The 132,354-nt window shown below is 42.4% G+C and overlaps 3 protein-coding genes and 1 long non-coding RNA gene across 7 annotated transcripts; 2 read left to right on the plus strand and 2 right to left on the minus strand.

The window, feature by feature from the left end:
* Positions 1–1,270: 1,270 nt before the first annotated feature.
* Positions 1,271–22,804, plus strand: LMNB1 (lamin B1). The gene is made up of 11 exons (XM_033086615.1): positions 1,271–1,744; positions 10,089–10,245; positions 11,046–11,171; positions 12,160–12,330; positions 13,647–13,772; positions 16,252–16,472; positions 17,700–17,925; positions 19,682–19,786; positions 20,213–20,332; positions 21,032–21,145; positions 22,061–22,804. Exons 1-11 carry the CDS (start codon positions 1,398–1,400, stop codon positions 22,100–22,102), a joined length of 1,755 nt encoding a protein of 584 aa, XP_032942506.1. The 5' UTR covers positions 1,271–1,397; the 3' UTR covers positions 22,103–22,804.
* A 4,282-nt stretch (positions 22,805–27,086) lies between these two features.
* Positions 27,087–87,940, minus strand: MARCHF3 (membrane associated ring-CH-type finger 3). Of its 4 annotated transcripts, none has more exons than XM_033086627.1 (6): positions 87,817–87,940; positions 86,483–86,630; positions 50,191–50,407; positions 48,959–49,166; positions 35,571–35,780; positions 27,087–28,193 (listed from the first exon to the last, which is right to left on the minus strand). In XM_033086627.1, exons 3-6 carry the CDS (start codon positions 50,382–50,384, stop codon positions 28,173–28,175), a joined length of 633 nt encoding a protein of 210 aa, XP_032942518.1. In that variant the 5' UTR covers positions 50,385–50,407; positions 86,483–86,630; positions 87,817–87,940; the 3' UTR covers positions 27,087–28,172. The 4 variants fall into 4 exon arrangements, with proteins under 4 accessions (XP_032942518.1, XP_032942516.1, XP_032942515.1 ...); XM_033086625.1 differs by lacking the exon at positions 27,087–28,193 and adding an exon at positions 30,144–31,128 and having other exon boundaries at positions 48,959–49,163; XM_033086624.1 differs by lacking the exon at positions 27,087–28,193 and adding an exon at positions 30,144–31,128.
* Positions 87,941–92,090: 4,150 nt separating this feature from the next.
* On the minus strand, positions 92,091–100,983 carry CZH5orf63 (chromosome Z C5orf63 homolog). The gene is made up of 5 exons (XM_033086557.2): positions 100,777–100,983; positions 99,167–99,301; positions 96,432–96,552; positions 93,682–93,738; positions 92,091–92,917 (listed from the first exon to the last, which is right to left on the minus strand). Exons 1-5 carry the CDS (start codon positions 100,851–100,853, stop codon positions 92,741–92,743), a joined length of 567 nt encoding a protein of 188 aa, XP_032942448.1. The 5' UTR covers positions 100,854–100,983; the 3' UTR covers positions 92,091–92,740.
* Positions 100,984–101,013: 30 nt separating this feature from the next.
* Positions 101,014–118,083, plus strand: LOC117011227. The gene is made up of 5 exons (XR_004420908.1): positions 101,014–101,127; positions 111,502–111,622; positions 113,203–113,282; positions 114,095–114,489; positions 118,061–118,083. It is a non-coding gene; the product is annotated as an uncharacterized LOC117011227 (long non-coding RNA).
* Positions 118,084–132,354: the final 14,271 nt, after the last annotated feature.

The raw sequence follows: 132,354 nt of genomic DNA on the forward strand, positions 1-132,354 counted from the left end.
TCAGAAGTCCAGCCTATGACTGAACACCACCTTGTTACCCAGACCATAGCACTGAGTGCCACTTCCAGCCTTTCCTTCAACATCTCCAGGGAAAATGACTCCATCACCTCCCCGAGTAGCCCCTTCTGCCCTCTCATCCTGTCCCTGGTCACCTGGGAGATCCCTGGATACCAAACTCCTCCAAAGCTGCCCCACATTGGGTGGTCAGGCAGCAGCAGGAGTCAACATTGTTTTTGGACCACAGCAAGCAGCCTGTGGGTGAGGGAGAAGTAAATTTGGGATAGGGAACATCTGGCACAGCAAAATTCTTTATTTATGAGGGGTTTACAGCCGCAGCTGAAAATGAGCCCGGGGTGCCCAGGTGGCCAAGCGGCCGATGGTCCCTGGGCTGTCCCAGCCGTGGTGTGGCAGCAGGAGCAGCGCAGGGACTGTCCCTGTGCTGGCACTGCTGAGGCCACAGCTCCAGTGCTATGTCCACTTCTGGACTCCTCACACAGGAATTGAGGGGCTGGAGCGTGTCCAGAGAAGGGAACAGGGCTGGGAAGGGTCTGGAGCCCCAGGAGGGGCTGAGAAAGCTGGGACAGGGGCTCAGCCTGGAGAAAAGGGGGCTCAGGGGGGCCCTTGTGGCTCTGCACAACTCCCTGACAGGAGGGGACAGCGGGGGATCGGGCTCTGCTCCCAGAAAACAAGGGCAAAAGGGAATGTCTTTTAACTCTGTAGAGGGAGAGAGTTAGATTGGACGTCAGGAGGAATTTCTTCATAAAACGCGTAGTCAGGCACTGGAACGGGTGGCTGGGGACGTACTGGAGTTATCATCCCTGGAGATGCTTAAGAAAAGCCTGAACGCGGCGCTCAGTGCCATGCTGTTGTTGACAGGGTGGTGTCCGGCCAGACGCTGGGCTCGATCATCCCCGCCCGATTTATGCCGTGATTCTGTGATTTTACAGCCACACTGGCAAACAAGCGCATCTCCCCGGGACCGCTGGACCAGACGAGGGGCGCTGCGGGGAGCCCGTGCGGGGGCCTCGGGGGGCGGCGGCGGGAGGGGCCGCCGGTCCCTTTGTCCGCGGCCAAGGGCGGCAACGGGGGGCGGGAATGAAGGGCGGGAAGGCGCGCGGGGCGTGGGCGTGGCCCAGGGGGCGTGGCCTCAGTGGCGCGCCTGCCGGCCGTTGGAGGGTTTTGAATTTAGCCCGCGGCAGAAGGCGATTCGCGATTGGCTGGCGTCCGGTCACGTGGGCAGGAGGGCCGCGAGCGCGGTCCGGCGCGCGGCCATATTGGATCGGTGCGGAGCCGGCGGAGGAGGAAGAGGCGACGGCGGCGGTCGGTCCGTGTGTGCGTTTGTCTGTTGGTCCCCGCCCGGTCTCCGCCCCGCCGGTGTCCCCCTCCGCCCGCGCTCCATGGCTGACCCCGCGCCGCGAACCCGCGGCCCAGCCGTCGCCGCGATGCCGCAGAGCCCGACGCGCATCTCCCGCCTGCAGGAGAAGGAGGAGCTGCGGCAGCTGAACGACCGCCTGGCCGTGTACATCGACAAAGTGAGGAGCCTGGAGACGGAGAACAGCGCGCTGCAGCTGCAGGTGACCCAGCGGGAGGAGGTGCGGGGCCGCGAGGTCACCGGGCTCAAGGCGATCTACGAGGCGGAGCTGGCGGACGCGCGGCGGGCGCTGGACGACACGGCGCGGGAGCGCGCCAAGCTGCAGATCGAGCTGGGCAAGCTGCGCGCCGAGCACGAGCAGCTGCTGGGCAGGTGGGCAGGGGGGAAAGGGCCGGGAAGCATCCGAGCATGGCAGGGATGGAGATGGGGATGCGGGCGGAGCAGCGGCGGAGGTACTCGCGGTGCTGCCCGCCCGTCCGGCCGGCGCTCCGGCGGGGGCTGCGCGGCCGGGAATGAATGAAGGATTGAATAGGGCACGGGCAGCGCTGCCGCCGTACCGCCCCGGCGGGAAGCGCCGGCCCCGAGCGCCGCCCCTGCCGGGTGCGAGTGCCCCGGTCCCCGCAGCACCCGCGCCCGGACCGGCGTCTGGGTACCCGTCGGGATGGCTCCGACCGCTGCAGACGGAACAAAAGGGAGGTTTTGGTTAGACAGCTTAGGTATTAGCCTGAAATTCCTTACTGTGCGGGTGGTGAGGCGCTGGAACAAGGTGTACAGGGAGGCTGGCGCTTAAAAAATGAGTTGAAGTGCTCGGATTGCTTCCCCCAGTAAGAGACACCTCGGAGCACCTTCTGTAAGTAAAGGAGGCTGAGGAGAGATTTTCGACAAGAGTACGGAGTGATAGGACAAGGTGGGAATGGCTTTGAACTGAAGAAGGGTAGTTTTAGATGGGATATTGGGGTAGAATTTCTTGGCTGTCAAAGAAGAGAGGCCCTGGCACAGGTTCCCCAGGGATGTTGTGGAAGCCCCATCCCTGGAAGTGTTCCAGGCCAGGCTTGATGGAGCTCTGAACGATCTGCTGTAGTCAGTGACATCTCTGCCTCTTGGGACTAGACGGGCTTTGGAGTCCTTTAACATTCTGTGATTCCATTCTGCCCCCTGCCCGGATATGAGGCTGTCTTTAAGGCTCAGGCAGCCTCGGGATGAAAAACGAAACTTTTCTGAAACAGATTAACTTCATAACATGAAAATACTTACTATGTAGCACGTGGGGCGTACTTAAAACCAAAGAGAACTGTAACTTCTGTGTGCCTTCCTGGATGTTAACATGTTACAAAATGTAGAATATATACACATCCCCCCAGATTGACGGGTTTAGGGCACAGTGCCAAGATCCCTGGTCTTGCAGCAAACTGATTTTGAGACACTAGATTTTCCTTCTTAAACACTCGACTCGTTTCAGTTGTTTATTTGATTCCTTGTTTGTGTTTACCTTCAATTTGAGTTCTGTGACTGCTGCAGTTTTAGGTAATCGCGCTTTAATCTTGGAAGCACAAGGTGGGCCAATGTTGGGAGGGGGGGAAGCCTCTAGAGTTGTTATTCTTCCTCTGCTACTGTGTCTTAAATGCCCTCTCAACCCTGATTTTTCATGGTGTAAAAGATACTTCTTGTGTAACCAGCATATTGATGGTTTTGGGTGTCTGCAGACAGCTCTGATATCTTTTGGACTCTGTAATTCAAAAAATCTAGAACCATGAGCTTCTAATTAGTGAGACTGGTTGTTCTTGAGGTTGTCTCTTGGCACCTTATGAAGGTCTTAAATCAAAGTGGTTATTGACAGTGATAGGGAAAGCCGGGTGTAGCTGCAGACAGGCACCAACATTACTTGACTCCAACGTCAAGCCGGAAATGTCCATCCCTAAGTGATTTTATTGAGGAAAACACACTCTTGTATCAGCTTCTCACAAGACTCCATGTGTGGGATTGGGATCTAAATGCTGACTGTAGTGGATTCCCTTTTTGTGGCTGGGACCAAGGCATTAATACTGTGGACATAGACATCTGCATATTGTGTCTTGCATTTGCCTGTGATGGGGTGCTTGGCAAAAACCTGATGTTTTAGTGAGGGCAGGGTGTTGATTGCCAAGAACTGCTGGATGGTTTAGTGAAACCAGCTCTTAATGCTGTTTGAGGGTTTCCACTTGTTTGTGGCTCTTTGGTGACGTTTGGTGCCACACCTCATGATGGGTGTTCAGTTTTAGTTGTCTTTGAATGTTGTTAAGGTAGATATCTAAGCTTATCTGTAATTCTATTTGCAAAGTCTTAAAAAGGAGCAGAGGGGTTTTTCACTTGAACTGGAGCACACTGTCGCTCATGGCTTCTTAAAGCTGTTAAGTCACATTATAACCTGACAGTACTCTTAAACACACTTTGCACAAGTGTGAATAACAGTACTGTAAAGGTTTGCAAGGAAAGATGAGAATGTGTGCTCTCAACAGAATTTTCTTTACCCTCTCTGAAAGCTGAACTGCAGCGTGATGTATGCACTGGCTTTAGTTTAAATGTATGTAGTAGTTTGGATCTAACAGAGCCAGTTGGGAATAGGTGAAAAGTTTTGAGTTGTGTTTGATTTGTGTGGTTAAGATATTCTGGTGGCTATGTAATAACACTCAAATTAGTGATGGCTTTGGTTCCCTGCAGAGCCATTTGAGATAAATCTGAGGACAAATGGCTCTCAAGGTGTTCTGGGTCTGTGCAGGGAGCAAAGATGACTTGCCACTGAGTTATCTGAAGCTCGTCAATGTCATTCATGGTCTACCTGGCCTTCTTGTGCTATTTGGTGCATCTCTGGTTAGCACAGCATTCTTCTTAATTGCTTGATCAATTTTCTTCCATCGTCTTTCAGTTGCTCTTCAAATCAGTGCATCAAACTCAAGCTTCTAGTTGAAGCTTCTACTCTCAAAGTGCTACAGGACTTCTCTTATACTTTCTTTACAAAAATTAAAGATCCAGTCACCTATTTGTTGGATTTTCTGACTTCTGTGCCATCTATATGATGTGATGCACCAAAAAGCTTGCTCTGTTTGTACTTCTAATCTCTCAAGAAAAATTACATTTGTTTCTTTAGCTGACACTCCTATATGTAGCAGACTTGTTGCATGCTCTCCTTCTAGAGTGTTTGCCATGCTGTGAGTTCTGCCATAGCTAAATATGAAGGTTTCCCTTGATACTTCAAATCTCTAAAGAACAAGGGGGGAAAAAAAGTGAGATTAAAAAAAAAAACCAGCTTCCCTATTTCTGTTCTGGGGAGGGGATGGGAAAGTGATACTCACAATTGTGTAAGTAGGAAGCTTGTGACAGGCAGAATGGAGATAAGGGAAAATAAATCTCTGTATCTCAAGACTTGGGGAATAAAACCCCCATGTAATTTGTGTTTAGTGTATAGAATTCTTGGAGAGCTCTTGCAAGATGGAGAAGAGGGAGATCTCTCTTCCATAGTTTGAGAAAGAATTGAGAGACCATACCAATTTCACACTATTTTCAATTTGTTTTCTTGTTTGTAATTAGGCAAGACTTTGCTGTATGCTTTGCCATTGGTGGTGGCTGTTGTGGAGACATGCCTCAATTTCTGTCCTTTAAATAAAAAGTGTAGTTAATTATGACTGCTACAATTTTGCAGTCAGGGGCTGTGGAAGATCCCAGCAGTAGCTCCACAATAAAAATGTCTGCGTATTGATTTGCAGCTACTGGATTTGCTCATGAACAATAAAGGTGAAAGGAGGTAGTTGCCTGTAGATAATGGGATCATGGAGTCTCAAAATGTGTCATGATACAATTAGCAACAAATTATTTTGGGGTAACAATTCCTGGTTTTTTTAGGTAGAACAGAGCAGCAGTGCCTTGGCTGGGAGTTCAGATTGCTGCAAATTCCATGTTTCTTGAGAAAAGGGTTAAATAGGCAAGGCATACAAATCAGTGAAAGATGTGATCCTTGGGCACGTTGTAATGCAATCATTTAAGCAGCAGTCCCAATTGCTCCATCACATCCTACAAGAATGGATAAAGCTTCTGCTTTTGAGGGGAAATGTGTCATAGGTTCATCATTTACCATGAGTGCGCACCAGGGAGAACTGCTGAGTGTAGATGGTGGGGGGGAAAAGGCCTCGAGTGTCTCTGGAGCAATTAACTTAACAAGGGTGCACATTGTGGAGTTTGGCACAGCTGTGTCACCAAGTCCTGTTGAACAAGGGCTGTTCAGGAAGCCAGGCTGGCTGTTGTGTTGTATGGCTCTGCTCGTGGGTCAGATTTCAGCATAGTTTTCTACTGGTGCAAGTGGTTTCCAAGATGAAGAAAATTTATTTCAAGGAATGTTTGTGATGGGGGCTTAATTAAATGTATGACAGGTCAAAAATCCCTGGCTGGGCTTGTCCATGTTCTGGTTGGTTGTGTGAGGAAATTGTATTCTTTAGGAGACATAAGCTGGTGTTAACACTAGTTCATTTAGGAAACCCATTGTTTACATTGTCTTTGGCAGGCTGAGGTTTCCCTGTGGCAGTTTGCCAGCGCTGAGGGACATCTGCTCTCCTTGAAGAGGAGACAATGTGATTAAAGTAACTTCGAAGGAAGTTGTGATGCTGGTAATCTTCCTTTATTATCTTCGGATGTTTTGTAGAGTGCAAGCCTTAATAGCAAATGTAATTGTGACAAGTTAGTGAACTTTGATTTTAAATATCAAAGTGATAATTTATCTGTCTGTCTGGCTTTGAATCTCCAGTTGGCCTTCCTTCCCGTCTACACTCTGAAGTACATTTCTACATGGAGATTAGGCAATAAAATAAATATCAGGAGCAGGTTCTCATCAGCCTGTGTCTTGAATTACTGCGCAAGTGTGTGGCACTCTGCAGCTGGTACCCTGAGCAGCTACACAGAACCATGTGGTGTTGGTGCAGGCAAAGATGTGGCACCTGTTCCAAGGTTTTCCAGGGTGCACATGTGCTGTAAGGGGCTGGAGAGGAGCTGTGGAAAGGAGCATGACTTGAAACTTTTTGAGGTGTATTTTTGTTGTTGTAGGTGATCTTGAAAAGTGAGGCAGAGATTGGAGTCTGGGGGACTCCAGGGCTTTAATCTGAAATCTGACACTGTTTTTGACATGTACCATAGAGCACTCAGAGGGGGAAGGAGTGGGGTGATTAGATTGTTGCAAAATAAGTCAAGCCACTGAAATGTAGGAATTTGTATTCTCAAGTAAGCATGTCTTCTGTGCAGTGTAGGACATAAATATTTGGTCTCAAATGCATGGACATGTAATGATGACAGGGTAACAGGCAGTGGCTTGATATGTGTTTGTGTGTAGGTTCTGCTTAGGAATGGGGTCATGGGATTCACATAGATGACCGTGAACTTCAGGTTGGATTTGTGACTTCAAGCAGGGTCACAGCGGAGCATTATGTGACCAAAGAGGATTTGTTGTAGATTTCAACACTACGTTTGAATAAGATGGGTGACATGAGACAAGTTGAAATCATGGTACATGTATTTATTTAAACGAAAGCTAACAGTTACGATTATTTTCATGTTGACTTCTGTTTGAAAATTTGAATGCTCTTAGATGCTTCTTATGTTAAGTCACTTTGTTGCAAAATGCAGCCTTAGCATTTTGTCTGTCATAGGGGAAAAATATGGGAAACTGACTGCTAGCTGAATAAAACAGTAGTTGAGGATTTTTATATTTTTTTTCATATTTCTCTACAACTGGAGTAGGAAACCAGCCCACTGTGCTGTAAATGTAATTTTATATGGATCTAAATATAGGGTGCATTATCAGGAATTACAACACGTGTGTATCTATGTCGTGACTTGGGTGAAAGCCAATGCTTTTCGAGGAGGGTTTGATTAATGTTGGTAATGCTTAGCTTTGTGATCAGACTCTTAAGTAGTGGCAGAAAAGTGTGAGTGGGGTGTGGGAGGTGAGAAGAATCTTCTGTAGGGTGGTGGCATCCTGGACTTGGTCAGTGTCAACTTTTGAATTATACCTCTTTATTATACCTCTGCATTATATTAAGGTGTGTGGTTTGTCTGGCTCCAGATAGTCAGTTCAGCTTATTTTACAGCTATAAAAAGATTTCTTTGGGGTTTATTTTTTTTTGTTTGATTGGGGTTCGTTTGGTTTGATTTTGTTTGTTTTGTAGGGCTTTTCTATTAACTTAGCAAAAAGTTTAGGGAGATAATGGGAAGTTCTAAGTTGTTGTTAACAATTCAATGGATAAGAAGATCCATGCACTTTGAAGTCAAAAGAGAAAAAAACCCAAGCTTCCTCTTTGAAAAAGATGCAAGACTGCAATTGCTTCTTTGCTTTAATTTTCCTTTCATGAGTCAAACTACTTCAAAAGGAGTACAGTTCTAGGTAATTTCTGAGCACTGGTACAGGAAGATGTTTGAGGTTTTTTCATTTGCCATATTCAGATGTAGGTTTGGATTTTTGGGGAGGAAGAAGCCGGCTATTGTCAAGAGGTTGAAGTTCTTCCTGGTGAAAATTAGTGGGTGTAAGGGTGAAGTATGTATTGTATACATTAGTGTTTGTTTTTATAAATCACCGAGGCTTTTCTGATCTTTCCTGTATTCCCTTTAGGGCTGGGATGACGCTGCTGAGTTGCTGAGATTTCATCTGGCTTTCAGCATTTGAAGTGTTGAGCTTCAGTTTCTGTTTTCTCTCTGAGAATGTGTTCGGATGAGCTGTCTCATAGTTAGACAGCTCATGTCACTAACTACTAATAGTGCTTAATTTTAATTCTCCACCCACCCACCACCCCCTGCTGTGGCTTTAGTGTCGTTAAATTATAGTGTGGCTTCACAGACAGTCTACTTGCAAACAAGCCAGAAAGGGCTGATTTAACTGGTAATACTTTTTGTGGTGCAGGTACTACACTGGGTTTTAATCATGTTGTTGTTGCTATCCATTTTATATACCCTTTTTTCTCTGCTGATGCATGGCAAGAGTGCTCTTCTCAGCTGCCTTCAAGTCTGTAAATGCACTAAGAAGGCATTTGCGTTAAAATAATTTAAAATCCGAGTAGTTCTAAGGTATCCACACACTTTGGATAGTGGCATGTTTTGGGAAATCTCCCTGTTTCAGCGTCCAGGGTAATTTGGGGCAGACTGGAGAGCAGCTCTGTAGCTCTGCAACTTTCTCGTTTCGGGGTCTGACTTGGTAGGCTTGGTTTTAGCATGGGAGATTTCTTCATGTTTTGATTAAAACTTTTTTTTTTTCCCCAGCAGTGATCAAACAGCAAATGTCTGCTGTGGGTCCTCATACTTTGTTATAGGGGATGGAGAGATAGGGTTTTTGTACCAGGGCAAGAACACTTTCCCTTCCTTCTTTTTCCTCTTCTGCTGCACACCTTCCTTGCATGCTGAAGTTCCAACCTGGGCAGATGAGGAAGGACAGGACAGAATCTCTAGGGAATAATGCAGAGAGCTGGAAGCAGGAGTGTCCAAGCCTTAAATCCTGTGGTTTTATCCGAACTGTGGATCCAGCTATGGGTCTGAGGAGTGAAATGCCACGAAGGGAGTGGAGAGTGTTGAGCAGCTGAGTGCAGAAGAGAGTGTTTTTGTGTGTCTCAGGGGCTCCCAGCCTGCCACAGGATGCGGGGAGCAGGTGCTAATCCCACAGGATCGAGATTAGCAAGCGCTAAGTCTGTTGCGTAAGGCCTGCCATGTGTTGTGGCTGTAGTGCTGGAACCTCCAGACATGCATTCCAGCCCTGCATCCCTTTGCGTGCACGCACTTCTCCTGAGCATGCTAAGGGCAGGTAATCTTCGGGAAAAAGGGAACTTTTAAAGCTGAGGGTGTCTCTTTCTGAAATAGCATTGGTTTTGCATTAGGTCTCATTTTGTTGAGAAGTATTGCTGTTGTGTTTTATAAGCTGTATGGTGATTAAAAAGAGTAGTGGATGTATTCTGAACCTATCTTTATCCAATTTTAAGTCTTCTCTGCATTATGTTGTTAATTCTGCTTGGGTTTTTTTATTTTTTTTCCTAGTCTGGAAAGAAAATCATGAGAGCTGAAGAAGGATGTGCCAGCTATAGTATTATTGAGCCTAAATCTGTCCATTCCTTTAAAAAGTTCATAGTACAGTTAAAACCACTTCTTCATGCTACTGCCCTTGACAGACAAATGTGGATATCCCAGGCAGAAAAAGAATTAACTCCAAGGTTGAAGAACTTGTTACACATTTAATGGCTGTTTGTGCTATCTAAGGACAAGAAACATTTTGATTTGTGAATATGGGTTTCCTTTCTCCTGTTTTTGATAGTAGCTGTTACAGCATTATTTGTGGATAATAAGCTTGTGTTTATGTGCATTACTTTTTTTCCTGTTTGATTTCTGTGTTTGAATATGCTGGTTTAGGAAATAAACACCCAGAAAATGCTTGACAGCTTGTCTAGACACAAAACTAATTTGAAGGTAATTTGAAAATCTTCTGTGCTTGCCTTCATAAAGAAATCACGTCACCTCTGCATGAGTGTAATTTCTATGATGGGAGATACTGTTGCATAGGCAGGATTTGGGTCTGTTTCCTCAGACCCAATTTTTGAAACGTGCTGCAACACCAAATGGTTTTGACATAAGTTTCTCAAGTTCAGATTTCTTTGTTGGTCAGCAGTAGACTTCAGGGGCATTTCTAGGTTTTCTTGCAATCACTTTCTCTGGCTTGTTCCAGCTATGCAAAAAAGGAATCTGACCTCAATGGAGCCCAAGTCAAACTTCGTGAGTTTGAAGCAGTCCTGAATTCTAAAGAAGCTGCACTGGCCACAGCACTTGGTGATAAGAAAAGTCTTGAGGGAGGAATTGAAGATTTGAAAGATCGAATCAGAGAGGTGAGAAGAAGAAACATTTAACCATCAATTTCTGTTAGCAAGTTGAGGTGGTTTTCGATATTATGAGCTGCAGATCTGATAAAATAGAAATAACTTTGTAACAAAAAAAAGGATGCAAACCAGTAATCTGGTCACAGCTAGAACAAATTGTGATTCACTTTCAACAGTAGAAACAGTGTTGAATAGGTCTCCGAGTCCAATATTGTTGAGTTTTATTAATGACGTGAATGGCGGAAGAGACAGCTCTTAAAATTGCAGGTGCTAGAATTATGAGGGATGTTACTTGGGGGGGAAAAGCAGGTCAAAACTCAAAGTACCCTTGACACTTTTCAGAAGTGTTTTGAGGGGGCAGATTGACTTCATAAGAACAGATAATAACTGACAAGTAACAGTTTCACTCTGTTCTCCTTTTGGTTCTGACTATGGTTCTCCATGTTCTGATGGAACCATGAGGAAGAAAAACCTCTTGTCCTAGTTTTGTTAGCCTTTTGATTTGTGATATTGAGCGTCACCACCGTGATGTAGAGACGGGTTGTAGAGACCAGGAAACTGGTGTTTTCTGTGTGTGAAAAATTAAGTAGCAATTTTAATGCCATTTGCTAATGTGAAACACATAGAACTCATTTGTATAAGCAACTGCAAAAATGTGTGTGTGTGATATATGCTATTACTGGGATAAATATTGAGATTTCATTGTGAAGCTGAACCTTAATGTGTCGTTGACTGTAGTTCTTTGAAGCTCTGGCCATTGTGTGAGTTCTGCTGCATAATCATTGTGTTGATTCTTCTATTTCTTAAAGCTTGAAAGTTCTTTAGCTGCTGCCAAGGACCAGCTTATAAACGAGACCTTACAGAAGGTGGACCTTGAAAACCGTTGTCAGAGCCTCATTGAGGACCTGGAATTCCGTAAAAATATGTATGAGGAGGTAAATTTAGCCTCAAGAATTAACATTTTTAAAGAGAATAAAACATCTGGGGGTGAGTTAGAATATGAAAATAATTTAGGTAGGGAGGTACCTCTGCAAGTTGTCTGAAGTCCTACTCAGAGTAGAGTTTACCTGTGTTCTAGCATGAAGATTTCTAACCTTCTTCCTCTAGGAAAAAATTATTTTAACTCTGAATTCTTGTGGTAAAATAACTTCATGCATCATGTCGTTTCATCTTAAATTTTGATCATGTTATGCAATGCACATGTATTTTTTAATTAATGTGAAAGTAGTAATTTCCTGCATAATCCCATAATAAGAAATTAAGTGGAAGGAGACTCAAACAGGTGCTCTGGATCTGCAATTTTTTTAGTTTCAGACCTTTCTAATAGGATGCTTTTGAATAATGGAAACAAAAGTGGGTGAATAGTTGTCTTTTAGAACTTTTTTCTTACCACCCTCCCTTTTACCAGTGGCCCTTGATGCTTTCCAGGAGGAACCTTAGGGCAGTAACAAATCTACGTGACTGTGCTTTCTTTTGTTCCATGTGTTTTTGGTTTTTTTTCCTTGTTAGGAGTATTTTCAGCTTTGTTTCGTGTTTTTGGAATCCCTTTCTTTCCAGAGAAAGCACAGGCGAGCACACAAGTAAATGGGGAAAGTTGGGGTGGTTGTTATTTCACAGTAGTTTTATTTTGTTGAAGCACAGAAATACCTCAAGAAAAGAGACATATTTCTGAAATACAATGGTGATGAGGTGTATTTGTTGAAAGTTCAGACAACTGTCAGAAAAAAATGCTGATGGTATCCTAGCTCTTATTTTAATGGGTGACTATTGCAAAATAAGACTGGGGAGATTGTTTCTGCTAAAAGTTTTGTGTCAGAATAATCTGATACCAGGACCTGCATTACTTTCCATTCAGCAGGGTAGTGTTCTGAAATTTTTGTCCTGTGTTTGCTGAGTGTTAGCGTGTTTTTCTGGTTGTCACAGGAAATCAATGAGACAAGAAGGAAGCACGAAACTCGCCTGGTGGAGGTGGATTCTGGGTGTAAGATTGAATACGAGCACAAACTGGCCCAGGCCCTCCACGAAATCAGAGAGCAGCACGATGCACAAGTGAAGTTGTACAAAGAAGAGCTCGAAGAGACCTACCATTCCAAGGTGAGATTCTGTTTTCACACAGCTGTTTGATGTGCTTTGTTTTTGTTTGGCTTAATGGCATAATTACTGGCAGCTCAGAGGAGTTTATTAGGAAGCTGGGTTTGAAATTAGCATGCGTTTGAGCATGGATTTGCATTTTCACATCTGGCTTTGGGAGCAGGTTTTAATTCATCAGGTAAAATAACAGAAGGGAGGGAAGTACTGCATGAAGGTGATCTGGGGGGAAAAGTGATTAATGCTGGGATTACTGTGAATTCAAGGAAAGTTCATGCATTGTTAAGCATGATACTGGGCAATGATCAATAAGTTGTCCTATGTTTTGTATAAAAATTCATAACAGAGCTTGCTGAGAAGATAGAGTCCTCTGACCCTGTCAAGCAGAAGTTTTACAATGCCCAGTAACTTCTGTTTTTCACTCATCTAGTCAAAAAGCTGAAGTCAGTTATGCTTCATCATTTCCTTCCTCTGCTGTTGTTTAGCATTTATGTTAGGAGGCACCCTGATGTCTCAACTGAACCTGGTTTCTGTGGCTATACTTGTTGCAGTTAGCATTTTTTAAAAGCAAGGTGGGATGTTACAGCAGAAAAGTTCATACAAACTGAATTTATTAGCATCAGTTTTGGTCTTCTCCGTCTTCTTATCTCCAGGCCTTCAATCTGGCTTGGAAAAGATTGTTAAAAATGCAGTCTAGCAAAAAAAGCAGCCTCTCATTGCTTTCTTGGTCTTTCTCATCAGGTATGTTTTTCTGTATTTCTGGAAACTTAGTTTAAAAAAGTAAACTAGATTACTTTGCATTATAATCATCAACAACAAATTCATGTCTATGGTGCAGCTCAAGTGTGTGCAGTAGTGTTCAGCAGAAATTATTTAGTTACTTTATGAAAGTAAAACTATCCAAGATTGAAGTGATAGAATGTGGTAGTAGCTTAGGGTACTGGTACCAATTTGCTTATATTGCATGAAAGTTAACAAGTTTGCCTCTTTTTAGAGAATTGGAGATTTCAGTTTAGCTTCTTCAGTTTAAGCGTATTAAATGAACTTTGGTCAGGATGAAGACTGAGCTTAGTACTTCAATGAAGTGAACGTCTGCAAGGGAAAGTTTTAATCCTTAAGTAAATATTCAGACAACTGGAATTCCAGGCAGGGTACTCCAACATGGTAACCACATTTTAGCCCTAAAGAAACATAAGTTTCGGTGCTTTGGAGCTGCAGAGAGGAACTCAGTGGCTTGGCCTGCCCTGTGGTTTTTGGTGATTCATTCCTTCTTCTGGTGGAAGTTTCTTTGAAACTGATGTCTTCACTTTGGTGCCCCGCAGCTGGAGAGTGCCAGGCTGTCATTCGAGATGAGCAGCTCTGCAGCCAGTGCCATCAGGGAGCAGCTGAACGAGAGCCGCCTGCGCATCGACAGCCTGTCCTCCCATGTCACTAGCCTCCAGAAAGAGGTAACCAGCTGTGCCCCCTCCGTCCCACTCTTTGCAGCTGTTGGCTTTTCTTTTAAAGGGCTTTTATTTCCATCACAGTTGTTGGTTTTTGTATTAAATGCTTGTCTTTCCCTTTACTTATCTGTTTGGCCAGAGTTTGTCTTCTCTCCTACTGCTCTGTACTTTCTCAAATTCCTAAATGACTCCTTTTGATAAACTTTATTTTCTTTTTCTGTTTGTAGTATTTTGCTATATACCTAGTGTTTGAAATGGGGTGCTGTTAACTAGCTTCTATGAAAATTCTTGTGGATAGATGAGGCAATTTTAGACAAATGTGTATTAAATGTTCTTGACACTCTGAGAAGTTTAGTAATGACTGGACCAGCCTAGTGTAGAATTCTACAAAGCAACACTCAAAGCCAGAACTGGAATTCGCAGTCTCTCTTCATCCTAGATACAGTTTGCATCTGAATATCTAAAAAACCAGAACTAATGATGTGAACTTGCCCAGATTAGGAATGTGAGACTGAGTAAAAACATCAAATAAGTGTACTTGAGCATTTGTAGGGCAGGACCTTGAGCAAAAATTAATTATTCCTAGATCACAGAGGATAGATCACACCCAGAGACGTATGACATAATGTATGACCAGTAATATATTCACTACTGGCCTATTGGTAACATTGTGTGCACTGCAGTGGTAAATCCAGAGTGAAAATGAGAAGTGTTAGGAGTTGGTTCTGCAATAAGCTTTTGTAACTCACTTGAAGTGCGACAAAACATTTAAACCTCTATAGGAATATAAAATACTAGTACTGTTTTTCTGTGATACATTTTTGAATTTTACTCCTCCTGTAGACTATAGTAGGACATCAAAATTTTGTGTATTTCAAGTAAAAAATATAAATGCAGGGAACATTATTTCCCAGTTTTCAAAATGAATTGCCAGAAACTAGTAAGAGTCTTCCTAGTTTTCCTTTTATCTAGTCACGTTAGTCTCTGGAAAAGATCAGGTGATACAATGAATGTGCATGAGGTTCAACAGGAACTGGATGGAAAGTTTTGGCCACTCAGATCTGATTTCTGCCTTTAGATTACCATCATCTTTTGGGGGTTCAGTCAACAGGATTTTAAGTTAATTGCCTCTGTTCTGTAACTTCAGGAGTGACAGCTTGGTTCAGAGGACTTGCTTCTGAACTGGCAGAAGTGTTTGTTGCTGACTTCAGAGAAAATCAACTTTTTTGTCATTTTGACCAAGATTTTCCATCAAAAAAAAACATTTTGCTGTGGTTTTGGGATGGGGTTTTTTTGGTAGCATTAGTAGCCAGTCAGTACACTTCTATTTTTCACTTTACCAGCACTAAGTTAAGCTTTATTTTCTTGGAAATCTCTTATCCCTGGTGCTGGTCTGGTTTGAGTTGCCAGCACTGAGCTGTGTAGTAGACTCCACTGTGATCTTCCATGTGAAAAAAACCTCAATTTATTAAATTCCTTATCTGCCTCTTAGCATTGACAACCAGTTACACTGGTCCCCCGTGTCAGACATGTAGACTCCCTTCTCTCTCTGTCTCTGGAATATGTGGTGACTTCCTAAATCTGGGTGCATGCATAGCAAACTTCGTGCTTATGGGGCATTGGTTCCTGTCCTGTGCCCCTTAATTGAAAAAAAAAATTAAATCTCAAGGGACTATGAAACAGCATGCTTATGGAAAAGTAAACCCTAAAGCTGCCATTATTTTGGGCTCTCTTTGATAGGGAGATTCCATTCTGAGTGTACAATTTTGAGATCTGCAGGCTTGATGGAATTTTTGAAGCAGGAGACAACTCAGATTTCAAGGAATGCTTATCACCACACTCTGAGCAAGCCTTGGAGGCTGTAAGGACAAGCAGGCAGGTTTTCACTGACAACAGCCCTTATTCCTTTAGAGGAGCTGCCTCCCAGAACTCAGAATTAGCAGCACCAAGCCAAAGCACAAAGCAGACATCTGGAAACTACAGAGCACTTAAACACCTCCAGGGGTGGCAACTCCTCCACCTGCCTCCCTGGGCAGCCCATTCCAGTATCTGACCACCCTTTTGGTGAAGAAATTTGTCCTAATGTCCAGCCTAAACCTCCCCTGGTGCAGCTTAAGTCTATGTTCCTGTCTCCTGTCTAGCATGTGTTAAACAGTTCAACTTCTTAAGCTCAATTTTTCTTTCCCAACTAAATTCAAGTACAGTAACATATTTTCAGACCTCAGAAAAATGGAGCAAAGTAGTTGTTTTTCCAAGGATATTGCAAATTTCACTGGAATTTGAGGTCTTTGTTTTGCAATAGGTGAGATGGAGAGCAGGGATTTGAACACAGAAGAGTTTGAAATAGAAGTTTGAGTAGTCAGAAATAGGGGAGGATGTAACTCCTGTGTTTTGAATTCTGTGTTGCTTGAACAGCAGAGCATGTGGAGGCTTGGGTGGGCTTTCCTTTGCAGCATCATTGATGTTTTCAATGCTTTTTCTCTAGAGTAGACTGTGGCAAGACAGAGCACAGGACCTGGAGAACACCTTGGCCCAGGAACAGGAAAACTGCCGCAAAACACTGGCAGAGAGGGAGAAGGAAATTGCAGAGATAAGAAATCAGATGCAGGAACAGCTGACTAACTATGAGCAACTCCTGGATGTTAAACTGGCACTTGACATGGAGATCAATGCATATCGGAAATTGCTGGAAGGTGAAGAGAAGAGGTAGGAAGGGACATTGCTACAAGGTGGTGTCTGTTATCTCTGTGCTTTTCTTGTCTCTTTCTCTATTAAGAAGCAAATTTTAGTGGTGCTTAACTGCTTCCCAAGGCACTGGTTTTGCTCCCTCCTGTCTGACACAGTTCTAAGTCGCCATTGAGACCGAGCACGCCACTTATCAGACCACCTCTCAAGGCAGCAGATGCCACTTTTTTTTTTTTTGTTGTTAAGATCCAGCACAGAAGTAGTGAATTGTCATTTGTATCCTTGTTTGTTGCCATGGTTAATGTTCTTCAAAATTAATTGCAGGGTTAATTAACTGTTACTTAAATTTCTCTAATATAATCAAATAAAATACAATAAAATCATAGCCATTATGATTGCCCAGCTCATCAGCCAGCTGCATTTTCTACATTTGGCCTCAGAGTTCTTCCAACACTGAGAGTTTTCACCTCTGTCACAACTGTAATTTAAAGCAGTTTGATTCTTTGCTGTATTCTGAGCTGCTCACTGCTGATTTCTCTAAAGTGTGGGGATGAAATACCCAAAGGTTTTATGCCACTGTGTTTTTGCATTAATTTTCCACAGTGGCTTAAGTTTCCCTAGGGTTTTTGTTTCTTTTTAGTCTTTTAGAAATGCACAGAAATGCTTTTATGCTCCTACTGTAGTAGTCCATCAATATTCTGTGCTCCAGGAATATTAGTCAGCTGTTTGACAATGTTTTATTCACCGGTTAAGTACTTAAGCCTTCACTTCTTCATGCTTTGTTTGCTGTGTTGCTGTATAAATCTGTGGGTAGAAGAAGAGATGGAAGAAAGTTTATTTTTTTAAAAAAGGTGGGGAAAGTGTAACCAAATCATGGAATCATTAAGGCTGGAAAAGGTTTGAGTCTAGCTGTTGACTCGTCACTGCCATGGTTAGCATTAAACCGTGTCCCCAAGTACCACATCCATGTGTGTTTCCAACATTTCCAGGGATGGTGATTCCACCACTTCTCTGGGCGAAGCCTGGCTGCTTTTTCAGTGAAGAAATTCCTCCTGATACCCAGTGCACACCATCCCTGGCCCAGCCTGAGTTGTTTCTTCTCTGTCCTGCGTTCCCTGAGAGCAGAGCCTGACTCCCAACTCGCTTCACTCTCCTGCCAGGGAGTCATGGACAGCAAAGAGGTCCCTCCCTGAGCCTCCTTTTCTCTGATGTGATGTGTGTGTGTGTTTTCTCCCTTCCCCACTCCAGGCTGAAGCTGTCCCCCAGCCCTTCCTCCCGGGTGACCGTCTCACGAGCCTCGTCCAGCCGCAGCGTCCGCACGGCCGGTGGCAAGAGGAAGAGAATCAATGTGGAGGAGTCAGAAGCCAGCAGCAGTGTGACCATTTCCCACTCCGCCTCTGCCACAGGGAACGTGTCCATCGAGGAGATAGACGTGGATGGGAAGTTCATCCGCCTGAAGAACACTTCTGAGCAGGTTTGGAAGTGCCGCACATGCGTCACGAGTTGAGGCACAACGGTGTCCTTGGGCTTTGTGCTGACCCTGTGGCACTGAGGAACTGGTGTGTCTCAAAGAAAGCTTTGACACACTGTTCTAGATTGATGTTGATTTTTTCCCACAGATTTTCAGTGCTCTTGTTTCACTGCAAAGTCCACCAAATCTGCTTTCTTCCTTGCAAGTAGTGCACCTGTAAAACTTTACCAATGACATTGTTTCTGATAAGAAATACTGCAAGCAGACACCAGGCAGCTTTAGAACACTTCTCAACATTTTCTCTGCCTTAAAAAGGCCTAAAAGAAATATACACAGATGCAGAATAAAAGGTGTAGATGAAATTAACTGCCAGTGTCCCTTGTATCTGCATAGAGCTTTCCTAAATCATAGGTTTTTTTCTTCCTTGACTGCACCCACAATTTTATGAGCCCTCAGTTCCCATGCCAAAGCCACTGTTACAGTGGCTACTGAGCTTATTTGGTTCTGTGAATAAGTTGGAATTTATATTCAGAGGGTACACATATCTACAAAATGAGGAGTCCTTTGATAAATAATAATCACAGCTTTTCCTTACATTGCCTTCAAAATGATGCTGTAAGATACAGTACATTTCCCTCCTTTATCTTCACTGAAAGGCAGCTCATCATGATGATTTAGGTGACAAGGACTGGTGTGGTTCTAAGTGTCCCAGTCCCCTCTAATCAGTGAGGATATGGCCTCGCTGCTCTAGACAGGGATAATGTGGGTTGTAATTACCTGTAATTACCACACCTGGGGAGCGATGCTTTCTTTGCTTTTTTTTTTTTTTTTTTAGCTTCCAGCTTGCCACATACATACTTGTTCACCACATAGAACCTTTTATTTAATCTGCCTACACATCTATTTTTTCATGAGCAAGGAGAAGCATCAGTTTTGTTCCCAGTAACCATGGGTGGTTCATGTTTTTAGCACTTTTCTAGGGGATCTAGATTTGAGCAGGTCCCTGTAGTGCAGTGCAATAAACTACTTGGGGAATATTCACGAGTGTTTCAACAGTTAATATGAAAAAATGTATAAAATCCTCTCTAAATATGGTATGTTTTGGTGCAATGATAAACTGAATGTCAGCATCCATTGAAATATATGACTGTTTATTTTAGCTAATTTTAACTGACAGTGGCAACTGTTGAATGATCAGAAACTATGTTGGTGGGAGAGTTTAAAAAATGCTTACTATTGCTTTAAATTTAAAAAATGAAGTGGTCATTCTGTAAAGATGACTTGTATATGATTTGTTAATGCTTTTCAAGTAGCTGATAGGAAAAATACAGGGAATATGTGGTGGCAGGTATGTATACATAAAAATATTTCAAGAATACTTACAGTATTTTGGTCTATTTGCCATTCTGTGCTTCAAAAAACAACAAATATTTTTAAGGGGATTTTAATATTTAATACATATTAGTAATACGTATTTCTCTGGACCAAGCGATAACAAAACTGATGCAAATCATATGCATTAGTCAAGTTAACAGCAGAACTCAAAAGCAGGATGTATTAAGCTATGACTTCAAATAAGAGATAAGATAGATTTGCCTACAATTATTCTACTTCCATGCTGAAGATCAAGTGGTGATAAACCCTTTCACTGAAAGTTTTATATGTGTCATAACCTGAAAGATAAAACACACTACATGCATAGCAAAGAACGAATGGTGGTGGAATTGTTTTTTTTTTTTTTTTGTCTCCCTTTTCTTAGGATCAACCAATGGGAGGTTGGGAGATGATCCGAAAAATAGGAGACACTTCTGCAAGTTACAGATATACCTTAAGATATGTACTGAAGGCAGGCCAGACTGTTACAGTAAGTTCTCGAGTTTCCGCTGCTCACTTGAAATGGACTTCAGGCTAACTTCTGTGGGTCAGAATTCACAATTTTTTTTAGTTTTGTCCTTCCTGTGCACACGTACAGGAAATTATCAGCTGTGTTTGTGTTGGGCATTCATTGTGTGACTTGCTGGGACAGTTAATACAGAGAGATGTTACTCAGAATATTCTGTATGAAGCAGTAATTTTCACCATGTACAGGTGAAAATTTTACATCATATAACATATTCTGAAGTCTCCACATTGAAAACATGTGTTTTATTGTACAAAACTTTGGGAAGTATTTGGTTTTTCTCACTGAAAGAGATTCACAGTGTCACTTAAATGAAATACATTAACTGAATCAATTTGGAAATGTTGTAAGACTGGCAGAAAAATGTTCCTTTGTGATTTCTGTTGTCAGATCTGGGCTGCAAATGCTGGAGTAACTGCAAGCCCTCCCACTGACCTCATCTGGAAGAACCAGAATTCCTGGGGCACCGGTGAAGATGTGAAAGTTGTGCTGAAAAATTCTCAGGGAGAGGTAAAGCACCTCAGATTTGTGTGAATTTTTTCTGTGGTGGCATTGCCTACAAAGCTGCAGGTTAGGGCACCACACAGGAATGCACTGCAGCATTTGGTAAAGTCTTCTCCTTTTGGAGAGTTAGCTGCAGTTTAGAAATGCTTCTGCTGAAGCCTGTGACTGTTTCTTTTTTTTACTCTCGATTGAGTCTAAATAGTAAAAAAATTATTTGTTCAAGGACCTCTCTCAGGAGCTGGGCAGTGCCTTAGAACACACTTTGAAAAAAAAGTTTTGGTAAACTCTTCAGTGATTTATCTTCTAAATTAGTTTTCTGTGAGCCTGTGTGCTTGTGAGAAGTGGGGAATCCCACAGTGAAATCCACATGGAGCAATGAGGAGTTAATTCAGGTGTGGTGTGATTTAAAACCTGGGTGGGACAGTTACTGTGGCATGCTGCAATTGAAAGAAAATACTTAATATATATAAAAGAAGTAGATTTTGGAAGAACCACACGAGTATTTTGTCAGAAACACTCCTTTTTAATCATTGAGAGATTTAAAACTAAGCTGTGTATGCTCAGCAGTACCTGAAAGGTATACAGACAAAATGAATAAAGGTAGTTTTCCCAGCAACTAGAGCTTTAATTTCTTGAAGTCTTAAGCAAGTGTGCAACAGATGTTTTTTTTCTTTAAGAGTTGAAGTGTTAAAAAATGTCTTGCAGGAGGTTGCTCAGAGAAGCACTGTCTTCAGAGCAACAGCACGTAAAGGGGAAGATGAGGAAGTTGAGGAAGAAATAGCTGAACCTCTGGATGAGGAAGACATTTACCGTGAGCAGGTACTTTCTTTTAGGGTTTACAAGGTTATTTTCACTGAAAAAGTTGCAATATAAGTTGTTAATTACTTTTTAAAAAAAAATCGAAAATCAGGTGTGGATGTTTAATTTTTTTTTAAAATCAGTAATTATTGGAAAGTGGAACTCTGTCTTACTGAAACCAGTGTAAAAAATACTGCCTAATAAATCCTCTTGCAAGGAAGTACATTTTTTTAAAGTTTTAAGATCTGGGCATTTTTTTCCCCTTAAACTCTGTTCCTCCCAAAATTCCCCCTCCCCAAGCAAATTGTTTCTAGTAAAGCTTGGCTTAAGCAGGTACATTTGCTGAAAGTTTTGAGAGTTTAAATCTCTTGTTGTCTCTAATAGTGAAAATCACGTTAATATCTTCTGTTCACCTATTTTTTTCTGATAGACAAAATTTGAGATTTGAAAACTCTTTGAGTGAAAATGTCCCTGGCATGCTGAAAAAATGAAGTTCTTGAAACCAAAAAGAAAGGAGTGTGTTGGAAATCAGGGATATTAGGTTTATTATATAAAATCTCAAGGTTCTTCTGCATGCTCCCTGATTCAAATATAGCAATTATGCGTATTTTTATGATACCTGTCTTCTATTACTCCTCAGTAGGAAAGGATATGTAACATTGTTTTAATTCCAGGCTAAAGCAGGTTGTACAGCTTTGCTGATTCTTGTTTGTACCAATAATTTCATATACTAAAAAGTACATAATATATAAAAATAAATTAATAAAGGTTTAATATATATTCATATAAAATTAATATATGCTTATTAAAAAGTGTATATTGAAAAGCACAGTAGATTCTTCTGATATGAAAAAAATTTGCTGTTGGGTTTTGGGTTTTTGGAGCGATTTTTTTGGGTCTTTTTTGGTTTTAAATGGTTCTCCCTGTTCACAACAGCCGGAGCAAAGGGAATTCGACAGAAGCTGTGTGGTCATGTGAAATTCCAGCCCCTCCAGGCTCCTCCAGCCGTGGTAATCCCTGCCTGCAGAACAGAGCCTTCTGAGAAGCACAACGTTCTTTTCCCGTCTGTGAATTTTTAAAGCTGAGAGTCTGATGGCCTTAAATCTCCCTTTGCCACTGAAAAGAAAAAAAAAAAAAAAAAAGGAAGTTTTGTCACAAACATCTCGACCTCCTTGGAAGACGTGAACAGGTGGCTCCTGAGAACGAGAATTGAGAATTGATGTTCCTGTCTCTCTCAGATTTAAATGCCAGTCTCTCTTCATTGAAACCTTGCTGGAGTAGGAATATTCCAGTGTGTTTTGGGGATCGATTTTTTCTTAGATTATACCACTCTAGACTAGTTGCTACGACCTCTTTGTATTTTAGGTGCTGTTGGGGATTGGTTTAGAGTTCTTAATTCTTGAAGAAAATTCATGTTACACCTTGTAGTTGTCTTGTTAAGATAGTGTTACCAGCCTGAATTTTCTTATGTGTTTTTTTCCTAACAAATTAGAAAGCTCTTTTAATATGGATTGCCTTACTTGTCTACACTTTTTAGTAACAAAATGAAGTCTCTAGAGGTCTAGTCTACATTTGTATGGGAAACGGTTGTAATTTTGCCAATGTTGAAAGTTTTTCTGTCCTTTTCACATTATTCCAATGTCTGAAAAACATTTAATAAAGTATGTCTGTGCAACAGAATGAAGTTTTTGGAATTTGTTTCTTCCTAGAACTGAGCTAAAAGTTGAATGAGCATTGAATCCTTGAAAATTGATGGCCTTTGAAGCTGAAGAAACATCCATTAAATGGAACACTGGCATTTGAGATGCAAAGGTTTCTTCTGAAAATTGAATGATGTTGCTTCACATTTGGAAATTTAATTCTTTAGAGTTTTATTCACACTCTGTTGCATTTGTGCTTATCTTTGCTTATGATTCTGTTCTTACTGGACTGGCTTTTACTGCATCGTGCCAGTACTGGTCTAAGCAGTTTGAGCAAGCACAGTGACATAAAGAGAAATTTAGAAGTGTTGTGAAGTATTTACCTTTGACATAGCCTGAATGTATTGTTTGGACAGAATGTTGGAACATGAGTTGGGTTTTTTTTTTAACTGGAATTTTTTTTTTCTTACCTTTTTCTTTTCATGCCAAAATTGGGACTTTTTTTGCATGTTTTTTTCTGGTGACCAACGTGGTGGCATTTCATGTGCCAGCAGAAGGTAGAAAGCGGGGCTGATGGACAATTCTAAAGTTATGGTGGGAACCTTCCTGCATGATCAAATTCAAATAACTTTTGTAGAGCCTGTTCTTCGATGACAATGGGGAAAAAATCTAATTTCAGCATAATTTTTTCTTTGCTGTAACAGGAATTCCTGTAAATTATCAGAAGGGAGTGTTGGGAAACAACTGTGAAATATCCTGCCACAAGGTGGAGGTCTTGTTTTGCTTTTTTAAATACTTGTACAGCAACAACCCAACACTTCCTGCACTTCCTGCAAGTGAAAACTCTAGCAATTTAGTGCTTGTAGCTGGATAAACACTTTACCAGAAATGTTCCTGCTCAAATATGCTCATTCCTGTGAAAACCAGAGTAGGAATTTAGGAAACAAGTGGTTTGACCTGTGCAGCAAACCTGTAAACTGCATTCTTTTTTTACAGTGTTCATTATAAAAACCCCAGTGTAGTCAAAACCAGTGCAAATTAGTTCATGATGTTGTTTACAGCAGTTTTGTGCTATAAATTGGGGTTTTTTTGATTTGGATTTCCTTGTCCAGATTTACATATGTACATCACGTTTGTCCAAGCAGACAGGAAGATATGGACATTGAAATTAATATGTAAATTCTGTTCAACAGATCTTAATTACTAATTTTCTTCTATAAATTACGCAGTTTTAAATGCTGGTCTTAGTTTAATTTTTCTCCACGAAAATTTGTCTTATCAGTGTGTTATTGGGTTCTAATTTGGGGTTTTCTGGATTGAAAATGATAGTTTATCTGTGAAACACTGTGTTTCATATTCATACTGCACTGTAAGCAGTATCTGTACTTAAAGTTTAGAAAAATGTTGCTGCTTTTACAGAAATGGCCACATGATAACTATGAAGGATTTTTCTCCAGGAAAAGAAATCAAGTAGTTGATGGAGAATAAAAGCTCTTAAAGCCCCTGTCCCAAAGAGGACATCTGGTAATAATTGGTGATTTTTAGAAAGGAAATGGAGGCTGTGTGTGATAGATGTGAATGCTTATTTAGCCTTTCCTTGTATATATGATGGTTGACATCAAGGAAATGCTGGGCCACTTAATTATTTATAATACTCAACTAGCTCCATCACAGGATTATATTAGCTACTTTATCTCAGGTTTTGCTTGGTGTGCAATTATTGCTCAGAGCCTTTTGCTGATCTGGTTTCTTTTTAGCTGGTTTGCATAAATACAGGACTTCTGTGTGATAGGAACAGTGTGATTAACCCTGAAGAAAAGCTGCATTTGGGGCTTCAATAAAGGAAGGCACATTTCAGCTTAAGTTGATTGACTGATAGAATTTTCCTACAATTAAATACTAACACTTGGATGTGAGTTTTCATAGCTGTTCTACACTTGCAGAACAACAAGTATTATTACTGGCAAGCAAGTCTTACTTTCTGCATAGTAATAGAAGCAACGGAATGCAACCAACATTGGTTTCTCCTGCAAATGCAGCATCTTGTTTTTGAGGGTGGTGTGTTTTGTCGCTGCTCCTAAGACCATGTTGTACATGGAATATCAACATTTATTTCAATTTTGACAAGTTTTATTGGGGAAGTATTTGGTACACTCAGAACAAAGAAAGTTCCTGTTCTGTAACCTTTCAACACCAAAGGGAGCACAAGTGTTTTGCAGTCTTGCCACAACTAAGGTGTGGGGGAGAGGCTGTCAGCAAAAGATTTAAGCAGGTTAAGGACTGAAAGATGTAACCCTTGATTTTTGAAAAAGCTGTCTCATGTGGAAATGCATGTGCAACTAAGTTTGAAATGTGGAATAACAGTGGACTAGTGAGTTGTCATCATCAGTATGTGCTGTGTTGGGATGAGCTCTGGTTATTATTTATCTTTATTGATCTGGAGTGAATTCTGAATTCACTCAGTGAATTTGCAGATAGCACTAAATTGAAGTGTGGTTCTGCTGGAGGGCAGGAGGGCTCTGCAGAGGGGCTGGACAGGCTGGATCCATGGCATGGGCTCAATGGGGTGAGGGACAGCCGGGGGAAGTGCTGGGTCCTGCCCTCAGGTCGCAGCAACCCTCTGCAACTCCAGGCAAGGTTTAAACTGGATATTAGGAAAAGTTTCTTCATTGGAGGGGTGGAATTATCATCTCTGGGAGCGTCCAAAAAACCTGTGGATGTGGCAGCTGGGGACATGGTTTGTGGTCAGTGTGGTGCTAGGTCAGTGGTTGGAGGTGATGCATCATCTTTTTCCAATCTTAAAAATTGTGTGATTCTATGACTTTGCCATTGTAGTTTTTAAAGATACTTCTGAATACCCAGTAATTTGGCAATAAAGAGGCAGGGCGCAGTTCTGATTGCAAGGAAAATGCTTCTTTAATTAACCAGTTCAGTGTTAAATGAAGCACCATCTCACAAAAAATAAGAAGTAAAGATAATTAATTTTTAACAGACTGGTTTTGGTTTTTTTTTTCTTCAAAAGAAGAGCTTCTTCAGCTCTCTTAATGCATGAATCTGTCCCAGTATTTGTTCTCATACCTCTTTCTGATGGTACTCATTGCATCAAATGCCATTGCATATATTGGCTCTGGGCCCCTTTCTGTGGAGTTGTCACTTTGCCCTGTGTGACTTTGTATTGGTGCAAAGCTGGTTTAAATAAGTGAAATGTAAATGACATTTTGAAGTCTCAATCTGGCAGAACTGTTTAGTTGAGTAACCAAAAAAAAAAACCCCAAACAACACCAAAAACTGAAGTATCTTTATTAACTGTTTTTGCTGTGACTTCCCTCCAGCTGAGCAGAAAGCTGGGGTATTTCTAATCTTTATGTAATGTGATGGGCAAGTCCTGCAGGGAGAAGACTATTTAACAAAAGTAAAACTTCCTTATTTTGCATTACACTCTGAATCAGAAAAGGCTACTTTTATCATTTGCAACTTAAAATACTGGCTCAAATACTGTTGAATACTGTTCCTTCTATGTAACTTATCTGTAAAAGGAACGTAAATTACAGTAATTTCACGAATAAAGCCGCAGCAATTTGACAAAAATTTTGGTGGAAACCCGGAAGTGCGGCTAACAGTCGGGGGCAGCTAATATGTGAATAATTTTCTGACATTTACAACCCCAGACGTGCCAGCCAGGGCGCTGAGCCAAGCACCTGCCAGTAAAAGCCGGCATTCCGCAATTGTTACAGTGTTACTGTGTTGCCCTGGCTCCCTGCAGGCAGCACGGGGGGCGGGGAGAGAGGCAGGAGAGCTCTCTTCTTGCCTCCTCTGCCGCAGCCCAGGAGAGAGACGGAGGGACCCTGCGCCGCCATTGCTGCGGTTCGGGGAGGAGGGGGGTGGGCGCGCCGCCATTGCCATGTCCCGGGGAGCCGACGGGGGCCCTGCGCCACCATTGCCACGGCTCAGGGAGCCGACAGGGGCCCTGTGCCGCCATTGCCGTGACTCGGGGAGGATGGGGGGTGCTCTGCCCCCGCCCTCTGCCGCCGTGGCAGGAGCAGGGGGTGCTCCGTGCCCGGCCGGCGCCGCGGCGCGAGCGGGGCCGGGGCGAGCAAACTCAGAGGCGGTGGCCAGCCCCGAGTGGCAGCGCCGGGCTGGACCACCTGGCCCCGTCAGCACCCCCTAGCGTGCCGAGCCTGCACAGCCTTAGTTGAGCCAGTAACCCCCGCCCTGCCGCGATTCTGTTAGTATTTGGCAACTTTGTTGCATGCGGGTCCTCGCTGCGAACGACAGAGCGGCTTATATTCAGGTGCGGTTTATTTATGGACAAAAACCGAAATATTTGCCAACACCCAGAGATGCGGCTTATACTCAGTGCGGCTTGTATTCGTGAATTTACTGTACAAGGTCAGCTGCACGAGAAGAAAGCATAAAGCTGCTGAGAGGGAAGTTGAGTGATGTTAAAAAAATAGCAAGGTTGTCGCTCATCCTTTTGTTACTTATGTTCTTTAATTAATTTTGGTTTTTTAAGAAGAATATAACAATGGTGTCATTGTACTGCCAGGAGCTTTGCTGGCTGTGGCTTCTGCTGTGGTTAATTCTGTCTTTCACTTCTATTCAGACAGAAATGGGTGTTGCTGCTGTTGAGGAGAATTTGCTATAATGATCCAGTTTTTTATGGAAATTTGGGTTTGGTGTGGCATCTACAGCATCAACTCATGGAAGAAAAATCAACTCCCATCTGGCAGATACTTCTGTCTGTAAATCTTCAGAGCACAAGTGGGATTAAGAAGTAATATCTCTGACCTCCCAACTCTTGTGTTTTAGGAAAAACAAGGGAGAATACACGTATACTTTTTTCTATGTGTTTCATGCAATGGTAAGTGTCTGACTGGATCTTTCTTGCCATTTTTTTTTTCCTCCAAGAAAGTCCATGGGACATTACCACTGATGACTTCACCAGGCAGTTCTGCTGTGCTGCTGCATCAAGCACAGAAACTGGGTTAGTCATGTGTGTGCTAAACTGGACCATGCTTTTTCTCTCTCTCTGCTTCAATATGCCTTCTTCAGGTAAATAAAAATGTCTTTATACAAAAAAAAAAAAAAAAACACACCAAACAAACCAAAAAACCACAGATGAGCTACTGTGCCGATCTATTTGCAGCTTTACTTGAATAAATGTTTCTCTGAATGTTTTGCCACTTAATTCCCTATCACCCTAATTTTTAGTTTCATGAGGCAAAGCCAACAAATAACAATTCTCTCTTTATTATTATCAGTAATAAAGTTCTGAAGAAAACTTACCCTAAAGTATGTATGTGTTAAAATACAGCATCCTGACCCAGCTAGATTTGTATTATTTCTTTGTCCCTGGCCAGCAGATTTTTTTTCTAATCAGGAATTCTGCTGAAGTGCATATTCAGTCTTCATTCCAAATAGTTATTTACCTTTGGGAAGAGGTATAAAAATAAAGATGAATAAAGCACTACAGGTTTTAGGCATCACAGAAATTGTGATGTCCTTATCTTCAGAGCCTTGTGTAGTCTCCTCTGGAAGAGAAGCAGCCAAACATGAGCAACCCCAACCTTGCCAGACTGATGAGTACAGATCTGCAGGTTCATGATTTCCCTACGCACCTTGGCTTGTTGTGAGAGTACCTTTCTGTTGGAATGAGGCTGTTATTGCTTTATATCCCCATGATTCTCCTATCCCCATGATTGACAGGTACAAAGAACATTGTTGAATTGCACACTCAAAGCTAGACTGGTCCATAGGCAAGTAAAGAAATTCAACAGATTTGGCTTTGAGCACTAAGCTTCCCCCCCACACAGACACAGAGCACACACGAAACATCAAATAACTTCTTGTCTGATGGTAAATGCCCATAATACCTTGACCTTTATGAATAACAAATTATTAGCTTTCCTGCTATGTCTTCCTTTAGATTTTCAATTGCTGCAGGGTTTGGAAAATAAAGCACAGGGTGCTTTGCCATTCATGCACAATTCTAAGAAATTCAGCTGTTCTGAGGGGCTCTATATTGATTTCCACTTCTAGCAGCATTTGGTAATGAGATTTTTTTCTTAGGTATTTAAAATAAGTTTATCTACACAAGTGTGTCTCTTCTGGGAGTGAAGAATTGATGAATGAATTGGGCATATAACCAAGGGAAAGCAAATAAAGCCACCCAGTAATAAGGTCTGATCTTTACACACCAAGTCCAATTTGGTCACCATAGAAAACTGTGTATTAAATCTTTTTTTTTTTTTGTCTCAGTGCTACCATGAGAGGTCAGGGTTTGCACACTCTGCTAAATCCTACCTCTCAAGCTGGAGTTTCTGCTACTTCAAAATAATGCTGTTCTTCTCTGCTTCCTAAAACTTATCTGATGATCTCATTCATTATGTATGCAGGGCTTTCCCTATACAAAAGTAAGCTGTAGAGTTAAATTCAGCCTGGTGTAAATGCAGGATTACAGTAATTTCACCAATACAAGCCGCACCAATTTGACCAAAATTTTGGTGGAAACCCGGAAGTGCGGCTAATATTCGAGGGCGGCTAATACATGAACAATATTCTAAAAGCTGCCAACACGGAAGTGAGAGCCCGCGGCAGCCCCAAGCCAAGCTGGAGCCCGGCCGGCCCCGGCTGAGGTGGGAAAGCCTGGCAGAGGCGGGGCCAGCAGTGCGGGGGGCGGGCGGCTGAGCCTGAGCCAGCAGGGCGGGGCAGGGGGGGCGGCAGAGCCCGGGCCAGCAGGGCGGGGGAGCCTGGGAGAACTGGGGTTAGCAGTGCAGGGGAGCATGGCAGAAGCAGGAAGCCCGGCAGGTGGGGCTGCCTGGCAGCAGGGGAAGCCCAGCAGAATCGGGGCCAGCAGCGTGGGGGAGCCCGGCGGTGCGGGGGCCTGCAGTGCCGGTCAGGGCGAGGAAACGCGGCAGCGGGGCGGTGCTGACAGGAGAGGGGGGCCAGTGAGCCCGGCGGCAGTGGCAGCCCTGCCAGCCGGGCGAGCAAACGCGGCAGCGGGGCGGCCGGTGAGCCTGGCAGCGGCGGCGGTGGCTGACCCGCCGGCAGGGCGAGTAAACGCAGCAGCAGGGTGGCCAGCATGCCTGGCAGCGGCGGCGGCGGCTGCCCCGCTGGCAGGGCGAGCAAACGCGGCAGTGAGGCGGTGCTGACGGGAGAGGGGGGCCAGTGAGCCCGGCGGCGGCTGCAGCACCACCCGGCCGGCCCCGTCGGCAACCATGAGCGGGCCGAGCCTTCCTGGCCCCGCCCCGAGCCAGTAAATCCTGCTATGCCGCGATCCTGTTACTAATTGGCCAATTTGTGAAAGCTGCGCACGGATTCTCACTACGAACGAAAGTGCGGCTAATATTCGGGGTGCGGCTTATCTATTGACAAAGACAGCAACATTGTCGAGGCACCGGAAGTGCGGCTTATACTCCGTGCGGCTTGTATTCGTGAAACTACTGTAATTGGCTAAGTTCGAATTCATACCAGCACAATATGCACTTCATGAAGAATGTGGTGCTTCTTCATGGAAAAGTACAATATTTTTTTTTCCTGAGTGCTGTGTACTATAATACTTTTGATAGGAAGCTTACTGCAATTTGTCTAATTTTTCTCTTGTGCATGCTAGATTCATAACTGAAGAATCTTCTTGTCAGACCCCCCTGTCAAATAGAAAATGGGTAATACAATTTTCTAATAATTTTGTAGCATTTAAATAATGTGCCAATTTGTAGAGCTTATTACACACAAATTTTAATAATCAAAACGTTGGTATAATGGACCTGCAGATAAAATCATAAGAGGAAATGCCATTGCTGTGCTTTAGGAAACAGAAATAAATACTGGTTGCTGTCCAGCTGCCTAAAGAAACAGTACTGTAGGAACAAGAAATCATAAAAACAAAGCACTTTTTAAACCTGTTTTGCATTGTCAATTACCATACTTTAACACTTTAAACAATAAAAAAAAGTTTGCATCACTTGATGATGCAACAATTAACATATTTGAAGAATCCGTAAGGTCCTTGCTAACTAAACATATTTGGCAGCTTAGCAAACGTCACAAATGACTGCAGCATCCATGAACTCGAATTCTGGCTGTGATTTATCCCTCTGCAGTCAGTCTGTAAATTCAAATTGCACATTCCTGGGTTTTGGACACTGCCTGACCCCGATGAGTCAGGGACAAAAAACCATCTTCAGTGCACAGCTCCACCCCAGATCACACGATTGTCTCCTTGGAGCTTCTTTTGAGGGGCTGCAGGCCCAGCAGGGACTGCTGGGTGGAGGGGACATTGGCAGATTTTGGGATGAGCAGCATCACCCGCTGATTGTTCCGACGCCACTCGTGGTACAGCCGGCAGTGGTACCTGAAGGACACCTAGGGACAGAAGGGACACGAGCCACCTTCAGGCACTGCCACCCTGCAAGGAGCCAGCTGGGACTCCAAATGCCTTTCAGTGGGACAAAAATGGGTGAAAACTGCTGAAAAGAGAGACCCACCATGTCCCAAGTGCCACAGCAGAAGAGAAAAGCAGCCTGTGCCCATTTTACCTCTCATTCTCCTTTTCCACAGTCTGAAAAATCAGACATCCCAACACTGCCCTTCACAAGAGCTGTTAACTCTTGTGAGAATTTGGGGTATCCTGTCTTGCTTCAGGTTACTAAACTGACAAACAATGTAATTGTTTGCAGGCAGTGTGTTCTACCTTGTAATACTTATAATACTGCTGAATGCATCAAAGTTGGGCTTGCACAGAGGCATGAGCTGACAACATGTGTGCCTCAATTTAGATTGTCTCTGAAAATTTGTTGTTGTTATCAGATAATTTCAACCTCACTGTGGAAATGTGTGACTGCTGTGGAGATGCAAGACAGCTTGGACCCATGTTTTTAAAAAACAGTTTACAATTTGTTTTAGTGGCAGCCAAGCGTTGTGGGAGTTGTAGCTGTGTTAGAGGATGTATATGTGCAGCTAAAAAAAAAAAGAAACAACAACAAAAACTAACAACAAACTGTAAATTTCGAGAGAAACGTGCCAAGTGATGATTGTTTTGCTCTTGAGGTGTGGGCAGGAGTTGACCCATGCACTGTATCCTTTCCTTACTGCAAAAAAGGTACCTTTAAATAAAGAAATGTATCTTTCAATGATGTCCTACAAGGGCTAAAAAATACTTTTTTTATTTTTTAGTTAGATCTTTTTACAGCTGTCTGAGGGAAAGCTATAAAGCTTTGATTTACTAAGCAGTTTTGCAAAGACAGCTCTTCAGCTCTTCAGATTTATTCCCCCAGCTTCCAACCACCTCTCCCCGCCCGAAGGAAAGCAACCTGCATCTTCTGTTTCTGTGGAGCAGTGTGTATGAAGGAATGTGGGAAATCTCTTCTCTGAAGACACTTCAGGAGCAGCAGAAACCACTTGGAGTAGGGAGGAGGCTAAAAACACCCCAACATCTGGAAAGGTGGATGCCCTGTAAAATGCAGTGACAGCTTCAGGAGACTGAGCTGGAGCTCAGGCTGGGTTTTCAAGCAGCAGAACGTGAGGTTCTTTGAGTAGTAGCTGCATTGTTAAACCAGGCATGTATATTATACAAGAGAAAGCAAAGTGTGGCCCCGAATTCTTTGTTTAAGTACCAATCCCCTTTTTGTGTCTGGATCTTTCTTCTTGGTAGACAAGATACCTTTTTTTGGTGTGTGTGTGTGTTAAAAATACAGAGTAAAAAGCAGCAGTGTTTTATGGATAACTTGTCTGTTTTAAAGGGATGGAGGGATAAAACAGCTTCTGAGATGCTAAAAATAGCATCCCTCCTGCTATTTACTGCTCACTGGGATAACTGTGATGTGTAAATAATCTCTATGCCAGCTTTTGCCTCCAGAGAAAGAAAGCTGATTTACTGGAAGTAAAACAAAGTTTTAGTTCTCCTAATTTCCCCAGGACCTAAAGGAATATTGTATCACCTTGTGTCTAATTTACCCCACAGCACTGAACCAATTCCCTGCAGAGCTGAAGCTATGTAACAGGATTCTCCCACTTCCGAAGGCATGTACTGCTGAAGAACTCGATGGAATTTACACTTCTCTGTGTAGGACCATTCCTTCCTGCATGACAAGGGGAGCCTGGAGCCCTCCCCAAGGCAAATCCAGGCTGGGACTTTCCTACATCACTGAAGGAAGGGTCATTTTGCCTCTAAGTTTCAATCATTTGGTGATCCAGTCCCCTGAAGGCCTCCCTGCCTTGTCCTGCTAAGGTGAACACAGTGCTTCCTTAACCCATCATCTCCTACTGCCCCAAATAACAATTTAGAGTGGAATTACAGCTGAGTGAGCATCAAAGATACTGAATTTCAATTAAATCAACCAAGCTATACATTTACATCAGGCCCACTATCATGTTCTCCAAGAGCCAACAGCACATTTCTTTGTATACTTTTGAAGGGGTAAAATTTGTGAAGTGAATAGAAGGGATTTTTTCCTCTTACTCTGAAAATGCAATACCCGGGGATAGGAACAAAAATGGAGATGCTGCAGTCTCAGTAAGCAAGGTTGGGTAAGTCCATGTGGCATAGCTAATTAAATCCACCTGAATCCGCCTTCTACCACTTCCAAAAATTTTGGTGATGGTGAATTAGGTGCATTAGGCAAATTGTTCAGCATTTTGGTTTTTAAAGCAGCCATACACAAAGGAAATTTGAACAAAATTTGCTTGTATACCTGCCAGGTACATCTACACCCAGCACTGCAGGAAAAACAAGTGTGGCCTCACTGCTGGAGTACATGGCCTATCCCAGGAGAGTGCTGCTGCTCCACAGAAAAGCAGAAACAACAAAAAGATGGACTGCACTGAGTTGATGAGGCTGAGGCAAAACTGAGCATTTCCTCCTGTCGAGCACTGCCTGCACTCCTCTGTGGGTGAAACAGGGCTCACAAATGTGTAAATGAGATGTTCCCTTTCACAGCTTTCTTGGAGACACTCGTGAGGAAGTGTGGGGGTTTTGTGTTCCCCTCACATCTCGTTTTCCTCAGGGCTCAGCACAGGGGGTTTCTTCCTCCCCCAGTGCAGTTTTTAAAATGTGCCACCTCCTCACCAGCTTACACAGGTCCAGATCTGCTGGAGGGGGTCTGGGCTATAGCACAGCCATACCCAGGGAGGGGCAAAGCTGTGTGCTGGCCCTGTGGGATGTGGCCATGCCCCAGCATGTGGGATGTGTTTCCTGCCCTAGCAGCACAGCCTGGCAGCATCTGAGTGCAGTGCTGCGAGTGCTCCCCCTCTGCACCCACCCTGCTCTTCCCATAAAGAGGTGTGAAACATAGAACGCAGCATTAACCTGGGCTTTTCAGTGAGCAGGGCTGGATGAACACCCATTTTGACAGCTGTCCCCTGTGTTGCTCTCATTTCTGCTGGGCCAGCTGCCTGTCAGTGCACTGGGGCCACTAAATTATCTGAGTTCAACAGCTTGACACAGAACAAGTGGCACTCAAGATGGATTGGCGAGTGACTCGTGCTGGTGTTCAGGATGCAATTCAACCTGCATTGCAAAGGCAGCTCTGCTTCTACAGACTCGGGCACATATGTGTTCTGCTTCCCCCACATCTGACACTTTAGAATTGTAAAATTGACAAGATGTTGCTGTTGGCCTAATGTTGTATTAGAATAAAATCTGAATCCTCTGTGGCAGCCAAGCTGTTCCTAAATCTTGTGTGTGTGCGTGTGTGTGTGTGTGTGCTGTGCCTTCACCCTTTGCACATCACATTTGATGAAACTCCCTCCTGTAGCATCCTGAACTCCTCCATGCTGATTCCCTGTCTCCTTCCTGCCGTCCCCACTGATGTTTGGGATTTGAGAATCCTTACCCTGAAGCAAACTGTCTCTCTGGTGTTCCAGGGGACTTGAATGGTGTGGAAACAAGAGGTTTCTTGTAGGTGCAGTTTGCACTTATCAGCACAGAAGCAATGCCCCATGCAGTGCTCCAGAGCACTTTGCACAATTACAGTAATTTCACGAATACAAGCCGCACTGAGTATAAGCCGTTCTGTGTTCGCAGCGAGGACCCGCGTGCAACAAAGTTGCCAAATAGTAACAGAACCGCGGCAGGGCAGGGTTTACTGGCTCAGCTCGGGCCATGAGGGCTCAGGGCTGCCGACAGGGCCAGGTGGCCCAGCTCGGCGCAGCCGCTCAGCGGGGCTGTTCAGGGCCGGCCGCCGCTGACACTGGGCTCGCTCGCCCCAGCCCGGTGCTGCCCCACGGTGGCGGGAGTGCACAGAGCCCGCCGGCACCCGCAGCAGTGCTGGGAGGCGGGGATGTAGCCTGCCTGCTCCTGCGGCGGCGGTACGCGGGGACGGAAGCCCCCCAAGCCGCGGGGCCAGCAGCACGGAGCCCCCTGCCTTTCCCCGGGCCACAGGGCCAGCAGGAGAGAGCCCCCACCTTCCCCCGAGCCGCGGGGCCAGCAACATGGAGCCACTTGCCTCCCCCAAGCCGCGGGACCAGCAGGAGAGAGGTGCCCCACCTTCCCCACCCCCTGTGCTGCCTGCACAGAGCAGCTCCACCCGCCACGCAACACAGTAACCAATTTGTAACAACCGCATAAATGCAGGGTTTTACTGGCAGGAGCTCGACTTTGCAGTTTGCACTGACTTGGTTTGCACTTCCGAGGTTGAAAATGTCAGAAAATTATTCACATATTGGTTGCTCCTGAGTATAAGCTGCATTTCCAGTATAGGAGCAAAATTTTGGTCAAAACGGTGTGGCTTGTATTAGTGAAATTACTGTAACTTTCTCGTTTGCTCTTCCTCTTTTCCCTGTGAGTAAACAAAACTCCTGACACTTACCAGCGTCCAAAAGAGGTAAATAGTGAAGAGTGCCACAGTGAGTGCAATGAGGCCGACAGCTTCCAGCCTACTGCTAAAGTGCAGGTGGTCCACGGCTCCGCGCAGGCACAGCCACCCGGACACTGTAGCCAGCGGGGTGATGAACAAGAAGCACACCATGTCCCCAAAGAGAGTCCTCTTTTCGTGCTGGGGGCCAGGGTTCCTCAGCCACTGCAGGCAGAACACAGACAAGGCATGTGAGGCACAGTGAGGCTATTTCACCCTCAGCTCAAGGCACAAACCCATCCTTCGGAGGACTGAGCGTGGAGCAGGATCTGGCTTTGGGTGCTCCTAGGGAAGCCTCTCACATGCCTGCAGGTTTTTAATATGCAGCTGTAGAGTTCTCAGCACTTTTCCTGCCCTCTCTCACATTTCAGAATAATAAGTCAACCCTTTCTTGAAATTCTGTTTAGTCTCATTCTCAGGAAGAGAACTTCTAACCAGTTTTTCACCAGAATTTGAGAGGCATAACAAAATACAGACCAAACAACTCCCTGAACCAACTACAAGGGACAGACCTTAGGGCAACTGGTCTCTTATGTGATGTACCTGCTAGATGTACTAATTGATTAACCTTATTAAATTCCTGTATCACTCATGTGCATACCATACTTAGTGCACTTGAAAGCTTTCATTAAGGAGGTGTTTTTTACCTTAATATTGTTTGCAAGGTTTTCCTTTGTTTTTAGGCAGCACTAGAGACCTGAATTTCTCCTCCTTGCTTCCTGTTGGTGTTCACCTCTAGCTGTACCCACCATATTTATTCAGCTGTGGTAAAGGTTGTCTTGAGAAGTGTTTTATGTAGTGTAGCCCCTAGCATTTGTCCCCTGGCTTCTTTGAAAAACTCCCTTCTTAATGTGTAAAGGAGCATGCAGAAAATGTTTTAACATTTTCCATGCTATTTTAGGATTTTTATATTTTTGTTTTTTTTTTTTTTTTTACATTCTGCTCATGAAACTCGCAAAGTCATTTTCAACTTGTTTTCAGATACCCACATTTAAGCAGAGTTCAATGCACACAGGTTATTTTTATTAAGAAGGTATATTAATCTTGAGAAACAGAGTGCCTGAAAGTCAGTTGCTGAAGCAAAGGTTAGGATTTAACAGCTATCAAGCGCACATGCCCACTTTTTTATAAACAGGATTTGAGATAGCAGACGTGAAAGAAGTTCCTACAACAGTAAAAAACCCCCGAAAACCTCTCATCATTTAAGTCAATATTTGAACAGAAAAATTACCCAGCCCTGTAATTTTTGCCAATGTGAGCCACAGGGTTTGGTCAAACCTGCTCTACAGCATCCTTTTATGGGTTTTTGGGGCCAGCAGAACCAGATGAGGCTCATGCATCCCTGAACACTTTGGTCCTCTTATTTCTCCAAGTGTGTTACACGTAGCAGTAGAAGTCCTGTCTCACATACAGCTCAGGAATTTAGATCACAAAAAATATGTTCAGAAACTTTTTTTTCTTTGCAGGCTTTTCTTTGCAGGATGCAGGCTTTTAACTTGCTTGAATACTTCTGAAATGCTGAGGGAGTGCAAAGTGCTTTAAAACCAGCGATGCATTACTATGAGAAAGAAGTTGTAGGGAAAGATGTCAATTAAAAAGGAAGGTTCAATACTGGTTTTTTCCCCTCCTTAGCCAGGGAAAAACAGTAACCAGACATGGTCAGTTTACCCCAACAGCAGATAAGCCCCCACACAGCCATATCCTCACCTCTCCACCCCATCAGTATGAGGGGAAAAACAGCAATAGGCTGCAAGCAGAGTTTTCTTCGGCAGAGTTTGTGCAAAATAAGGGGACATACATTCACATTTAAACACCTTTTTATTTTACTGTAGCTTTAAAGAGAATGCTAAACAGTAAAACTTTCCTTGGGGCTTTCAATCACTCACACTACTTTCCTTGGGGCTTTCAATCCATTGACTTACAAACAGCCCCAAGGGTTTATGCACAACAGCTCCAGGTTGTATCTGGTTGCTTCTGAACAGGGCTGACTGCAACATTCCCCTTGTTCCATTTCCAGGAGTCCCTGCAGTGTGAAACTACCAAGAGAACAAGAGGAACTTAAAGCACCTGACAGTAGAGGTTGTGCTTTTGAAGGTTTTAAAGACTGCAAAAGAGGTTTTGTGAAAAGCACTCGTTTAAAAGGTCACCTAGAAGAGCAACGCCCAACATTTGGTCAGTTCTTTTTGACTTCGACAAGAATTGCAGGTGTTCACCACTTTCCCAGGACAGACTTCAAAATTTTGGCACCCATGCAGCTCAGGTAGTGCAAGAAATAATTCCTAGTTCTGAGCAAAGCGGAAAAACATCATGAGTGCAGGGGAGGAAGCACCCATGTCAAGGCATGTGGTGTTGTCCCCACCCTGTGACTGTCACTAGTGCAGTGCAACCTGAATTAAAACAGCATTTTTCACTGTGCCATCAAACCTGATTGAAAGTTTGAGCAGATTAAAATGGTGTGAAGCTGCTTCACAGGCTGATGGCAGCTCCTTATGCCCTGTGGCACATGAACAAAGAGTTAAACCCAAGCAATTCAAGTATTAGATGAGGCTGTGACAGGCAAGAGTAGTTATTAAATAATAAATAAAGCCATCACAATTCCACAGTCTAACCTGAAAAAGCCAGAAGGATTTAATTAGCTAGCTCTGAAGTATAAGTCAAAAGCAAAGATTAAGCAATTTCAGTGGTTGTACAGATTTCAGTCACAGCACTTATTTTTCTCCTGAAGTAGGGTACACTTGCTTCTAAATCTGCTTCTGTTTCCAGATTCCAGTCATTTGTTTTGGGAATGGAATAGGCACTGTCAAGTTGCTTTATAGCTAAAAAGCTAGGGCAGCAAATCCTTTTGTGCAACTCATAGCCACACAGGGATCCTAATAAAGCCCTGAGCTGATTAATTACTGTGGCTGTAGGGTATGGACTACCCTGCTGGCCAAGAACGAGAGGTAAGGCCAAATGAAGCTGTCAGATCTGCACTGTGACACTGTGAAATCCATCCTATTAAAATGTGTCAATCTGCCCAATTATTTCTGCAATAAGTTCTGACTCTCAGAGTGATAATTTCCATTTAGTGGAAGGTGGGAGGGGTGGAAATAGAGATTATAAAATGGTCGTGTTTGAAGTAAAATGCTGGCCTGTCTGGCATTTTCTGAAGAGCAATTTGAAAGTGATCAGTGTTCCCTGCTCCTGATCCACAGGCAGCTGGAGCTGGAGTAACAAGACCTGAAATTACTTCAGCAATGGCAGCAAAAATTATTTCAAGAACTTTAAGCATAGCACCTGATGCAAAACCCAATATCTGCTCATGATTGAGACAAGCCAAGAGACCCTTTGAGAATCCAGCACCTCAGAAGATGGGAGTTAACATTTATCTCAACAAAGTCACTCTCTAAATGTGGCATCTTGAGGAATGCCAGAAGGGAGAAGTGAAGGGGGCCACTGGTGAGGTAAAAGGGCTGCTTAAGTTGGCTTAAGAGCAGATGGATAATAATTGTCCCCAAATAAATTTTGGATAAGAATCAGAAAAAAAATCCCCATTCTTCAGAGGATCCAGCTCTGGAACAGCCTCCCAAGAAGAGCAGCTTAGGCTACAACCCTTAAAAGCCGACACAGTTTTGAGAGGAAATTTTCTTACATCCTGAAAGAGATTTTTGATGCACTGCGTTTGAATGGACCAAACACTGTGAACACACCTGGGGCTCCTCCACCCCACACACCTAATACACACAGAAAGATTTGCTGCAGCCACTTCACAAAGCAGAGTTGAAATTGGAGAAGGAAATCACTGGAGCAAGCAGCAGCCAAGGACCCTGGAGAGGCTCAGACTCTCTGAATTTATCTATCTCAACTAAAATGAGCTGCCAGCAGAGCACTGCTGTAAAACACCTCCACAATTCTGAGCTGCCTCGCCACTGCCAAAGGCCAAATCCTGGACGTACTCATTTCTACAGGTCTAACTTCAATTAGGTGACTCACAAATGTAAAAGTAAAGTGTGTGCACAGTGTTTTTCCTGATCAGATCCTAAGGCTACAATCTGTTTCTGCTGGAGAGCCCCTTCTGGTTCAGTGTATTTTCCTTGGAGAAGTGATTTTGAACACTGCTGGAGTTACACTGCAAAGCTGAAGGACAGTAAGGAATTATCTCCTCTAAACTCATTGTCCTTTGAGCAAAAAATGGCTCACTGCACATCAAAACTTATCAGTTCATTTTGTAATTTTCACGCTGATGGGTCAGCAGCGAGTCCTGGTGGAAGCAGGCTGTACACAAGCTGAAGTGCTGGAAATTACTGTAGTTTCTGGTTTTGTGCCAGCAGCCACCAGTGGGAGCATTCTCCCTTGGGCTTTAAGCACAGATAGGCTGATATTCTCTCTTTTTTTAAAAAAGAATATTTCTTCGGAATGAAGAACATTTTGAAAGATCAAGAGGACCATTTTTGTTCCTCCTCTTCACATTTATTGCCCATCCCCCCAAAATTGCATCTGAGGCTTTTTTTCTTCCTGACTATTTTTACTCAAAATATTCATTTTAACATTTTTCAATGAAATGTTTTGAAACTTGACTTCACTACATGTAACTCAAAAACAAAATCTCTCAGACTGGAATGGTATACGTGCTTGTTTTCAATGTCATGAAAGATTTTGGGTAACTTCCTAAGTTAATGTTTTGCCAAGGAAAACAAACATTTGACAGTTACTTTTTGGCTGAAAAAAGCATTTATGCTTCAGGTTTTGGGTCTCCTCCTTACCAAACATTCTGTTAGTGGCACAGTGATATTGTCTTCAGTAGGTGCCTTTAGAAAGGCCATGGTGACAGCTCACAGAGATGTTGATTTGGTCTCAGAGGCCTGTGTATTTGAGAGTTGGAATTGAAATTATTTGATCTCTGTAATGTTATTCTGCAAATACCGTGGCCCCTTTGTAAATGAGTCTGTTCTTACTTAAGTTTAAGCCCTACTTTAACTCAAACTGCAGGGACTATTTTAAACATGGATGTCTCAAAGAGCCAAGGCTTCTTTTTGAAATAGCAAATAAATTTTGCTATGTCTGCATGCTTCTGAAATGGGAAAAATTACATTTTCCATTGTAAGGATGGTGTATGACGAAACTTTAATAATTTTTATTTTGTTTTGTTTTCTAGGAAGGGTAAATCACAGCACAGACAGCTTCCACCCAGGATTGGCTCCTTATAATGAGGAGATCACCACAGGCTGTTGCTGTCACGCTATGTGTGATCACCCACAGCTGGTCTGTGGGTTAGAGAGGGTTAATAAATGAGGTTTGTTTTGAGAAGCATTCTCTGACCAAGGCTGTTGGCATGGAGACCAAGAGAAGAAGGAGAAAAAGAAGATAACTAGGAAAAACACCCCACAGCTGTGGAAAATATTTTTAGAAAGGTCCTGGGAAGAACAGGGGTGGAGAACTTTCTACCAATGATTGTTATATTGACTAATTATGACCAAAGAATAAAGTGTAAGTTGTGTAGAGGGTATAAAAGACGGTGCACTGTTGCAATAAACAAGTATTGACCTTCTGAAGTATAGTGTGCATTTTGTGTGTTGTGCCTGCCTCTACAGTGACATCACACCACAACTCAGTTTTCAATTTGGACATTGGGTCATTTGCCAGCTGAAAAACAGGAGCAAGAAATTGAGCAGAGAAGGCAGGATGCCTGCATGGGTCAGCAGAGACCTGCTGGCCAGGAGAAAAGGAAAGAAGCAAATGAACAGGCAGTGAAATCAAGGATGGGTGACCTGGGAAGAGTCTGGAGATTAAATTCTCCAAGAGGTTATGGAGGGTTGGGGTCAGGAAGGCCAAGGTGAGGCTGGAACTGAAGTTGGAAAGGGGGAAAGATTATCAGGACATTCTACAGCTTCATTAAACACAAAAGAAAGGTCACAGGAAGTGTTTTCCCCACTCCAAACAACTCTGGCAAACTAGTGACAGGGGTTGGGGAGAAGCCTGAGGTTCCCAAAGGCTTTTTTGCCTCAGTCTCCAATGGCAACTTCTCCTGGCAGCCCTCTGGAGGGGATGGAGAGCAGGAGGGGCACCGGGGAGCAAAGGCTCTGCCCCCGGAAATGGCTGGTGGAGCTGCCACGGCACTGTCCATGATACTGGAAAAGTCCTGGCAGTCAGGTGAGATCCAAAGTGACTGAAAAAAAGGGAAATATTGCATCTATCTTTATTGTGGGTTTTTTGGTTTTTTGTTTTGTTTTTGGTTTTTTGGGTGTTTTGGTGGGTTTTTTTGTTTTTTTTTTTTTTTAGAGTTGGGATTAAAAGTTTAAGAAATGTTATTTTGTGTTTGGAATTAGACGTTTATTAATTTTTATTCTATTATAGTGAGTGCTACAGTACTTTAATAAACAAGTTTAAAATGGCAATGCATTTTTTACAAGGTTTTTTAAGCTTAAACTGTTTAATTTAGAAAGGGCATTTAAACTATTTTTGCTTTTAATTTAATAATTAAACATTTGTGATCCGCAATGCACGTTTTTTAAATTTAATTATAAAAGTACTACTTAGACTCATGAAGAAGGTGCAAAAAAAATTTTTTTTTTTTTGCCCTACAGCTTCCATTTTATTTTTTATATAATACTATGTTTCAAAACCCCAAATTTAAAATTTTTTACTACACTATATTACACACTTTCATTTAAACAACACACTAGGGATTTTAGTCCCATTACTCAGTTTTGGAAACCTTCTCCATGGGGAGGGATGGATTTGATGAATGGACTGTTGGAAGTGTCCAAGGCCAGGCTGGATGGGGCTTGGAGCACCCTGGGATGGTGGAAGGTATCTCTGCCCAGGGTTCCTGCCTCAAGGATGAGCTTCCAGGTCCCTTCCAGCCCAAACCACCCTTTGGCTCTGATATACAAAGCTCCACCAAGCAGCAATCATGTTGTGGTTCATGGGTGTGGTACCCAGTTTTTTACACATACTCAGGTTCTAAAAAAGGATTAATAATTCTCTGGCAGTGAAAACAAATAGCAGAGCTTGCTAAATGGCACTATAGAAATCTATTAAATGTCTTGCAGGTCCAATTACACAATTGCATAATTTTTTTTAAACATAGCTCACTGCTGTTCTGTTTTCCTGCTAGCCACTTTTAATTTACAGTTCTGGAGATGCTTGTATCAGTTAAAAGATTTCAGGATGTGTCAAGAAAAAAAATATTTCTGTGGAACTATGGGAAAAGCTGTGTTTCTTTCTATCTGTTTGTATTTGCAATGCTCTCATTCAGTTTTGTCTGCCTAACTGTATTCCCAGTTAGGCAGACAAATGCATGAAAGAAGAAAATCAACAAAAATCACATTTCACATTAAAGAAAATAAAAAAGAAAAGCAGATTTTGCTATTGGCAATACTTATTTCAAGACATTGCAAATATCCTGATCTACAAGTTCAAATATATGAGGAACCAAAGGCATGATAGATAACAAATGCTTGATAGGTTTACAAAAAGACAGATGCAATACATCTTACCACTTCTCTTTTCCTAGAAAATGTAAACTTTGACTGCCTCCCATAAGTTGTAGGAAATGCCACCAGCAGAAAGGACAGACATAGATGACAATTGGGCAGTTTAAAAGTATTTTACAGGACCATGATGTGCAAAGAAAAGTCACCAAACCCATTATCTAAAACAAAAAAAGCTGTGCCTTTGAAAACTCCAGCACCTTTCCCCCATCCTGTCCATTCCTGAAGCAAATCTGGTTGATCAGTTACATTCTCCTGGGAACTTTCCTTGAGGTTTTTTGCCCTTTATTGTTATGAACTTAGGAATGAGCAGTAACAGATGCGATGGTTTGATCTAGTCTGTTCACTGACAAGTAATTTATTTTTTTATGGAGAGTGGGTTACTCTTGTTTGCACTCCTCCTGCCAGTACTATAAGAAAGATTTGTGCATTCTAGCAAATCCTTGCTGCAAGGAACATAAACCAGCTACTTAATTTCTCTTTAAAGGAGAAAGAACATTCTGGTTTGGCCTCTGGACTTCACTCCATTAGGAATAAATAGATTAAAAGAAATGCATCTTGGAGAGTTTATGGTTTTAAATATATGCTGGGGAGTTTATTACTTTTTCTTATTTTTTTAATACTTTAACTCAAATATACTTCTACTGGAAATATACATGGTTGCTTCAAACTCTCCCTGTGTGAGTTGGTCTTGGGGGGGATTATTTTCACAGCCAAAGACAACTAGATAGAGACAAAATTGTCTCTATCACCTTGCCCTTTCAATCTGCCATTTTTTGGGTCAAGAAAGGAAGGAGGATGGGCACACCTTAATTATCGGCTCCCAGCCATAACATGCTGTATGGACACCTGCAGTTCCTCCAAACTTTGATTTATGAAAGTTTTCCTGGTTGGTGTCTATGCTGAGGAACCATTTATTTTCCTGGCTTGAGGTGTGATCCTTTTATAAACTACCTGCAGCAAATCTGGTGTCTGTTCATTACAGTAATTTAATGCTAATGACTTGCTTCACTGAACAGTGGAGAGGAAAAATAAGTACAAATAATCCAAACAGATAAAAACATCGTGACTCAAAGTCTTGCACAGGAAACAAATTCATATTTCAGTGTAAGGCTTCGGGAGGTTTTAATTTGTAATGTAAGCTCATCTTAAATACTTCATGCATAGGTGTACATTTTAGAGGGTTTTAAAATTTATTTTACCTTACTGATATAAGCTCTATAGCCAGCAACACAGCAGGCAAAAACTGAAGTTAATTTCTGCCCAATATTGCTGTGATTATCCTGACTTTATTTTTTCTCCTAGGCATGCTGTTTTGCTTATGAGCTTGGTATTGTTAATTAAGTGCTTTCTCTTTGTTTGAGACAGAAAAAAAAAGGTGAACCAATAGATACCAAATCCTATTTGGTTTAAAACATGTAAATAACTTAGAAGCAATACAAGCCTGATTTATATGGTCACATAATACTCTTATACCATTTTTATTTTGTAGCTGGCTGTTCCCTAACATTTTATTATTGCACATAAATATATTTGTACTGCCACATTTTGTGCCTGCTTCTGCACTAAGCCAAGTGGAAGCAACACAGATGCAATGTGGAAATTGAAACGAAGATGATACATAATACTTACATAAAGCTTGACTAATCTTTATGCTGAAACACAGCAAAAACAGCTACGTGAATAATGCCACACACTCCCAATGCAGTTCTTTTTCCTGTGGATTGGCTGCATTAAAAAGGCAGCTTATATAAAACTGGAAGGTCCATAAAAATCATTCATGGAATTACTGCAGTTTGAGGTTTCACTGTGGTGGTTCGAGGTCCTTGGCTGGCTTGTCACAAGGGATATCAGCTCTGCGCAGGGTGGGTTCAGACCCTGACTCCTTTAACTGAATTTTGCACTATTGTGAATGCTGAAGGAGAGTTTTAATCACCACCATAGTGCTTGATTCACATTCCCAGCGTGGAAACACAAATATTTTTTGGGAGAATAATGTGAGTCCAAAAAAGGAAATGAACCAAGAAGCATCACCAATTTATTGTTGAGAGGATGGGTCTGCCTGACAGGCTGCACAACCATTTCCAGCTGCTGTAGCTGGTTTTTGGGTTTCATCAAACAGTCAGCACACTGTGCATTTCCAGGGAGAATATTCTCCCTCAGACAAAAATATACATCCTGTGGCAGAGACAAAGGAGAAGCACAGAGCTGACTCTGGCCAGCTCCTCTGCTGCTTCCATGAGGATGGGCACAGGGAGGAAGGAACATGGATGAACCATCAGCCACGCCACTTACTCCATTTAAAGCTCACTGCTGCTGTACCCTCTCCTGCTAACAGCAGGAATAAATTCACACATGACATCTCTAGATAAAATTAGTAAAATGCCTCAATTTGTTTCCACTGAAAGAGATTTCTTCCACACCCATGTCTAAGCCAGTAGGAAGCAGTGAAGGGACTAGGAGAAAACATAATAGCATGCTGTTTTCTTTTCTTTGTTTCTTTCTCTTTCTTTCTTTCTTTCTTTTCTTTCTTTCTTTCTTTCTTTCTTTCTTTCTTTCTTTCTTTCTTTCTTTCTTTCTTTCTTTCTTTCTTTCTTTCTCTCTTTCTCTCTTTCTCTCTTTCTCTCTTTCTCTCTTTCTCTCTTTCTCTCTTTCTTTCTTTTGACCCTTTTGGAAAGAGTATGATATGTCTCAGAATAGTCAGAAACATGTGGGAATTTCCCCACCCCCGCCAGTGGAAGCTCTCTAGGAGAAAAGATCAATATGATGACTGATTGCTTCAAGCATTGCTTCACTACCTGTCACTGACCTCTGAATGGGATGTATTCACTTTGTGAGACCAGGGCCTGTTGAGGAGTTACTGGATAGGTTTTCAGAGTCTGTGCTCTATTAATCACTTTATGAGTACAATAGCCCCTCTTGACCTACTAAAATACCTTGGTAAAACTCATCATTCACCTCCAGTGAGAGGAGGACCATTTACTCTTTCCATTATTTAGGTCAGGGGAATCTTTGGAGAACTAATTACCTCACAAAATGCAGAGAACTTTGACACCCCACTCCAAAACCTACACACTGAGGTGTTAAAAGTAGGTGGCCACTCTGGCTTGTCACTCATCCAAATGTTGCAGCAGGGTTTTTGTGACAAATGGTCCTACTACACCTGATAAACCTCCTTCCACGTCCTCACAGTCTACACAACACAGAGAGACAGGCATGAAAGTGCTTTTAGGACACAGAAGACAACGGAGTCTGGCAACTTGAATCTGCTTTGGGAGCTTCCAGATTTTTGCTGCAATTATTTCAGTGGGGAGGTCTTCGTATTTCAAAGTATTGTGCACTAAATAAGTAGAAACTTCGAGGACAAACTTAAATTACACTGACAGAAATCAAGAAGTTTGATTATTTTCTGCTTAATTTGCCCCCTGGCACACAGCTCATTTTACTTACTCTTTGTTTATGTTGCTCTCAGCTTTGAAAGTACATCTTTATTTTCCTCCTAAACTGAAAACACATTCCCTTTGTAAGATCACAATGGATTGGGGTGTTTTATGACCTTCCCTGCAATGTCACCCAACTATAGATTTCTGCACTAAAATACTGTGGGTGTAAGTAGCTCAGAAGTCAGAAAATAATGACTAGTAAAGATAAAAGCACTTAGCTATGTTTCAGAAATGTTCTTGGTCAGGGTTTTCATTTGTCCTCAGCTGAGAAACAACTGGCAGGTTTACTATTATTACTCTAAATATCATTGCTGTTGTTTCTATTAATTATTAGTGCTTCTGCCAAAAAGAAGCCTCATTTCATCAGGGCATAATCAAGCAACCACAGTGCCCAAGCTTGGGCAGGGTCAGCTTTACTTTCAACTCCTTCCATCATCATCATCATCATCTCTGGCCAGCACCACATCCAATTTGTGCAGCACAGTCCTCACCAGGAGCCATCAGATGGGAACAATTTCAAGAAGCTGGGCTCTAAAATCAAACTGTGAAGGCTCAGCATCACTTATCTTTCTTCTCAGAGGCAGATTCAGAGTGGCATTGTTCTTGCACCAAAGATGAGAGGAGAACCAGGCAACAACCTTAACCATCTGGCCAAAACTTGCTCTGGGTGCAGGACTTGTGCTAAATGCCCTGTCATGCACCTTTTGTGGGGGATCCTGAGGAAGAATGAAGATATCCTTAGGCTTAGACACAAAATGTGCATGCCTATCTTTACTAAAGCAATTTCGGTAGTCTGGAGCTGCTCATCCACTTCCCAGCAGTAAGTTTTGTCTTCTGTCCTCTTACCTGTGAACAGGAGAGAAACAAAATGCTGCTTCCCCCTACCCATTTTTAATACTTCCCTTCCACCAATTCTGACAGAGTTTAAAGAAACAATTAAGACGCACAGAAAAACACTTTATCCTGAACCCAAGCTCTGCATGCAGTGCCTGTGTCACCAACAGGTACAAAATGCTTCTTCTCATTAATTTTGTCCAAGGTTATTTGTATTTAATTCCAAAAGAAACCCTAACTTTGCTTCATCTTTTTCCAAAATTAAGTAAAAGAGGGAAAATGTCATTAACGGTGTCAAGAGACTGAACTTGGTTTGGTTTCTTTTCTTTTCCTGAGGACCACAAATACCCTAAAACCTGGAAAACTTCATGAACCTCTCACCTGTAGTTCTCAAAAACTGAATTTTCATTGATAATGGAGAAACAATTGTCCAATTCACTGTCAAGTCAGGCACATAGGCAAGAAGAGCCCAAAAGATCACTCACAAATGTCTAAACATGCCAGACACTGAACAAGCTCATCCTTCTTGTGGGCTTGACATGTAAACTGGGTTTCTAAGGCTCCTAAGTTTGTTGCACTCAAAAGCAAGAAGAAAAAAGAATAATTTCTGACCTATATTTAATATGCCAAGTGCAGACACTTGCCCTACATTCCACAGAAACTGCTGCTTACCCCTCTTCCACCCTTGGCCAAGCTGGCTGGCATGGCAGGAATTTGCTGCACCACTTATTTCCCAAAACTCCACTGAGGTTTGCAATGAAACAAGCCCACCAATCCCCCTCTAATAATTTGTTTTGATTTGCTTCAAAATGAGTCTTGCTGCTCCCTGAGCTCCCACCCTCACACTGCCAAGCCCCAGTGGAGCCACAGAGGATTTGTGATGCATGAGGGTAGGCATGGATTTTTGCCAGCAAAATTATGTCTTGGGCTGTAATGTAGGATGTAACCAAACGTATGTATTCTATCACCATCTGTTAAATACCAGGTGGGGCATTGTTCTTCTCCACAACCCATCCTTCCTCCAGGGATTTATCTTCTGCTAATGGCCCACTGAGTCCCACTGTAGGACTGATAAAATTACTTCATCCCACTGGGAGATGCTCCTGTCAGGGAGAGGAGCCAAGCCTTTCCTACCAAGAAAAAAACTGAGATTTTGGGACACCAACAGCCCTTTTTCCACTGGATTTCAGAGGGAAACCAGACCCTTCTACATCATCAGTGGACCTGCAGAGGAAAGCTGAACCTTCTGCAGGAGCACTGAACCACATCTGTCACTGCAAGAAGACTGCAACCACCATTTAATGGGACTGCTACCAACATCCTGCCTGATAGGGTGTCAGGTTGTACTCTGACTCTGTCAGTGTTTGGTATTATTTGTATTACTGTATTTCTATTTTAATTTTCCTAGCAAAGAACTGTTATTCCTATTCCCATATCTTTGCCTGAGAGCCCCTTAATTTCAAAATCATAATAATTTGGAAGGAGGCGGTTTATATTTTCCATTTCAAGAGGGGCTCCTGCCTTCCTTAGCAGACACCTGCCTTTAAAACAAGGAGAAACCAAGATTTCAGGGCTGTGCCCACCATGTACTGACCTCCACCAGTGGCCTGGGCTTGCGTTCCACTGCAAACCTGAAGTGGCAGAGCTCGCAGTAGCTGGTGTTGGAGGAGGACAGCCAGTGCTCCAGGCAGCTGCGGTGGATGGTGCCCAGTGTCCCCGTGCACTCACAGGGGGACAGCAGCTCCTCGTGGCTGCTGCCCTCGTGGCAGATCCTACAGATGGGCCGGTCATTGAAGGGGCTGCTGCAGGACAGGAAGAGAAAACTGCTGGTCAAGGCTCGTGGCAATAGGCTCTGTTGTCTGTCACGGGCTAGAAATATTTAAGAGCATTGCACCCTGTAATTTGTAATCCAAGCTGCTGGACTAATGGTTTAAGGTGATTTTCTTATATTCTTGTTTAAAATATCTCTTCTTTTGGGGTGGGGGAAAAGTGTAGAGTGAAAAACTCATGTCAGAGTGGCAGATGAGAGGCAGAAGACCAAGTCCTTCTGTATTTTGTATTTCCCAGCTCTTGACAAAGTAGTGGTGTGGCCGCCTCAGGAAGCCCCAAAGTGCATCAGAGAGGTTGTAAATCGGCCTCAGCTGGGCACTTGTTATTGTAGTGGTGATCCCCTGACCTAAATATTGTTTTCACTGGCCAGCAGTAAAGGACTGCTGAAAGAACAGTGCCTTGCCCTGTAGCACCCTGAAGGCAGGGCCACAACTTCAGAAAAGCACAAGAAGGCAGAAACCTCCTCTCTATGGAAAGGGTTTCCCTTTCTTTGGGGCAGCCCACAGGCAGGTGGAGGAGTGATACAGACAGAACTATAAAGAACTGTGCCAAATACATCCCTGCTGTGTGGCTGCAGGTGGGTATTTCTTCTGCACTGCTTTAAGATGCATGAAGTCTTTCAGCTCACCACCAGCAAACACAAATTTAATTGTGACCCAAGCATCAAGTCTGGATAAGGCCAAACACATCAGAAAACTCTTTCTTGCTTCTAATGAGAACAAGGCCAGCCCGAGGCATGCTGCAGAGACGAAGATTAACAATATATTTCACCACTGATCTGCCTCTCCAAATCAGCAGCAGAAAAAGCTGGTCAATCACTCGGACAGTGACAGAAGCTGCAATACTGGTACTAGAAGCAGCTTGTCTGGCTGCTCAGAACTCCAGCTAGGGCAGTGTTTGGGAAGTGTGATACATTGTGCAGCATGATGGCTGTGATGCTGGGATAGGGGTTTAACCAGATGGATTAAATCACCCCTCCTCCTGCCCCACACATACCTCTGCACGGCAAGGGTGCGCACGACAGACGAGAGGAGCTGCCCATCCTTGGAGGACACCTGCATGACATACTGGGGGGGACAGCTGGTGGTCAGGCCCCCACTGCTGCCGGGCAGGCTCTTGCCATCAGGGGCCGGAGGGCGTGGGCACTCTGGGGACACTCCAGGCAGGTGGCTGCAGCGGTTCGTCCTCATGGCGCTGGGCAGCAGGTCCCCATCTAGGCAAACCAGGACAGGGAGCTGCTGTGGGGCACATCTCTCCTGCCTGGCCAACACCAGGTGTGAGAAGCAGCATCCCTCACTCCCCACCCCAGATTTCCCACTCAGCAGGGAAAGGGGGTTTAAAACAGCAGGTTTCACCAAAAAACCCCAACAAAACAGTCTGCACATTCCACAAGCAGCAAGCCAGCAGCCCTGCTTTCTTCTCTCTTCAGACTCTTGAAGTCATGAGTGATAAATAGAGAGGCTGAACCTTTTGTCACTCCCCCTCCAAATGTTTCAAAGGAATATACAGTCTCCAACCTGTGCACTTTCAAATTTAAAGGCTGCCACTGTCTGCCAACAGGGAAAGTTATGTACTGGAGGAGAGAAAGGCTGATTGGCTTCAAATCCCCTTTGAAAACACTTCACTGCTGCTTAGTGTCTTCTATCACCAACCCACAGCAGAGCACAGACCTGGCAATTAATCCTGTACAGGGTTTTAGTCACACTAACCTGCTTAATCACAGCCTGTGCGCAGCAGTAATTTATGCCACAAGGTGAGGCAGAAATCACAGCCTGCCTTTCTTCTCTGCTTTACTCTTTCTCACATCACTCTGAGGGTGTTCTGCATGTTGCTTTCAACCACGGCCATTGGGTAGGAAGGGTTTGTGCTGGGAACAAGGAGCCTGGGCAGCTCCTGATGCTTTGGTGGGATGGATGGTCCTGGCTGGGTGTGCTTGTTGTGGAGGATCCCAATTCCAACCAAGCTGTGTCCCTGCCGCCTCCCCCTTCAGGTCAGCCACCAAAAACACACACTCAGGCTGGGTTAATCCCTCTGCAAAAATGGGGAAGATTCCCTAGCACACCTCAGGACACTTGGCTGCAGTCCCACGTAAGCCTTGCAGGTTGCAATGATGATATTCCCATGTTAAAATCAGGTGTTTCCCACCAAAAATAAGTGTTGTGCGTCACTCATTGCAGCTGTCAGCACCGCAGCTGAGAAGAATCTTTAAAAACCAAATGTGAATAAACCTCTCCAAGAATATAGAAGAAACTTTGTGATTTGACTTTGCCCCCTGAAGGGATGTCTTTGGCAGTAAGATTTTGTAGGACTGGTGTGGATGCTTCACCACTTGCACCACACAAGTTTTCACTCAGGGACTCACATTCTTAGAAAGGCATCCCAAAAAGGAAAATGCTTTGGCAGAGTGTTTGTTTTGCAGGATTACTTCAGCTATTTTCAGACCAGGCACACCCCAGGGAGTGAGCTGGAGGCTGATGAGACAGCTTACAGGGGACAGAGTGTGCAGGAAATGGGGAAGGGAATCGGACTCTGGGCCTCATTTACAATGAAAATGAAGCAAATGCCTGATGTCATAACCATTAACATATAAAAGATGCAGGCATTTCAAGAGAATAAGAGCCACAGACTCTCCAAGGAGACCATTGTGTTCAGCAAACGTTTTAGTTTTAAAATCCATGCTGAGACTGTTTAACAAGAATGTTCAGCTGCTGAGTAGCTGCTTCATTAAACTTAAAAAGCCTAAGAAGTATCACGCTTACGGACCCACACTACAGAATTATGTATTTCTTTCCTGATTGCTTCACTGACCCCATTAAGTACAACAGTGGGTTTATAATTTCATATAAAATGACCATCCAGGCCTTTACAAACACATCCACCAGTCGCTTGATGAGTTTGGAGAATTTGCTGGAGCAGAAGATGCAACTAAATGCAAAGCTTTAAAGCACAAGGGAAATAATCTGGCTATATCTCAGCAATGTTAATTCTAATTTCTGCCTACAGCACTGCATTGATATCCCACTTTGGCAGAGAAGATACAGGTAATCCCTTTCCACTTTTCCAAAAGAAGTTGAAAGTTACAATATATTTTTCTGAATTCAGAAGAACCATTTTCACACAAAATCAGTGCATGTGTCTGAAAAGTGATACAATTACAGAATTAAATTATATGTGCTTTAATACTGAGCCCCATGGTAAATAATGGAGATTAGTTGTCCTTAAAAGCACAGAGATCCTAAGCAAATCCTAAATTAAAGCTGGCATTAAGGAGTTGTAGAACTTAACAGCCACAAACCCCCAAAGTCAGTATTTACCCAAATCTATGTATTATGTCAAAAAAGTTTTTCACCAAAAACAAGTGGAAATCTGTCAAAAATGCCTCAGTAAAAGAGAAAATAAAGAACAAAAGCAGGAAGTTAGCATTTATGAAGACAAGCAATATTAAATTGGGGAAGACAGAATATCAACATTTATTCCGGACACCAGAAAATTCTGAGAAAAGTGGCTGAATTTGGTATCATGAATGTATGGTGGCATTTAGCTCTTTGTTTTTTCTTTTCTATGTTGTCCCTAGTCCTAGTTTTTCATTTATATGTATATGGGTTTATGAGTATCAGAGTGAAAGTAAAGGTGTTGAAGTTATTTTCTTTATGCAGTAAGTGTAAAAACAATGACAAACCAACCAATGAACTCAAACAAATTATTTGAGAGCACGTTGAAACTAAGCAGAAGATTCAAGTGTAGAAGATATCCTTTGCCAAGGATCCCACAAGGCTCAACAAGTGCCAGTGAGCAAGGCACTGCCACTCCAGTTGAGCTGCACTCAAATAGCACTCAAAAAGCATTACAGTATTTCACGATTACAAGTCACACTGACTATAAGCCACATCTCTGGGTGTTGGCAAACATTTCGTTCTTTGTCCATAAATAAGCCACACCTGATTATAAGCTGCTCTGTCGTTGGCAGCGAGGACCCGCGTGCAACAAAGTTGCCAAATAGTAACAGAATCGCGGCATGGCGGGGTTTACTGGCTCGGCTCGGGCCTTGAGGGCTCGGGGCTGCCAACAGGGCTGGGTGGCCCAGCTCAGTGCTGCCGCTCAGCGGGGCCGCTCGGGGCTGGCCGCTGCTGCCACCACTGGGCTCACTTGCCCTGGCCCAGCCCAGCGCTGTGCCGTGGTGGCAGGGGGGCACGGAACCCACCAGCACCTGCAGCGGTGGTGGGAGGCGGGGATGGAGCCCACTGGCACCCACGGCGGTGGCAGGCGGGGAGCCTCCCCCCGAGCCGTGGGGCCAGCAGGAGGGAGTTCCCCGCCTCCCCTGGGCTGCGCTGCCTGAAGGAGGGAGCTCCCCTGCCTTCCCCCTGCCGTGCTGCCTGCACGGAGTCCAGCTCCACCTGCCGCACAACAGAGTAACCAATTTGTAACAATCACGAAAAGCCGGGTTTTACTGGTAGGTGCTCAACTCGGCACCGGTTTGCATTTCTGGGGTTGGAAATGTCAGAAAATTATTCACATATTAGCCACTCCTGAGTGTAAGCTGCATTTCCGGTGTGGGAGCAAAATTTTAGTCAAAACGGTGCAGCTTATAATCGTGAAATTACTTTACTGCCCTGAAATGGAATTCAAAGACCAAGCTATCTGCAGACCTGAACTACAACTGGAATCCTTGTTGCACTCTTCCTGACTGTGCATGAGTGCACCCCAATTCTTGGACCCACAAAGCATCATCAGGGTGAGGAGTTAAATTATCACAGCAGAGCTTTTTTAAAGCAGTGCTGGTTTCCTGCTGAAGCTGTGAGTGGCTGAGACTTGCACAAGGCAAAAGGATCTTTACACTTCAAGCAGTGAGTTGCAAATGTTGAACAAATACTCATGGGGTTGCTCCCTTTTCCTTTTTTTTTTCAGCATCTCTGCTAAGAATAGCACTTATTCCACGTCTCAGTCATGGTTGCAAACTTGGAAACCCATTCCCTTCCTTATTCCATGTTCCCATGGGTTCACCCTCCAAGTTTCAAGAAATGTGACATGAGCTTGCATCAATCACCTTCAAGACTTAAAAATATATATGAAAAACCATCAGCACCCCATCTGGAGACATTTTCCCAAGAAATACTGCACTATTTTAAAAGGACACCCAGAATACTAACATTACTAGTAATAGTAATAGTAATACTAATAGTAATAGTAATAGTAATTATAACAGTAATAGTTATAATGATAATAAAAGCAACAACAAACCAAAACCAAAACCAAAAAAAACACCACACACCAACAAAAAAAATCCCAAACACATAACCACACAGGAAAATAATAATTAAAAAAAAAACAAAAACAAAAACCCAAACAAAGAAAAAAACAACAACCTTGAACAACCAAAAAGCCACATTCCAGTTTTCAGAGGCTTTTAGAGATATGTTTTTGTTTCCTATTTATGTAATTTCACATAATTTTGTGCAATTTACTACAGAGTTTTGGACAGTTTTTTACCTAGGACAGGTCAGCAGAGCTGCATCACAGGTAGAATTCTCTGTTTTACTGCAAGCTGGAAGAATGGTACAAATCATGGAGGAGCATCTCTCATCTTCTTTTCTGCTATCAGTCTTGGCTGGCTACTCAGAATGCAAACTGTTGTATTCTAAGTGATAAATTAATGTTTATGAGAGTTGGCAGCAATGCAGTTGTCAGAGGCTGTGTGAAAAAGGTGTTCTCCACTGACGCAGGTGTCAAAAGACCATGCATTGCCTTTGTTTCTAGAAATGGGGAACAGGAACTCACCTTTCCCTCCCTGAGGTTTAGACAACAATTTTACGCCACTCTTTAGGATGCTCCAGAGACCAAAGCAGCCACCGCACTCACTGGATCACACACAGCTGCTGTGTGATCCCTGCTTTTCCTTCCCACCAGAAAATACAGAATAAGAGCCAAAATTCCCAACTCCAGAGCACTCTGAAACCTCCTAGATTTTTACCTACTAAGAAACAATGCAGGGTACTGTGAAGGTGGAATAGACAGAATACTTTTTTTAAAGTGTGCCCCTGAAAATCCTATTTTAGTGGACAACCATTGAGTTTTATGCATGCCCTTTCTCAGACATTCATATCTGGAATAGCCTGAAATCACAAATCCACCAAAAAGAGCTTCATGGGTGCCCTCCAGGTTACAAATGTACAAATATTGAATAAAGGAATCTGTGGAGTAACCAGCAGTTCCAGCTGGAGCCATGGATGCTGCAGCACCACAAGACCCCCAAGTTCCCCAGAGTAAAAAAAAATAATTTCTCTAAATTGAGAAGACAAATACCTAGGCTTGATAATGACATGTGGCTCAGCACAAGGAGAGAAAAAAAAGTGCTGCCTGACCTGTTTGTTCATTTTGGAGCTCTAAAGTCATCAGTGAGAGAGGTAGCATGAGGACACAGCAGTTCTGGGACAGCAGCAGAAGGTTGGAGAAAATTTTATTTGGTCAACAGCATCCAGTTTGCTTTACTACACCACCACCTTTTAAGGAGCTATGAGAGACCACTGAGAGGTGCAAGAGGAAGATGTGGCAATTGTTCACCAGCTGAGGAGGACAGATTTCACAGTAACGAGTTTCGACACCTAGAAAGTAGCACAGTACCAAACCCGCATGACATTAGGCAATTTTACTCTGTTTCAGCCCACATTTTACTAATTTTTCGTGCTGTAAATAGCATTTCCCATTCATCTGGTCTGAGCTCCAGGGGCTTTTAAAAACTACCATACAGTGGGCTGCATTCAAAGTGCAATTTTATAAAAAAGCACATAAAAAAACTGAGTGCTCGTCTGAGGCGGCAGCACAAAGCAGTCCAGCATAAATAGTTAAGAGTCTGATCATGCATGTAAAACTTCACTGCCCACCCACAAATCATCGCTATTTTGTTATGTGCTGAACCTTGAACCACTTTCCATGAGAGCAATAGACTGCCTTTTTGGTACTGTGAACTCTAATAAATCGCTTTATATGCCTGCACAGCCACTAACTTGAGAAATTTACTTAGATTTGTATCCTTTTGTTAGTTGTTGAAATGAAATTTTTCAGATGATAATAAATACCATAACTACTTGTGGTGGTGGCATTTCAGCCTCCTGTTAATAAGAAAAAAACCCCCAGAAGATACAAATTCAGTTTACAACTGATCAGGAAATACATTTTTTCCCCCAAGGTATAAGGAAATATGTATATTTTCTTTCCTTATATTAGTTTTTTTCAAGCAGAAATGTCTTTCCTCACAGGTTATAAAGGCACATACTCTAACATGTTCCTAAATTTCCTTTTTTTCATTGCCTCATCTGCTTCAGACCCCCACTCCCTAATTTCCCCACTCCTGTCCACAAACTTCCTGTTTATTCTGGCCCCAGAACATGGCTGAAACCACAACTGTTTTCACTCACAGGCATCAAAACGCAGTGAAAGAATTAGTATCTGCTTATTTACTCAAAGCTTGCATATTAAAAGGCCCAGAAGTTTGGGGTTTTTGCACTAGAAAGTTCTGGATTCTCTTTCCTCTTCCACATTAGGTCACTTTATACAAATGAATCAAGCACCTCTTGGTCTAAAATGTGAAAGATGACAATTTAATTTGCTCTCAATAGCCGTCAAAGGACAAAGAATTCCGTGTCAGCAAAGCTGGGGTTCATCCCTAAAAATCATTTTGTCCTGGAGAGTGAGAGTATTTTTTTTGCACACTGTGTTTTACTGATGAGGCACTTCTTTCATCATGGGACCTGTAAAACTTTCAGCAGTCCCATGTCTCTGCAAGTACCTTGGATTTCATCAGAAAACCTGTAATTTGCAATTTCCAACAGCACAGTTTTAACTGTGCATCGGTCAGTGCCTCTGGACTATGACCACTGTTCCAGTTAGGTGCTTCATTCCTGCTGCCTGTTTTGCCAGAAAAAGCAAAATCTGAGAGTGCGGGAAGCTCATTCCACCCTCTGAGACTCATACCACACCTGCACACAGCAGAATGCACCAAAGAAATGGAACAGAAGTTACACCTGCCACACCTTGATGTTTTCAATTATTCTTCCAGCAGATAGGGAGAATCCAGACCAGGTGAGGACCAATGTTTCTGCCAAATACAAACCCTTAAAGTCTTTCTCAAATACAAGGCCTTAGGAGGGCAAATTTGGCCAGATCTGGTCCAAATGTGCTGCATTTGATGGAATTGTTACTGTTGTCCTTCCCCACATTTAGGCTGGACTCAGAGCTGCTGTCCCACAGTTGTAGGATGGAGCTCAGGGGAAAATATTCGAAGTTAAATATTTATGTACTCTCAAGGCCATGTTTTCACCTTCAAAAATAGCTCTCCCCATTTCCACTGCCAGGCTGGAAGGAGGGCTGCCAATCTCACACAGGTCATTGCCCTGCCCCATGTAATAAATCCCAAATTTGGTTTCTTTTTTCTTGTTCATGCAGGTAAACATGAGCTGAATCCAACTGATTCCAACTGGCCAGGCAAGGCCAAGCTGAAAATGACTTGCTTAAACTGCAAATCATGTACGTAGTTAATACCTGAGGCTTAACTTCATGTCTGAGGTTTGGTAATGAACTCCTGTTCATGAAAATCTTGTGTAAATTAACTCTTTGACAAAAGGGATCAGTTATTAACTTGTGATTTTACCTGGCTCACAGTTGCCAAATCCATACAGATTTTGAGGCTGTGATCAAGCAATGTGTCTGCACAAGAGTTTGAGCAACAGAGAGCACAGAGAGTGCTGGCAGGTGATGGAGGTAAGAGCCTGAAAACTGCAGGGCAAAAAGAGCCAGCAAAAGGCAAAATGTTTTTAACTGCTAATAGAGGTTACTTGGAGAAATGTGGTCATGGTATTTCTACAGACAGCTTAACAAAAAAGCTAATTCTTCTATTCATTGGTGCTAAGTTAATTATTTGCCCATTTTTAGTATGTTTGATTCTTCCAGCTCCTGCAGTCAATACTGCACATGAATATGATCCCATTACAATTATTTCATTTATACTTCTCACTATTGATGGCAAAAAGTTCAATGTATGAAACTTAGAAAAGATACTAAACCCATTTCAAATTAAAGTAAGTAGAAGAGTGCAAGGATTTCTTTTTTTAATAGCTTTATATTTTAATTCCAGAGTTTAGCAATATTGGCTGCATTGAGAAACTCAATGAGCCCAACTTGTCTTCAAGACTCCAGTTTTGAAACAAAGATTATTATCATACCCTGCATACCTCTGTTTTGATGCATTGTAATTTAACCTGAAATCATTCAGGTACCTTCATATTAATTTATTTTCTTCCTTAGTCTTCGTCTGCATAAAAATTTAATATTTAGTTCCTGCGCAGAGGACTTCTCTCCTTTCCATGCGCTGCATCCCAAACATCTCACTGTCTGCCAAGATACTTGCATTACTAAAAATGTTGTCTGGTGCTCCTACATGCACCAGGTACAAACAGAAGGCTTTTTTCTTCTTCCCTAGGTACTGTGTTTGTCACTTCTACAACAAGACAGAAAACCCCATTAGGCGGATCCAATTCTCATGTTTTATTCAGCAATGAATCACCTGGATGACAGTCTGTAAACACATGAAACTTGGCTTGTCTGAGATGCTTTGCAAAGCATGTCCCAAACTAATATATTTACCTGTGGAATATCTGCTTTCACTTGTTCCAAGACTGTGGGATCACCTCATGGGTTTCTGGAGGTGCTGGTCTACCAGGCCACTTGCCTTCCCTGAAGAGAATTTGCTTTGGCATTATTTTATCTTGTTCTGTTTCAGCTGGCAGCAGCTGAGTGTTTGATGTTCAACGACGAGGGAATTAGTCTTCCAAATACCTTGCTTGAAAAAGAGGAAAACACTTTAAAAAGCAAAATGCCTGCAAATGCAGGTCTATTCCTCTCTCTTTTCCCTTTTTACCCTTCAGTCAAAAGCAGTTCAAAATATTTTTGCTGCATTTTCCTTCACATGGGAAGATAAACCCTTCCTGTTCCCATATCAGTCTATTTCTCTCAGCAGGAGCAAGTTGTGGACTCCATGGGTTTCTGTAATATTTACATAAAGATTTCCCTCTGAACTTCAGTTTGGGGGAGGGGAAGAGTTTTTCATCAAACTCCAAGACTTGCACTGTTGTCCAGAATGAGACAAACACATGGGAATATTGTGAGTTAATTAAAATCAGTGATAATTCCCTACACTAACTAGTTTTACATGGGTATGTGATGTGCTATATAAAACTATATCCTGTGGGGACTGAACAGTTCCATTTCTTCCAATAACAAGCACACCAAGAATGTTTTTAGTCATTGTCACATGAAGTTGGCATTGGTCAAACAAATCAGATCTGACGTGCAGACCTGGAAAGAAAAAGTCCTTGCTGCAAAATAAAGCACATAACAACTGATCTTCAGTAATCTTCAAGCAAATTACTGAAATGCTGCACTAGTGAATCAAAACTAGAAGACAGAACTAAATCAAAATGGCAGAGGTAAAATCTGAATGGACAACATTATTGTCCTTATCAAATCTAAGAGAAATACCAACAAGAAAAATAACAATAGTTAGAAGTGAACTAGGTATTAGCCTTATTTCTGTGAGAAATAAAGGCAGTGGAAGTCTGGAGGGGGTTTGAGCTGATCTCAGCTGGGATTTGACTCTGTTATTATGGTATTGTAGCTTCTGCACTGACATCAACCATTACATGAAGATTTTCTTGCATACCCAAGACAAGCTTGGTGCAGGACTATTAGAACTTTGCAGGATAGCAGTGAGCCAGACTAATGCTAAAAAAATATAGCATTGTGTAATTGGACCTGCAAGAAATTTCATAGATTTCTATAGTGCGATTTAGCAAGCTTTGATATTTGTTTTCACTGCCAGAGAATTAGTAATACTGTTTAAGAATCTGAGTATCTGTAATGCAAAAACCACATCTGTGGGCCACAATATGATTGCTGCTTGGTGGAGTTTTATGTATCAGGATCAGAGAATGGTTTGGGCTGGAAGGGACCTGAAAGCCATGGCAGGGACACCTTCCACCATCCCAGGCTGCTCCAAGCCCCATCCAACCTGGCCTTGGACACTTCCAGAGATCCAGGGGAAGCCACAGCTTCTCTGGGCATCCTGTGCCAGGGCCTGCCCACATCCACAGGAAAAAAATTCTCCTAATATCAGATCTTAAGCTGCTCTCTGTTAGTTACTCTCTTTTTCTGTTGCTCCAGATCCTCATAAAGAGTCTCTCTCCATCTCTCCTGTAGCCTCCCTTCTGCATCAAAAGGTCACAATTAGGTCACCCCGAAACCTTCCCTTCCCCAGGCTGGCACCTGGAGCTGCCCCTAACACCAGGGCCAAGTCCTACTAGGGCTGAGCACATAATTGTTATATTCCTTCAACCACACATTTAAAGCAGAATCTTTAATTAGAGATTTGCTTTTGTCTCATCAAAATGTTTGCACATCTTTGTACCACTTTGCACACTCTAAGACATCACTGATGGCACCAAAAAATTCATTCAGAAGCATGGAGACTCTAAAACTTGGCTGAGCACACTGGCTCTGTTGCAGAAGAATCTGTGTGAAGTTAGTTGTTGCCAAAGGGCAATGTAACTAAAGAGCTCCAAGTTTTACCCTGGGGACTGCAAAATTCTGGGGTTTCTGGAGATATTGTGAGCAGCCAGAAATAAAAAGTAAGATAAAATACTTATTTGCTTTCAGCAATGTGTTTTACCAGCCCACTTCATCCTAAAAAAAAAAAAATTATTCTTTCTTAGTAAAGAAGCAACTAAAAGATTCTCTCCAAGATTTGCCCTCCTGCCATTGCCTGCTGCTCAGGCAGGTAAAAAAGGAAGTTTAGGATGTAGGTTTTCCACAAACTCTTGATTGATTTCTGTCTTCCACAATGCAGGATTTTGTGGGTCTCTGTCCCTTCCACTACTCTAAACACCAGAGTGCAGGGTCAGCCAGCCTTACCTCACTGCAGGGCTGTGGAAATTTCTAGAATCTATTCACTCGCCTCCCATCTTGACGCTTATGGCTGCAACAGCAATTGAGGACAGCTTAGGTAAAAACAATTACCAATGAAACTTAAAAATGGAAACCTTAACAGTCCTAAAAACAGCCCTAGTTATGTACTCCAGCTCCATCTCTTAAACAAGAGCAATTTATATTTACACAGCCCATGAAAGTTTGAGGATCCTGGCTTCAAAGGCACTCTGCTATTTAATAGAATAAACCAGCACACCACATTTTCCACGAGGAACATTTTCCTTGGTTCAGTTAATGCTCAGGACCGAGCTTTCACAGGACACTACACGATGATCCAGACCTGGTGAGCAAACACAGGATCAAGTGCCCAGCTTTCAATTCTGTCTTCCTGTTTAGTACCTGATGGGCACGGAGCTCTGCTCTGTGACAGGGAAAAGATGACACTCCTCCTCCCTGGAGGCCTCCATGCAGAGGTGTCTCACACACACAGAGTGGTAAATTGAGTACAGAGATGATTCTGCTGGTTCTGGCAACCAGAAAGAAAGCAGAAAGACTATATTTAGCATGGCACTTCATTACCAGTTTAATGGCATCCCAAGGTTTAGCAGCCTGTCAGGTCAGAAAGAAATTACACCTTGTTAGAGAAAACCACTGAAACAAATTTCCTCATTAAGTACAATGTCTCCTAGCTTTTACCTATTGCTGGAAAAATCATTTTTCACCCTGTAAATTGGATAAGTAAGATTCAATCATTTTTTGTTTTATGTTAGGCTATCTCCATGACTTTTACCTTCCTTGCTATGGATTAGTGAAATTTTAAGTGGGTGTTTTTGGGTCTTTAATTAAAAAGTATTAAAATACTTCCACAAGTATTTTATAATAACATTGATGCTGAAGTTGAAAAGCTTTATGTACAAATGTCTTAGTGAATCTAGTGAAAAACTAGTGAATCTTAGTGAATTTTTGTACAGTCATTTTGAGACTGCTGCATTTGCCAAAGGTTAATTTTATTTCCCATGCCATCTGGGCATTGCTCTCAGCTAGTCATACTAGTCCTTAAATTTGTTCAATTTTTCCATCAAATGAATCCCCAGTGTTTTTCTAAGGAAGCTAACATCCTCCAACAGCTCTCCTTGCTTTCTAACTCCTGGTTTAACTACTACCACAGCTGTGGAAGCAGAATGAATCCCTGATATCCCATCATTCTATAAAATATATCTTAATACTCTTGGCATACTTGTCTTTGTAACCTCCTCCAGGCATACAACATATTCGTAGCCTTAATGAAGAACAGTGAGTTAAAAGAGTGGCAAAAATTAATTAAAAGTAAGCCAAAGGCCTGTTTAAACCCGTGCTCAGTGCAGATCATCTCCAAAGCTGAACAGTCCCATATAATAACTGCAATAATTAAACCACATATTTGCTTCCAATATTTGTGAGATCTGTTCTTTCTGACAGCCAGTATCTGTTTTCAAGCACATTATAGTCCTGGCTGCTGATACAGACAGAGGATGAATTAATTATGGACAGGAATTTGTGACCAAGTGTTCCCAGAAACTCGGACTATCCATCTCATTGCACAGAGCCATCAGCTCTCAGCTGCCAAGCAGGACTGAAGTAAGCAAAAGAGAGACAGGAAATTCACTGTCTCAGCCCCAAAATACTGAAAAACCACTGTCCAGGCCAGAGCACACTTGTCTTTCATCAAAAGCAAAACAACAAAAGCCTAATTAATGATCAACAAAGACGATTAATTGCAACAGGCCAGCACTGAGGGAGTCCAGGTGGTAGAAAATCTCACTTGGACTTTGGGGGTGGTTTTTTTGTGTGCAAATGGGAGGTGGCAGTAGATTCATTGCCTTTTGAGTGTTTGGGGAGGAGAGGAAAAAAAGACATACTTGCACACCCCTGAGCAGGCTGTGCTTCTAACAAAGTGTGAACAGGCAAAGGATGAAGGTCTGGCAGCCACAACCCAAGTCAGCTGGGATGGAAATGCCCTTCTGTCACCTGGCTTTAAAGACAGATTTGTACAAACCATGGGCATAATTTACCCCGGTCACTCTTTTGTTTGTTTGGTTTTTTCATTTTTCCATTTTATATTGCATTATTCAATTTTATTTACTTGATAGAAGCTTTTAAATCAGACTTTGCCTGGAATCTGTACCAGAGGATTGACAGCCAGTAAGCACAAACAACGTGTACATGTACAAAATATTTCCAAGAACTGAGAGAGTTGTCTCTAATTTCCAAGCCTTAGTGGCAGCAGTGCCTGATTACAGCAGCAACATCCAGTGAAGTACTTCCACTGCAGTTTTTTCAGTCTTTCAGTCTGGCTGTCCATACTGGCAGTCAAACAGCACACAACCAAATAGCAGACAGTCAAACTGCAGCTAGAAATTAACTCTGTATTGTGTTTCATAGCTGAAAGCCCACACCAGCCTCTCAGCTGCCAATTACTCCCAGCCCAAAATGCATCCTTAAAAGCAGGATTAACACAGAACCCTGCAGTCACAAAAATTGACCCACCAACTATTGCTGCACAACAAAATCAGCTTACAGGCAAGGAGCTGGATTTAAGGGCTCTATGATGGATCAGTTCCTCTTGTGCTGTTGAATGTACTTTGATCTCCTGGGCTTCAGAACATGCCTAAATTTAAAATAAGCTGCTGCAAGGAAACTATCCTTTTGTGCAGCAATTGAGCTGTATGGATTGGAAGGTTATGGGCACAAGTAGAAGGAGGGCAGGAATGTGGAGACTCGTCGTTCTGCCTGCCTTGGCACGGGTGCACGCACTAAGAGAAACTACAACTTCAGCAGCTATGGAAAAGTAGATCTGCAATTTGCCAGGAGGAGAAAAGAGAGGTGAGATTCAATTTCCAGCTTCTGATTGTCTCCAAGGGCTGGTCCTAGAAAACAAAGCTTATTCTGTGTGCTACGGATACTCTTACTGACACCGAATTAATAACTCTTCTGCTGCACCAGCCCCCTCAGACATGGCACAGCTCACCTTAGGAAGGAGCAGCCTGAGGATGTCTGTAACATAAAGTTCATACGGTCTCCAGTGGCACTCACAGAAGGTTTTATTCTGTTTTTCATAGAGACCTTAAATACTAAACTGGGGGTTCAAACAGCCCAGAAAATAAAGGTATAAACCTGTCCTCATGTGAAGATACCACAGGCTTAAACAAGGCCTTTATATTTCAGCTACAGCCATGAAATGCTACACGGTTTTATTTCCAAGCGTTTCAGAAATAAATGCATTTGATGCTTCTCATAAACAGCCTAGAGCAGATAAGCAAAGAACCAACACTGACCTTATGTCAGATTTACAATTTTTATTTTTTAAGCCCTCAGAAAACCAATTACCTAAACCATAAGCTAGTTTGGAGAAAACTAATCTCCCCAGTGCTCAGCCCAGTGAGGCTTGTAAAGCACCCAGCTCACACAGAGGTAGGATCAGCCACGTGGATAAGAAAGGATTGCAGGCTATTGTAGCTCTGACTCTGCCTCATGCTTGTCGTGCTCTCTCTCTTTCTGAGGTACAGCACTGATTACAATGGGAACTGGGACAGCCCAGACTTGATGACAGAAAAAAAATTAAAAAAAAAAAAAAAAAAGGAAGGTCTACTGCACTTCACCTGAATCTAAGCATCTTGGATTATTTCTTCTTCCATCGTGGCATTGGTGGTGACTTAATGGAAAGGTTAAGCACAAGTAAAGGAGCACCAGGCTCAACACCCCAAAGCAACCACCATTCTGAGTGTGCAGCTTTAAACCTCTCTGAACTGCACACCAGCCTGTAGGAATCCCAGGTCTGCTAAAATGAGGAAATGCAGAAAGAGCTGAACTGCAGCCCTAAAGCAGCATCAACCTCCTGACCTCATCTCCAGAAGTGACCAGCGTGATCCTGAGCTGTTTACTCAACAGGTGAAAGATGAAGCTAATCTGGGCTTCAGAGAGAAGTAAAAAGAATGATGGAGATGGTCCCAGTGGAAACTGGCAGTCACTGCATGGTGTCATGACCTGATCATTGGATAAAAGGTAAAATGTTGGAAGAAATCTCATTGAAGGAGTGAAATATGGCCAATTTCTTTCTACACCAATATAAAACACCAATTCTAAAAAGTTTCAAACTGCCTGGGTTGTAACAGATTCACAACAGTATTTATTCATTTGTGTTTACTGTCTCATCCTAATAAATATCACAGTCAATAAAAGCTTTATGCCAGTTGCCTGTATCCTTTGGTTAACCTTCTGCAAAATTTGCCTATTCATCATGGCTGTCATCACCAAGCCAGGAAGAAAAAGAGTTTTCTTTTGGTAGTGGGGTTTTTTTTCCCTGTGTATTTTAACACAGAGATGCATTTGCAAATTTTATGTGTTAATTTTATAATACTTGCTTACCAGTCTTACAACACAAAGTTTAGACAGCCTAATATAAATGTGACAGAATAATAAAAAAACCAATCATTGGTCACCTCTGTCCAGAAGAACTCTACTCTAAAATTCCAGCAGCCATCTCCACTGCTGTCTCATACCAGGAAGAAAAGCATAGATTCTACCTTAAAAAATTATTCCTTCTAAAAAGACACCCAACATTTGAGCAGCAGTTTATCCAGGTCCTCTGGCAAGCTTCCTGAACCACAGATTTATATCATGGCTTTGACTATTTCCCCACACTCTAGCAGTCTTGCAGAGACTGCCCCCAGGGCAGGATATGTCCCCACAGCTCCCACAGAACAGCCAACATTAAAAAATCAGTGAAACTGAACGGAAGTAAAAGAGTTTGTCAGAGTCAGTGTGCTCTGTCCAAGCCAATGTGCTTCTCTACACAAATCCGTAACAGTTAGACGTCGAAATTTTGTCCTCAAAATTCAGCAGTTTCATGTCAAAAGTAGAACCAGACTCACCCAATATTAAGAAAAAATTAAAACCGGTTCAAAAAGGAAAAAAAAAAAATCTGCTCACTCCACTTCTACAGCTTAGTCCAAACTACAGCAGGGAAGGTTTAGGTGGGACCTGAGGAGGAATTTCTTCCCACAAGGGGTGATTGGGCATTGGAAGGGGCTACCCAGGGAGGTGGTGGAGTCCCCATCCCTGGAGGGGTTTAAGGAGTGACTGGAGGTGGCACTGAGTGTTCTGCTCTGATTGACAGGTTGGATTCAGAGCTCTTTTCCAACCTAATTCATCCTGTGGTTCTGTGTGATTCCACAAAATAAAACTAAGTAAAGATCTGCATGAATCAAAGAAAAAGCATCCAAGATCTGTCTTGGGCATTTAGGGTTTTTTTAACAGAGTGTTAGACTAAATATTTTGTCTCTGCTTTAGCAGTGCCAGCAATGATTCATTCCTACAAAATACTGTTGAATAATTAAAATTAGATGATATCTCTGTTCTCGCTTAATAACATTTTTTCCTACTCCTAATTTTTTTCTTTGAAACGAATGTCTACAAGTCAGTTAATTAACATTCATTTTTCTAGGATCTGCTCAGCACAGGAATACACTAACTCTTCAGGTGAAAGTAATTTATAGACTACATTATCCAAAGTTATTTTCCATTCCTTTGTCCTTGGCAGAGCAGTGTTGCAATGACAACCAACATCTTAGAGCAGAACACATTAACAAGGTTGTTAATTTCCTGGTTCTGCTAACGAAAAAAAAAAAAAAAAGCCTCACCACCCCATTAAATAACAGTGAAAGGCAACTATTACCAATTTTATTATTTTTCCACAAAGAACAGAGACTGAAATCCTCAGTTCAGTGAGTTGTTAATTACTCCAAAGGATAAATCCCAGACCCATGAAACTTCTTATTCTCTTTACTGTGGGGCTTTCTTAGATGATGCTGCTGTGAAAAAAACCTCTCTTCTGAGTAAGACTTAGAGGGCACCTCAGATAGTAATTCATCATTATCATCACAGAGCTCCTTGGCAATGTAACCATAGAGAAACATTTACAGGGGAGGAAGATTGGGTCCCTCCAATAAAATTTAACATTTCTCCTCAGCTGACACAATCTTTTACTCATTCCAGGAGTCTGGGGATTAGCACACATTGTCCAAGCTGTCCATGCTGATTATCCCAGAGTTATAGGGCTGCTGAGGGCAATGACCTGCAGGTGGGACTTCAGCACAGCCAGGGGGATTTTCTCACTGACCCCTGGACCTCTCTTCACAACACATTCACCTCCACTGCCTTGTATCTCACTTGGTAGAAATTCACATTGTGCTTCAGCCTGAAGGAGTACTAGAGCAGGAAAGGCAGTTTTCTCAAGCCAAACTGAGTTTCCTGCTTCACTTTCAGAGCTTCTTAAAAGCACTTACAGTTAAATTGTGAGGAAAAATGTGATGCTAAACTATGACTTTTGGTCATGTTAAAGTGATGCCTATGTTAATGCAATTTTTTTTTTTAGAAGGCAGGCTTTTCTGGAAAACTTGGGATAAGCTGGAGAGCTGGAGATATGACTGTTGCACCAAGTTTCTAATTAATTTCAATTTTGGAAGACTTTCCTGGAATTTCATGCTAGGTTTTATGAAACCACATAGCATTTTGGGTTTGCATGCCCCTCTGCATGCTTAAAAAGCAGACAAAGCAGTTAGCCCAGGCTATACCTGATCATACATTTCCCTTTTATATATTATAAGGAGTAATAGGATTTATTCCACTGGTGGTAAGAACTGCATCTTAGTAGTCATCTTATTAAGAAGAATGATGTATTTTCAAGGAGTTTACTTCCTCCTATTTTGTGAGGCTTTCTATGTGTACAGGAAGTTTAGTGGATTTTAGGGTGTGTTGAGAGTAGGATGTGCACTGGCTGTGGGCAAAGTCTGGGTGTTGTACACACAGTCTTAATATTAGTACTGTAATACTAAATTTAGTATTTTTACAGTATCTACCAGTATTTTATTTTTAAACCTGTGTGTGGTGTAATCCACTGCTTCTCTCCTGTCAAGCACAAATTTATAATGTATTTTGCTTTATTTTGTTCTCCTGAAAAAAAAAAATCTATGTGTTCTCTGGAACGTTTGACCCATTTGCATATGTAAGCATTTACTAATTTTCCGCAAGGACTGACGTTAACAAAAAAACCTGCTATTTTTAATTCTGAGGTTTAAATTTTTAAGTAATTGAATCCATAGGTACCAAATAAGAAAATGGGATACAGAACAACAGAGCTGTTTTCTTCCAAAATTTATTTGGAAATAAATAAATTTATATCCAAATATGGAAATAATGGGGGCTCATTATTTATTAATGGTGCCTGGTAGCTTGGTCTTTGTTGGACTGACCCAAGAGCAGCACCAGACTCATGATACTTGAAAAACAAGGACAGCTGTTTTCTAAGTCTCCACACTGAGGGAAGAAACCCAGATTTTTGTAAAGTTTGTGACAGGAACAAAGTCCAGCAGCAGACAGTGAGGCAATCTCACCATGAGGGAGTTCAGCCAGATGCAAATCCAATAATGCAGCATAAGCAGAGGAAAGAAGAAAGGAACACCTCCTGTCCTGCTGACTTTATCAGCACAGATTCCACCAGGAGCCTTCCACCTACTTCCAGCAACTTTCAGGGACTCTGATCCAGCATCTAAGATGAACTGAATCCACTGATTTTTAGAACAAGTTTGCCACTAAATTCAGTAGGGTCAAGATTTGTTTGCTTGTTGCATTGGCCATCGTCATCCTGCTGTTTTCAACAAGCTCCATCTCAGTAGGTTCCTGGCAAGACCAAATAATTCTGCATGTTTGCAGAACAGGCTTGGAAGCCCAGTTTAAAAAACTGCTAATTAGAGATGCTAATCATTCTAAGAAACAGAATTTACAGCAATTAAACTCAGCTCCTTTCTGCTAGCTGACAAAAATATTATTAGGTTATTTCTCTCTGATTCTTCACCTGATACTCAGCTATTTTGTGTCAAATATTGGGTGGCTAATTTTGCCTTCAGCACCTCAAAACCCAAGTCAGCCAGAAATTCCTAACAGCAGTCCTGAGGCAGGCTGAACAGCCTTTCCAACAGTTCAGGTGAGGTTACAGGATGTGAAAATTAAAGTTATGCTGCACCTACACCACAGGTTAGTCACCACTGCAGCAGGACAGAGATTTCAAGAAAAGAATATTTAGCTCATCACTCAGTCGTGTATAACCATCCACATATGGATGGTACAAAATTCACCCAGTCAATCACGATGCCACAGGCATGAGGGGAAACATTTCAAGGCCCTGGGAATTAATGTTTTGTTATAGCTTAATGTATAGCAGATGGAAAGCAGGCTTCCACAAGATGCATTACCCTGGCAAGATCAAAGTGACCCAAGCAGAAGGCTGTGGGGGCAGATCTCTGGCTCAGCTGGCCACCCTCCTTCTATTAAAGCTTTCATGCAAGAAAAGCTGCCATGCACTTTTATTTTATCTGGGTTTGGTTGGGAATTACAATGCAGTTCCAGAATAGCATCAGCATCTATGGGCAGCAGGGTTTTTTGAACCACAGCTTACCTGAAAGCTAAGAGATGACTTTAAGCTTTCCAGTGCCCCTCTCTACGAATATTTTGCTTTACCAGAATTCAATTCTGCAGAAGCAGAGGCGCATCCAGTTGCGTGATGCAAAAGAAAGCACCAGGTACTCAGAGCCCATTTGATGATGACAAGCAGCTTCGCAGTAATAAAATCAGAAAATTATTTGTTTAGCCCTCCTGACAATATAGGAGGGAGATCCTGTTGGCCAAACATAGCCAAGCTGCTTGAGAAATCCCTGTGGGCAAGGGCTGCCTTCCAAGGGCTGCTTCTCCCACCAGCTGAATTCCAAGCACTCACACAGAGCTCTTAGTGGTTCAGCCCCACAGCATGTGTTCAATTATTTAACAAAACCAAGTACAATGCATTTGTGAGACTCTTATGACCATCCCAAACATATTCAGAATTGAGTTTGTCTCTTTAGCCATCCATTCACACTAACATTCCACAAACATTAACACTTCACTTCATTTTCTATGAAGATGCCCCATATGCCCTGCCCCCGCTTCTTGTTTTCTTCAGATAACAGGGACAAATAGAGAATTCAGCTTCTGTCATGAACACATAAATAACTGTTCACTGTATAAAATTCAAGCCCATCTTCTCCTAACTTTTCTCCCATTTTCCTCTGGGAGAAAAGCTTCAGGAACATTTAAAACACTATAATTATATTATTGTATATCCAAATATACTTCAGATTATCCATCCCTATGATTTGTGTCTCTGGTCTTCAACTTTCAGTTTCAAAATCCTATTTCAAATGTTGCTCAGTTATCAGTAACTGTGATTTCTGCCTTTTAAAGCTACTATATTTACTTTCTGGTTATTTTGTCACATCTAGCATGAAAACTTCACAAGATTTCAAAGCTCAGTATGCCTAAAAAAGGAGCATTTTCCACTCCCAGAAGCATATTCCTGTTCTCTCCCACGTATCTTAGTAGACTGTGTGTGAAAGTAATTTTCTTTCATATAGGGAAGTTTTAAAAGAACAGAAATACAAATCCTATGCACAAATCCCTTCCTCTCCAAACCCCAGTCACAAACATCAACATCTGAAAACCAACAAAGCAAAATGAAGAATCAGTCTTCACCCTGGATATATTTTCCTTCCTTTCCTCCAAACCCAGAATGACAATTCCTGTGCTCTAGCTCCCTGTGCACCTTTGGAAGACAGCTCCAAAGCAAACAGATATTTCCCTGATAACTGGGTTTTTTTTGTTTGTTTGGTTTTTTTTTTGGTTTTGTTTTGTTTTGGTTTGGGTTTTTTTTTGTTTTTAATTTTCCACTGTCTTTGTAAATTAAGTATTTCAAAAACTTGGGGAAATGTACCCATGAAACCTCTGCAATGCCTAATTTTGCATGTGAACTGTGCATCATCCAAACACAGGGATATTCAACTAATGAGAGAAACTTGGAGAAAAACTAGTTCATCGTGAAATGCAGCACTCTTCTAAATAAGTCAGGATTTTGGAAGAGCTGGCTGGTATATAACCTTTTTCTTCCAATTCTAGCTCACAGATGTGTTAAAGTGGTTAAAAGGTGACCATGGAAGGGCCGAACTGAGAGAGCTGAGCACGTCCATCCTCTTTTTTTCCATGCCTACTCTGTGTGTGCATTTAAAAATAAATAAATCAAATAAAAATCCACACAAAGGAAGCGCAAATTAGCTGCAACCTTGTTGTACTTCATTAAATGCTTTAAAATTTGGTTTTCTTTTCCATCCTTACAGATTTCTCATCCTTTCAGCAGAGCCACTACCACCTGGGCATTTACAGCTGCCTCCCACATCATTCCTGAGCTCCTCTCTTGCACACACAGAGCCCTAACTCCTTCTCAGCCATTAATGCTGAAATGTTTTGTTTAGCTAAAAGGATCAGGCACGTGACTCCATTAAGAAAACTGCATGGCCAGAAAGAGTGCTATAAAAAGACCAAAGGCAAATGCAGCATTCTCTGTCCCAGAGAGTAAGTGCATCCCTGGCAGCACTGTCTGCAGAGATGGGTCAAGAGAATAATGAAGGGGAAAAAAATTGAAATAAAATAAAGCCCTTCCACCACTGAGTGTTTTGCAAGGTCACCCCACACCCAAAATTTGACACCAGAACCATGCATGTCACACCACCCCAACAGAACAAGCAGCGCTGGACAGTTCAAGAGCAAATTAAAACTGGTCCTCTCTGCTTTTTCTCAGCCTCTTCACAGTTTTTTCTCACCTGTCCAATATTCACCCCCAAAGCCTCCTAACCAGTGATACCCTCCTGTTCACCCAGCAAGGAGGGTCTCTCTCATGCCACACAAAGGGCTTCATGCCAGCTCCAAGATACAAAATTTAAAGAAATGTTATTTTATTATTATTAACAACAACAACAACAATAATGATAATGATAATAATAATATTTCAACTGAGGCCACAGAAGATGCGTTCCAGCAAACAGAGAGACTTCCTGGTGCATGGATCTCACCTGTACTTGCATGACAGCCTAACATCCAACAGCAAAGAATTACGTTTTTAAACACACAGGATATGATGAATGGCGAGGGGAATTATGGCAATTTCACCAGAAAAACTCACTTTGCCCGGTAACTTAAAAAAACACACCCAAACAAACCACACAAAACAGTGAGTGGTTACTGCTGTGGACAAAGACTGTTTCCTAATAGTAGGGGTTTAATTTTAATGTTATTTTTAATTTGTACATTATTTTAAATTTGTAATTTAGACATTTCTTTACATGCCATAGTCTGTCTTGAGGACTACAGCAGGTATAGCACACTTACCAGTTTCCTACCCATTGCCATGAATTGCAAAAGTTACTCATCAGCAAGTAGCAATGACTTTCTCTGAGATGGCTATTTAATTTTAAAAAATGTTCAGAAGATAAGTGAGCTGGATGTTATACTTACTAATGAGAAGACTATACCATAAAGCAAACTATAATCCTCATCTGTGTCACTCTGTTCTTTCCCCTTCTTTAAAAAGGAGAGAAAAATCCTAGCTATGAAGTAAAAAAGGATTTGTGGTTTTAGTTTTAAGTGTGCTAAGCAGGCACAGCTTTATTTTCCATGCTTTTGACAGACCAGAATCTGGTGAGGGGAAAGGACTTAAAACCAACCAAAAGGGTTGCCAACAATAAAATACTCAGGACCAGCTGCCACTGGGGTGAGTGAATGACTTGTGGACTCATGACCCCTGTTCCAACGTGCCTGTAAAATTAGCTCAGAGACAGCTGGAATAGTCCCTGCTGCCATTCCTACCAGCACCTTCCCTGCTCTTCTCTTAGCAGTCAAAAATTCGTGAGAGAATTTCAGGTTTAAAGGCTTCTTTGGAAGCGAGTGGATTGACACAGTGTAAATCACTTCTTCCTTGAAATCAGAAAGAGAAAAGTAATTTATACTGATTTATACTGTGACCTTAGCATTTCTCACTCCTTCTCCTGGCTTTTTTTTTTTTTAATTTTAAATTTTGTTTGAGATTGCAGTGCCTTTTCCTCAGTGGAATTCAGTTTTATCTTTTCCTTTCAAATATAAAGAGTTTTCGTACTCTCTTCTCCATTCAACTCCTGCATCTCAGGCTTAAGTTTTTGATTGTTTTTGTGCTAAAACTCTCTTTTGCTGGGTTATTTCTCTTCCCCTGCTCATCCAGCTCCTGTCTTCTCCCATACAAGATGTACACAGAAGGCCTGCAATCTAAAAATTAGGGAGGTCGGTGGACTAAACTAATAACGTGAAAGCAAAGATTTGCAAATGTTTGTGAAGTTAAGATTCTTCCCCATCCTGTGGGAAAAGAGCAAGACTCTGGATTTTGTATGCATGCTTTTTATTTATTTTTTACATGAACATGCCTTTCACATAAGCCTTCAGCTAAGAAGAAACATTTCCTAGGGAAAAAATTAAATCTCTTCATTCTTTCTTGCTAAGTTAATGTCTAACAGAGGTTCACAGAGGTGTGGGGGGAGGAATGAGCTGGGCTCAGAGGTTGCCTGACCTTATCACACAAGAGGAACAGCTTCTGCAAACACAGAAAGCAAATATTCTGGCAAATTATTTGTATGCTGAAAAGTTAAATCACACAAGCATACACACACACACAGAGTACAAGCATAACCTCTGCTTTCCTATTTCAAAAGCTGCCTGGGAAAGTCAGGAGATTTTTAACATCACTTTTCCCAGTGAGGAGAAATGGCAATTCTCCCAAGGAAAACAGAGTTTAGGTAAGATGGAAATTACACAGGCTAAGGGCTGACACACAAGGCTGCCAATATGGATTTTTGCCCATTAAAAAGATCCACAAATGACAGGAAAATGTGTTGGTGCTCTCAGTCTTACTTTTTACATAAAGACCCAGCTTTATCACCTTGAAAGTATTTCTTTCTGCTCTTAAGAATATAAGAGATCTGACTTCTCTGTTTCTGAAGCAGGAAACCTCATCAAACTAAAAAAACCCTCTATTTTGACTGTAATATTGTAAAGTAAGAGAAGAAATAAGTAAGAGATGAAATATTTAAAACACTGGGTGTGGGTTTGTTAAATCTAGTTACCTTCTAAAAACTCTTCTCTGTTCTTCCAAGCAGAGCCTGACCAAACTCTTATTCTAATTTATGTATATTTCAATGAACTCTCAAGCGAGAAGAAAAAGCACAAGAGGAGATTGAAAAGAAATACCTCATCTACACCCCAAAAGTTTAGTAAAAATATTTTCAGGCAGAGAACTGGAGGACAGAAAAAATGCATGGGGTTATTTCTCTTTAAGCACTGTGTAAAGAAAATCCTAATTTATTTTTGGTAGCATGTTCTAAAAAGCTGCTGCTATCTCCCACCCTACAGCCAGAGAAGGCTGAGTAAGAAACATGCCATTATGGGAAATCAAGAATATTCCCATGGGTTTTTTTCAACATTCTGAAGACATCCTGTAAATCAGCTTCAAGTATTTTAATGTCTGGGTTAAATATAAATATTTGCGTGCGTGTGCGTATATTCATATGTCTACACACACAGTTTGTGGTGAGATCCTAAAGTACTGGGAGGAAATTGGGCTGCTGATTCTTCCCAAACACAAGAAACATGTGCTTTTAAAAGGAGACAAGTTTAAAAAAAGAAAAAAAAAACCCAACAAAACCAAATCAAAACAAAAAAACCCAACCAAAACCAACCAAACAAAAAAACACACAAAAAAAAACAAATCAAAAAGCAAAATGCAAAATTCTCTCTTCCCTTAGAAAAACAGAAAAATCCCAAATTCACAGTAGATTCCAGTTCAGATCGTATCTAAGCTCTGTGTAGTTTGAAGTTCCAAGACTCTGCTTTAGGTTTTTCTTGACTTTCTATGACTAATATTATTATTTTTATTTAACAATAACACTCTGAGAAACTCAGCCACTGCTGCACATGTTAGGGAATGACTGCTTGCTAGATATTGTAATTTGTGCCTGTAATAAAAATTAACAAATCAACAGCACAGTAGCTGTGGTTTGGCATAGCTTTACTTTGGCTGCTTCTTCTGGATGGAGCCCAGACTTTAAGGACCTGCCAGGAGCCCTTAAAAAGGGAACCAAGCCATGAAATGTGACACACTGGGGAAGAAAAAAATCATTCTGGCCAGGAAAATGCAGTTGGCAACAGCACAACATCCTCGTGCACACTTTTAAGCATCCCTATATCATTGCACAACACTTTGAAAATCTTTCATGTGGTGCAAAAAATAACAGCATTAAACTTCCAGCCAGAGATCCACAATCAGGTGTGATCAGCCACCATCCTGTACATGCTCCTGGTTAAAGCCCAGGATTTGTGGATGTTATTCTTGTTCCTGCAAATAACTTGCAGCAATTCAAGAGTATTCTAACCTCCCTTTTGGTAATCAGAAAAATACTTCAGTAATTTGTGCTGAATGACCATAAATGCCAGAAGGTTTCTGGTCACACTTGCTTGGGCAGGACACAGAGCAGAGGATTCTGCCCTCATGCCCCCTGTACTGGAGTTTGCACCACAACAGTGACACAAGACAAGGGGAACATAAAGGTTGAGATCCACAAAGGTTGAGATCCAGGTCTTGGTTCATTGCCTGAAAAGTCATATTTTTACTGATCGATGTCCAAAATGCAGTGAGGAAATACTGCCCTTGAAAGGGTGCTAAATAATAAACCAGTGTTTTCATTTACTGTTTGCAGCAGGGTAATGAATTTGAAACAACTAACCCACTGCAGGTGGCTGGAGTTTTACATATGGAATAATGAATTCTCTGTGGAGGGTAGCCTGGATCCAGGATCACGCCAAACGAAGCAGATAAAATTGTGTTTTATCTTCCTACTGCTCCATCTGGAAAGGACCACAGGTCCACAAGTGGAGTTTATCAGAAGCAGACATCTGTGGAGGACAATTATTTTCCCTAGTGGCTGATGAAATAGGTTCTGCTATTTCTGACAGGATGAGGCACTAGCACACACTGCATAAAAATTTGGTCATCAGCTTTGAAATGTCCCCGTGGGTGAGTGCCATGCTCACCTGAAAAAGATCATTGTCAGCACGAAAAATGAAGTGCAAAGGGCCTTTTGTCCCAGAATTTGTGCAGCCATCGCAAATTACAGGATTAGAACTGAGAGGTGCTGGTGGCTCCTACTGCTGGCAAGCCCTGAAGGGTGGGGGTGGGGAGAAAACCAAGGGTAAGGGAGAAGAAGGAGATAAGGGGGAGCAGGAGAAAAAGGTAATAAACCAAGGCAGAGGGAAGGTGAAGACAGGGAAAGAGTAATTAACCAGCAGTAACTCATCAGCGAAAAAACACCAAACAAAATTCAGGAAAAAAAACCCACCCAAAAAACAACAAAACAAAACAAAACCAAAGTAACCAAAAAACAAAATTCAAAGCTTTTTCTGGAAGGGGGAATACATTTGTAAAACTGCAGAATTTTACTGAGGACTGGCAAGGTTTAAAAACCAAGAAATGCTATTCTGTCCTTTCTAAATGACCTCTTCAAACTCTTTCTGAAGTAAAGCTTTGATCATGATCATTTTATGCAGAAGGCTGAGCCAACATTGAAGGAGAATGAACTATGTAACTTCTCCGGCACAGGGAAGTGAAATGCAAAGCTAAGGAAAGACAAATCACTCTTGCCTTTGGCTATCATTCATCCCCTACTATTAAGGAAAACCCAGTGATTGATGATCACTGCTGAAAGGGGTAATAATCTACAAACAGAAATAAGACAGCATATCTGGTACTGCTTTAGAGGATGTCCTGAAGGGTTTGACCATGACAGATAAACAAATTCTGCTATTGTCACTTTACTGAAGTTGTGGGTAGCATGCAAAGCTACTACAATCTTTCTTAGCAAAGTGGACCAGCAGTACTAAAATGTGAAACCATCACTTTCAGGCAGTCATATTCATTCTACAAATGATAAAACTGAGGTGGAAGGAAGTACTGCCTGGCTTTCTCCCACTTGCAGTGGCAGGAATAGGCTGGAAAATTCCCTTTTTTGTCTGAATTTGTTTTCTCCACACTCTATTGCCACGGCAGTAATAGTCAGTACAAATGAAGTGTAAAAGTTGGTTAGTTTATAGAACTGCAGGGTTCTGTAGGACAATTTTTCAGAGTACCTCGTATCCTGAGATGTGCTCTGAGCAAAAAGTGAGCACGTTAAGGTCAGTTGTGGAATAAATATTACACAAATCCAAAGCCGCTCCAGACAGAGCCTTGTTTTCCACCTGAACTTGCACTAAGCACAGCTGATGTTCACTGCTGCCAAGCTTAAGTTCCACTTCCCATTCCAGTCTGTCCATATATGCTCCCTCAGATTCCTTTTTGGGATGAAACTATTGGTTTCACCTGAAAACTGCCAGATTTTCATTCTGAGAAGGTCTGTGTGACCACATGGACCCACAGAGATTCATTCAGACATTACAAAATCAGAAAATATCAGAAACTAAACTTTTCTTTAAAAAAGAAAAGAAATGCTCTTGTCTACAAGGTAGTTGCAGTTTCAGAACTGAGAGAGGAATAGAAAAGGAAAAATATCTCTGTGTGCTAGAAGGAGATTTGCAAAGACTTATATTCAGTCCTGTTAGATTACAGTAATTTCATGACCATAAGGTGCACCGGACTATAAGGGGCACCCCCCAGGAGTTGGCAAAATTCGCAACTTTGTAGATCAGATAGGGCGCACCGGACTATAAGGCGCACTTTTTTTTTGCAGCGAGGCTCCGCCCCCAGCTCCCTCCGCGCGGTTTCTGGCCGAGGTCCCGCCTCAACCCGGCAGCCATTGGCCCCCAGGACTGCCTAGACCCGGGAGCGGGGGTGCCAAGGGACCTCAGGCCCGCATTCACCCGACAGCCGTGGGCCATCCGGTAGGGGCGGTGCCATGGGCCTCTGGGCCCGTCTCCACCCGGCTGCCGTGGCACTTCCGGCTCCCCCCATGGCTCACAGCTCACACTTCCGGTTTGGCAAATTTCGCAACTTTGTACATCACATAAGGCGCACCGGACTACAAGGCGCACTTCCGGGTTTGAGGGAAAATAAGAGTGCGCCTTATAGGCGTGAAATTACTGTAATTTGTCACTGAGATATTTATATTTACCACAAGTTAATGGAGAAACACCAACCTTCTGCTGATTCCCACAAAACATTTATGCAGCCACAACAAATCCTGGGGATGATCAATGTGAGCCAGAATTTAACTTTTCCTTAAAGAAGACAGCAGTTTGTTCACAGGATCTCTTTCTATACTAATTCACAGTTTTCTGAAAGACTGTTTCCCTTCACGATTTTGTCTCCTGCTTTAAATCCCCACTTTTTCTCTGGTGCTGGATTCTCTGCTGGCTCCTTCAGCACAATGCAGAGAAACTAAACAACATGAAAAGGGAGCAGTTTCTGCTTTTCCTTAATAGACCAACTGGATCACACAAAACTGTTTTTTATTAACGAGGTAGGACACATGCTGTTTGCATTGCAATTTGTAGCTGCTGTGTCTGTAAATCCAATGTTTCTGTAACTCTTTAAATGGTCCTTCCACAGACACAAGGGTGCTACTGAAAGGGTTTTTTTGGCTGAAATTCTTCCTTATGTTTCCAATGCTAATTGCCTAGGTGAGATGAAGGAGACCTCTCCTCTTCCCTCTTTGCAAATGCCCAGAAAACTCTTGAACTCTCCTTGGCAACACTGACTGCACTCTGGTAAAGGTGAAGTTCTAGAAGTTGCCTGGGATTCACTGTTCGTACAAGAGCCAAAGGATAATTCAAAATTTTCTTTAGCATTATGCCTGCAACAAAGAAATCCTAGCATTGTTAAATCTTAGCATCACTACCAAGATTTTATTCATAAAGATTCCCTTTAAAAATTAATTTAGTCACAAGATGAAATTAGTTTTAATATTAGTTGTTTAGTTCAGAAGGGAAGGAAAATACATTTTTTTAAAAGTTATGTTCACATTTTTGCAGATTACTATATATATTCTACAGAATATCTACAGGATAGAGAATATTCACATTTCAACTGATCACCTACAGACACCATGAGTCTATACACTCCCTCAGTGAACAAATTTAGGGTCCTCATCCTTTTGAAGTACAGTTACTGAACACAGCCTGCTGGAAGGTCAACAGCACACTCTAAAAACCTGTATTTCTAAGCACTGTTATGCCTCCACTGTTGTTCTATGCTGCTGCTTAAATATCTTGACTATTACAGGGACTAATCAGCAGTTCAGAGATAGATAAAGAATTCCTTTTTTTTTTGTCAGGTTGAATGAGACCTCACCATTTTTACCAACAAAAACTTTGAGGTACGACACATACATTATTATGGAGGTAGGACACATATATTACCATGTCTTCATTAATGCAATAATTTTTCAAATATTGTAAATATTGTAAATATATTTTAAATATTGCAAATATATTGTAAATATTGGGAGTAAAGAGGAAACCACCATCTGCAAAAGTGCACATCAGCCTTTGTTAGTTCTGCAAATCCTCTTGGGAGCACATTAAGTCAGAGTCTAAAAATGCCCCTGTGGTCTGGAGCAGATTGTTCGGTGACAGCAGGATGGGTGACAGTGCACGTGCAGACCTTTAGCCTTCAGAGGTTTCATTTCAAGTTGTCAGCATGTGAACACAGTGGACACCCCATGCAAACTTGCAGCAGCACTCCTCTGGAAGGCCATAGCTATGAAATGATAGTGTCATTGCACCCAAAAATAATTTACTGCAAGTTTCTTAATGGTTGTGCTAATATATGAAATGTTTTCCAAACAGGAATAATAAGTAAACTCCTCAGCCTAGGGCATTTGTAATCCAAATACAATAAAACAATTAGAGGAAAATGTGACACCTTATTTAGGCAAATGGTGCTCACATCTAGATAATTCCCTTTATACAGAGCTACAAAAATTAATGATGAGATAGGACTGGTGCTTAACTAAAATGGACAGTCAGCTCTAATTATACACAGCTAACGCTGAAAAATATTGGATGAGGGGTCGAGGGTAGTTCTTCCAAGTGGAATCACAGAGAGGCTGAGGTTGGAGGGGACCTGCAGAAGTCGTCTTGTCCTTCTCCACTGCACCAGCAACAATCTTTGGAGGACAACACCAGGAACAGGTTCCCCCATATGAAAACACAGGGATGATTACAAGAGGGTGGAGTGAGACAGGCCTGGATGGTCAGAGAGATGATACAAGTGGATGTAACACACTGCAGAAGAGAGGGGTCAAGCAGGCAAAGTGACGTGGGACTTCAAAGAGGATTTTAATTTGGTTCCATGGAGGCATCCAGAGAGAAGGTGACAAATCTCTGTCAAGGACTGCTGTGGCCAGTGGGAAAAACAAGGTTACAGCAATCTACAATCAACTGTCTGTAGGGCAGCGTTCAAATTCACTGCTGGTTATCCATTACCTCACTCAACAGAAGTGAAACGGGTTTCAGCTTTAGTGGCAGCATTCACAGCAAAGAAAAACAAAGATTTGTTTTGGCACCACATTCCCAGAGTGATCCTCGGCTGTGTGGACATGACTCCACAGTTTAATAGGTGAAAGATGAAGCTAATCTGGAACAGGGGCTTCAGAGAGAAGTAAAAAGAATGATGGAGAAGGTCCCACAGTGCCATAACCTCATGGTTGGATAAAAGGTAAAATGTTGGATGAAATGCATTGCAGGGTGAAATATGGTAAAACTCTTTTTCTACACTAGGCTTTTTACAAATTACCAATTCTAAAAGGCTTCAGACTGCCTGGGCTGTCCCAGCTTCACCACAGTATTTATTTATTCATTTATGTTTACTGATCCTAATAAATATCACAGTCGGTGAAAGTTTTATTGCAGTTGTGGGACAAGACCCCCAATCCACCTTCTCCTACCCAAGGTTTTATTGCTGGGCATGACAACACATTTTGTGGAAAACCCTTTGGCCAGCACAGGTCATCACCCAAAATCCTACAACCTACTCGCTATGGGGGAAGGAGGCAGGGGAGGTAGAGAGAGAGAGAAGAAACCTCGACAGCACCAGTTCAGCCACAATCCAAAACCTCAACAATTTATGGGCTTCTACTAAAGGGAATTACCTCCACCCCAGTCAGACCCAGCACAAACAGGGAAGGCTGGTTGGACAGCCACAGATGTGTTTGTAGCAGCCTCTGTTAGGATGATTTTGAAAACTGGACAGTCAGAGCTCAAACGCCTTCCAAAAAATCCATAGCTTGAAAACAGAGAGAATTCCAGGTCATGCCTACAGAGCTCATGATCAGCTCTCATAACAGATTCAAATTCAGTCATCACTTCATAACTCTACCTACTTTTATCTAAATAACCCCAGGCTTTTGGGCATCTATTCAACCACCTAAATTAGCATGAGGAGATGGTTCCTGTCAGCAACCAGAGCCAGTCTCAGTCTGGCACTAGTAAATATACTCCTATAAGCAGCTGGGATGATGAAAATATTTCTGTTTTGCTCCAAAATTCTGCTTAAATTAATACCAAGTTTATTTTCCCCATTTTTTTTTCAAAAACTGCAATTTTCAAAAGATACCTGAGTCAGTTTCTTTTTCTTTTTCAGTTTCTTTTTATAAAAACTTGAAGGTCTCCTACAGAATGCTGAGGATCTCACAGATCTCAGAAAGCATCTCTGCCTCTCCCCTTCTGGTTCACAGGTCAGTTTGTAATCCTTTACTGATACCAAATACACAAACACCTTTTAGCAAGGATTTCCATTTGAAATATCCATACATCTTAGAGAAAAAAGTCTGAACAGCCATTGGGTTCTCTGACTAAACTGAGAGCAAACAAAACATTGGGAAATTACTTGAAGTAATCATGTTCAGCTTAAACAGGAACCAAATATTTGGACTGAGCAACAGACACCGAACTGCTAAGATTAACTAAGTAAAATAGAATGTAAGGTAACCTAGGAATTTAAGTAAAAGTACGTAAGTTAAACCTGATTACATGTAAGTGCTTTCCCCCTTGACACTCTATTTTCATTATGAGTAGATTAAATGAAAAACTATTCTAAACAGGGGCATTGAATTATTTCAGATTATAATGCTATGCATGTCAGAAGTGTCTTGACTCCTATGCCTCCCTTCTAGCATCCCTAGACGGGATGCTAATCCTTTCTAAATGTATTTTCAGATAAGAACGCCAAAACTCAGCAACTCCACAAGGAAACAGAGGCAGAGATGAGAAGACTCAAAAATCAGAGAAAGTCCAGTGGAGATCCTGCTGCAAAGATTTGGTCAGCAGCAGAAAAACCTGCAACACTCCTGATTTTCCTCACTATGGAAATAAGCTCTCTGCAGACAATGAATAACTAAAAAAAAGCTCTTCCTAGGATTGTTCCTAAGCAGAGACATTCAACCCATTCTGCATTTCAGATGAGCACCAGTGGACAACAGCAGAGGTCACAAAATGCACTGGTTTGGCTTCTAAAAGCTGAGACATTCCCTGTCCCATGTTACACCACTGAATCACCTCCCATTCACGGGCTTTTCAAAGCTTAAATATCAGATCTTAAATATGAAAACTGCATTTTTCATCATTCTAGCCAGAAACTCACATGACTAATATCAGCAAAATATAATAAATGAGATACTGGAAGTGCTCCTGTAATTGGCTTTTGCATCATTGAAACTTTGGGAATATAAATTATGCTCAATAATCACATTGATTCTTATTTCTTATTGTTTACAGTTTTCTTTCAAGACATATAATGAAAGGTTCTTTGCCATTAGTAAAAGTTTTATAGGATGGGAGAGGAAAATAATTCTTTTGTGATAGAATTTTTCAGCGGCAGAAAAAAAATATGCTCTTTCAAAAAGACAACCTCCTCAACTTATTATTCAAGTTTTTACAGTGGCTTATATAGAAACCAATTAGTTTTAATCTCCATTTAATTTTATGGAATGCCTCCAGAAGAGCTCTTAACACAAAGCTAAGACTCCAGTAAGAACAGTGCAAAGATGATGAGAACTCTGCTAATATTATCCTCACAGAGATAGCAGAATTGCAATTCTTATGTGTTTCTGATAAAAAGTGTTATGGGCATAATGTTCAAAACTCTCTAGAAATTGCACTTTGAGTTTACATTGGCAGTGGTTGCATGAGAGCAAATTTCCTCACACACACACTGAGGTGCAGACAGCAGAATTTAGTCCAAAAAGGATCAGAGGTACAAGGAAAAGTCACTTAAAATGCTGGAAAGCAAAAGATGAAACCTCCTTTTGAACAGTCGCTATGACTAAAATACTCTGTTAAACGTTAATACTTTTAAAGCACAGGTATTCAAATTTAGAAATATCTCTCTCCTTCTTTTAAATATCTGGTTGAATGAAAATTACATTTCTGAAGACTGGTTGGAGTTATACTGATTATTTATCTGTCAAAGCCCACACAAAATCTCTGGTGTTTTTTGCTAGCTTTCACCTGTAAGTAACCTGAGGAAGGACTACTCTTCTGTGAATTAGTAACAACTCTGCACCTCCTCTGCCACTGCTGCCCAAAACCCTGCCCTTCCAAACTGTAAAATGAGGAGAAAGCAGCTTGCAATACACCTGATTAAAGGTGCTTCAGAAAACTCTTAAGAAATGAAAATTTAAAACTGTTTACATACTATATTTAATAAGTGGAGATTTTTAAAAAATTGATGGGGGTAATCTTTAAAATTTAATACAGATGCTTACTGGAAGCTTCAGTGCTGGGGACCAAATACTAATTGAAAAAAACCCCAAACAAACAAACAAACAAACAAACAAACAAAAAATCCTGAAGAGCATTTCAAATGAGACAAATGACTAACAGATACTGATGTATATTACCACATGGTAATATAAGGGACAAATTTGTTCATAACTTCAATTTAATACTGAATTTAAAGACTGGTAAACTTAGGCTCTTTTGCTATTACTTCTTTCAAGTATGCCTTATTTTCTTTATCACTTCATACTGGCTACAAGCTTTTTGGTCACAATCTGTTTTATAAATAGCCCCCTCATCCTTTCTGCGTATTTTGAGATACCATGGTGTCAAGCACTGGGTTTCACCAGCAGGAGTAAGTCTGACATTGCTAATCTGTGGTATAAGCAAATCAAACTGAATGACAACTCCAAGAGGAAGCTGGTTGTTAGGAAAGAAGCGTGTTAGTAATCATAATTTCTCAGAACACAGCATAACAAATGCACTGCTGTTAGATGTGAATTCATTACAACATCTATATATAAAAAAGAAATAAGGATGGGAAGGTGCAGCTTTCAGTTCAAGAGCCGGAGAGGGTCCAAAGCTGGGAATTTATGAGGTCATACTCAGCAAACCAAAGGGGTCACGGTTGCCCCAAATTAATCAAATTTCATTTGACTGTCAGGACTGCATTCCCTTTAACCCTGGTGCTGTTCTCTCCTTTCCCCAAGGTAACTCACACTGGTCCAGATTTGGGTGCTGAATTATCCCCCAAACTGGTCCTACAGGAAACCAATCAAGCAGTTTTCCTCTGGCACACCTCTTTGAGACATAATCAGAGAAATAAAATATCGCTGTGATCACCTCAGCAGTGCACACTAGTGTCCAAGCATGGGGACAAACAAAGGGGTGACTGAAATCCTTGTCCTGAGCTGCTCTGAGTGTTCAGGCTGACATTGAACAGAGAGGAGGAAAACACAAAAGCAGGGTTATGATGCTGGCAAATACATTGGTTCTGCCAGCAACATTTTAGCAGGGGAAGGCTCTGGAGGAAAGAAGAAATGGGAGGTAAATACTGGCAAATTGGTAAAAAAAGCCAGGAAAGTGCAAGAGCTTAAGGCAGAAAAAAAGGAAGTGTGGAAGGATGCTAAAGTGCTAAGGCACGAACATACATACTCCAGGTCAGAAAAAGATATGCCTGTGGGAGATCTAACTGTGGTTTTATTATAATTAAGTGTTGTGGGAATGAACAAGGTCTTCTAAAACTGTCTGGAATGAGCAAGTATCACATAAAAAGTAGCAGTTTTTTTCAGGGTGAAAGCAAGTACCAAGACACCAGAAATTTTAACGCAAAAGAATCCCTATTTTGAGGGTTTACCCAGAAGAGTTTGGCCAAGTCATGCTAGACTTCAGGAATAAAAAAACTTCTTCCCTTCTCCCCACCTCCTCTTCCTTCCAAACCCTGAAAAAACCACAAGAACTTTGACTGCCATCAGGACAGAGAGAATTTTATATTAAACAATTGCCCTGGGCCACCCTGGGCCACTCAGCTGAATTAAGTCAAAGGGACTGCTGACAGGCTTAAAATAGGCCTGTGTTTAAGAGCTTTGCTGGCTTTGTTGCTGCAGTGGAAGGGGAAAAAAAAGAAGCTGCAGATGCATAAATTTGAAATTGAAAATATCATCAATATCTCCAAGACACAAAGTATAATTAGAATTAGTAATTAATTCTGGTCTACATTGCTTTGCACAAAGCTTAAATGGGAGCAAAATGAGAGAGATACCAGATACTCTTTTTCCTTTCCTGTTGCTTTATATTGCTGTGAAAACAGGCTCAGTAATCATAAGAAAGAAAGATATGAGTTTCTTTGCTGTGTGGAGGGGTTGTACCACAGCAAGGACGCTAAAAAATATCTTTAGTACAGCACCAAGAGGGCTGACACAGCGAGGATGACATGGGAGCAATGCAAGAATCCCTTGATAAGCGTTCTTATTATCACTTTGGTGGTTTTCAGCACTTTGATTTTGTGACAAGCCTTCCTGTACTGTGTCACAAATAATTTCCCTTTCTTTCAGACTGTGGGTCTAAGCAGCAGCAGCATTTCTTCCTGCCAGCTTCCATAAAGAAAGCAGGGCACCCTCCTGGCAGTAGAAATCTGCCATGACCACTTCTGTGATGCTCTCAGATACTTTTCATTGGTCTACAACCTGTTTTATTTTAAGGGAAGGATGCCCACAATGGCTTTTCTGGGCCTTCTTCAACTGGCTAGAGTCATCTTTAGGGAAATATTGTCATCTGATCAATGGTGGTCAGAGGATGAATCCATTCAGAACATCATTCAGAAACAAATTTCCAAAAAATTCTAATCAAGAGACACTGCAGGACTGCAAAGAACACACTAGGTAAACGTGTTTGCAAATGTAGGAGAAGTTTCTGCTACTATAGAAACTACACACATCTCTTTGCCTCTGCTGCAGGAAAGAGTGTACAAATTCAAAGAGAAAGTGGCTTTGCCAACACAAGTGTCACAATAACTACAGTCACCCTGATGTATTTTAACAGGCATTACTTGCAAAAAAACCCCCCATATTCTGATAGATCAAAGTGGCTTTCAGCCTAATTACAGCCATTTTAAATGGAAGATATTACTCACCCTTTCAGAGCTCAAGCCTGTGAGCCAGCAGGCAGTGGCTCAGACATGCTTGAAGCCCTGCCATGGATGGAGCCTGTCCATAAGGGCAAGTGGAGACCTCACAGAAGTCGTAGGCTTTGTGGAGAACTTATCTGTGAAATCCTGTGGCCTGCAATAAGCAAGAGGTCAGAAAAGTTATTAATAAAAGTCCCTTCTGACTGGGTTATCTGGCAGCCAGCTGATCCATGAATTCCCAGGTGAGTCTGATGCCTGTAAACCACCCAACACAAGCACCCCACAACCTGGAAGTTTCAGAGCAGACACTGCACACCACCAGATGCTGCCACAATAACAATTACTGCAGAAAGGCAGGCTGCAATTTGCCTCATCAGCCTTGCAAACAGCGGCAGACTAAGCCATTAGCGATTAATTAAAGATCAATGACATGTAAAACCCCAAGGAACACACATGCAATTAGCAAATGTATTTAAAGCAAGCCACAAACCCACAAGTTATTGTCTGACACGGCTCTCCACCTCATCCCACTCCCTTTACAAGCCAGGGGGGCTGTGGGAGGGTTACCTACGGAGTTCCACTTGGCAAAGCACACCTCCAACATCGGGCACTGGTCCAAAGCCCACGGACGTGAGTCATCATCAGTGAGAGTTTTCCTCTCTATTCCGATGGACCTTGGACACAGGCTGTAAATATCCTTGCCAAAACAAGTAGTTCTAATAGATAAATATGCTGTGCTTTCAGTGTTCTGGTGACTTGGGAATGGCTGCACAAGTTGAGACACTACTTGGCAAACATCCTGCATGCACCATCAGCAGCCCCAGAGGGTGCAACACAGGGTTAAATTTAAGTTTAAACAATTGCCTTGCATTGAAAGTTAAACTCTTCTGACATGTGCTGAGTAGTTTCATAACCCCTTGTATCTGCGAAGAGCCCTGCTGTAATCGCCGGCAATTAGAAGGGAAAAGAATTTAAATTAAAACGAAAAAAAAAAAAAAAATTTGGAATTCCTAGGCTGAATCTCAGAAATGGCTACAGTTTGTCACAGCTTCTGGAATAGGAAGAAACTGAATTTCTTTCCTCCCCGGCTCCAAAGTCCCGAAGGTAATTCTGCATGAAAGAGCCTCCAGCCAGATCTCTTCACGCTGGACATTTCTACTCTTTACATGGTTTTGTTTCTTGGATGAAAGAGCAAACCTCAGCTGAACTACTGGAAAAGGACGACGACGGTGACAATAATACCAGGAAGAAGAATAACAAGAAGAAAGCACAGAAAACACAACCCCCTCTCCCCGCCCAGAGCCACGCATTTCCATTCCCCTGCGTCCAGCCACACTTACTTCCTCCACCCGGACCCTCCACGCGGGCTGTGCTTCCAAAAACACGGACCAAGCGGCCAAAGCGACGGGAGAGAGCCACCAGCAGCAGCCTCCAGCTCGGCTGTCGCCACAGGACCTCGCTCCATCAACCCCACCTCCTCCTCCTCCTCCTCCTCCTCCTCCTCCCTCGGCGGTACTCGCGGAGCAGCAGCGACACAAAGGAGCGACAGCGCTCCTGGAACGGCGCGAGCAGTCCAGGGATTCATCCTTTCCTCATCACATGGGAGTTAAAAACGTCAGTAGAGCCGTGTCTCTACACTCCGAGGGCGATGAAGATTTTCCGGAGCCGGCTGCACCTCCGGAGCTGCTTCGGTGCTGATGGCAATAATGAGAGCGGCCGAGTTGGCGAGACTCAGTTGCACCAAAAAATGACAGCTCCAAGTTCCAAAGATAGCCATGGATAAACCCGAAGGCTAATATTCTTCCTTGCCTAGCCACAGTTCTCCATTTCAACGCCTCTGTCACGCTTGCTTTGTTCAGAAATAAAGGGCTATTGCAGGGCTGAGATGGCATTTCACAGAATTGCTGTGTGCTGGACGCAGCTGCCCATTGTAGTAGAGAGATGGACTAAAATTTTACTAGAAGGCAAATCACAGGGGCAGGGAGGAGTTGCCGTTGGTTTGCTTTCCTGACAATGAAGAAAAAAATATGCCCACCTATATTTACACCTGCATGTTCACCCCCAGCTGCACTTCCAGGTGGAAATGGAAACAGCACACAGGTGCTGCCTGTGCATTAAAATTAAAAGGGAGAGTTGGACACGGGCTGTCCAAGTCACTCAGCACCCCTTACGAGGCAGGTAACGTAAATTAAGCAGAAATTTAGGTGTTCAATGTAGTGGGGACATCAGTGAAGTTGCTTGGATCCCAGCCTTGCAAACTGCAAATCTGCAGAACTGGCACCTTGGAGATCTTGCTGCAATGGATATCTCACCTCCTGGAGAAGAAGCTTGAATTAGTGCCTAATGTATAAATCAAACCTGTGTGTATCAATGTGGTTTGGTGTTTTGGTGCTTTTCTCCACTGGATGGAGAGACATGTGTTACCTTTCTAGGTGCAGATCTCCAGGGAATGTTCAGGGAATGTTTCCTCAGTATGTCATACTAAGGAAAAAACCCAACCCAAAACAAAACACCAAAACAAACAAACAAACAAACCACAAAACAAAAAATTAAAAAGAAATAAATTTTAAAAACAACCCACCAAAGCCCTCAAGAAAAAAAAACAGCTGTATCACCTTGTTGAACTAGTTCCTGGGTTAAATATTCCTGGGAGGGACTCCGGAAGCGGTGAAAGGAAGGGAAAGGATTAGACTGACACAAGATTATGTGGTCCAAGTCTCACTTCTTTAGGTGGCAGGCTAAAACTACATGGCCTCTAGTAAGACCCTGAATTTTGCACCCTCTGATTTCGTGTCTAGGGGCATTCCAGTAATCCATGTCACACCATTGTCTTCTGCCTTGTCCCCAGGAGAAGTGAGTGGATGCAAGTGTGTCTCATTTCAGTGAGATCTGTGTAACACTGAGAGGGATTTAGTTTTTATCCTGTAATCAACCATGTGTGCCCCAGAAGGCAGCACTGAGGGAGGGAAAGTGAGGAAGGTCTGGAGAGTCCTCAATCCCAGCAGTTCATTCCAGCTGTGAGTATTTGTCTCCCACAGGAACTTATTTTACCCTTTGGATAGCCTGGTCATAGGTAATTTATCTCTGGAAGATCCAGACCAAGAACCAGAATTTGATCTACAAGAGGTGAGGTCAGAGGACAGAGAATGGTTTTGTTGTTCTTACTATGATATTTTTTTTTTGCCAAAGCAGCTCAAGCCATTATTTGGTTGGAGTTCCCTAACTGGAAACTGTTCTGTTCTCACAGCTCCAGTCATGACTGTCGAAAATCAAACCAACCCCTGGCCCCTCCCCCCCCCAAAAAAAAAGAAAAAAAAAATTATTGTCTTGTAAACACTTGCACATGGAGCTCTGTTTACTTCCACGTGTAGTTAATCCAGATGGCCATGTGATTACAGCTGAATCTGGGATTGTGCAGCACAGGCCAGTTTGGACAGGAAGACACTGTGCCTGGAGTGCTGTGCCTAAAGGAAATGAGACATTTTCTTCTATGTCTTGTGTACAATATGTCTTGTGTATGATTTTAAGACACAAAAAAAGAGTCAGAGAAACAGAACATATAAAAAAGTAAGCCCAGTGGGTATTTGTTTTGTATAGTTACTGGAAGAAGATGGGACATTCCCTATGTGCTTTTTAGAAATAGGAAACAAATCAATCTTGTATTCAACCTCCTTTTACTACAGAGCTAGTGCATTATGAGGTTTTGCACTCCTGCCAATACTCACTGTCAAAAGAGTAAACTGCCAGTTTTCACAATATTGCATATTGCATATTTTCAGCAGGGGCATATACTGTCTCATTTTAATATCTGTGTTTAACATATTTGATTGGAGAGATGCATGTGCTGGGAGGTTGCTGCATTTCTTACATTCAAGAAGGAAAAAAAAACCAAAAAAACCCCTCAAACCCTCCAATTAATATATGATGCATCCTTTCTTGCTTTTGGAAAATGAACCAAATGAATGTTGGTCGCTGTGCCACCAACACTCCATATCGACACATTCCCACCTCCTATCCTTGTGTCCAAATGGATGAAAATAAAGTTTCCAGTCTCTTAAAAGTATAGAACAGGAAAGCCACTGGAAGGTTTTTGGCAGCACACCCTTAATGGAAAAGCTCCATCTCACTCATAAAAGCTATGCAATGGACAAAAGCTATTCTGGAAATCCTGTTATCATTCACTTTACAAAATAAGTGGAGAAAAAGTATCTGGCACTGGCTACAGAGGAAAATCTCCACAGAAAAAGGAACAAGGGATTCATCAATTCTAAAATTATTAAGAATATTGGTTTTAGCTTTCTTTTTTTCCCCTTCCTTCCCAAAACAGACCTAATGCTTTCTGAGACCTCTATCAGTCTCCGTTAGTTTTGTATTTTGGGAAATAGGGCGAGTCCACATGACCTGTGCTGTCCCTATCTTAGAGATAATGCTGTTACATTTTAGAAGATCACTTGAGCTATGGTTGACAAGTGCTCTATGTAATTCTCTTATCACAAAACCTCAGTAAGGGAAAAACCTGTGCCCTCTGAAACCATCTCAAAACACAGAAAAAAAGTGAGTGGCACTTGCTGATACAGAGATAATTCAGATCTTTTATTTGATAGTAATCCGTGGAGCAGTTAGAAGTTTGACTGTAGCATTATGAACTGCTGAAAGTATAGAAGTTTTTGTCTCTAGAGGCCTGTTCTTCTGCTAATGGTGATGAAAAACACTGTGTATCCATGATTTGGCTGAACTTACCTCACGTTCTCTGCTATAAAAATGGCACAGATGTCCCTCCTAGGAAATCTTGCATAGTTTCAGACCCCAACCTGAGTGGACTGAAGCTGCTAAGCTGGAAGAAGGTTTTAATTGCAAATTATCTGTCAAATGCTAAAAACACTGCATGATGAGGCCATGAAGGAACAGCCCATTTTCAGCACAGCAGATCAGATGCCTTCTTATTAAACTATACTGAATACCACCATTATAAGAACAGAAATGCAGAAGGTAGGGATTAGCTTCTGTGTTAAAGAATATGTTAAATACATAAAAAACATCAGCAACCTTCTCCATTCTATTACAGACTATTTAACCCAAAACAGTTGACTTTTCCTGAATCTGTCATTCTCTTCTTCCTGAAAATATGTTTGACTTGGGCATTCTGTCTCCTTCACAGGCCTGTATTGCTTGTGGTGCTCTAATGTAACTGCAGCAATCTTTGATAAAATGGCATTCTTGCCACATGATAAATGGATTTGCAGCTGTGCAGCAGACAGAAGTGAAATGAGAACAACAAACTGTTCAGTGTTAGGTGTTAGCAATAACTGTATCAAATTGTGATGATTATTCTAGAGATACAATTCCACTGAGTGTGCGGTCTTTAATCAAGTGTCCTTTTAGCAGTAAATGCACTCTTTTCCATTTCAAATTATCATTTAGGACTTCTCCAAGGAGGTCTCCTACACACCTACAGCCTACATGTGCTAATCATCTTTTTAAACACTGAACCTGGCCAAATGCCACACACCCACAAAAGTCACCCTATCAGAGAAAATACAATAAAAGGCTTGTGGGCTGAGATGAGGACACAGAGAGACATCAGTCAATAATCACTGTCACAAGCAGAAGAGACTTGACTTAGGGAAATTAATTTATTACCTATCAAATCACAGTAGGATAAAGACAAAGAACAAACTAAATCTTAAAAACTCCTTTGTCCCACCCTTCCCTTCTTCCCAGGCTTAACTTCTCTCAGTTTTCTCTTCCTTCTGCCCCTCAGTGGTTCAAGGGGATGAAGAACAGGGTTTGTGGTTATTTAATTAAACATTCTCTCCTTCTTACTTGTCATCAGTGATGGTGTCAGACGTGGCCAGAGGGACCATCCTGGACCTGGCTGGAGTTGGCTCAGCTGGACACAGAGGAAACTTCCAGCAGCTTCTCAGAGAAACCACCCCTGTACCACCCCCACTAGCCAAACCTGGCCATGCCAACCCTATGCAAACAGAGTTTACTTTAGATGGTGTTATGGAGCAGCAGCTTTTATTCTGCCAGTGAAAAACCAGCCCACAAGACCAACAAATGAGTAGCACAGAAAAGGTGGCTCCTTGTGCAGCTGGGCTGGGGGATTAATACAAAATAGAACACAAGTCACTCATGTTTTTGAGATTCATGTGAGTCTGAAAATTCATAAGAAATTTAAGGCCAGATAATGAATTCAAGTTTTTTTTTCACACAGTTCTTTTCACCTTTGAGATCTGCCTCAGAGCAGCTGCATTTTCTTCACTAGTTTCCCTCACTTTGCAACTCCATCTTCCTAAGTCGGTCTTCAAACTTCTGAATGTCGACTCGATGCTTCATTAGGAACTTCCCATTTAAGTGAAAAACAGGTATGTCATATTTGTATTTATCATACCACTCTGAGTTCTCTGGAAGGGTAATATCCACCTCATGCAGAACAAACTGTGGCAGAAAAGAAGTATGTCAGTTTCTACTGGACACTGAAAAACAATACCTGCTTGTCTTCTGATCAGTGTTTTCCACAGAAATGCAAGGCTGTTTTCTTAAGTTTGTGGGTTTGTTCTTTGTGTTGTAGATAAAGGCCTGGTATTTTGATATATATATCAAATATATGTAGCCACAGCCCTTGGCTGCCTCTCCTCAAGGGACTTTCTCCAGCCCAGAATATTCTTGTTCCACTATGCAGAACCACTCTCCTGTGGGCAGCAACCTCAAAAACCACACAGCTAGGAACAAACCAGGCAACAGAGTGCAACAGCTCTTAATGCTTCCATTAAAAATTTCATCCTTCAACAGAGAGATCAAAACCTGGTCTAAGAATGGCAAAAATTGCAGTCACACATAGTCCAAATATTCAAAGCCCCACTTAGCCACATCCTTCCCAAATTATATCATTACCTGCCTCATAAAAGTTGCAAACTCCTCCTTCAGACAAGACAACAGTATTTACAAAAGAAGCATTTTCAGGAACTACTGCAACAGCATATATTGGGTTAGTTTGCCAATACTTATTTCTGTAGCATTGTCACAAAATGCTTTTGGATAATGAGTTTTATGTAAATCAGTGCTGAAATTGTCTTGAAGAGGTCATCCATTAAAGAACAACAGATGCAAATAAATCCAAGCAATTTTCTTTTTACAAAGAAAGAATCCTGATTAACTGTTCTTTCCATATAGAAAACATACACTGTATTGCCATACATTACCCTTTTCTTGTATGGCTCGAGAACTTCCTTTGCTTCATCACACAGAGGGCATGGTTTCTAAATGAAAACATGTAAACAGTAAACAGTAAACACAAAAGTTGTTTGTACTCTAAAATAACACACACAGACAGGAGCATTCATTCTAAATGCAGGTTCCCTTCCCTGCACCAAGCACCCTGTCGTAAGGGCTTTCCAAAACTTTACTTATCAGTGCAGTATGGATGAAAAAATCCAACAAATTATTCAGCCACTGAATTTAATTATTTTAGGTTTGCTACTCCATTTCTCATGGAGGAAATTAACAGTCTTCTAAAAGCTGATCCAAGGGAATGATCAGAAAGGTCCTGCAGAGACCCCTCGTTTTGGTCAGCAATGAATATTCAAAGTACTGTCATCACCAAATGAAGATAGGTGCAGGTACCATTCCTGCTAAAAGAGGAATGAGAAAGCCACACAAGGAACTTCCAGCCTCTCTCAGATCAAGACACATGGCTCAGTTCAAATGGGAAAAGAAGGCTCTTTAAGATAATCTCGGTGGCTTTGCCTGGAAGAAATAAATCAGGTCCTCCAAACTGCAGAGCTGGAAGGAGAGTAAACTCCAGTGGGGAGAACTGGCAAACAACCACAGTGTTTTGACCTGTGATGGGGTAAAAAAAAACCCTCATATTTTTGAAAACTCCCCCATCTTCCACTACAGCTGAACATCTGAGTTCTGCTGACCACCCAGGCTGTAACTGAAGAAGTAACTCTGATGAAGGCATGCTGCTCCAATGTTTGCAACAACAAAATTTGGACAACAATTCACTTGGCAAAGTATGTGGAGGTGAACACGATCACTCTGTCCCTCTGGCCCAAAATACCTTCCATAGCTGGAAAAGACCTTCTTCTTTCTCCCACTGAAAGTCTTCCTAGGGCTTGTTTAAATGTGAAGTTAATCTGAAACAGCTACTTTTTATTTCCTACATGTGAGTATCTTCAGATTAAACACTCTACTTTTATTCAGATCTAACCTACACTGCCTTTCCCACATGGACGAGTCGTTGTGCTCTGAAAACCTATGCAGGACATTGAAGTGCTGGGTTCTTCATAGCCCTGGTTGCTTTTGGAGGGACTGGCTTAATAGATACTGGTGACTGCAAGGAACGACCCAGATCCTGCACATCCCTTTTGTAACACACCAGGCTCCGTCCAGTTAAAATAGGACACACTGGTTCCTCTAGGCCTGTGGAAAGCTTCCTAATACACCAGGCACATACATGCATTTGGCAAAGGAGGGCAACTTTTAGGAAAAAAATACGGTTTTATTCTCATGTCAAGCTCAGGCCCTAGGTGGTACCGGTTCAAAATCAAAAATGAATTATTTTAACAAACAGTGGAATCTCTTTCAAAAGCAGATTTATGTAAGCAATTGTTGCACAAGTGCTGGGGTGGTCAGAAAAGGGGACTGCAAGGGGAAACCCATTTGGTAGTTTCTATCAGTTTGATCCAGAAGTCATAATTCCCTTCTGCCTTCTCCTCCTCTTTTCTCCTTACTAAAAATAAGAAGGAGGCAAACAAGGGGTCAATTAACATAAGCTAATAGTGTAGATTAATTTTTATAGCCTGTGCTTTTCTTTGAAATCGCCAGTGAATATTTAAAGCTAACAGCAAACATCTAGAGTTAAAAACACCTTCAACAAAAGGCCATTTCAGAGAACTGCTGGAAATCTGCTACCAGAAAATTTGATTTCATACAGTGCCTTGCTAGTTAGGCATTTTAACACATAAAGAGCTTTTTTTCTCCTAATTATTAACCCAAAGATAAGAGCATTATTCCTTACCTTACCCAATTTGAATTATGAATAAGCTGAGGCTGAACTGGGCAGGGGGAGAGAAAGCTGCAACTTTATAGTTCTGATTATTAAATGGATGCTGACCTGTTATTTTTAACCTATTCATTTGTCACACAGTTTAAAAATTCCTGTATGTTTACTGATGGAATGAACAAACATTGTGCAGCAGGAGGAAATTATTTTACTCATATTTGAAACCACCACACTGATGCCAGCACTCTCAGTGCTTTGCATTTGTAGTTATTCTCCTCTTGAAAGCTGCAACAACCTCATAAATTCAGCGTAACCCACCCTGTGCCATCCTTTATAAAACTGCAGAACTACGCAGGTAATAATCAAAAACAATCCATGGAGTATGTCAGTCCACAAATGATCCTTCCTGCTCATCTTATCCCTTTTCTAAATATGCCTAGGAATCCTACACGTTTTATCTGTTGCCAACAAAGAAAAAGGAGGATAAAACAAAATCTACTTTTGCCTCACATGCTCCCAACACTATTTGGATACATTTTACAGTCTCACAGGTGGTGCTGAAATTAAACATGAGCACTTTGAAGAGCCTGCTTTGACTGTTGATGCTTGTGGCTGGCAGACTGTGCATAACAATTCATCTCTGTTCTCTATTTTCCAGTGAAACACTGGCTGGGCCAAACCTTCAACTAGTAAATGAGCCATAGAGTCACTGAGGCAAAACTGTCCTGAAATATTTGTTGATTGCTAATTCTTGCTTGCTACAATGAGACCAGGTCTGTGCTGCAAAGCCTGGTGTGCAAAAACCCATTAAGCAAAACACGCAATACTACTTAGAAGGGGAGGAGGAAAAAAAGGCAAGGACAAGCAATTTAATCTGTGATTCGTGTGTATCAGAGCTGATAAACCCACAGTCTTTCCCAGTTCTATTGTGTTAATAGCTCTTACCTTGGTGAATAAAGTCAACACTGGCTTATTTGCGCTGGCTGAGCAGAGTTGTCTCCCCAGTGGGCTGGGTGAATGCCTTGCTCGTGGCAGGGCTCTGCCCAGAAAACAGAGCACCATCATCCTGTTTCAGGCAGAAATAAAACTCTGAATTGCTCTGTGCCAAGTTATAGCTCATGAAATTTAATGTCAGGATAAATGCGGTGCTTCCGTGGCAGCTCCAAACCACACACAACCAAAACATTCATCCCAGGGTTTTATGCTCACGGGATCAACACATTCAGCAGGGACATGGTTTTCTGTGTGGCAGGCCAGAAACACGGTGCAGTTCAAAACCAGCAGTACCATTAAAAAAAGAATAACAAACAACAGAACACGTACATTTTCTTGCTGAAATGCCTCTTTTAAATTCCCTAACACAAATGCTGACATAAATGCATTATGCTGTTCCAGCTCCACAGATGCCAGCTGGAATTACATATTTAAAAATGCAAAGTGCCATGCTTTGAACCTCTGTAATCTTGCTGCAGTGTTTGACATAGTCTACTTACCCAAATTATTCCATCAAAAAAACTAATCTGTACCTAATCAGAATATTAATATAATGCCTTCTGCAGTAAGTAAAAAGCTGCAGCCAAGATGATTTAACTTGGTAATATAAGAAGTATTCACAATGCCCCAAGTCTTTCCTGCAACAGCAAATTGATTGATGGGTTTATTATTCCTTTCAGAGAGTTTGAGTAAGTTACATGTTGGAGTCTTGAAGTCATCTGTTCACAGTCTCATTAATAACAACACTGCTTCCTCCAAACTTTTGTATCAATGCCTTTTGCAAGGCATTTTAGGACTGAGGGGCAAAAAAACCTCAGAAGCCAAAGGGAGTCTTCATGGGAGTCTGTATCAGCAGACATGACACCTGATCTCAGAATTTACACTGGGAAAACCATATCAAATCCCTTTTACCCAAAGCCGAACTGCTTCTACACTGTTTCAGGCCTGACTTGCTGTAGCTGTATTATCTGAAGTTAAACACACAATGTGATTTCACAATTTTAAACAGGTTAAGAGTGAGGAGGATCCCATTAAAATTGCTGAGCACAGTTTAGGATATTCAATAAAAGAGAGCCCAGTGCTTTTTTGCTTCACTGGATCTCTCAGTACTAATATCACAAAGCTTTTTTTTTTTTAAGAAGACAGTATATCCAGAATAACCACTAAGGAAGAACACTACAGTGGACTCTAAATTTTAATGCTGCATTTCTAAGCCACAACCACAAGAAAAATCAAATGAGTGACAGGGCACTGCCCCACCAATCTTCATGCACAGCCAAAAGACAGCAGTTATTAGTAAGAGTCAGCTGCAAGAGGCAGAGCAGTAAAAGTGACTGGCACAGCACACACTGCCAAAGGTCACAGTACTTGGCAGCTACTGCATTTGTTTCACTTTGCCAGATGGAAATAGAACTGCCTGGGATTTTGCATGTTAAGTGTAAGAAGAAGATTGGAACCTTTTGGAAAAAATGCAGATTTGGATGACAGAAAGAGCCTCAGTCAGATGTGGAAAATTACTGCAATAAATGGAAGTCCAGAATGGATGAAGTTTTGGCATGAATTTTGGCCTGTTCACATGCAAGATAAAAAATGGGGGGTGGGGGGCTGGTGAGAGGAAAGGGGAAAGGTCTGCTTTCTGACAAGTTTTTTAAGAATGCTTTTGTTACCAGCCTAGCAAGCCTTCCAAACGGAGAAGATGCTCTCAAATTGTTCTGTGGATAGCACAATGATTACAGCCCAGATTTCCACAGATCGCATTCTCCCTTCCACACACATATGTGCATAAAACAACCCCAGTTCAGTGCTGTACAGCCCCTTTTTGATCCCTCCATGCTTTGTTGTCCTGAGGACAACTCCTACCAAATCATCAGCTGAAGGGAAATAAATAAAACAGTATCAGCTTCGAGACCTCACAAAAAATAATCAACCAGCAGTGCCTTAACTTCCTCACCAATTTTATACAATTACAAGCAATTCTACCCTCAGAATCCAGCAGCAAATCTTCATTGCTCAGTTCTGCTACTGAAGATAGAATCTACTGTTTCTGGGGCTAGCATGAGACTGGCTGGATGTTTTTATAAATAACCAAAAGAAAACTAAATCCTGTCTATTTATTCACCTAAGTAAAATAATACCAAACACACTGAAATGCACAAAATTTCTCATATAATTATTCTGGAACGCTCTCTAGACTGCCTCCAGTTACAAAGAGGGGATAAAATGAATACATAAATGCAGAGAAGGATGCTTGCAAACTTGAGAATTTGCCTTCCCCTACACCACAATGCTACAGATTTAACAAATTACTCTTTTGAGTCTGGACTTGGTCCATGTTCTATTTTGCAAAGCCAAGTTGGACTCAATTCCTGTTAACAGAATTTCCATCACCCAATAAATCCTCATCTGCAGGAAAAGTAAGTTGTGACACTAAAACCACCCATTATTTAGATGAGATAACTATCTGTTATAAACTTAATCTCAGCATCACTGAAGGGAAGAAAAGCATGGACTTTTTTTTCTTGAAGTATTTACCTTTTAAGTAACAGCTGAAAGAGAACAGGGGGAGCAAGTAGATGCAAATATCAGAATGCATGTCAATGGCACTTAAAACACCTATCTCCTGCTGTCCCTCACTCAAAACCAGTTATGGCCGTCAAGGAAATTTCTGGCAGTCTGCATTTGATTACCTATCAAGGAAATGCTGAACAGGAAAATGGATGCCACAGCCACAGACCAAGGAGCCCACGTGAGTGGGGACAGCAAATCCTGCAGCTGTGGAGATCCCCACGCAGCTTTTACCCCACCAGACGTTCAGAGGAGGCCTGTAAAATATGAGGAGATCATTTTGTACAGCACATAACTCCAGAAGTCTTTCAGGGGGAATCAGGTTTTTGCAACAACTCCAAATTCAAAGATACCATCAGCAATTCCAGCTGTATCTGTCGGGTGATGTTAAGCATCTATCAGTGTATGTTTTCATGCATTTTCTCCTCCAGAGTAACCCAGTGAGAATGCCACAAACACACTGAATTCCCTCCCAGAAAGGATGGAAGTATCACTTCATCCACAGGAGCAACACATTCTGTTCAGTAGTTCCTCCCAGAGTGTGCAGGCCCCCACTCCAAATTTCAGATAATTTAAATAACATCCAACAGCTTGCTGCAATGGCCTGTTCTGAATACAGTACAGAACATGCACAGAACAACAGACTGATATCATATTGTAAAGTTTGTAATGGATTTTAAAAGGTAATAGTAATAATAACATAATAGAGTATAATACATACGTCATATAAATTATAGAACATAGCATGTAGTGTTTTATATATAACCAAGTATCTCATGAAGTTATATATCTTAGATGCTACGCACCCTATGACATTATAATATTAACAAATATATCAGTAATATTAAGATACTAAGATATTGCTGACATTAATACATATTAATATTTATATAGATGCAACAGAAGTTGGTATTAATGTATCATTAATATATATTAATGCATTAAAGTACTGCTCTGATGTATTGATAATTATATTAATGATACTGTATATTATATATATTACATATATGATACTGTATATTAGTTATGTATATAATGATATTGTACATCATGTGATATGTATATATTTTATGGATATGTGCACCTTGTATGTTTTAAACATATACATGTATATACATATATAAATACACATCTATACATATATACTCATACACATACGAATATACACATACATTAACACAGATTATATATACATGTCTACATTATACAAATATGCACATGTATACATTACATATACACATATGTATATGTACATATATATGCACATATACATACAGATATGCGCATATATATAAAAATGATAACATGGATTATATATGTGCATACATATAACATATACCTATATATTATATATAATATAAAAATAATACATACATATATGTGTATGATACATATTTGTATATATATACATATGCATATACTAATATATGTGTACACAATATATAATTTTGTGTGTATATGAAAAAGAAGTATACAAATATTATATATAAAATATATATAATAAAATACATATTGTAGATATGAATATAAATACACACATATATATACACACACATATACATATATGCACACACATATATATAGCATAAAATTTTTAAACATCTCTCTTTTAAATTTTGAGCTAAACCACCCAAGCCCCGCCGCCGAGCCCTGCAGGGTACAGTGTATCCAGAAGCTTCCTCATATCCCCAGCAACGAGCCAGCCCCACGGGTGATGCCGACACTCGCAAACCTGTAACTGGACCCTCCGCAGGGACAAGGAGCCCCATCCTGCGGGGCGCGGGCTGCATCCCTGGGGGGATGCTGCATCCCTGGTCGGTGGGGGCTGCATCCCGAAAAGCCAAACCCCGGGGGAGCAGCATCCCGAGGAAGCACATCCCGAGGAGCCAAATGCCAAGGAGCCAAAGCCCGAGGAGCCGCAGCCGCTCCATGCCGCGCCCCCCGCTCCCCGGTCCCGCACCCACCTGCGGGAGCTCCGCCGGAACGCGCGGTCCGCGGGCGGGGCCGGGCCGGGCAGCACCGGCTGTGACGTGACACCGCCACGGGAAGGAAGCGACACAGGCTCGGGAAGCGCTCCCCGGGGGTAAGGGGTGGTCGAGGTCCGCAGGAGAAAGTAAAATGCTGATAGTAATAGTAATACTAATAATAGTAATAGTAATAGCAATTAATAGTAATGTAATAGCAACAATGGTAATGTAATAGCAATAATTGTAATGATAATATCAGAAGGTTTTGTTAGTGAGTTGCAGGCTCGCCATGGAAATGCGGTGTGTTAGCGCCTGAGCTGCTGCTATGAGTGCATGGAAGTGGGATTTGGATAAAAGGGGTAGGGGTGAAAGGTAGGGGAGAAAAAGAAGGAGAATTAAAGACAGGAAAAAGGGAGGGAGGAAAGGGAAAGAGGGAATCAGTCGACATGATGAGATGTCCTGGGGGCTTCGAGGCTCTTCCATGGTCTCATCCCTTCTACAAATCAACGTTCAGCCATCACTTCATGCCCTCTTCCGTGCTGATGCCGCCTTTTATATGTTGTGTCCTAGAACAAGGACGTTTGTCCCAGAAAGACACTTTTCCAGCCACATCTTGCTTCTCCTCAGTGTGTTGGCAGCAATAACCCATGGTTGGCTCAACAGCCACCAGGTTCCCCGTGGCCAGCACCAGCACTGCTCTAGTTCTGCCACCAGAGCACAATCCTGGCTGGCAGCTCCCCCACTTCCCTCACTCCATGCCCACTGTTTTGTACCAGAAAGTGGGCAGCAGTCTCAAAATCTTCTCCATCCTCCTGTAACATGCCAGGGCCTGCCCACCCTCCCAGAGAAAGATTTGCTCCTAATAACTGGGTTAAATCGACTCTTTTTCAGCTTAAAGCCATTGCACACCTCAAATCCTGGGGTCAGTCTTGAGCACCTCACTCCAAGGAGGACATTGAGGGGCTGGAGCATGTCCAGAGAAGGGAAAGGGGCTGGGGAAGGGTCTGGAGCCCCAGGAGGGGCTGAGGGAGTTGGGACAGAGGCTCAGCCTGGAGAAAAGGAGGCTCAGGGGGGCCCTTCTGGCTCTGCACAACTCCCTGACAGGCAGGGACAGCCGGGCTCTGCTCCAGGTAACTGGGACAGGAGGAGAGGGAACAGCCTCAGGCTGGGCCAGGGGAAACTTTAGGATATTAGGTTTAAAAAACTCTTCACTGAAAGGATTATCAAGCACTGGAACAGGCTGCCTGGGGGAAGGAATAATTTTGTACCAGTGAAAAATGAAATTCTTAACGCTCAAGTAACTTGAGTACAGAAAAGGTGACAAATTGAAAAAATAATCACAGCATCACATATTCAGTAGCTTCAATAAGGAGTGGAGGAACACCAGAAAAACGTATTAGAGAATTTGATTGCAATATGAGAGAAACTTCCTGCTGTAAAAAGAGCAGCTTTTAGAGATTTTAGCCTGAGGAAAAGCACCTTGAGGAATATGCATTAAAAACCCTCATAATGTGTTCCTTAAATTATGAATGCCAGTGGAGGAGCATTTTTATTTGTCTAAACGACCTGCAGAAGGGAGGGGAATGCCTGCCCATGAACTTTTCACTGTCTGCCAGCCCAGGGATCATCTGAGCATTAAACATGGTGACGCATAATTTAGACATTGTGTAATATAGATTTAGGCAGCATTTTGAATTTATTTTTGTATCTCACATTTTCTATTGGACCATTGCCAGGCTAAGCAAGAACCCACCAGAAATATGTGCTATTCTTTCTCTTCCCTTTAAAAAGGCCACTCTTTTGCATGCGGTACAGAAAATAATTTGTGGTATGTTTGCTCTGAGTGCTAGGGCAGAGTTGTTTTGCAGCTTTTTCAATAGTAAAATTTACTTTCCATGAATTTCAGCTCAGTGGAGAGTATTTGAGGGAGATGGAAGTTTTTATGGGATCTAGGAAAAATACTTATTTTCAAACAAATTAAAGCTACTGGGGTAGATGGTGCCAGCAAATGCTCTACTCTCTTCATGTCTGAGATTATATAGTTGAAAAATAACAGAGCAGTAAAATAATGTGTACAATTCTGGGCATGTACAGTAATTTCACGATTACAAGCCGCACTGAGTGTAAGCCGCACTTCCGGATGTCGGCAACTTTTCGTTCTTTGTCCATATATAAGCCGCACCTGATTATAAGCCACACATTACAGTACAGAGTGTGATAAAAGGTTTCTATTCTATCACCATGTGTTGAGGGTGGGGGCAGTGATCCTTATCTCAGTGGCAGATATTCTGCTAATGGACCATCCATTGAAGCCAGGCGGGGCATTGTTCTTTATCTTTTCACAACCCATCCTTCCTTCAGCGAGTCATTTTCTGATAATGGCCATTGAGTCCCACTGTGTGACTGGAAAAATTACTTCATCCCATTGGAAGTTGCTCCAGCAAGGGGGAAGGGCCCAACATTTCTTACCTAGATAAAAACAGAGGTTTTGGGACACTAAGATAGCCCCTTCCTCCACTGGACTCCAGAGGAAAATTGGATTTCTCCACATCACCACTGGACCTCCGGAAGGAAACTGCACCTTCTGCAGTGCTTCAACTGAATCACATCTGTCACTGTATGAGGACTGTAGCCACCACCATTTAATGGGACTGCTACCAACATCCAGCCTGACAAGGTGTCAGGTTGTACTCTGTCAGGGTTTGGAGTTTGTTTCTTTGTAGTACTGTATTTCTATTTTAATTTCCCTAGTAAAGAACTGTTATTCCTAATTCCCATATTTTTGCCTGAAAGCCCCTTGATTTCAAAATTATAATAATTTGGAGGGAGGCGGTTTACATCCTCCATTTCAAAGAGAGGCTCCTGCCTTTCTCAGCAGACACCTGTCCTCCAAACTAAACCAGCAACTTTTTGTTCTTTGTCCGTATATAAGCCGCACCTGATTATAAGCCGCACTTCGGGTTTGGACCAAAATTTTAGTCAAAATGGTGCAGCTTATAATCGTGAAATTACAGAAAATTTTGTGAGGGTTTCAGCAGTCACTTTGCTAACCAAAATTTTACCATCACATGCTCAATATGCCTTTGATTGCTCATAAGTGACACGTGAACAAATAAAATTTGTTTGGCATTACATAGGGAACAGCAGAAATTTCATTTTGCTCCCACACATTCATACCTTTTTCCTAGAAGTTCCCTGTGCTTTGTCTTTCAAGGCGAAAAAAGCCACTTCTTGTAACATCCTGCAAGCCTCATCACTTGAAAAAACATTTACACTTTGGTAGAAGATGAGGGAAAAGACTGAGTGTGAGACTCTGCTATGGTCTTCAATTAACACAAATTAAACAAATTAACACAAATTTCTTTTTCAGGCTAACAATGTACTTTGCAATGACGTATTAAGTAATGAAGTAGGAACTAATAAAAATGTGTTTTATTTTCTCCTGCATAGTATGGGTTTCTAAAAATAATGGGTCTTCTAATACCTTACAACAATCTTAACATTCTTTTCAAATCAATGCAAAATACAGTTTCTATCATTCAAAAGTTCATTTTTGGTGTTACTCCTAATTGATCACTTTACAGTGAAACACAAGTGATATTCTGCCCCTTTGCTAAAAAGCTAATAGGAAGTGTTAGAGCACTAGAAGTCCACATTTTTAAGTATTTTAAAATAAATTTTTAAATTAAAAAGCTGTGCCTTTACATTTGAAATTACAATTGTTTAAACCTAGTTATCTGACTAAAGTCAGCATGTGGCACAAAAATTCTATACATATGGGTTTTTTTTCAGGGATGTTATGTTTCTTTCTGCTATTTCCCCATTTGCTACCGAGTAAATAATTGACTGATCAAAAGCATAATCCATGTTACAACCCATTTCCTTTAATGCCATGGACATTCTTTTGTAAATGTTTTGTGTTTTGCTAAGTTTATAACAGCAGTGGTGTTGTGTTTGTATAGATTTAAAACCAATTCTAAAATTATTTCAAAGTTAAAATTGAAAGGTGCATTTGACCCTGATACAGCGAAATGCTCATATTGGTTCAGCTTCAGAAGTTTCTAGGACTTGGTACGTGACAAGTGATTTTTATGATAAAATTTTTCTTTTATCAATGACATGGAAGACGAACAAAGGCAAATGGGTGCACCTTCAAAATTCATACAGAGCCTGTCTCCTGAAGAGAACTCTTCCAAAGCATGGGAATGAATTCCTCGTGGATTTACTGTTCTTTTCTCAAACAAGAACCTAAAGTTGTTAAAAAACATCTTCATTTGCTGCTAGTCTTTACCTGGGTTGTTTTTCTGGCAAGAATGTGATCTAGCACAGCATGATGTTATTATGATATTTTTTTCCACAGATGAGAGCCCTGACTTCCTGTATAAAACCTTGTGCTACCTAAAACGTGTTGAGCTATGAATTGTCCTCATCTAAACATCTCAAGAGCTTGGTTTGACAGCAGCAAAAATCAATTTTGGTGTGTTGTGTGGGTCACTGAGCGGGGCCAATCTCAAACTCTATTCAGGGCTACGTTTCTAATGATGTTTTTTTTTACCCTCAGCCTGCAGGGCAGAATTGCCCCTGATACTGCTGAAGGACACATGATGGGTTAATGCCTGCCTGGGCTGTTGCTGTAATGACAATCCCACAGCAGAAAAGTTGTATGGGGACAACAACATAAAGTCTCTTATCGTAATTTATCAACTGGTCTGAGATCTCCATAAAATAAACAGCCAGAAAGAATGGCAGCTTTATTGCAGCAGCTTTTCCAATTAAAGCAATCCTGTTTTAAGTTGTGCACAGGTGCTATAAAATAAGAACTCTTCATTTTATTCCTAATCAATGCAGCTATATATATCATCCTACTCACCACGTCTGTTCTTTCTGCTTGATTTAATTTCAGAGTATTTCATTCAGTACTTCACTGGAGATCCAACACTATCCTGGAAAGGTTACTCTGGAGTTCCCACAATTAAGAAAAAAAACCCAAAAAACCAAAACAGCGTGCAGCCATTTTGTTCATTCTACCCAAAAGTCAATTTTTAATCCAGAAATAACATTTAACAAGACTGTAGCTTTCAGGAGGCATAACAGAGAAAGAATTTATTGTTTTTGAATGACTCCTTTATCTCCTGATCAGCTCTCTTTGCAGGTGTGTGGCTTACTGGGTTGAAAATAGCTGAAGGAGGCACCATTCCACAATATTCACCTCTTTTTTTTCTCAGTGGTTTCTCTGTCAGTGGATGAAAAACACAGGTTTTAAGCTAAAAATTCTTCATTCTGGATATCTCTACTGTCCAAATGATAATGTAGCTAGTTAAGCACATTTTTTCCTTCTTCTTCTAATTTTCTTTTTTCCTCCTGTTTGTTTAGTTTTCAGTTCTGCAGAACTAAGGCATCATTTGCCTCCCTCTGGGTTCTGCATTGCCATCTTGTTTTATTCTGTCACTGTGGAAGGTCATCACAGTGTCTTGTCAGGCTGGTAACTGGGCAAACCCTTAAATTCATCCCTCTCTTTCACTGGTTTCTTCTCTGGTCTACTTGGATCTTGTCATACAACATCTCTAAACGATTTTTAATGTTATTTACTATTTATAAATAAATTTGTTTATTGACTATTCACTTACACATTTAAGATTTTTGTCTGCAATGCTTCAGCTCATTAGAAAGACTTTCTGCTACTTTCTATTTGTGTTGGAAACAGCTATTTTCAGTATTTCAGAAAATAATAGGACACAAAACAGGTAGTCAGTTAGTGCCTTTACTGTTTACTATATATATTAATCTGATTTTCTGTGGTTTTCTTCTACTTCCACTGTTGTTTCATATTCAAGGAAAAGGACCCTGCGGTCTGGCAGCCTATAGCTTCAATAGAAATTCTTGTTCATGAAGCATATCTGCAATGTGACTGCATGCTGGCCAGGCATCTAAATAATACAGTAGATATTCAACATTCAAAGCTGATTTTTTAGAACACTTGCTAAGATATTTTTGCAGTTGCATTTCAACATTTTGCATCAGTATTGTATGATGCATGTTGTTGTTTTTGTTTTTTTTTTTCTTTTGGTGAGAGACATTCAGACACTTGTTCTGAATAAGGTAAAAAGATAGCTAACTAGGCAAGAATAATTAGTGAAGTCTTGGTTAGTAAGTCTTGGTTAGTACTACCGTGCAAAGAATTTTTATCTGAACAGTACAAGCAGAAAGTTTTAGAAAAAAATGCAGAACTCATATTTTGGCTTCAGTGGGGCTGTGTAGACAAGAATTTGGTGAATTGGCCTACATGGAAAAGGAACTCCATCACAGCTTCCTTGTAAAAAAATTATTTTCTTACCCTGATTCCTGTAATTTATTAATACCTCAGCCATGCTGCAAAACTTATTCCTCGGGGTGCAATCTTTGGCAAAAGGTGAAGAAATACAGTCCAATTTTCTACAGTCTTCCATTAACTAGTAGAAAACTTTTATTTTGAGAAACTAGTGTTGAGCTCATGCTGTTTTACGTATTTTTAATTCAGAGTTAGATGCTAAGAAAAGTGCGTAAGTACAGTAATTTCACGACCATAATGCGCACCAGACTATAAGGGGCACCCCCCGGGAGTTGGCAAAATTCGCAACTTTGTAGATCAGATAAGGCGTACCGGACTATAAGGCGCACTTTTTTTTTTGCAGCGAGGCTCCGCCCCCAGCTCCCCCACGCAGTTGCTGGCCGAGGCCCCGCCTCAACCCGGCAGCTATTGGCCCCCGGGCCCGCCTGGACGCAGCAGGGGCAGTGCCGCGGGCCCCCTGGCCCGCCTTCACCCACCAGCCATGGGCCCCTGCCACTGCCTGGACCCGGGAGGGGCGGCGCCGCGGGCCCCCAGGCCCACCTCTTCCCGGCAGGGGCGGTGCCATGGGCCCTCGGGCCCACCTCCACCCGGCTGCCGCGGCACTGCCGGCTCCCCCCGCGGCTCACAGCTCTCACTTCCGGATAGGCAGATTTCTGAACTTTGTCCATCAGATAAAGCCCACCGGACTATAAGGCGCACTTCCAGGTTTGGGGGAAAATTTTAGTCAAAAGGGTGCACCATACAGTTGTGAAATTACTGTACTTGGTCAATACAATATTACTGATCAAATTAATGAAGTAACAAATGAAGTAAAAATCTGGATTGATGCTGCTGCTGATTAAGTGTGGTGTTAGTAATTTTGTCATAGTAATTTATTTAACTGAAGACCAAAATTAAATTGACAAGACCGAGATACAGCATTTGGGGTCTCTTTTTCTAAGTTTTTCCTTATCTTTCAAGCAAGTCCAGTTTTGGTGCTGTGATGTCCCTTTGGTTTGAGCCAAGTGGTGTCTGGTCAGGAGGCAAAATTGAGACTCAAAAATTGTGTTTAAGTTTGTTCAACGACTTCCAACTTGTTAGAACAGAACAATAACCACGATTCAAAGTTTATATCCAGTACAGGTCTAATTCTATTAAAATCTGCCTAGGATTCTTCAGCCAGACAGTGTAAATCCATCAATGAATCACATTTTGCAGGTGTAATATGCAACTTTAATTGGCAGATCTTCAGACTAATGAGCTGCCAAACGTTCCTTGCATTTGCTGGGTTTTCATATAACCATGTAAAGTTTTAAGTACCTTTAATCTTACATTTAATCATAACCATGTTGTGCTAGCATGGATACAAAATGACAACAGGCTTACAGACATTTTGTTCAGTTGTAAATTAACATTGTCTGAAAAACTGGTCAATTAAATAACTGGTATAACATTTTTCCCACTGTCTTTGCATCTCTGATTACTTTCAGTGGCTGAAATGGTGCACCCGTAGAATCTGTAATAGGTTTTTACTGCTACATTTTTTATTTTTAGTAGTACTGCTCTAACATTTGCCTAAGAGTTTTGGAGGCGTGGGGAATTTTGCAGAGTTTTATGGAATTATACTAGAAACACTGTGTTACTGAACACAAACAAATAAAATCTTTGAATGATATTTGTGTTTGTGCAGACAGGTGAGAAGTTTATAAAGAAGACAGTTATATATTTAAGTCACAATAAGTGCAAGATTGAAATAATTGTATCCGTTTATGCTTCAATTCTTATTCTAGTGTTATCCACCCCTTATGTTTTAAATCCCAAATATTACATGGATGGTTCTAGTACATTTTAGCCAAGCTAATCCCACTCTCTTACACTCCATGCCTTCTTCCTATCAGTTCTTTTGGAAGTAAATATGGCAGCATTCTACCTATAGTACCGTTACTTGAAATGTAATTTTTTTTTAGCCTAATTGCAATGAGGAGGTGCTAAGGCCTGGTTTCCATTCCTATTTTAGGTAGGGGAGGGAGGTTCCAGTTCTTAGCCGAAAACTAAGATAAGAAATGTAAACAATAGAAACTAATAAATCCAAAAATTTTAGGTAGTGCAGTGAGCTGAGGTAGTACAATCATCTATTTGTTATGTTTTTACAGCAGATTATGGAAAAGTAGTTACATTCCCCTCAGCAAGTATCAAAAAGCAGGAGAATCTGCTATTCTTGAAAATTGTCACTGCAAGGTATTACAAAATCAGTATAAAGATGAGGAAGCACTTCATGACTTCGGGGTTACTACAAGAAGCAATACTACAATTTCCCGAACAAGGTACTTGCAGCTTTGGTTATAAAGCAACTGAATAAATAACTTCTGTTAACCAAGGAGAGCTAATCTGTGCCAAGGCCTTTTCAATACAGATTTACGCATTCAGTGCAGAGGAGTTTTTCTTGCAGCAATGCTGGGAAGAGCCATTTACTACCTAGCCTCATCTTTGTCCCATACGCGGAAGGACAAGTGCCAGAAGGCTTTTGCAGCTCAGGAATGAGGCAGATTTTAAATTAAGAACTCTGTGCATAACACCAGAACAGGTGGAGCATCAAGATCTTGGGGGAATCAACTTCAAAACGTTAGGAGCCTGTCTATATACGGTACACACTAATTAAACCAGAGACTAAAGCATCTGATCAGAATTTTGTGTGGTGGTAAGAGTGGAAAGGAAGAGTTTGTTCGGAGCTTGTCTGGCTCTGCCTCTGTGTTTTGCTCCCTTCTGTCGTTCTGTTCATGCCGAATTTCACTCCTCATTTTAATCATTTCACTGATTGCGGTGTAGCAGCCGTACTGCAATTCCTCACGTGGAATCATCGGGATGTGAAACCATCCCTCAGCTCTTCCAAGACAACACCACAGCTTGTCCCTTGTCCCAAATTCACCGGTCAAGTGAAATGCAGGGAATGTTCGATTTTTGGCAGAATAGCGGCACCCTGTGGCTCATGCTTGACTTTCCTTTGAAATATTTAAAATCCAACTTCCTCTGGTGCATGCTGGTTATTATTATCACACAAGGTGGAAGTTATTTTAGTCCGTGGAAGGCAGCAGATTTTCTTTCTAGAGATCTTGATTGCTCTGCATGTGAGATAAGTAGGAGCAAGAATATGACTCAATCTTCAAAATGCTATAAAAACGAAATTTTGAGTGCACTTGTTTTCATTCTTCACAGAATGCCACGAAACCACCTCTGAGGTATTTACAGGCAAACTGTATTTCCAACAGTATGGAATAAAATTAGTCAAACTGATATGGACCTGGAGTAGTGCCTTGGGTAGGGCTTTGGGAACCTGATCCGCTGATGTTTAGAAACCTAACGTATTACTTGACACCTGTCACACAAAGTGAGGTAGTTACACAAAATAAGCCACTGCTTGCACTCTTATTCCTCTATTGTTTAGTTTACTCTTTGTTAACCAACCCTAATATCACTACCATTTGCTCCACAGCCTATGTGAAATATTTCTTTATTAATAAATCTCTGCAGAAGTTAGTGCTTTACTTAGAAAGAAGTGAAAATGTTGATGTGTTTCTGGTTTTTTCTGAGCATTAAATTTTCAGCACTCAGCAGAAGTCTCAGGTGATGGTTTTTGTTCCAGCAGCACAGACATGTGCCTTGCCCAAGCAATGACAACAACATTCTGCATTTATTGAAGAGTAAATTATAACTAAAACACACAGAGAAGTGTAAAGAATTTCTGCTGAGTTTTGGGTGGAATTTCGGTTGTGTAGGTCAGAACAGGAATTTAGTAAGGTCATATGCTGCCCAGAACCCAGACCAGCCTGTGAATCTCTTCTATCTGCAAGACAGAAGTTTATGCATGTTTATTTCATATATGCCCCATCCTGATTTTGCACCCATATTTCAGGGTTTTGTCTCAGAAATGAAGAAGCAGCTGAACAGCTCCTGCTAGCTGACATTTTTTCTCAGATATATTGAAATGAGAATCACAGTTCCACAGCAGCAATTACCCCTCCACCTGGGGCTGGGGTGGAGGCAAAACTACTAAGGCAAGAAACCCCAGAGCAACCTGACGACAAATAAAACAAGGAGAAAGAGAGCAGAGAGAGTGGTTGGTGGGTATAAAATTGCCTGAGTGAGAAGAAAGAACACCCTTTTATTTTGTTCTTCTTTTTTTAAGGTACTTATCAGATTATCCCCTCTATGCAGAAAAATGACAGCAAAACAGTGGAAATACCTGACTTGCTTTAAAATGACTGCACTGGATCTGGAATAGGCAAGATACAACATTTCAGAGCTCAGTAAGTAATTTGTCCTAATGACAAGTTAATTGGCATGTTTAAATACTAACAGCTGCTAAGGTGTTACCAGTGTTTACTCACAGGTTCATATTTTCAATAATCAATGATGCCAGTAACACCTTTCAGGTTTGAGCTGTTGGATATTACAGCAGAGGCTGAGGAAGTAACTCCGCGGCAGGAAGTTTACTGGAGATCCTGAAAAATAAATTTAATTCTCCTGAATTTTCAAGTGGGGTTGTGAAAGAAAGACATGATTTTTAAACTAACATTAGGCCCCGTAAGTACATTTGCAACCATTTATCCACTCAGGTTCTAATATGGAACAGAAATTATGATTTTGACACATTAGAAGAAAGCACAACTGAAATCTGCCAGTATGACATTTCAGTAACTATGCTCCATCCTGTCTGTAGATAGTGTTGGATGGATCATTATCAGTTCAAAACTCCCTATATTTAGGTCCTCTGAATACATACTAAAAGTCTGAAAAGGGTGTAGAAGATGATTTTTAGGTTAAATCTGCTACCATTTAATGTAAAATGTATAAAAAGGTGATAATGAAATAACAAAAAATACTCAAATACTCAAAATACAGTTCATAGTATATATGTTTTTTTCTCTTTTTTTCCAAAATTAAAAGTTACATTTCATGTTGAAAGACATTTTGCCATTAGCAAGCATGTAGAATTTACTGTGTTGTGCAAACATATAAGGGGTAACTGGCAGACAGGCTGGCTAGGGTATTGCAAAAAATTGCTGGAAAAATAAATGAGGATTCTTACAGTAACATAAAAAGTTTCTTTCTGAAAAAAAAGAAATAATGATAAATTGAATTTGTATATGTATAGATATTTATATAATCTCATAGACCTAATAGCTGATTTGTAACCATCAGATACTGAATAACAAAATAACCTACTTTTAAATTTACTCTGATTTACATGTTATCTCTGAAATTTCCTGATCAGTAACACTGAAGAAGTGTTAAGTTTTTCTTCCTTCATGATCCGTTTTTTTTTTTAACATATTACTCCATGGAAAAAATACTGAGATATGCGAAGTGCCACAACTTCACCAGTTTGGTTGTAAAAATATATACTGCTGCTAAGGGTTATATGTATTGTAATTGAAAGAAGCCTAGTTACAATCTGCAGTCTAGCTCACATTCAAGCCTGGACATTGAATTTAATAGTGAATGGAATAAAAAAGACAGATCTTTCATCAGAAACTCAGGTGAGGTAAAGCACAGAAACTTTATAGGCAAAAGCAGTTTTTAGTTTTAGACACTAAAAAACCCACTTTTTTTCTCCTCCTTTTCTGAAGTAGAAGAATAAAACTCCTTAAACTCTGGTAGCTTGGAAAATTCTTGTCCTAATTTGAAAAATGACTCCACAAGAATTTCATTCCATAGAAGACTACACCTCAGAAATAATTAAATGTAAATATTACAAATTTTAAATACAAATAAATGCTTAACACAGTTTTATCTACAGATATCTCTGCTTTACTGTAACAGTGGTTATAAATATCTAGTAATATCTAATTAATGTAATTTAACAGTAATAATATTCTGTTCATAGTTTTTTCCAGAGAACAAAGACTGAAGTGTAAAAGAATCCTGTTGCTGTAGAAGTAAAAACACTAAGAAATGTCTTTCAAAGTAAGAACTTTTCCTCTTAAATACCTTTTTTTTAATCACCTAGACTTCTCCATGAGACAAGAATGTCTGTTTTAGAGTGTATTCGGAAGCCATACTCCTGCTTTCATCCAGAGCCCTTTGAACTGCACCGCAAGCACAGAGGAGTTTCAGCCCAAAATCGGCTGCCAGTGCAGCACCTGGAGCTAAAAACCAACACAGGGGTGGTGTTCACACTGACATTATTTCCTCTTCTAGATTTGTTCATTGCAGCATTGGGGATGAAGTGGTATTTTCTACACAACAGCCTTCACTTCTTTGATGTGGAGAAACTACCTAAAGAGTTTCCTTTGCCTCTAAATGGTTTCCATGAATTTTGGTTGTTCTGTGTACTTTAATTCATTATAGTACCTGGAGTGGCTGCAGTCATTCCTGAGACAGCATGGTGAATACACAAAAAACTACTGTGCAAGTGTTCTCATTCTGTTTATCTTTTCTGCTTATGGATCTCAAAGGCACCACATCAGCTTCTGCATCTTTCAAATGCTGAAGTGTAAAAATAATTAGACATTTCTGCTTTTATGTGGGAGAAAGCAAAGGTGATAGCCTAGTTTTCAGAGCGATATGAGTATAGTACATAATTTTAAAAAAGACACAATGAAATAAACAAACCCCTATAGACAATAAATGAAGTTATATATTAACATTGACCTGTTGAGTCCCGACACACACAGAAGTCTTTGTACCTGATCTACTGGCCCCAAGAACCCAGTGATTTTGTTACTGGAAATGCATAGCTGTAAATATAATTGCCTTATTGATTTTTCTCCCCTTAGGTACCAACGTGAACAACAGCAGAGGAGAGCTAAGCACAGACACATCTGGCAATGCCTCAGAGTTCCAGACAGCATCTCCACATTTTGTTTGCAACCCTATGTCCATGAGCTTCAAATCTCTGAGATAAAGCAAAGCAATGATAGCCGGTAACCAGGAGTACATAACTGCACTTCAGGCTACTGAACTTACATTGGAAGGAATGCAGCAGTATTTCCTACTTTCGCTTTTCTAGCCTGGCAGGCATTTCTAGTCTTTCAGACTTCCAGCTTTCTCAGAAAATGTAGCTGCTAATACACACCAGTTGTGTTAAATTGGAAGAACATCCCCTGAAGTGTTTAAGCTGAATTCAAAATGCAAAAGAAGTAATCTCAAACCACAATTATCCTTTGAAAAAGTAAGTAAGAAAGCACTAAACCCCTGAGGAGGATTTAAATGCTCCACCCTTTTAAACGCTAGAGGATGTTATACTTAAACTGTGAGCTAAACACATGAGGGATCTCTGATGATTTCCAATGCAGCTGGCAGGGCAGCATTTGGTGCCAGGTAGTTCATGGTGCTCCAGAGTCTGTGACCCAGTCGAGTGATGCTTTTCCTCTGCTTGATTCACACAAGAGGTGTGTGATGGATTTACACTGCATTTAGTTTTATGAGGCTCTCAGTATATTCACTTTTCTGCTTTGAGGATGAATTCGCCTAAGAGGGGATTATTAATTGTTTTGCGTTTAGTTTTCTGAAAAACAGAATGGATTGAAAAAAACCCCTTAAACCAAATAAATTCTTAACTGCCAGTTTATGCACCAATTTGCCTCATTTTTCTCTTGTCTAAATTCCCTTTAATGTTAAACTACTCAACACATCAAGCTCAGAGGCTTTGTAGCAGCTGCACCTCAGGAATTTTGCACTAATGCCACCAAATCTGTCTCCTTTGCTTCCATATGAAAATGTCATCACAATCAAGAGGACATAATGAACCACAAAATTTAACTTTATATTCTCATAAGGTACTAAAACCTGCAAGAGAAGCCCTGCATCTTCTTGTGAGTCAAAGAAAACCCTTTGTCTTGGACATTTTGCACCAACTGTTCTAAATGTCACTTGGATGAATCAGATCCAACTTCAAATAAGGTTCTTAATTTATGTGAATGAGTTTTTTTACTTATCATGGGATCTAAATGTAACTTTGGCAACACTATCTTAATATTCTTAATCAAAACTTCATTAGATTAGGCAATTATTTGAAACTTATAGAGGTTAATTCTGAAACTTCAAATAAATACATTAATATACAATTCTCACACACACAGGGTCTGGTATTTGAACAGGAAAAATTAGTTGTATACAATTGTATGCAATGACTGTGCTGACTTTAATCGCTTCTCCAGGGTACATGAGCAAGTACTCAAGGGGTGTTTCTGCAGAGTAGAGGTTATCACATCTGTCTCTCATGCAAACATTCCCTGGTTGGTAATGGAGCAGAAAAAACTTACAGTAATTTCACGACTATAAGGCACACCAGATTGTAAGGTGTGCTTCTGGGTGTCGGCAAATTTCCGAACTTTTGCCCATAAATAAGGCACACCAGACTATAAGGCGCAGGGTTTTTTTGCAGCGAGGATCCACCGCCAGCTTCCCCTGTGCAGTTGCTGGCTGTGGCCCCGCCTCCAACTGGCTGCCACGGCACCACGGGCTCACCTCCACTCGGCTGCCGCAGCCCCGTGGGCCCGCCTCCACCTGTCTGCTGCTGCACCACGACCCCGTGGGCCCGCCTCCACCGGGCTGCCGCGGCACATTGGCCCCACCTCCACCCGGCTGCTGCGGCACCGCAGGCCTGCCTCCACCCAGCAGCTGCAGCACCAAGGGCCCACCTCCACCCGGCAGCCACAGCCCCACGGCTGCGCCTCCACCTGGCTGTCGCAGCCCTGCCGGCTCCTCCCACAGCTCGCGGCTCACACTTCTGGGTTGGCAAATTTCCAAAATTTGTCCATATATAAGGTGCTCCGGGCTATAAGGCGCACTGCCGGGTTCGGGCCAAAATTTTAATCAAAAGGCTGCGCCTTATAGTCACGAAATTACTGTAAGTTACTTCCAAATTTGTCAAGTTGGACTCAATAATTTTAAGGGTCTTTTCCAACTTAAATGATTCTAAAAGATAGCTGAGGTTCATCCATTGTCATCACGCAAGTGAAAATTACTCTATTGGATCTGAACTGGGCTTTGGTATGGTTGACATAAGCTTACATGTGGTTTATATACATTCTTTCTCCTTTCTGAGTACAGTAGTTTCACGAATACAAGCCGCACGGAGTATAAGCCGCACTTTCGGTGCGTCGACAATGTTGCTGTCTTTGTCAATAAATAAGCTGCACCCCGGATATTAGCTGCACTTTCGTTCCTAGTGAGAATCCGTGCGCAGCTTTCACAAATTTGCCAATTAGTAACAGGATCGTGGCATAGCGGGATTTACTGGCTCGGGGCGGGGCCAGGCAGGCTCGGCCCGCTCATGGTTGCCGACGGGGTCGGGTGGCCCAGCTTGGCGCTACGGCTCGGCGGGGCTGGCTGGGTGGTGCTGCTGCCGCTGCCGGGCTCGCTGGCCCCCTTCTGCCGTCAGCACTGCCCCGCACCGCATTTGCTTGCCCTACTGGCGGTGCTGCCACTGCCGCTGCCGGGCTCGCCGGCCGCCCCGCTGCCGCGTTTGCTCGCCCTGCCGGGCTCGCTGGCCACCCCCTCCCGTCTGCACCGCCGCCGCGTTTGCTCACCCCGGCTGGCACTGCAGGCTCCCGCACCGCCCGGCTCCCTCATGCTGCTGGTCCCGATTCTGCTGGGCTTCCCCCACCGCCAGGCAGCCCTACCCGCCAGGCTTCCTGCTTCTGCCATGCTCCCCTGCGCTGCTAGCCCCGCTCCTGCTGGGCTCCCCCGCCCTGCTGGCCCGGGCTCAGCCGCCCGCCCCCCGCACTGCTGGCCCCGCCTCTGCCAGGCTTTCCCACCTCGACCGGGGCCGGCCGGGCTCCAGCTTGGCTTGGGGCTGCCGCGGGCTCTCACTTCCGTGTTGGCAGCTTTTAGAATATTGTTCATAGATTAGCCGCCCCCGAATATTGGCCGCACTTCCGGGTTCCCACCAAAATTTTGGTCAAATTGCTGCGGCTTGTATTCGTGAAATTACTGTAATGTATCAGCCTGAAACCCCACAATTACTGCTGCAGAACAGCAAACGTTTTCCCAGAAACAAAACTTTATTAGCAAGCTTCAAGAATTTGAAGTGGCAGGTTGTCAGAGCTTAGTGCAATCAGATATTTTGGGCTATGTTTTCCAAAGCACTATAAGTTCACTTGTAATGGAATGAAAAATTATTTTTAAGAGATGATATTACAAAATGGTGAAAGGAAAAAGGTCTTCTTATTGTCTGCAATGGTGATAATCTGTTCTGCTGATTTCTATGCTAGTCTTGTTAATTTACATTACACGGTCTTAAAAATAAAAGGAGCTATTTTAACTAAGAAGTACCCTTAGAGCCATACTTTTAACTGAGATACAAAACAGGGGATTACAAAAAAGAATTATTAAAATTTTGTGTTTGTCATGTTTTGAGTAGGTGCATGTTTGAGTAGTTATTTAATTGAAAGTGCTACTGGGTTTGTTTTCCTTATCTGCACCAGTAATCAGAATTCAGAAATGAGTTTGAAATTCATGGGTGCTGTACTGATGGGGAGGCAAATTCTTTGCAGCAATACTGTGTGTATAGTAATAATAATACTAGAAATAATGCTGATAATATAATTATATATAACATAATGTCTAGGGTTACAATATAGGATGCATATATAAATAAAAGGTATCTATTCTATCACCATTTGTTGAGGGTGGGGGCGGTGATCCTATTAGCATGGGAGATATTCTGCTAATATGCCATCCACTGAAGCCAGGCGGAGCATTGTTCTTTATCTTTTCACAACCTATGCTTTTTTCAGAGAGGTATCTTCTGCTAATGGCCCATTGAGTCCCAGTGTGTGACTGATAAAATTGCTTCACCCCATTGAAAGTTGCTCCAGCCAGGAGAAAGGGCCCGACATTTCTTACCAAGATAAAACAGAAGTTTTAGGACATTAAGGTAGCCCTTTCTCCACTGGACTCCAGAGGGAAACTAGATTTCTCCACATTACCACGGAACCTCCAGAAGGAAACTGCACCTTCTACAGGACAACTGCTTCAGCTGAACCACATCTGTCACTACAGAAGGACTACAGTCACCACTTAATCAGACTGCCACCAACATCCTGCCTGACAGGGTGTCAGGTTGTACTCTGACTTTGTCAGGGCTTAGGGTTTGTTTCTTTGTAGTACTGTATTTCTCTTTTAATTTCCCTAGTAAAGAACTGTTATTCCTAATTCCCATATCTTTCCCTAAAAGTCCCTTGATTTCAAAATTATAATAAATTAGAAGGAGGGGAGTTTACATTCTCCATTTCAAAGAAAGGCTCTTACCCTTCTTAGCAGACACCTGTCCTTCAAACTAAAACACGTATTAGTCTTTATACTTATACACACACACATATATATATTTACAACATATAAAATCTAGGGTTACTATGACTTATAGGCAATCAAAGTTTGGACCTTATAGAGAGTGGTTCCTGTTACTGCAAGCTGAATACCAGCTATTAAATAAAGGCCATGATAGCTTGATACTCAACAGTACAAACAAATGTGGTAAAGCACATCTGATTGATTATGTCAGTGATGGTGTGCTATTTTTGCCAAATGGCTGCAAGGCACACAACTGGTTGCATAAACTAGAAATTGTTTATGCCCTCCCTGGGAATTATGATTACTGAATATTGGAATGTTACAGACAAAACGTGGTTTTGGAGAAGAAAATGCACTGTCATCAGGATGCTGTAGTGGTTTTCCCAATGAAGTATGTGTCTGTTATTAGACTCAAGATGCTGAATTTAAGTAGGTGTCCCAAGATCCCAGCAAGTGTTTTTTTTTCCACCTGGTAGTTCCTGAACACTACTGTAAAGTGAAGAAAGACTCTTTCCAGATAGAAAAAAATTATTAATTCCAATACTGAATGTCCTTTTTATCTATGTTTTCAAATTCTAGATAATTCCATTTTATTTCTAAAGTTGTCATCATTTTTATTTACATATTTGAAAGCCTATTTTGTACCCAAAGTCACATTAAAAAAATCCAGTTAGCACTTTTCAATTGTCCTGTTTCTGTCTCATGTCACACAGTTATTATATATCATACCAAGACTGCAACCAGGGATCAGGCCGAAAATTAGGCCCAGAGTGCTTCTGCTGTAAAATAATAAGAAATGGTTAAAAAATATTGTCTGTCTTGAAATGCAGGATGGATGTGTTTGAAAAACTACACAAATCAAATGCTATACTTATATCACATCTCTTTCATATGGTTTTACTTAATCCTTTGTCAGTCCTCTTTTGGTTACTATTTTTGCTTTTGCTCTTTATTATATTTGCATTTATTTGGCACCTTGCTTCCCTTCCCTTTTTTGCACTTTTGTTCTGCAATCTGCTGTCTCCAATCCACCAGAACCTTTATCTTTAAAGTCTAGGGCTAGGCTGTAATCACCCTTTCATTTCAACTAGGCTTTCTAAAGATCATTTTGGTTCCAGTAATTTCCCCTTTTTTTCCTGCAACTGCAGTTTGGAAGCAAACAGCAATGCACTCATCACTAAAACCCACTGTAAGCTGCCATGGCAGCACAGAGAAGCTTGTCTCCACTTGACCTCAGGGGGGAAGCAATCCGATGTGGCAGGCACCCTCCGAGGAGGAGCTTGCCAGACAAGTGACCAGCACATGATCACCCCCAAACAAGGATGTTAAACTATGTTGTGCTGACATAGCAATGTGTGATAGCTCACTTGATGAAGAAATTGTAACTATATAAGGGAATAAACACCATATAAAAACAGCTTGCTTTTTGCAACAAACGTCTCAGTATCTTCACTGACCTGAGTCCATGCAATCAGTTGTCACAAAAGGTGCCTGCATTGGTGGCAATGCTCAGCTGAACTTTATGGGGGTGAAATGAACCCTGTGGCGCGTCAATCAACCTTTCCACAGGACTGAAGGTAAGCTGCCAAGAACAATGAGGGATTAATGTATCCCAGGAACAAAAGGACGTTGCAGAGATGGTGAAACTGATCTAAAAACACAACAGGAAAATTCAATCTATAGTTTGAAAAGACTTGTTATGGGATAAAGACTGTGTTTCGACTTCCACTAACACAAATGACCCTCAGACATGGGATGCTTTAGGGGCTGCTTAGTGGGATAAAGCTATGTGGGGCAGCAGAGTGCTGGCACAACATTTTTGTCTGTGTCAAGTAGTATCTGAGGTGCTGAAGGCACATGTGACACCCAGAAATCTGAAAAAGAAATTTTGTACCACCTTGACTACCTTTCTCCACCCTCACTGAGCAAACACAAGGCTCTAATCTTAAGGAAGCTTGGCAAGGCTGTGGCAGAAGAACGACAGGATAGGCCTAGTCCCCTGACCGTGTGATCTTGAAGGGGAGCCTGATCTTCCCTCCACCCTGTATGCATGATCGAGTGTTAAGAAAACAAGCTGGCACAGAGGAGGATGCCAATTTTTTGCATGCTTTTTCTGGTCATTTATAAGTTAAATCAACCACCTAGATGGGAAGGCTTACCTTACAATATCATAAAAGAGCTGCATCGTTCTGCCTTAGACAAAAGCATTAGTGCCCCTTTTCCCTTTTGGAAACTGTGGTGAACTCGTATGATCTGGTACCTTAAGACTTAAATCGCACGACTTATGCTGAGGGGTAGATAATTCACTGTCTGGATGTCAGAATGGAGCCAGCTTTGCACTACTCAAGTCTAGACAATTTCCAGCAATCCCAAGAGCTCATCTTGCAACCCTACCAGTGTTGAAACACTTACAGTAGAGGAAAATTACACACCTACTGCCAGACTCGGCTGCCTGCAGAAGCCCTTCGGTACTCAAAGAAGCCTGTTCTGTGAGCTTTTTGTAAAGTGACAGATATTGGTCTCACTACAACCTTGTTTTTTAATGTAGGACAGGGAGCTGATAAATCTCTCATTAGGTTTCTACATAAGCTAAAAGCCATCCTACATAAACAGACAGACAACAGCACCACACGAGAAGTATTACTGAAGCAGTGCCACCGTGAAACCTTATGTATTCTCACTCCCTGCTACTCTGTGGGGACAAGACTGCCTTAGTTGGGAACAAATTTATGACAGGGGCAATTGCTGAGCAATATGTCCCAGCCTTCACGTGGGTGGGTGGGTGGCCCCTTCCTCAGGAGAAGCTGCAGCATTTGCACCTGCTTGTGCAAGAGCAGTTTCAGGCTGTACATATCATTCCTAGAATTAGTCCCTAGAACTCTCCTGGTTTTGTTATTCAGAAAATAAGTGTAAAATGGTAACTCATGCATGATCCTAGGAAAATCACTTCTGTCCTTCATCTTCTGAGGAGTATCTTCATCCTCTAACCATGATAGTGTGAAACTGGGGACACCATCTGGACTGAAATTTTGTATTAGCTGCAGATTAACTGCATTAGAAAAACTTTTCTATGCAGCAGCTGGATCAGTTGTGTTACGTATTTTCACATCTAATAATTTTTAGATCAAATAATTTAGCATTACCGGAAAAGTGTAAGTGAAAAATATTGGAAATTCACCTAAGAAAGTGATACTCTGAGCTGTTTACATACATGTGTATTTTGTGCCTAAATATAACTTTTCCTCAGTAGACAGTGTTCAATACTGCTTTTCAGGAGCTGAGCTCTTCCTTCTGCAGATTTACTACTACCCAGTGTAACTTATGAGTGTTCAAAATCTCTTGTGGATGTACATAAATGCCTTGAGCTGCTGATACAGGCCAACAAAATCCCCTTCGGATTTCTGTTCAGTGTCTAGGATTCAGGTATTCCATGCAGTAATTTAGATGTTTTCATTACTCAAACCAGATCAAAGACAAGGTAATTTATTTTTTAGAGAATCATTCTAGTTACAGTAAATTCACGAATACAAGCCGCACGGAATATAAGCCGCACTGCTGGTGTGTTGGCAACATTGTTGCCTTTGTTAAAAGATAAGCCGCACCCGGAATATTAGCCGCACTTTAGTTCGCAGCGAACTTTCACAAAGTCGTCATTTAGTAACACAATCGCATATTGCCGGGGTTTACTGGCTTACTGCCGACCTCAGAAACATTGTTTCCAAGTGAAAAAAGACACAGACGATAGCTGCGGCACCGTTCCCTGCAAGTTTTATTTACAAGCCGAAAAAGACAGGAACAATAGTGTGGTCATTTTGCGAGCATTCCCAACGGATCCGGGTTGCCTTTAAACAGCCGCTGAGCCGCGCGGGCGGGCAGCCAAGCACTGAGCGGAGCCACATCTCCGCGCCGGCACGGCCACCCGCTCAGCCCCTCGGGCGAGTGGCTGAGGTCCCCGAACTCAGCTCTTTCCCTACCACACGCATCGGCGCGAATGCGCCTGTCCTGTGAGCTCAGCGAGCGCCGCCCCGCCCCCGCCCGCTCAGCCGCCCCGCCCCCGCCTGCTCAGCTGCACCCCCCCTGCCCCCTCAACCGCCCCGCCCCCGCCCGCTCAGCCGTACGTCCCCGCCCGCTCAGCCGCCCCGCCCGCTCTGCCGTACGCCCCCGCCCGCTCAGCCACCCCGCCCCCGCCCGCTCAGTCACCCACCCCCTCCTCCGCGTGAGCCCAGCTACCCGCGCAGCTGCACAAGGGCGGCCAACCGCGCAGCCGCAGAAAACTGAAAACACTTAAAAAAATACAGAAAAATATCACACTTTTATTAAACTTTTAAACAGTTTCATTTTTCATTCATCAGCCGCTTCATCAGCGGCTTCATCTTCCGTGAAACCGTCGAAGTCTTCGTCCTCCGTATCGGAAACCAGCAGTTGGGCAATGGTGGGTTCCAGCGAACATGAGGCAGTTTCGCCGGCACCTTCACCATCAGAGTTATCACCTTCGGTACTCCCGATGGCATTGGTGGTCAGTCCAGGAATGATGTCGGCTTTGGCGAACCCTCGGCTGATAGTTCGGGTAGTTACTTTACCCCAGGCGTCCAGTATCCACTGGCACACTGTAGCGTAACTTGCCCTGCGCAGCCTCCCGGTGTTGGTATAGGAGTGTTCGCCTTCCAACATTCACTCTTCCCACAGAGATCGCACTTTAGACTTGAAGGAACGAATAATACCTATGTCCAGCGGCTGCAGTTCTTTGGTCAAGCCACCCGGTATTACAACAAGCTCCATCTTCTTTATTCTCACAATTTCTTTCACGGTCTCCGTCGTATGGGCACGCATGGAATCCAAAATTAGCAGTCCCGGTAACTGATTAAAGAACCTATGCAATGTGCCACCGTAAACTTCCGTTAGCCAAATCTGGATTGCGTCCTCATCCATCCAGCCTTTTGAATTAGCATGAACCTTTATTCCCTTTGGAAATCTGTCTTTAGGGAGGGTTTTTCTTTTAAAAATGACCATGGGGTGTAATTTCTGCCCAGCTAGCGAAACGCCGAGGACGACCGTAAACGATGTCTTTTCATTCCCCGTGGTTCTTACCGGCACCGTCGGTGTTCCGCTGTGCTCCACGGTCCTCGTCAGCGGCATATCGAATGTGAGGGGTACCTCGTCCATGTTAATAATACAATGCAGCTGTATACTATTTTCAGAGATCTTGTTTTTGCAGTAACTCCGGAACCTGGCTACCTTTTCTTTGTAGTCCGCCGGCAACTGCTGACACACCGTGGTCCGTGTACGGACAGAGAGCTTCTGTCGCTTCATAAAGCGGAAGCACCAAGACGCTCCTGCTTTAAATTCTTCTATACGCAATTGCTTTGCAATTGCTTTGGCTTGTATCCGAATGGCAACAGTAGATACACTTCGGCCAGCTGCCCTTCACTCAGAAATCCACTGATAAAGTCCTTCTTCCAGCTCTGGCCATTGTGCTCTGCGGCGACGGAAACTTTTGTCTTCCTTGCGAGACGAAGTTCGTCCTCTTGCTGTCTCCACCTACGTACCATGCATTCATTAACGTGGAACGCTCTAGCTGCAGGTCTGTTCCCATGTTCTTTTGCATAGCTAATCGCTTTCAATTTAAACTCTGCGTCGTACGCTACTCTCTTCTCCGCAGCCATGCCAAGGGAAGAAGTCGCCGAGGGGAGAACGAGCCGAGAAGAGAACACGCTGAGGGCAGAGCATGCCGAAAAAGAACGAGGCGCAGGAACTCATCCTGCTAAATACCCCCCCGTCCCCCAGTAATGCCGTCATCCACAGGCAGACAATAAGCTGTTCTCTGATTGGTTCATCATCGGAACAACGGGAAACCATGGATTTCAGACTGTTTTGGCTCGGGACTGGACCAGCATGATACTAGGTAAGGGCAGATATCACATTTTTGTCAATAGATTAGCCGCACCGGAATACTGGCCGCATTTCCGGATTTCCATCAAAATTTTAGTCTTCTCGCTGCGGCTTGTATTCGTGAAATTACTGTAAATTTCTGAGGGCTTTTTTAATCCATTAAGCTTCAGATCAAAACAAAACTGACATTAGTGCAATTACAGTGCAGCAAAAGAAATATCCTGGTTATGCCTTTTTCCCCCTGGTATTTTGAATGTATCACCTACAGATATATTACACACACATATATAGATATATATATACATTACATATATATATGTTTGTGTGTATATACATAATGGACATATATATCTCTCTATATATTACTGCTGTGCTGCTTCCTCACACCCCACTATAATAAAATCTGCCCACACTGCCACAAATAACAAGATGCACAAAAAGGCAAAAAGCAAAATTACAGGGGTGCCTGGTGGGAGCTGGGGCTATCTGTAGCTGGTGCTGAGGTACTCCTTCCTGGTGCCAGGGTGTGCATAAATCAGCTGAGCCTGCAGCAGTTCTCAGGAGCTTGTCCCACAGACTTAACTGATGTGGCGCCGAGGGAGATGATGGCAGCTACACCTCAGAGATCTGGGGACAACCAATTGGGAAGAAGGACTGCATGGGTTTGGGATAGACATGGGGTGTTGGAACGGAAGTCCTGCATTGAGGAGGCTGCAAGGATGTTGAGGAAGGTGCCCCGAAGCAGGTTGCAGGTTGGAATCTCCAAAATTGCTTGCAGGGCTGGGGAACTATTCTCAGGACAGGGATCACTGGGGGCATGCGTCCCTGGGCAGCCTGGTGAGCACAGTGGCCCTGAGATGGAGACGTGGCCACAGAGCCCCATTTGCAGATCAAGTGGACACTGCTGCATCCCCCAAAATTGGCACCAGCTCGTGCCAGAGACTCGAGGGAGCCAAAGACTTGGTGCAACTGTAGTATGAATGTAGGTCTAAAAGGGAATGGAGTGCTTTTTATTCTGAAAGGCTGGAACACCTTTGTTTACTTTGCTTTTGTGCCCCCCCACCTGTTTTAACTATGTTTTTAATTCCCCAAAGTTTATAGACTTAAAAAAATTTATTTTGACCACCATACGAGTTCACCGTCTACAGTCAGCATCTCTTCTGGGGAGGCTAGTCAATGATGTCTAGTTCTGAATTTTTAAGTCTAGCAGTTCATTTCCTGCTTTTGTGGCTTATTGATTTTCTAGATGCCTGAAATGATGCAATTCAGGCTGAAGAAGAACTCAGATATGGTGTGATACATGCAAGCTGTCATAGAGTCATCAGAAGACAGAAGGAGCTTCTGCCAGAACGTAGTAATATTGCCCAGGAGGCACAGTAGGGTTTTCCATATTGAGGTGGTAAAGGTTGGCTTTAAGTCTTTCCATGACCCTTGTATCTTGTAACTTGAGAAGAATTTGATCTTTAGCACAAATTATTTGCCTCTCTTTAGTCTGCACAAAGCTGCCAGTTACAGAGCAGCGGCGGGCATAGCCGGGACCAGGGGACGCTGCACGGAGCGGCGGTGGGCATAGCCCGGCACCGCCGGGTACAGGCAGGCCCAGGGACCAACGGCTGCTGGGTTGAAGCGGGCCCTTGGCCAGCAACCGCGCGGGGGGAGCTGGGGGCGGATCCTCGCTGCAAAAACAGAGTGCGCCTTATAGTCCAGTGCACCTTATGGTCGTGAAATTACTGCATATAGGAACAGCAAAATTCCACAAATGTGGACTTTGGTGAAAATCAGACTGCAGTCTGCTCCTTCAGCTGCCGAAGTTTAGGAAAATTACAGCACTAGGGAGTAAGGGAAAGAACAGCTCTCTCAGTTTCAAAATGACTGCATCTTCTGCCAGCTGTGGAATTCAAGCTAGTGAAAGTTGAAGCAGTTTTCTGCAATGGTCCATGTTGACTTGACTGTAACCAGAGGACTTGTGAATTTAGGTTTTGAATTACAAAATACCTTCTTACAATACAGAAGTCAAGACCTGTTTCACCCGCTCACATGCTCTCTTGAAGATTCTTGAAGTTGGTGTCTTAGATAAAAGCTGTAGTTGGTAAAAAAGTATTTTACTTCAAAACCAGGGGTTGATGAATTAGTCATATAAAAAAATGGAAGTAGAAAGCATTCTCTGAATTTTGTTAAGACTGCAAATTGTGCCTGCTTTGAAACTTTCCAGGGACTTTGTGTGGTTTTGTCTTTGAATCTTCTGAGAGCTTTATGGTTGTAGCACTTCTAGTTGTTACATCAAGATGAAAAATCTCAAAGTGGTAGCAGGAAGCTTTCAGAAAGTACTACATTTTCTGGCCATGCTGTGACCATTAAAGTAAACAAAAATTCTTCAGGTTACTTTCTATTTTATCTGAAAATGTTTAAGTAGACAACCAAAATCAAGTGGTTAACGTAGTTCAGCAGTCCTGTCATGGTTGGCTGGGGGATTTGTTTGCTTTGGTTGGTTTGGAGTTTTTTGGTTCTATAAGAAGAAAAAAAAATAGGGCTTTCTGCTATGTATTTTCAAGTTTACACCAATTGCATTGTGAGTTCAGAAGCTGTGCATAAAATGCTATTTCAGAGAGGTGTCTAATGCCTTTTTTTTTGCCAGTAGTTAATAATATGGTCTCTGTTTTATTGCTCTAATACACATTTTTCATTTCCATAGCATCCTTAATTTGCTTGTGATATCACATAATTTGCATGTGGCATAATTCAGTTTGTTTTTTTTTATACCGTTTCCCCTCAACACACAGGTTCAGTTAAGCAGAGTAGTTAAGTGTGTACTTACTTTCTCCTGACTAAGTTTTAATGTGTAGGTGTAATCATTATGATTTTTTGTTGGTGGATATTTAATAGGAGAACTGAAAGAAACACATTTCTTTAATTCTGACTGCCATACAAACCAATGCAATTTAACTAAAGCCTTAAAAGCTGATGTAACAACAGGGCTATAAAAAAGCAGAGCAGTCATTTTGGGGATGGGCTGCTGGCAATTAGCTGCGCTCCCAGCACTGTTCTTTTACTTTGTGGACTTTCTATTAATTCTCAATACAACTTTTATAACTCACTCTCGCTTGGGGTCTAAGTCATTTGTAAGTGTAATGATAAACCAGAGTAGAAATCCATCAGAAATGGACACTGGTGAAGATTTGAGAAGGAAATTCCATAAGCTGGAGAAAAAAAAATTGATATTAACTAATCAACGCAACTGAAATCGAAGGACTTTATTTCCTTTATTTTACCCTTGGAATAAATGTAATTTGTTTCCTTAAAATAATCCACTCATCAGGTGATTCAAAATCACAGACAACAGCTGGAAAATGAACAAAGAAATCGTACAGTGCAGACCTCTCATGCCTGTCCATAGGAACTAATAATACACCTTTTAGTGTATTTTAGTGTCATTGCTAGTACCTGATGTTGGAGTCTGTAAATCAAGGGTCTCTGAATTCTTCAAAGAGAAATCAGAGTGCAAGGATAGAATTAAAACCTTTGCACGGACTGAAGTCTATTAAGCCACTTACACATAAAGTAGAAGTGTAAATTTAGGTTTTAGAATAAGTAATCAGGCTAATAAGTAAAGAGTAAGTATTAGGTGCTTTAGAGTAAAGATCTTGGATACCAGTGTAGAAGTGCAAGTTCTAGTGAAGGTTGAAAAACATAGCTAGATATTAGTTTTGAAAATAAATTACCATGGAGGCTCCAAGAACATAGTTTTAGACATTAAAAAACTATACTAATACTGCTTACATGTTTTTAGATAGACCGTATGTGTAGTTCATATGTAACCTGGAGTGCTAAAAAACTAGAATTCTAGTAGATTAAGAAGAAATGGTTCAAGTTCATATTTTTAACTTGTTGGCTAATTTGTGTTCAAGAATCTGTGCATTGCAGAGAGATTCACTTTTGCTTTTTATTCCTACTCTCCCGCTTTTCTTCTCTCCTCACCACAATCATCATTGTCCAAAGAATATGGGAGCTGCAACAGCAACATCAGCCCTGCCGGGACCTCAACAGGAGCAGTTTCTACTTATAATTGGGACTTTACTGCTATTTAGGACTCTATATCAAAAAATTTAGCATGGACTTTTAACAACTGTGACTCGTTGCCTTTTGAGACTAATGTCCCGTTGCAATAAACAACTTTACAGCAATTAACAGCTACTCAGCTCTTGAAAGAAAAAATCAACACCCCGACAACTTGAAGGTGCATGTAAGAAAATAATATTGCATTCCCTTTTAGACCTACACTCACACTATGGCTGCAACAAATCTTGGCCTCCTGATTCTCTGCTATGTGCAACCAGTTTCCATCTCCAGCTGCATTTCTATTTGTGCTACATCTGCATCTCAACCATGACACTGCCCATCCAGGGCCTCAGCAAGGATAAATCCCCTCCAATCTGGAGGTGACAGATGAGCTCTGGCACCAGGGGGCACCACATCCTGGGGATGAAGCAGTCAACACTTCATCACCAAATAGGGGTCTGTGGCCAGGTCGCCATCTCGGGGCCATTGGGCTCACCAGAATGCCTTGTGTCTCATGGTTGCCAGTAGACATCTGTTCTGGCAAGAACTTCCCAGCCCTACATGAAATCTCAGAACACTTAGCCAATTTACCCCACCAGAAGACCCACCCCTTCACGCCCCCGCAAGGTGGCAGGAAGCAGCCACCCTACCCTGCTACATCCCTGCTGCTGGGGGGCTGACCTTGCTGGCAGGGTCCTCACTCGAGTGACCACTGCTGACACCAAGAGGCTGGACAACACACAGTCCTCACCACCAGGGCTGGCAGCTGATTTCTGTCCTGCCCCATGGGCTGCCTGACACATTCCCATGGTAGCTGGAAGCTGCCGCCCCACCCGCTCATCCTGCAGGTGATGACAGCTCCCATCTTACAGCAAATGAAGCAGCGCTGGACAGACCAAGGCGGACCTGCAGCAGAACAGTAGGGGCTACGTGGCCACCCCACGGCTCCAGACCGGGGGAGGGATGTGCCACTGCCATAGCACAGCCCCAAAACCCAGGCACCCCAAGGCTCGCCTGTGCCACAGCCTCTGGCCACAGCAGCCCCTGGCAGATATCCTTTAGCCCAGGGCTGGCCTTTCTCTCCTGGACTCCAAGAGCACCTCCCAACAGCCCCTCTTTACAGCAAAGCTCCCATTCTTGCTGTGTCCTACCCACCCTTCCTGGCTGCCTTCAGTGGTGAGCACTTGCTGTCCCACAGCTAAGATCTGCTAAATCATACTACACTACAACTGAACTGAAAGCCTGAAGCTCCTTAGATCAGGGACCAATGGCTCACCTCAGCACAAAGCTGCCAAGAGCACCAGGAGAACTCAGCAGGCAGGAGGTGTGGACACAGAGCTCATTCCTCATGGCTGTGCACCAACTAATATCCAGATCCACCTACCCCTCCTAACACAGCACACACTCTGGGGAGAGACAGTGCCGCAGACATTAGATCCTCTGTATGGTCGGGCAAGTGTCCATGCAGGATCATCTCAAGGCTCTGCTCCATCCCTGCTGCTCTCACTCAAGGACACAGCAAGGCAGCCACAAATGGCCCAGCAGGTACCCACAGCCCAGCCTGCCACTACTGGCCCCACACAGGAAGCACCCAGGAAACCCACAGTGCCTGCCTGGGGACAGCAACTCCGCACCCTCACACGTCTCTGGCATGGGGGCAGCTCTGTGGGTGCCACTGCCCTGGCCCTGCTCTGACCTCCCAGTGCCCAGCCTAGGGCGCTCTCCCACGATGGGGCTCTGCTGCACAATGAGGGAACAGCATTCAGCCTCAGCTGTCTCAACACCACCCAAAGCCAGGCACTCGCTGCTCCTCTGACTGTCCTGTTCCACCTCCTCCATGGAACAGAGGACAAGAGGCTCAGGACAGAAACCCACAGGGCTGGGGCTGGCACTGCCTTTGCGCCTTGTGTCTGACCATGTGGAAGAAAAAACAACCCAAGCTCTTACAAAGTTGGGTTCTTGGTGAGCATTTCCCAAACCAATGGCTCATTCTGCTCTTGACACGGCAGACAGAACAGCCCCCCTGTTAAGGTCCTCACTTGATTGACCACTGCTAACGCCAAGAGGCTGCGTAAGAGTCCTCACCACCAAGGGCTGCCTGCCCTTCCCTCACCTGCCCCATGGGCTACCTGACACATTCCCCGGCAGCTGGAAGCTGCCGCCCCACCCGCTCATCCTGCAGGTGATGACAGCTCCCATCTTGCAGCAAATGAAGCAGCGCTGGACAGACCAACGCAGACCCACAGCAGCAGTCATGGCTGCGTGGCCACCCCACGGCTCCAGACTGGGGGAGGGATGTGCCACTGTCATAGCACAGCCTCAAAACCCAGGCACCCCAAGGCTTGCCTGTGCCACAGCCTCTGGCCACAGCAGCCCCTGGCACATACCCTCTTGCTCAGAGCTGCTGCCAGGGCTGGCCTTTCTCTCCTGGATTACAAGAGCAGCTGCAAACAGCCTCTCTCCAGGTAGATGCTTCTGGGTCCCCTTCTGCACTAGGTAGGCCTGCAGGACCAGATAGGCCAGGAGAATCCTTAAAACGGGGGGGGGGGGGGGGGGGGGGGGGCACATCAGCAAAATAAACAAAGGTGTTCTATCCTCTCAGAATAAAAGCACTCCACTCCCTTTTAGACCTACATTCATACTATGGTTGCACACTTTCTTTGGCATCCTCAACTCTCTGGCACCAGCTGGTGCTAATTCTGGGGGATGCAGCAGTGTCCACTTGATCTGCAAACGGGGTTCTGTGGCCAGGTCTCCATCTCAGGGCCACTGTGCTCACCAGGCTGCACTGGGACACACGGTCCTCAGCGACCCCTGTCCTGAGAACAGCTCCCCAGCTGTGCCAGCAATCTTGGGGATTCCAAGCTGTTTCATCCCAGCAGAGAACCCACAACTTCTTCCGGACACCTTCCTCAACGTCCTTATATCCCTGCAATGCAGGTCTTCTGTGTCAACACCCCATGGTCATCCCAAACCCATGCAGTCCCTCTGCCCACTTGGTGTCCCCACAACTCTGAGGTGTAGCTGCCATGATCTCCTTCGGCACCACATCAGCTTACAGTGTCTGGGACAAGCTCCTGAGACCTGCTGCAGGCTCAGCTCACTGATACACCAGGAAGGAGCACCATGCAGCACCTGACCCCCAGCAGCAGCTCTGGACAGCCCCAGCTCCCCTCAGGCACCCCCGCACCCTGGGAGCTCCCGCCACGGGCACCGAGCTCCTGCTGCCGGGGTCCCCCTTGTGCAGGCCCGCCTGGAGCTCAAGCACCATCTCCGATTCCCGCCTGCGCCTCCTCAGGCGGCAGCGCCGCTGCTTCTCCTCCTGCCGGCCCGTGCCGGCCCGGGCAGCTCCCAGCCACACACGGGACACCCACAGATCCTGCGGGACAGCCACAGATCCTGCGGGCACTCGGCACCCCCACAGCCCGGGCTGGGGCACGCCCGGCACACAGCAACCCCACAGTGCCTGCCTGGGGACAGCACCCTCAGCATCCCCACACCTCGTGGGCATGGAGAAAAGCTGTATGGGGTGGCATGGCCAGGCTTCAACAGCACGAGCTTTAGTAGCGGGGGTGCTACAGATGTGGCTTCTCTGAGAAGGTTCTGGAACGTTGATCTGTCCCGGCCCAAAGACGGACCCGCCCCTGGCAAAGACCGAACCAAGCAGCGGCCGCGTAAATGCTTCTGCAACAGCATGTCTAGTGAAGAAAAAAAATAAACCAAATAAAGAAGCAACACTTTATGCGGAGTGAGTATCTTAAATATACTAGAATATATTTAAGTGCAGAAGTCA

Source organism: Catharus ustulatus (assembly GCF_009819885.2).
Source record: "Catharus ustulatus isolate bCatUst1 chromosome Z unlocalized genomic scaffold, bCatUst1.pri.v2 scaffold_29_arrow_ctg1, whole genome shotgun sequence".
NCBI classification, from domain to species: Eukaryota; Metazoa; Chordata; class Aves; order Passeriformes; family Turdidae; genus Catharus; species Catharus ustulatus.

Excerpts from the sequence above, each read along its gene's own strand:
- MARCHF3 (XM_033086624.1), bottom strand. The coding sequence starts at position 50,384 with ATGAGGACGAACCGCTGCAGCCACCTGCCTGGAGTGTCCCCAGAGTGC. Across the intron at positions 49,167-50,190 it reads CGCACCCTTGCCGTGCAGAG|CAGCCCCTTCAATGACCGGC; the intron begins GTATGTGTGGGG and ends CCTGTCCTGCAG. Across the intron at positions 31,129-35,570 it reads TTTACCTCTTTTGGACGCTG|GTGTCCTTCAGGTACCACTG; the intron begins GTAAGTGTCAGG and ends TTCTGTCCCTAG.
- LMNB1 (XM_033086615.1), top strand. The coding sequence starts at position 1,398 with ATGGCTGACCCCGCGCCGCGAACCCGCGGCCCAGCCGTCGCCGCGATG. Across the intron at positions 19,787-20,212 it reads AGGCAGGCCAGACTGTTACA|ATCTGGGCTGCAAATGCTGG; the intron begins GTAAGTTCTCGA and ends TTCTGTTGTCAG. Across the intron at positions 21,146-22,060 it reads AAGACATTTACCGTGAGCAG|CCGGAGCAAAGGGAATTCGA; the intron begins GTACTTTCTTTT and ends TGTTCACAACAG.
- CZH5orf63 (XM_033086557.2), bottom strand. The coding sequence starts at position 100,853 with ATGCAGCATCCCCCCAGGGATGCAGCCCGCGCCCCGCAGGATGGGGCT. Across the intron at positions 99,302-100,776 it reads TGCGGAGGGTCCAGTTACAG|GCCTCCTCTGAACGTCTGGT; the intron begins GTTTGCGAGTGT and ends CATATTTTACAG. Across the intron at positions 96,553-99,166 it reads GTTCAGCATTTCCTTGATAG|GATGATGGTGCTCTGTTTTC; the intron begins GTAATCAAATGC and ends TGCCTGAAACAG.